The sequence below is a fragment of the Acomys russatus genome, chromosome 19, assembly GCF_903995435.1.
Source record: "Acomys russatus chromosome 19, mAcoRus1.1, whole genome shotgun sequence".
NCBI lineage: Eukaryota > Metazoa > Chordata > Mammalia > Rodentia > Muridae > Acomys > Acomys russatus.
Window position 1 is genome coordinate 19,331,723 of NC_067155.1, and position 136,924 is coordinate 19,468,646.

General features: G+C 54.8%; 9 protein-coding genes across 9 annotated transcripts in view; 4 read left to right on the forward strand and 5 right to left on the reverse strand.

Annotated features, from left to right (window-relative positions):
* Positions 1 to 10,271: 10,271 nt before the first annotated feature.
* Positions 10,272 to 14,780, reverse strand: Tbcb (tubulin folding cofactor B). Its single transcript, XM_051162747.1, has 6 exons — positions 14,568 to 14,780; positions 13,768 to 13,911; positions 12,782 to 12,878; positions 11,418 to 11,609; positions 10,654 to 10,726; positions 10,272 to 10,417 (listed from the first exon to the last, which is right to left on the reverse strand). Exons 1-6 carry the CDS (start codon positions 14,682 to 14,684, stop codon positions 10,303 to 10,305), a joined length of 738 nt encoding a protein of 245 aa, XP_051018704.1. The 5' UTR covers positions 14,685 to 14,780; the 3' UTR covers positions 10,272 to 10,302.
* Positions 14,781 to 15,213: 433 nt separating this feature from the next.
* On the forward strand, positions 15,214 to 16,818 carry Polr2i (RNA polymerase II subunit I). The gene is made up of 6 exons (XM_051162760.1): positions 15,214 to 15,361; positions 15,448 to 15,502; positions 15,752 to 15,825; positions 15,924 to 15,998; positions 16,509 to 16,560; positions 16,716 to 16,818. Exons 1-6 carry the CDS (start codon positions 15,303 to 15,305, stop codon positions 16,776 to 16,778), a joined length of 378 nt encoding a protein of 125 aa, XP_051018717.1. The 5' UTR covers positions 15,214 to 15,302; the 3' UTR covers positions 16,779 to 16,818.
* A 244-nt stretch (positions 16,819 to 17,062) lies between these two features.
* Positions 17,063 to 19,097, reverse strand: Ovol3 (ovo like zinc finger 3). The gene is given in 4 exon segments (XM_051162813.1): positions 17,063 to 17,271; positions 17,969 to 18,170; positions 18,860 to 18,943; positions 18,945 to 19,097. Coding segments are annotated over 4 exon segments (648 nt in total).
* Positions 19,098 to 24,116: 5,019 nt separating this feature from the next.
* Wdr62 (WD repeat domain 62) lies at positions 24,117 to 65,077 on the reverse strand. The gene is made up of 32 exons (XM_051162779.1): positions 64,888 to 65,077; positions 61,014 to 61,105; positions 59,952 to 60,014; positions 58,265 to 58,322; positions 57,878 to 58,048; positions 56,449 to 56,586; positions 55,969 to 56,151; positions 53,790 to 53,950; positions 50,645 to 50,834; positions 48,707 to 48,844; positions 46,906 to 47,084; positions 44,004 to 44,095; positions 42,999 to 43,124; positions 41,067 to 41,134; positions 40,866 to 40,987; positions 38,883 to 38,958; positions 37,975 to 38,086; positions 37,819 to 37,882; positions 37,043 to 37,162; positions 36,208 to 36,341; positions 31,441 to 31,493; positions 28,970 to 29,185; positions 27,913 to 27,989; positions 27,568 to 27,671; positions 27,139 to 27,258; positions 26,738 to 26,869; positions 26,460 to 26,574; positions 25,983 to 26,112; positions 25,845 to 25,902; positions 25,060 to 25,743; positions 24,476 to 24,633; positions 24,117 to 24,384 (listed from the first exon to the last, which is right to left on the reverse strand). Exons 1-32 carry the CDS (start codon positions 65,059 to 65,061, stop codon positions 24,121 to 24,123), a joined length of 4,572 nt encoding a protein of 1,523 aa, XP_051018736.1. The 5' UTR covers positions 65,062 to 65,077; the 3' UTR covers positions 24,117 to 24,120.
* Positions 65,078 to 73,604: 8,527 nt separating this feature from the next.
* On the forward strand, positions 73,605 to 86,424 carry Clip3 (CAP-Gly domain containing linker protein 3). Its single transcript, XM_051162798.1, has 14 exons — positions 73,605 to 73,620; positions 73,968 to 74,157; positions 78,452 to 78,591; positions 78,682 to 78,775; positions 79,094 to 79,255; positions 79,769 to 79,887; positions 80,800 to 81,036; positions 81,199 to 81,334; positions 81,514 to 81,642; positions 82,759 to 82,902; positions 83,004 to 83,127; positions 83,314 to 83,378; positions 84,717 to 84,789; positions 86,170 to 86,424. Exons 2-14 carry the CDS (start codon positions 73,989 to 73,991, stop codon positions 86,222 to 86,224), a joined length of 1,647 nt encoding a protein of 548 aa, XP_051018755.1. The 5' UTR covers positions 73,605 to 73,620; positions 73,968 to 73,988; the 3' UTR covers positions 86,225 to 86,424.
* A 3,187-nt stretch (positions 86,425 to 89,611) lies between these two features.
* Positions 89,612 to 94,214, forward strand: Alkbh6 (alkB homolog 6). Its single transcript, XM_051162752.1, has 5 exons — positions 89,612 to 89,691; positions 91,919 to 91,979; positions 92,469 to 92,620; positions 92,835 to 92,954; positions 93,813 to 94,214. Exons 3-5 carry the CDS (start codon positions 92,492 to 92,494, stop codon positions 94,074 to 94,076), a joined length of 513 nt encoding a protein of 170 aa, XP_051018709.1. The 5' UTR covers positions 89,612 to 89,691; positions 91,919 to 91,979; positions 92,469 to 92,491; the 3' UTR covers positions 94,077 to 94,214.
* A 663-nt stretch (positions 94,215 to 94,877) lies between these two features.
* Syne4 (spectrin repeat containing nuclear envelope family member 4) lies at positions 94,878 to 99,475 on the forward strand. Its single transcript, XM_051162808.1, has 8 exons — positions 94,878 to 95,005; positions 95,173 to 95,308; positions 96,499 to 96,642; positions 96,829 to 97,023; positions 97,102 to 97,350; positions 98,324 to 98,398; positions 99,029 to 99,087; positions 99,228 to 99,475. Exons 1-8 carry the CDS (start codon positions 94,878 to 94,880, stop codon positions 99,397 to 99,399), a joined length of 1,158 nt encoding a protein of 385 aa, XP_051018765.1. The 3' UTR covers positions 99,400 to 99,475.
* Positions 99,476 to 103,543: 4,068 nt separating this feature from the next.
* Positions 103,544 to 103,879, reverse strand: Sdhaf1 (succinate dehydrogenase complex assembly factor 1). Its single transcript, XM_051162064.1, has one exon. The coding sequence runs from the start codon at positions 103,838 to 103,840 to the stop codon at positions 103,544 to 103,546; it is 297 nt and encodes a 98-aa protein (XP_051018021.1). The 5' UTR covers positions 103,841 to 103,879.
* A 25,224-nt stretch (positions 103,880 to 129,103) lies between these two features.
* Lrfn3 (leucine rich repeat and fibronectin type III domain containing 3) overlaps positions 129,104 to 136,924 on the reverse strand; it is an 8,025-nt gene continuing 204 nt past the window's right edge. Inside the window, exons 1-3 of the mRNA XM_051162696.1 lie at positions 136,636 to 136,924; positions 133,913 to 135,340; positions 129,104 to 129,722 (exon numbers count right to left, since the gene is read on the reverse strand). The exon at positions 136,636 to 136,924 is cut by the window's right edge and continues 204 nt beyond it. Of these exons, the coding sequence (XP_051018653.1) occupies positions 129,257 to 129,722; positions 133,913 to 135,324 (1,878 nt within the window). The 5' untranslated portion in view covers positions 135,325 to 135,340; positions 136,636 to 136,924 and the 3' untranslated portion in view covers positions 129,104 to 129,256. The remainder of the gene's footprint in view (positions 129,723 to 133,912; positions 135,341 to 136,635) is intronic.

Consider the following 136,924-nt stretch of genomic DNA (forward strand, 5'->3'; position numbering starts at 1 on the left):
ACTTCCCAGGCCTGACAGCAATCACATTTAATCACCTTTACCTGCCGAGCCACCTCACCCTTCTGATCCATCCTCCTGCCTCCACCCCTAGTTCGGGAATATAGGCCTGTGCTATTCCGCACAGTTTGTGTAGTTGGGAGATGCTAGGGTCGGGGTGCCAAAAGGGCCATTCCGGGCCCCAACCTCTGCTTCTTTGCTTCGCTTGTGACTTTTCCCTGGGGATTTTTTTTTTTTTTTTTTTTTTTTTTTTTTTTTTTTTTTTTGGTTTTCCGATTCAGGGTTTCTCTATGTAGCCTTGGCTGTCCTGGACTTGCTTTGTAGACCAGGCTGGCCTTGAACTCACAGTGATCCGCCTGCCTCTGTCTCCCGAGTGCTGGGATTAAAGGCGTGCGCCACCACGCCCCGCCCCTGGGGATATTTTTATATGCTTCCAACCACTTTGGATGTGCAAACTAAAACAGTACTTAGAGCCAGGAGTGGTGGCGCACACCTTTAATCGCGGGACTCGGGAGGCAGAGGCAGGCGGATCAATGAGAGAGTTCGAGGCCAGCCTGGTCTAGAAAGCGAGTCCAGGACAGCCAGGGCTACACAGAGAAACCCTGTGTCGAAAAAACAGCAACAACAACAAAACCAAAGCATTACTTGTGTGTGTGTGTGTGTATGTGTGTAGAGGTGTGCACACAACACGAAAATTCGTGAAGGATTCTGTTCCCTCCCACCTCCTTGTGAGGTCTGCGAGTGGAACTCTGCCTGGCAGCCTGGCACCACCGAGCCATCTGCCTGGTCTCTTCAATATGAAAATTTTTCATTCTGCCCCTCCCCACTTTTTTTGCATATCATTAACCTGGAAAGAACAGCTATATTCAGTGCTCACCTGCGGCTGGGCCCTGGTGTTTCTCACCGGCTTTCCTCCTGGGAGGTGCCCAATGACTCTCTCACAGTCATACACACAATAAACTAGCCGGCTGGCTGACGGCGTCTCCTCTTCCTCAGCTTACCAGTGTCTCTGCGCCCGCCCACCCTACCCCCCGCTGCCGGGGACATGCGTGCCACGGAGCCATCTTGGGTCGGCTGGCTGCTGGCTTAGGGCTTGCAGGGCCATAGGCAGAAGCTACGTGAGTGCTTGGTGCCTCGGCATCAGTCGCACAGTGCTTAGGCTTTGGTTGCTGTGGGAGAAATAGGTAGAAGTCTATTGTATGGGCTTAGCTCTCATTCTCAGTTCCGTTTTAGGGTTTGTTTTAATCTTATCTACCCCATAATGCTCATTATACGTGCCCTGAACAATTTCCCACAGTCCCAAAAACATCATTTTCCTGTGTCTGTAATAATCCATTGCTGCCGGGTGTGGAGGCGCACGCCTTTAATCCCAGCACTCGGGAGGCAGAGTCAGGCGGGTTGTTGTGAGTTCGAGGCCAGCCTAGTCTACAAAGTGAGTCCAGGACAGCCAGGGCTACACAGAAAGGTCTTGTCTCGAAAAACGAAAACAAAAACAAACAAACAAAACTGACAGCCAGAGCACAGGGTGAAGAGTCGGGTCTCCAAAAGCTGCTGTTCTGACTCCCTCAAAAGCCATGGCTCAGCCCCTAGACCAACCCTGCCAAGTCCACTCCTGGGACAAAGACACAGAACTAAAGCTGTCTTTGTCCTCACATCAAGACCTCGGAGAAATCCCTGGGTCTGTCTGGCGCCCCATGCTAATGAGTCAGGAAAACCCGGTTCCCTCGGGCTTCCAAAGCTGGACTACATTTCCCATGCTCCTCTGCAGCTACGTGTAGCCTCTGAGCAGGCCAGTGTCATAGGAGCAGACAGACACCTTGTGCTCAACCTCTCCCCACCCTGAGCTGCTGTTGCTGGCTGAGATTCTGAAATCAGCACGTGATGTGTGATTCTGGAATAAACCAAAGGAGAATAAACTCAACTAAAATGATGAAAAGAGCCATGTTTGTGTCGCAAGGACCAGAGGAGTGGCCCCGTTGTTAAGAGGATTTGTGGTGCTTCTGAGCTCTGAGCTCCACTCACAGCGACCTCACCAGGTGGCTCCAGCTCCTAGGGGGTCTGACCCTCTCTTCTGGCCTCCTTGGGCTCCTGCACTTACCTGGTGTATAAGTGAAAAACATAAAAGTCTTTTAGCTGGGCTTGGTGGCGCATGCTTTTAATCCCAGCACTCCGGAGGCATAGAAGACAGGCGGATCACTGTAAGTTCGAGGCCAGCCTGGTCTACTTAGAGTTTCAGGACAGTCAGGGCTATGCAGTGTGCCCATGTCCCCATAACAAACAAAACAACAACAACAAAACAAAAGAAAAAACCGATGGCTTAAATTTTTGTGATTTGCTCAGCAACATTGAATCAACCAAGTCAGCCAGCTTAACATGGCATAAAGGGTGAGCACAGAGTAACCCTGTCCTGAAAAGAAAAAAGAAAGAAAAGGTTACTTCTCTTAAAGTAAAAAAGCCGAGCGGTGGTGGCCCACGCCTTTGATCCCAGCACTCGGGAGGCAGAGGCAGGTGGATCGCTATGAGTTCAAGGCCAGCCTGGTCTCCAAAGCGAGTCCAAGACAATCAGGGCTACACAGGAAAAACCCTGTCTCAAAAAACCAAAAATTAAGTAAAATAAAAGAAAGAAAAGTGGGAGGGGGATTGCTACCTTTCATTGCTTTGTGTGCGGTTGTGCTGTGTCTGTTTGGTTTCCTGTGTGTGTGGTCTGAGGTGGGGTCTCACTGCAGAGCTGGCTTGTCTAAACCTTTCTCTGTGGTTCCGGGCTGGCTGTGATTGGGAACCACCCTCTTGCCTCTCCCCCCTGAGGGCCAGGTTTTATGATTAATAATTAAGGCAGTAAGGTATAAGGTATAATATGGTAATAAAGGTGCCAGATGCCAGATATAATGGTGTAGGGGAGTTGATTAAGTGAGCAAGTGGGGGAGAAAGAAAGGGCGGAGGGGGACCCCAGAGAGAGACAGAGACAGAGGGAGAGAAAGAGACAGAGACAGGAAGAGTAAGAAAAAGAGAGAGAGTAGGGAGAGAGAGGAGGGGGAGAGGGAGATGGAATGGAGAGGGGGAGAGGGGGAAGAGGAGGGGGAGAGCAGGAGAGGAAGAAGGGGAGGAGGAGAGGGGGAGAGGGAGAAGAAGGGGAGGGAGAGGGGGAGGGAGAGAGATAGGGCCACATGGACTGGTTTGTCCTTTTCTATGGCCCTAGGCAGGGCCAGGCCCCCATGGCAGGTAAGCAATGACATCACAGGTAGGCCCACTGAAGCAGAATCCTAACAAGAGGGACAGAAAGAATTGTTCTCTGTGGCAAGGAGGGGCTGGCGCGGCGACGCAGGCCAATGCCAGCACTCGGGAAGGAGGCAGGAAGATCACTGATTCCAGGTCGGAGGGGTTTAAAGAAATAAGGAAGAGCCGGCACTCAGAGGTTACAAGTACTGGCTGCTCTTCCGAAGGTCCCAAGTTCAATTCCCAGCACCTACGTGGTGGCTTACAAACACCTGTCATGAGATCTGGTGCCTTCTTTTGGTGGGCAGGCACATGTGTGGGCAGAATACCGTATAAATAATGAATACATCTTTAAAAAAAGAAAGAGCAGGGCATCATGGCTCACACATCTTAAATCCCAGCACTCAGGAGGCAGAGGGATGGACCTGTGTGAGTTCAAGGCCAGCCAGAGCTACATAGTAAGACACTGGCTTGAAAAAACAAAAAGGGATAAGAAAGACTAAAGTTGGGGTCGGGGGATGCTCTCTGTGGCTTCCTCTTAAATCTGAGTATTCCTGTGAGCCCTTTGACCAAAGGACAGGACCGAGGTGACAGCGTGTGGCTTCTGAAGCTGGGTCAGAAAAAAGCCTCGCCTCTGCCCGCCCCAGGGTGCTGTTTCAAATAAAAGGCCCATCTGCACAGAGGCTGCCTCCTTGCAAAGGCCGTGTGAGGTCTCCTCGTCACGGGTCCCCAGGCCTGGGCCAACAGCTGGCGTTACTACAGCCAAGTTGGTGAGTCACTTGGACATCCAGCCTTGTCACGCTGACACAGAGAGAGACAGAGAGAGAGAGACAGAAACACAGAGAGAGAGAGAGAGAGAGAGAGAGAGAGAGGGAGACAGAAACACAGAGAGAGAGAGAGAGAGAGAGAGAGAGAGAGAGACAGAGACAGAGACAGAGACAGAGAGAGAGAGAGGGAGACAGAGAGAGAGAGACAGAGAGACAGAGAGAGGGAGACAGAGAGAGAGACAGAGAGAGGGAGACAGAGAGAGGGAGACAGAGAGAGAGACAGAGAGAGGGAGACAGAGAGAGAGAGACAGAGAGACAGAGAGAGAGGAGACAGAGAGAGAGAGAGAGAGAGAGAGAGAGACAGAGAGAGGGAGACAGAGAGAGAGGGCTCCTAAAGAAGAAAGTACCAAAGGATTGGAGGATAACTTATTTTCATTTTTGCTATGATGGGGTTGGGGCCAGGGCCTTGGGCCCAAGTGAGCACTTTGTACTGCTCCGGCCCTTGGACATTTCCTGTGCGTGCGTGCGTGTGTGTGTGTGTGTATGTGTGTGTGTTGTGGGGCCTGTGTGGAAGTCATAGGACACAGGACAGCTTACAAGTGTCATGGCTCTCTTTCTAAGATGTTGGTGCTTAGAACTGAACTGAGATCGTCAATCTTGGCAAAAATAAAAAAATAAAAAAATAAAAGCACCTTTTCCCAAAGACCCATCTCACCTCCCTTTTGTTTATCTGGACCCAGGATCTCCTGTATCCCAAATTGGCCCTGCGCTCTCTCTGCAGCTGAGGGTGGCCTCGAACTCCTGATACTCTGGTCACCACTCCCAATGCCTTTTGCTGGGTACCAGGAATGGAACCCAAGCCTTCTGCACGCTAGCCGCGCATTCTGCCTCTGAGCTACATTCCAGCCCTCCTTGAGTATGATTTAAAAACCACCCAAACAGGCCGTATAAACAGGTCTTAGTTCTAACTCCAAAACAGTCGGATATGGAACAAGTCGCAGTACAGAAAGCTGAGGCAGGAGGATTGCCATGAGTTCGAGCCCAGCCTAGGGGGCACAGCTAAACCTGGTCTCAAACAAAACAAAAGAGCCGGCCGGTGGCGCGCGCCTTTAAAGTTCGAGGCCAGCCTGGTCTACAAAGCGAGTCCAGGACAGCCAAGGCTACACAGAGAAACCCTCTCTCGAAAAACCAAAAAGAAAAAAAAATTTTTTTTCCACTGCACAATTCCCTGTATGGAAGGGACTGGGTAGGAGTCGGGTGGGAAGGACAAGGGATGACACCTGCCTGCCCTTAGGAACGTGTAGGAAAAAGCTGAGGTGTCGCGATGCTTTCTGGGAGATGAAGTCTTTTTAATTCGCGAGCAGCTCCACCCTGCAGGACCGTGGGCCCCACGATGGCTCAGCGGTGCGCTGCTGCCCCCTGGTGGACGCTGTCAGACACGGTCCAGGCGAGGGCCACCGAGGGCAGTGGGAGACCTGGAAATCCGCCTTAGGGACCAAAGTGGACACAAGGAAGCCACCAGGGTTGAATGAACGAGTGAGGTCCATTCTGCCTGCGTATAATGTCTTAGTGCACTTCTAGCTAATGAACAAGCATTTTTTCTTTTTTCTTTTTGGTTTTTCGAGACAGGGTCTCTCTGTGTAGCCTTGGCTGACCTTCGTAGACCAGGCTGGCCTCGAACTCATATCAATTCGTCTGCCTTTGCCTCCCGAGTGATGGAGCATGAGTCTTTTTTTTTTTTTTTTTTAAAGATTTATTTATTATATACACCGGAAGAAGGCACCAGATCTCACTATAGGTGGTTGTGAGCTACCATGTGGTTGCTGGGAATTGAACTCAGGACCTTTGGAAGGCCATCTCTCCAGCCCTGCATGCGAGTTCTTTTTATTTATTTTATTTTATTTTATTTTATTTTTGCATGTGAGTTCTTAAGTCAGAACTTTAGCTCAGCTCTGGACTGCAGGCTGCGTCCAGTGTGTTTGCAGACACCAGGCAGGTTTCTTATCAACAGGAATCACCAGAGGGTTTGCTTAAGGCTCAGAAAAATCCAGCTCCTTTGCATAGGCCACTCCTGTTCACACGTGACCCCGTCCCCCCATAGGCCACTCCTGTTCACACGTGACCCCGTCCCCCCCATAGGCCACTCCTGTTCACAGGTGACCCCGTCCCCCCCATAGGCCACTCCTGTTCACACGTGACCCCATCCCCCCCCATAGACCACTCCTGTTCACACATGACCCCGTCCCCCTTATAGGCCACTCCTGTTCACACGTGACCGCGTTTCTCCCCCCCCCCCCCCATGTCATCCCTGGCAGAGTTAACTATTTAGTTTCATCCTCACCCGTTGCCAGCTCGGCTTACCTGGAGAACTTCAGACCTGGCTGTGTTGTTAGCAGTGGAATATTCCAGGAGGGGCGTCTGGGGGGTGGGGGTGGGGGTTAGGAGCTGTTCTGTGACAGACTTCTCCTGAGGAGACGTGAACAAACATCTACTCATCCCAGATAGGGGGACATGAGAGAGCAATGTACAAATACCACCAGAATCCAACATGATGGGGCGATGAGTTGTACTGGGTAACTTACGGGAATACGGGAGAGGTATAATCTACAGGAGCAGACACAGCTGCGTCACCAGAGCCCACTGCGGCACAGGTGACAGCGCACAGAAGCTGGGCACCTGGAGCTCATGCCCAGCTTTCGGTGGCTCCAGAGGTCCCGTTCCAGGTGGCTCAGTTTGGTCTGAGTCTCCTCAAGGCAGCTCAGCTGGCTTCTGCCTCTTGCAGGAGGATGTACCTAAGTGATAGCAGCGGGCCCTGCTGTTTGTAGGCTCTTGGGAGCAGCCTAGTAACTCCGGTCTGTTTCAGGGTCTTCCTAAAGCTGTTTTGAGTTGTTTGCCTTTTTGTGTCAGTGAGCTTCCCCCTGAGCGTACAGCGTTCAGTCTCAGAGGAGCCGATACACACCAGCACTTGCTGTTCTTGCAGAGAACCAGGTGTCTGACACTAACAAGATGGGTCACAGCGACCTGCGACTCAGATCTAAGGGGATGCAGTGTCTTCGTACGACCTCTGTGGGTACCAGGCACACACACAGTGCTCATTCACACATGCAGGTAAAACATCCATACATGTAAAATAAGATTTTTTTTTTCGAGACAGGGTCTCTCTGTGTAGCCTTGGCTGTCCTGGACTCGCTTTGTAGACCAGGCTGGCCTCGAACTCACAGCGATCCGCCTGCCTCTGCCTCCCGAGTGCTGGGATTAAAGGCGTGACCACCACGACCGGCTCAAGATATTTTTTTAAATAAACAGAATATTACATTTAAGAACCAGGCCCAGAAAAAAAAAAAAAAAAAAAAAAAAGAACCAGGCCCAGGTCGGGCGTGGTGGCGCACACCTTTAATCCCAGCACTCGGGAGGCAGAGGCAGGCGGATCGCTGTGAGTTCGAGGCCAGCCTGGTCTGCAAAGAGAGTCTAGGACAGCCAAGGCTATACAGAGAAACTTTGCCTTAAAAAAGGGGGGGGGGGGGCTGGAGAGACGGCTCAGTGGTTAAGAGCGCAGCCTGCTCTTCCGAAAGTCCTGAGTTCAATTCCCAGCAACCACATGGTGGCTCACAACCATCTATAGTGAGATCTGGCGCCCTCTTCTGACGAGTAGGTGTGCATGCAGGCAGAGCACTGTACATAATAAATAAATAAATCTTAAAAAAAAAAAAAAAAAAAAAAAGATGAAAGAACCAGGCTCAGGGCTGGAGAGACGGCTCAGAGGTTAAGGGCACTGGCTGCTCTTCCAGAGGTCCTGAGTTCAATTCCCAGCAACCACATGGTGGCTCACAGCCATCTATAGTGAGATCTGGCGCCCTCTTGTGGCCTGCAGGTGTACATGCAGGCAGAGCTCTGTGTACATAATAATAAATAATCTTAAAAAAGAAAGAAAAAGGTTCCTTACAAATACCAATAATTCAGCACCCCCGTGTGTCCACACACGCAAACATGCGTACATCCACGAACACCACACAGATGCAAACAAAGCTATCTCAGGCATCTGTGACAACGGAAAGCCGACCAACAAGGCGGTTGGAAAGCTGGGGCAACCCTGAGTGGAGGGTGGTGGGGCTGAGGGGTGGGAGAGTCGGGGCGGGGCGGAGTGAGCCAGCACCTGCTGCACGCAGCGTCCGGCCATGTGCTCGGGCTTGGCCCCGGCTTCCGCGTGCTGAGTGGGTAGCGCGCGCGCGTCCGAGGATCCCACAGCTCGCGGGCCGTCCGCTTCCTTCGTGCTGTGGCAGCTGTTCCCGCTTCCTCCTCCCCTCCACGAGTTATAACTAAGCAATTACGACGATTACGCCAGCTCCCTACAAGGAGCTAACGAGGGTTGTAATCACACGCAGGTCCGCGCCTAGTGACCGCGCTCCAGCACACGCCGTCCGCGCAGTGCTCTCTGCCGGCTCCACGGTGTGAAGGACGGCTTCCTGCTATTCACCTACGCCCAGTGATTGATTGATTACTTACTTTCTATTTGGGATAGAACTCTTTGTTAGGCAAATACTCTACCACTGAGCAATATTCCAAGCCCTCATTTTAGTTTTTTTTTTTTTTTTTTTTTAAGTGTGTGGGATGGGTGGGTGTGCACCACTGCATGCAGTGCCCTCAGGCGGGGAGAGGCTGTCAGAGCCCCAGAACTGGAGTTACACATGGTTGTGAGCCCCAGGTGGGTGCTGGGATTGAAGCTGAGTCATCTGATTCTCTAATCTGCATACATTGGTGTTTTGCCTGCATGCACGTCTGTGTGAGCGTGTCGGATCCCCTGGAACAGCAGTTACAGATGGTTGTGAGCCACCATGTGGTTGCTGGGAATTGAACTCAGGACCTGTGGAAGAGCAGACAGTGCTCTTAACCTCTGAGCCATCTCTCCAGCTCATGATCTCTTTTTATTTTATTTATCTTTTTTTTTTTTTTTTTTTTTTCGAGATAGGGTTTCTCTGTGTAGCCTTGGCTGTCCTGGACTCACTTTGTAGACCAAGCTGACCTTGAACTCACTCATTAGTGGAGATCTCAGTCTCTGACTAGGAAGCATGGCAGGCCTGTGCACCGAGACCCGGCTTGGTTTACTTCTTTAAAACACTAAATGGGGGCTGAAGAGATGGTTCAGAGATTAAGAGCACTGGCTGTTCTTCTAGAGGCCTGGGGTTCAGTTCCTGGCGGGCGCACACATGGGGGCTGGCAACAGTGTTCTAGGGGACCTGACGCCCTCTTCTGGCCTCTGTGTGCACTGCACACAGACAAAACGGAACCAGGTACCTCGGGTCAGGGAGTGCAGCACGTGTCGCCAGCTCCTGTGACAGCTGAGTAGAGTTAAGGACCAAACCCTCCCTTAGCCTTACCATGTGGCCATGTGACAGCATTCTGGCTAATGAGTTGGGGGTGAGTTGTTTGAAATCACCAAGGCTAACCTCCTGCCTCTACCTCCTAAATGCTAGGACTTCAGAGAAGCCCCATGCCTGGCTCTGTCACTCTTCCTTAAAGACAAAGGCTGTCCCTTCCTTTCTCTCCTTCCTAGAAGCTGGAGTGTGTGAGGGTCAGGAGGAGACGTGTGAGCGCACCAACATTTACACATGGAGACCGGCTGCTGACACACGGAGATCATTGTACCGGTTTGGGTGTGTGTGTGTGTGTGTGTGTGTATTTGTTAGCCTCTAAAAGGAAAAGAACCAAGCTGCAGGGTATGGCTGTGCATGTCTTTAGTCCTAGCATGTAAGTGACAGAGGCAGGAGGATCTCTGAGTCTGAGGCTAGCCTGGTCTACACAGTGAGGATATTCCAGGCCAAGGGAAAAATGAAAAGAAAAGAGAAATTGAGCTTTCATCTTACTTATGCCCTATTATTTTTGGGCTGTTACAGCAACAGAACATTTAATTAATTAAAGAATTATTGCCTGGTCTACACGGGGAGCCCAGGACAGCCAAGGTTACACAGAGAAACCCTATCTTGAAAAACAAACAAACAAGCCGGGCGTGGTGGCACACGCCTTTAATCCCAGCACTCGGGAGGCAGAGGCAGGAGGATCTCTGTGAGTTTGAGGCCAGCATGGTCTACAAAGTGAGTCCAGGACAGCCAGGGCTACACAGAGAGACCCTGTCTCAGAAAAAAACAAAACAAAACAAAACACGATGTAAGCAAAGAGTAACAAAGCCAAGGTCCGTCCTCACCCAGCTGACACAGAAAACAGCGCTGAGACCACAAGGACCACAGTCTTTACCAGGGCACAGAAACGCCACGCCAACAGTTTAATGCACGCATCTCAGGCACACAGCGGAGCTCGGTCACGGGTGGGGTCACATCTCGTCCAGCCCGTAGTCTTCCTCTGGGAAGTCTCCCACGGTGACAGCTGACGGCTTGACAAAGGCGCCGTACTTGGCCTGACATTCAAAGTAGCGTTTCCCGTTCACACTGCGGGCAAGAGGGGGGCCATGGTGAGGGGGGCCCAGCCCACAGCACGAGCGGGCTGCACACACGCACACGCCCGCCCGCCTGCGCAGGCACGCACACACACAGGCACGGGCACACGCGCATGCACGCACACACACAGACACACGCACACGCCGGCATGGACACAAGCACGCACACACATGCATGCACGCACACACACGTACGCACAAGCATCCACCTCAGCGCCAACACCTTACCTGCCATCATTTTTCCCCAACGGCTCATCATATTGCACACCGACCCAATAGCCTGGCTTGAAATCCGTGGTCCCTGTGCAGGAGAAATCTCAGTGAACCTCTGCAGCCAGCTCGCTTCCTGCTCGTGGAGACAGACGAGCCCTTCTAGCTCCATTGCACATGCTCCACCTCCTCACAGGATTTCCTTCCTGCTTCTGCTCCATTCAGGCAGGGCAGCGCGGCTAGACTGCAGCGTGGCCACAGATAAACCCGGACCATATACACTGGAGGCTAAATTAGGCAGGGCCCCCGCGCCCCCCAAAGACTTGGGTATAGTCTATGAGAGTCTTGTCCCCGCCCCCTCCATCCCTCGCCCCGCCCATGCTCTTGTCTCCGCCCCTCCATCTCTTGCCCCGCCCACACTCTTGCCCCACCCCTCCATCCCTCGCCCCGCCCATGCTCTTGCCCTGCCCCATCTCTTGCCCCGCCCATGCTCTTGTCTCCGCCCCTCCATCTCTTGCCCCGCCCACACTCTTGCCCCACCCCTCCATCCCTCGCCCCGCCCATGCTCTTGTCCCCGCCCCTCCACCCCTCGCCCCGCCCACACTCTTGCCCCGCCCACACTCTTGTTTCTACCCTCCATCCCTTGCCCCGCCCACACTCTTGTCCCCGCCCCCTCCTCCATGATGCGCCCCTCAAATGGCTATGGGCTGAACACCGCGAGCCGAAAGTCGTCTTTCTTTGAGTGCTGCCAAGGTTCTAGTCCCGGTGACACAGACACGTACCCACATACATGACGGTGCCCCGGCGCAGGGACTGTCCAGGTGCCCGCACCTCACAGCGGCTGCCCACAGGGATGGCACTGGCCTGGGCCTGCTCCTCGCTGAGGCGCTGGGCGGCCTTGGCCTCTTGCTGGGCCTGGAGTTCTTCATTGTAAGGGCCTAGCTTGCTGCGCTTCATGAAGGACCGAACTGTGTCTGCGGGCAGGGTGGGGATGGGTCAAAGCGACCTTCAGAGCACCGGGAAGCCCCCCCACCAGGCGCCCCCCCCGTCCTCCTCCCCACGCGCCCTCCGTCCTCTCCCCCCCACGCGCCCTCCGTCCTCCCCCCCCCACGCGCCCTCCGTCCTCTCCCCCCCACAGGCACCCCCATCCCCCCACGCGCCCTCCGTCCTCTCCCCCCCACGCGCCCTCCGTCCTCCTCCCCCCCACGCGCCCTCCGTCCTCCCCCCCCACGCGCCCTCCGTCCTCTCCCCCCCACGCGCCCTCCGTCCTCCCCCCCCACGCGCCCTCCGTCCTCTCCCCCACACGCGCCCTCCGTCCTCTCCCCCCCCACAGGCACCCCCATCCCCCCACGCGCCCTCCGTCCTCCTCCCCCCCACGCGCCCTCCGTCCTCCTCCCCCCCACGCGCCCTCCGTCCTCCCCCCCACGCGCCCTCCGTCCTCTCCCCCCCACAGGCACCCCCATCCCCCACGCGCCCTCCGTCCTCCTCCCCCCCACGCGCCCTCCGTCCTCCTCCCCCCCCACGCGCCCTCCGTCCTCCCCCCCCACGCGCCCTCCGTCCTCTCCCCCCCCACGCGCCCTCCGTCCTCCCCCCCACGCGCCCTCCGTCCTCTCCCCCACGCGCCCTCCGTCCTCCCCCCACGCGCCCTCCGTCCTCTCCCCCCACGCGCCCTCCGTCCTCCCCCCCCACGCACCCTCCGTCCTCTCCCCCCCACGCGCCCTCCCCCCCCACGCGCCCTCCGTCCTCCTCCCCCCCACCGCGCCCTCCGTCCTCTCCCCCCCACGCGCCCTCCGTCCTCCTCCCCCCCCACGCGCCCTCCGTCCTCCCCCCCCACGCGCCCTCCGTCCTCCTCCCCCCCACGCGCCCTCCGTCCTCCCCCCCACGCGCCCTCCGTCCTCCTCCCCCCCACGCGCCCTCCGTCCTCCTCCCCCCCACGCGCCCTCCGTCCTCCCCCCCCCACGCGCCCTCCGTCCTCCTCCCCCCCACGCGCCCTCCGCCTACCCTGACCCTTCTCTCAATGTCTGTGGGCACCATCGAGCCCACCTCGCCCTCTACCACTCTCCATCCCCTTCCCCTCAGCCTAGCCTGTGAGGGCCCCAGCTGTCTGGACCCCACGTCCCCACCAACCCATCCACGCATTGTGTACTTTGCCTCCGTTCATAAGCTTCTGGTGAGAGCTCGTATTTCTCCACCCTGGACACGTCCTCGTATTCCCCAAGCCGGACACCGCTGTGGTCAATGACCTGCGGAAAGAGGAGGAGGGTCAGACGGGGAGGCGGGGGAGGCCGGCAGGACCGCACACACTGGCACAGGCTGGAGACTTTAGCAGAAGCCCGTTCTCCTATCCTGAGCTCAGATTTCAGGAGTCAACAGATCCAGGCCAACATTCTAGCAAGAGCTCCCCCTTAAGAGAGTAAATTCCAGGGGCTGGAGAGATGGCTCAGAGGTTAAGAGCACTGACTGCTCTTCCAGAGGTCCTGAGTTCAATTCCAAGCAACCACATTGTGGCTCACAGCCATCTATAGTGAGATCTGGCGCCCTCTTCTGGCTGGTAGATGCACATGCAGGCAGAGCACTGTATACATAATAATAATAAATAAACCTAAACAAAAAATAAATAAATAAAAAAGAGAGAAAGTACTAGAGCCAGAGCTCAGCCTGGCTGCCTAAGCAACAGCGGGATGGAAACTGGGGAGGGATGGAGGGCAGAAAGGCGCCTTCCGTGTTCTCGCTGCTCCCAGTTTGGCCAGCCTTATTGCTCCTCAACTCTTTTATTCTGTACCCTTTTCCCCTCTGCGTAACGTCCACTAGATTATGAGTTCAAACGTCCATTCCCCAGGACGCCTTTCAGAGACTCCTCCCCAGGTGTACAGCCAGGTGCCTCGTCTGTTTCACCTCCAACCCCTGGGTTGCCCTTAACACGGTCCAGACAACTCGGGTCCATCCATCACTGTCTACTGAACGTCTGCTTCTCACGAGGCTGAAGGTGTGTGTGTGTGTGTGTGGGGTTCCACGTTTCTATGCGGATAGGGCCTACACTGGCTATCACACCAGGCTAAGCAGTTATTTGTGGAGTTAAGTAAAATAAGCGAATGAAATGTGGAGCGCGGCGCCAGGGTACCGTGTCCTCACATGGATGCGGCAGCCGTCGTCCACAGGGTAGGAGCCCAGCAGCGCGTCCTCCTGATCCAGCTTGCCGTAGAACTTGTCGTCAGAGCCATACAGTTCCAGTTCCATGCACGACGCGGGGCTGCCCACCACCAGTTCCAGCTTGCACTGCGGCAAAGAGGGAGCAGGGTGAGGGGAAAGGCTGTCGGAGGCGTCATCTTCTGGCTTGCGTCAACAGGTAGGATGATGTCCCCCCGCTGTTCCAAAAGACCCTGGGCCCACCTCGCCCATTTAAAATTTTTTTTTTTTTTTTTTTTTTTTTTTTTTTTTTTTTGGTTTTTCGAGACAGGGTTTCTCTGTGTAGCCTTGGCCATCCTGGACTCACTTTGTAGACCAGGCTGGCCTCGAACTCACAGCGATCCGCCTGCCTCTGCCTCCCGAGTGCTGGGATTAAAGGCGTGCGCCACCACGCCCAGCTCTTAAAATTTTTTTTAAAAGATTTATTTATTATGTGTACCAATCTCACTATAGATGGTTGTGAGCCGACATGTGGTTGCTGGGATTTGAACTCATGACCTTTGGAAGAGCAGTCAGGGCTTCTAACCTCTGAGCCATCTCTCCAGCCCCCTCGCCCACTTTCTTCTGGACCCGCCACCTCGGCTGTCTGGAGCATCTCATTTTCCCAGGTCCCTTCTATGTGACTCTGTTCTCTGGGGACCTGTCTCTGCAAAATCCCCTCAGGCCCCGCCCACCGCCACCAGGCCCCGCCTCCCCGCGCCTCTGCCCCGCCCCCTCCGGGGCCCCGCCCCCTCCCGCGGCCACACCTTGAACTCCGCGATGGTGAGGCCGCGACTGTACCGCTTCTCCGAGCGGAAGCTGTTGAGGGAGCTGCTGATGAAAACCGTCACGGTGGGCGCCGAGACCCCCGTCACCACCTCCATCTCGCCGCGCCCTGCAGTTGGCCCCCCGCGGGTCCCGCTCAGCCGTCACAGCACACCGGGCTCCGCAGTGGCCGCCGCTCCTTCTGGGAGATCAGTCCCGCCCCCGGTCCTGGAACTGACCAATGAGGGCTCGGCACCCGACACGGACGGCCAATCGCTGACGTCTTTTCTCCCCGCACGGCTGGGCGGATCCTCGCTAATTCCAGCCAATCCCGAGAGGCCTTCCGTGCCTCTTCGTCCAATAGCCGCACGGAAAACAGGCGGGGCGGGGCCGGGGCCGCGAAGAATGGCTGGACTCATCCCGGTCCGTCCAGTGGAAGCCCGACGCATGTGCAGTGGCCGCGGGCCGGGAAGAGAGCAACGCTCCTCCGTTCGCGCGCAGCGGATGACGTTGCGCACCCGGGTCCCAGCCCTCGTCCCAGCGCCGCGAACTGGGAAGCGACGTCCCTAAAATCGGAAGTGGCTGCGGGTGGCATCCAAGGCTCCCGAGGCAAAAGGGAAGGGACTCGCGCGTGCGCGCTGGCACCGCCCCGTTTTGGCGCAGCCGCCCGGCAGGGCCCTTGCCGCGGTCCGTAGCGCGGCCGCGCAGGCGCAGTAGGCTCGGCGAGCCCGGTCGCCATGGAACCGGACGGGACCTACGAGCCAGGCTTCGTGGGTATTCGGTTCTGCCAGGAATGGTGAGGCCCCGGTGTAGACGGTGTGGGAAGGCGGTGAGGCTTGGCTCCGGGGCCGGCCTCTGACCCCACCCCCCCCCCCTCCGCAGTAATAACATGCTGTACCCCAAGGAGGACAAGGAGAACCGCATCCTGCTCTACGCGGTGAGTGCTGGGCCGCGGGTTCGCGCCTTCCCTCCGCGTCCCCAGCCGGCCGGCCCCCCGCGCCTTCGCCTCTTGGCGACCCCCCGCACACCCTGTGGTCCCATCTTGTCGATCCCCTCCGGGGATCCCCGTCCAGTCCTGTTGTTGACTTCTCCCTCCCCCTCCTCCCTCCTCCCTCCCTCCCCCTCCTCCCTCCCTCCCCCTCCTCCCTCCCTCCCCTCCTCTCCCGCCGCGCTTCCCGGTCCGCAGTGCCGGAATTGCGATTACCAGCAGGAAGCCGACAACAGCTGCATCTACGTCAATAAAATCACGCACGAAGTGGAGTGAGTGGCGGGACCCCGGCTCCGGGGCGCGGGGTATTACCGCCTTGGGACGCCCGGTCCTGGCCGCACTCGCTCACTCACGTCCCCCACCCCTTCAGCGAGCTGACTCAGATCATCGCCGACGTGTCCCAGGACCCTACGTTGCCGCGGACCGAGGACCACCCGTGTCAGAAGTGAGTGCGCGGGCGCTGTCCTGGGGTGGGGGTCGGGGGCGCTGACCTGGGGTTGGGGTCGGGGGCGCTGTCCTGGGTTGGGGGTCGGGGGCGCTGTCCTGGGGTGGGGGTCGCGGGGGGCGCTGTCCTGGGGTGGGGGTCGCGGGGGGCGCTGTCCTGGGGTTGGGGTCGGGGGCGCTGTCCTGGGGTCGGGGTGGGGGTCGCGGGGGCGCTGTCCTGGGGTGGGGGTGGGGGTCGGGGGCGCTGTCCTGGGGTCGGGGTGGGGGTCGGGGGCGCTGTCCTGGGGTCGGGGTGGGGGTCGGGGGCGCTGACCTGGGGTCGGGGTGGGGGTCGGGGGCGCTGTCCTGGGATGGGGGTCGGGGGCGCTGTCCTGGGGTGGGGGTCGGGGGCGCTGTCCTGGGGTGGGGGTCGGGGGCGCTGTCCTGGGGTGGGGGTCGGGGGCGCTGACCTGGGGTCGGGGTGGGGGCCGGGGTGTCCTCCACATGCTCACTAACTGAACCGTCGCCCCAGGTGTGGCCACAAGGAGGCAGTTTTCTTCCAGTCACACAGTGCCCGCGCTGAGGTGAGCGGCCACCTCTTCCTGGGTGGCTGGGTGCTTCCCCAGGGGGTGGGGACGCCAGTTTTAGGTTGAAGGTTGACATGGCCCTTGGGTTGTTTGTTTGGCATGGGAGGGGGGGGTGTCTAGACCCGTCCTGACTGAACGTTATTAATTGCCAGGACGCCATGCGCCTGTACTATGTATGCACTGCCCCCCACTGCGGCCACCGCTGGACTGAGTGACCTCTCCTTCCCCCACCTGTAATAAATGCCAGTTTCTATACTAGTGTTTCCTTTGTTTATTTGTCTCACGGATAAGAGGCATGCAGTAGCCGGGCGGTGGCGCACGCCTTTAATCCCAGCACTCGGGAGGCAGAGGCAGGAGGATGGGTGTGAGTTCAAGGCCAGCCTGGTCTACAGAGCGAGTCCAGGACAGTCAAGGCTGCACGGAGAAACCCTGTCTCGAAAAACCAAAAAAGAAAAAAAAGAAAAGAAAAACCCAAAAAACCAAAGAGGCGTGCAGTGCGTCAGGCTGCGCGGTGTAGTGTGCGGTGCTGCGCGTAGGCGTCAGGCCGGGAGCTGGTGAAGCCACAGTCCTCACACACGTGCAGCTTCTCCCTGCGCTCCCGGTAAGCGTAGCTGGCCGGCTGCCCGTGCACCTTGGCAAGATGAGCTTCAAGGGAGCAGCGCTGTGTGAAAGCTTTCCCACAGGCTCCACAGCGGAATGGCCGGATCCCTGTAAAGATGAGTGGAGAAGGCAGTGGCCTCGCGTGTCCTGTTCCTGTTCCAGGCTGGGCACATGCTTTGCTCATGGCCCACCAGCCGCCTGCTAGGCAACCTGAGCCAGACCAGAGTCTCCTCCATCCCTCACCTGGGAAGCGCCTCCCAAGGGAGGAGGAGGAAGCCTTAGCAACATGGAGCCTGAGATCTTAATTGATGTATTTTCGAGACAAGGCCTCACTGTGTAGCCTTAGCTGGCCTGGAACGCAGAGATCTACTTGCCTCTGCCGGGGTTAAAGGTGATTACCACCAAGCCTGGCCTAATTTTTAAATTATGTTTTGGGGCGTGTGTGTTTGTATGCACAGATGCCGTGGTACAAGTGTGGAGGTCAGAGGACAATTTGCAGGAGACCGTTCTTTCCTTACATGACCTGGGTCCTGGGGACTGCACTTAGGTTGCCAGCAGTTGCCTCCTTTACCCACTGAGAAATCTTGCTGGCCCCTGAATTCTGTAGCCAGCACCCACCTCTACCCTCTACCAGGCCCCTTCCCTGGTGCCGTCTTAGACCCTCCTCCTGTGAGGTACACCGAGTCTCGGGTCACCCCTTACCCGTGTCCCATCCCCTGGGAGCCCCACACCCCAGGCATCTCCCTCTGTTTCACTCCATCATCGTCATCATCTCTGTCTGGTGTCCCTGCTGTCGCTCGCTCACCAGTGTGAGTCCTCATGTGGCGCTTGAGATCGAAGGCATCATGGAAGCCCTTACCACAGCAGTGGCACACGTGGCGCCGTGCTGGGCTGTGGCATTTGAGGTGCCGGGTCAGCATGCGCTGCAGTGGGAAGGCCTTGGGGCAGAGTGGGCAGCCAAGTGTCCCTGGGCCCTTGGGGGCAGAGGTCAGTGTTTGCTGTGAAGACTGCCAAAAGGGTGCAGGAGTTAACGTGGCCATCTGGATGCCGCCCAGTCTTTGTTTATTCTGCAAGCAATTTGTGGTGTGCCGAGAGCTAAGGACGACTAGAAGAGGGTCCCTGAGTAGTGGGGACAGGTGCTGCCCTCTCTCCAAGACCTTCCCTAACCTTCACACTACTCTGACCTCCGTATCCCTCCATAGTGAGGAACACACTTTGCTAATCTGAGCTTTCCCAGTTTCCCTGTCTGTGCCTCTGCTCTCACCAGGAAGAAATTCCCCACAGCAGTGGACTTCTCTTCCTCCTGCTGAACACTCAGCACCTTGGTCAGTGCCTGCCACACACTAAATGGCCTCACATGCACTCTATCTGACTAGTACTGTCCTGCCTCCAAAGCCAGTGCAGGTCACCTGCTCCTGGGAGCCCCACCCGCATCTGTTACCTTATTCAGTGTTCCGCCATAAATCACCTTCTAGGTTTTGGAATCTTGTTTGTAGCCGCTGGGCACCAGGTCCCTGGAGCGGGGCCCTTACAACTGCCCACCTACCCTAGGAATATGGGTCTTAACTGAGACTGGACTGAGTGGGGTGCTGGGAAGAGAGTGGCATGCTGAGCGAAGAGCTGGAAAGCGCACACAGAGGACCCTAAGTAAGGAGCAGCCAGCTTCTTGGTCTCGGCTGCCTTGCTGCAGACTCACCCCTGCCCAAGTGTCTCTCAGACCAGATGGTGTGTGCGCCGGTGGCTCTGCCAGGCTGCTGCAGTCTGGGAAGAGAAGCCAGAAGTCTGGGTGATGCGTTGTGTCTCCCTGGCCCTTTGCCTCCAGGCCCAGTGAGGTGCCTACCTGGGACATAGGCATCTCCCCGGAGCTGGTCTGGCAGATGGCTCCAGTCCGGTGGCTGTGGACGCCGACTCCTCACAAGGAAGACCCGGGGCATTTCTTTTGAGGGTAGTGAGATGGCTCCTCACAGGGCCGCCTGTCAGACTTCAGCCCCAGAACTAGGTGAGGTTAAGAGAGCCTTGGAAGCCTTATTCACTTCATGCAAATTTTGGGACAAGCCTGGAGAGCGAACAGCCTTAGCTGGTTCTAGTTACTTCTGCCATGGTGGCTTCTTCCCTACGGCGGATCCCAAGGAACTCTGTGGTCTCCAGGGCAGGGGACATTAGAGGACCCCCTGGGGACCCCTGAGTGAGAGACAAGCCTCGGCTGCTCTGGGGATGGGGAGAAGACAGGCGTATGGCTCTAGTCCTGGTGGGTCCAAGGACTCCAGGGACTGTTTACCAGGCAAATCAGTGCCCCCAGACATCCATCAGCCTGCCTGGTTATTCAAATCACAGCAGCTGTCTGAGGATGCGGGTGGGGACAGGCACTGGTGTAGGGTGACAGGGGAAAGGTAAAAGTGAAGATCTGAGCTGTGCTCCCTCAGGCAGGAGGCTCCATTGCTCTGGTCATTGGATTTCCAAAGATGCCATGGCTTAGGGCATTACAACGATGGCTTGTCAGCTGTCCAGTTCCTAGGGAGTGCTCGGGACTCCTCCCATCTCTAGTGTTGCCAGGATCTTAGGAGCTGCATTCTGTAGGCTGTTCTAGATCAGTCCTTTTCTGATGTCTGAGCTAGGAGCTCTGAATTGTGAACACTATCCCTAGCTCCCTTCTCTGGTTTATCTAAGAATCTACAAACTTAGTTCCATATTTTTTTAATCGGGGGGGGGGGGTCTGGTTTGAGACAGGGTCTCTCTGTGTAGCCTTGGCTGTCCTGGCCTTGCTTTGTAGACCAGGCTGGCCTCGAACTCAGTGACCTGCCTGCCTCTGCCTCCCGAGTGCTGGGATTAAAGGTGTGCACCACCACCGACAATCTTAGTTCCATACTTCTAGGCAGAGTTTACTTAGTTCAGCACTGAAAATGAGCACACAGGGCCAAGAGGGAGACAGCAGGGACACCCAGAGTGGTCAGCCATGAAGAATGGAGTGACCCAAGCTGGAAACAGAGAGAGGGGAACTCTTGGAACCAAAAGAAGGTTCTAATCCGGTATAGAGGCTGGAGTGGGCAGGGTTTGTCATCGGGCTTGCACACCTAGTGCCTTTACCGCTGGAGCCATCTCCCGCACTCCCTGGCTTTCACTAGAGCACCTCACGTAGCCCAAGCTGACCTTCAGTAGCCGGGATGAAAGGAAATCCCTGATCCCAGGCAAAGGTTATAGCCATTACGGGGGTCTCCTGGCAAGAAAAGGGACATTTCCTTTTTTTTTTTTTTAATTATGAGGTGGGGCCATAGGTAATGGCACATGAGGACAGATTGGTGTGCTGGCTGGTTTTATATATCAAGTTGGTGCAAGCCAGAGTCGTTGGGAAGAGGGAACTCACCGGATCGGTCAGTGGGCAAGCCTCTGGTGAAATCTCTTGGTTAATGTGGAAGGGCCCAGACCCCTGGGTGGTGCTACCCCTGGGTTGGTGTCCCTGGGTTCTATAACAAAGCAGGCCAAAGCCAGGCTAACCCCACCCCTCACCCCCGATTCTTAGATAAACCAGAGAACGCCTTTAACCTCAGCAGTCGGGAGGCAGAGGCCGGCGGATTGCTGTGAGTTCGAGACCAGCCTGGTCTACAAAGTGAGTCTAGGACAGCCAGGGCTACACAGAGAGACCCTGTCTCAAAACAGAAAAGCAGACAAAAGCCAGCCGGTGAGCAGCACTCTCTGTGGCCTCTGCATCAGCCCCAGTCTCCTCCTTCCTGCCCTGATTCTGTTGGCCGGCGGACTGTGATGGGGAAGTAAAGGAACCCAAGTGGTCATGGTAGTTGTTTGGTTAGATGTTTGTTTGGTTTTTCGGGACAGGGTCTCTCTGTGTAGCCCTGGCTGTCCTGGACTTGCTTTGTAGACCAGGCTGGCCTGGAACTCACAGAGATCCGCCTGCCTCTGCTTCCCGAGTGCTGGGATTAAAGGCGTGCACCACCATGCCCAGTTTAGGTTTTGTTTTTTAAAAATCACATCAATAGAAACCCTAAGATGTGAGGGTTCAAGGGGCTGAACTCAGGTTACCAGGTTTGTGTGGCTAATGCCTCTACCCTCTGAGCTATCTCACCCCCCCCCCCCCCAACTCCTTTTAAAATGGAAGAGGGCCTTATGTATCTCAAGCTGGCTTCTACTTGCTATGTAGCCAAAGATGGTCTTGAACTTGTGATCCTCCTGCCTCTACCTCTCAAGTGCTGGGGTTGCAAGCATGCACTAGCAAAGCCATCCTACGTGGTGCTAGGGCTGGTGTGCGCTAGGCCAGCACCCTGTTTACACCCTCATCCTGGGAAGGATTTCTTTGCATTTCCTGTGTTATGGTTTGAGTGTGAAGTGTCTCTTCGCAAGGCGTATGTGCTAAGGAGTTGGTCTCACTGGCTGGCGAATCCAGTTGAGAGCTGATTAGCTCATGAGAGTTCCAGGCTCACCAATGGGTTGATCCATTGATGGATTCATAATCTGATGGCGTCCCTGAGACAGTACACACTGCAAGGTGAGGCCCAGCCGGTGGAAATGGGGTGCTGAATGTACCTAAGGGGAGGTGGGTCCTAGAGAGATGGCTCAGTTGTTGGGAGCACTAACTACTCTTCCAAAGGACTCAGGTTCAATTCCAGTATCCACATGGCAGCTCACAACTGTCTTGTAACTCCATCCCAAGGGATCTGATACTCTCATACCAATGTGCATTTAAAAAAGCATTCCTTGTACCTAGACTTCATTACCAGGTGAGCCACCATCCCTACCACTGCGTCTGGCACCACGAAGCCCTGCTCTGCCTGAGGCCCAGGGCAGCGCGGCTGGAAGCCACAAGCCTAAACAAACCTGTTCTCTCAATGCTTTCTTGCTGTGACTAACGAGGTGGGGGACAAGGGAAAAAGCTTGCTCCTCATGCGTGCTGGACTCTGACACCTTATCTAAGTAGGACCTGAGTCAAAGTCACCCCTCAAGGAGCCTTTGAAGATGAATTCTGTGCATGCATGTGTTCATGGTGCAGGTGCCTGCGGAGGCCAGAGGCATGGGAGGCCAGGGAGCTGGAGTTACGGGTGGTTCTGCACTGCACAATGTGGGCGTTGAGAACAAAACTTGGGTCTTTTGGAAGAGTAGTTTGTGCTCTTAACTGTGAAGGCAACTCTTCAGCTTTTTTTGTTTTGTTTTTAAAGATGTATTATTATGAGCCGGGCGGTGGTGGCGCACACCTTTAATCCCAGCACTCGGGAGGCAGAGGCAGGTGGATCGCTGTGAGTTCGAGGCCAGCCTGGTCTACAAAGTGAGTCCAGGACAGCCAGGGCTACACAGAGAAACCTTGTCTCGAAAAACAAAAACAAAAACAAACAAACAAACAAAAACCAAAAAAATTATGTACTCAATGCTCTGCCTGCATGTGCACCTGCAGGCCAGAAGAGGGCGCCAGATCTCACTATAGATGGCTGTGAGCCACCATGTGGTTGCTGGGAATTGAACTCAGGACCTCTGGAAGAGCAGCCGGTGCTCTTAACCTCTGAGCTGTCTCTCCAGCCCGGCTTTCTTTTTTTTTCTTTCTTCTTTCTCTTTTTCTCTAGACAAGGTTTCTCTGTGTAGCCTTGACTCTCCTGTAGATGAGGTTGGCCTTGAACTCAAAAGAGCTCCGCCTGCCTCTGCCTCCCGAGTGCTCAGAAGCAGAACACAGGTGTCCCACCCACACCCAGCTTCCCTGTTTGGCAAATGTGAGATGTCACCCTGTTATGATGTGTTGAGCTGCACAGAGCACACGCTCAGGGTGAGGGCAGCCAAGCTTAACCAGTCAGGGCCGGGCAGGCTCTGCGCTGCAGCTGATCGCTGAGCAACGGGCTGAAGTGGCTCTCACTGACTGGACTTTATACCAGCCTGACGGTGGCCTGGCTGCAGGTTGGCGTCTCAGTACAACAAAGTCTGCCATCGGGGGAGCCAAGCGTGGCGACGAGGCACAGAAAGGCATGGTGGCAAAGGACGGGCTGACACAGGATGGGGGAGAGCTATTTTCGTCTCAGGTACCCCACGTCCTCTCCATGCTAAGAGAGTCAAGCTGTTGTGCAGGAAGATCTTCAGGTCTCATAAGGGAGGATTTGGCTTTGTTTTGGGAGACAGGCTTCTTTTTTGTAGCCCTGGCTATTCTGTAGACCAGGCTGGCCTCCAACCCACAGTGATCCTCCTGCCTCTGCCTCCGGAGCACTGGGATTTAAGGCGTGCGCCACCACTGGCAGCTGTTACCATCTGAACCTGAGCTTCTGTGACTGCCCACACGGGTACCTTCTTTCCTAAGAGTGGATGGGGTGAGGCTGGGCATGCCGGCCTGTGCTTTAGGAGACACAACTTGGGACAGTGTGTGTGTGTGGTCATGAGACTGACTGGCCGCCATAGGAACACACTGTGTCTGCATGCCTACTCCTGAGGGAGCTGGTGGCTCATGGAATGAGCTGACGTAAGTCCTCCTCCTGGCGAAGGCATCCCAGGCCCAGCTATTGGGTGGCTTGGGTCGTTGCCAGTTCTTCGGTGATGTCTGTCTCCCAAGTCCTGTTCCACCAGTGACAACAACCTGGACCCTGCAGGATCTGCTGCCAGCCAATAGTGTATGTACTGGGGACAGTCAGCCCGGTGAGCACAGGCACTCGTGGGTTTGTAAGCACTCACAGGGTCAAGGCTAGCTCCCTCTGGAGTCCAGCTGCGCTCCAACAAGCACAGAGCACACAGGACCCTGCACAGCTCAGTCGGCTAGCGACGGGCCACACGGGCAGCCAGGCTATGCTTGTTCCCTGTCAGGAGGCCACAGAGCAGGACCTGGAGCTAAGCCGAGTCTCCAGACTGGTCCATCCCCGCAGGGGCCGCCATCCTCTGTGCAGCCAGGTGCCTTGCAGACAGGACAAGTGGTAAACAACTGTCAGTTTATTTGTTTACAAATCTGTCTCCAGAGCAGCAGGGCTTTGGGAGAGGGGCTGTGCTCTAGTCCCCTCTCGCCTTCCTCCTCACAGCCTGCACCAGCAGTTCTGAGTAGTGTTCCAGCAGGGCCTGCAGGTTTGGGCTGGCCAGGGGACAAAGTGTAGGTGGGGACCGAGGATCCGGGCTAGGCAGTGTCTGGGGTGGGGCCGAGTTAGCCGCAGCCATGCAGTTGCTGGCTTCCAGCTGGCTGCGGATCCAGTGGAAGGTGGAGGCCAGCTCAGCCTGTGCCTGCTGTGGCTCGCCACCTGGCTGGCTGCTGGAGGCTAGCTGTAAGGGATGGCGAGCTTGTCAGGGGACACCCCGGTAGTGGCAGGGAGCCCTGGCCTCCTCCCGCCCTGCCCCAGACTCCTTAGCTTACCATGCGGTAAAGGTCAAGGGCTTCTTGGAAGGCAGTCCGCAGCCTGTGCACCACTGATCCCACACTGCCCAGCTCAGGGAGCGCTGGGGGCAGGGCCTCTGCTGGTCGCCCGGGCTCCCCAGCGTGTACCGGGCTGCCCAGGAGCACACGTGCCACATCTGAAGGGAGAGAGGAGCCTTTGACTTTCTGGACGGCCTGAGAGAGGCCAGTATGTGTCGGCCTGGACCATTCACTCCAGTCCTCGAGGCTCCCCCCACCCCCCACAGGGCTCTGGGGGCCACAGCCTTCTCCTTCTAGCCTTTGGTTACGTCTTAACCCTGAAGCTGCACTGCTGACCCTTCCCTTATTGTAACTTGTGTCATCCTGTGAGACACTGGACAGGTGGCTTTGTGTCTGGCCATCTCCCTCGTGAGGAGTCAACTCCCTGGCGTCTTGTTTGCCACTGCGGCGTCTCATGTGCCCAGGGCCTAGCACTAAGCCCAACAACTATGTGACTGGGTGAGCAGCTCAGTCCTTGTGACCAGGCTGAGTGTCCCTCTTGGCGGCTGGGCTAGGGCTCCCGCCACACCCGAGCGTACACTCACCAGGGGTGGGTTCCCGCGGGGCAGCGTTGCTCCCAGGCATCCTCCTAGACCTGCTCTCTACAAGCTGGAGGTCGCTGGGGTGGGCAGGAGGGGTCAGGGGCCCAGAGGCCGAGGCCTTTGGGAGAAACACAGAGCGGTGGAGTCTCAGGGTGCTCACATCTACAGGGCTTGGTGCTGGGCAGCTGGCTGCCGTGACCGACACACCAGGCTGCACATCCACAGGCTCCTGGGACCACACTCGTGCCATGGGTGGCTCCAGTGGGGGTGGAGTGAGGAGCTGGTCACAGACACTTGATAAGGTCAGTCTCAGGTTGGCCCGGGCCTCGTGGTTGCCCCAGGAAGGCAGGGCAGGCTCTTGTCCTTCGATACTGGAAGGGTGTGTCCCTGTGGTGGGGAAGGCCTGGAGTTGCTGGCCTGGGGAAGCCAGCTCTCCCAAGGACAAGGGCTTATGAAGTGCCCTGGAGAGCTCATCTGTCACAGGATCCTCACTGTCCCCAAGGAAGATGCTGCGTGGTATCCTGGCATGTGAGCTGGTCGTGGTTTCCATGTAAGAACACGTAGTCGGGGTGCAGACGCTCTGGTCCAGGCCTGCAGTGGCTACACATGTGGATGCTGGAGACTTCCGGTCTGTGGGTGGCACGGAGGAAGAGACACGGGCCGCCAGGCCTGTGAGGGAAGGGTTCACTTGCACACCGCAGAGCCCCACCCTAGAAGGGCTTCCAGGTCTCAAGGGAACCTCCCTGGCTCAGCTGGACACCTAGGGCTGTTCCTCTGGGGTTGAGGACACTTACTTGGTAGACCCAAGGCCTCTGGAACATCCTCAGCCTTCTGCCCAGAGAGGACCTGCAAGCACCGATCTGTGGTAAGGACAAGGCCTCCAGGCTGGCTGCCCTGTGTCCTCAGAGCGACCCCACAATACTCACTTTGGTCCCATCTGAGGACATGTAGCCAGTACCTGCTCTCCGGGGCCCTGCCCTGGGCCGGCTGCCCCCTTGGCCTGTAGGCTTGACCTCTGGAGACTTCATAAGGTGCAGGGGCAGCCGGGGAGGGACCCTGGGGAGGAAGCCAGGTGAGACAGACATGCTCACGCAGCCTCGCCCTGGGGTAGCCAAGGGGATGGGGCAAGAGGGAGGGGAGTGCGGGACCTGGCTTCTACCTGGAGGGGGGTGAGGGCCTGGCTTCTACCTGGAGGGGGTGAGCGCCTGGCTTCTACCTGGGGGGAGGGGGTGAGGGCCTGGCTTCTACCTGGGGGGAGGGGGGTGAGGGCCTGGCTTCTACCTGGGGGGGGGGGGGGGGGCCTGGCTTCTACCTATAGGGGGGTGAGGGCCTGGCTTCTACCTGGAGGGGGGGTGAGGGGCCTGGCTTCTACCTGGAGGGGGGGTGAGGGGCCTGGCTTCTACCTGGAGGGCTTCTGGAGGCGGGAGAGGAACTGCGTGGAGATGCTTAGCCGGGGACTGAAGAAATAGTCATCAGCTTCTGAGATCTTTATGTCTCCCAGGGATCCGTCAAAGACCTCTGGAAAGACACCCAAGGGCCGTCAGGCCTGCCAAGATCCCAGATGCCCCAGGTGTGAAGCGAGAGACGGGGCATCTGGCTGCCCATCCACACTGTGCCTGGCACTGGACACACACACACGCACACACACACACACACAATCTAGGTGAAGGTCAGGTCCTACCTTCAGTAGGGGCATCTGTGAGGGTCTCAAAATGGTGGCGGAGGAACTTCTCCTGCTCAGGGGTCTGGGGTAGGGAGCCACTGGCCAGCCCTGCCACTTCAGGCTGGGACAGCTCTTCTGTGCTCGGGAGCTCTGCATGGGAGGCGGGCAGAGAGTGGAGTTGTCAGCACTGTGAGTCATGGCAGACACCACCTGACAGTGGAAAAATCTCCTGCCACACACCTGGCTACCCCCAGCCTAAGGAGGACATGCAGGGCTCCCCCTGAGGACGCCGAGGCCGGGGGCTCACGGCAGCCCACCTATCCGGGCTTCCCCCGAGGATGCCGAGGCCAGGGCTCACGGCAGCCCACCTATCCGGGCTTCCCCCGAGGATGCCGAGGCCAGGGCTCACGGCAGCCCACCTGGCTCACCTGGCTCACAGGGCACCGTCACGGGGAGGCGAGGACTGGCGTCAGTCAGTGGAGAGGAGAACCCGGCACCGGCAAAGCTGCACTCCAATTCAGCCTCTGACTCCCCAGAGTCTGAAGGAGTAGAGTAGGGGTCAGGAGCCTGTCCTAGGGGAGACAGGGTGCACCGCTCAGCTGCTGTGGTCTTTGTTCCCCCACCTGGAGGATGGGGGTGATACACACTGCCCCACACTTTTATGGACCAGCAAAGGTCCACACCGAGCAGCGGCAGAGCTGGGTGCTCAGTTAGTGGCTCAGCGCCCTTAAGCAATGGCAGAAAACATGTCTTCAGTGGCATTGTTGGAGGACTGGGTCAAGGCCACTAAACCAGCGCCCAGAAGGGGCCATCACGGACCACAGGGTGCCTGCTTGGCCCACACTCACCCTCAGGTGGGCTCTGCTCCTTTGAACTGGCGGAGGACACCCTGAGATACGAGTCGCCTTGCTGGTCTTCGGGTCCCGCCTCTGCCTCTTCCTCGTAGTGCTTGCTGCTGCACCGTCAGGGGGTTAACACCTGCCCTCGCCCAGAACCTGCCGCCCACACCTGCTGCTGGAGCACACCTCAGCCTCTGCTGCCGCCGCCAACCCGGGACCAAGGCAACGGAGGCTGCAGTGCAGTCGGCCTGGCCTCCACTCACCCATGCCCACTCCCACAGGCCACTGGGAGAAGAGCGATTTTTGCAGGTTGTGCCTATCACAATGGCTCCCCTCGGGGGATAGGACATTCACCTGTGCCTCCCTGCGACGGGCACTTCTGCCTCCGGGGAGCGTCCTCTGCTCCCTTCTCTTGTTTCAGTGGATTCCCTCTCTAGAGGCAGGAAGGAGGGATGCCCTCGGCTGTTCTCCTGGGGACTCTCTGGCTGAAGTGAGAAGCAGCCATTCTGAGGGGCCAGGCTCACCAGGCCCTTGAATGCTAACAGCAACGACAGCATGATCCGCAGCCCCTGGCAGCCAGGGCAGTGGGACGCGCACCACCCCACCAGACTTCGCAGTCTGCTTACAGGACAGTCAGGAATACGCAAAGCCCTGGCTGGGCAGGCATGGCGGGCGGGCAGGGTGGCGCACACATTGCACCCAGCTCTCTGGAGGCAGAGGTGGATGGTCTGCGTTCCAGCCCAGCCTGGCTTAAAATGCCACCACCAACAAAAACAGGCGAACCAGTTCACGGAGAGGTGAGAGCACAGGCTCCCTCAGGTCGGGTGGGTGGGGGTCACCTGAGACGTTCCAGGAGGTACAAAACGCTGTGTGTGAGGAAGGTGGCAAGTACCTCTGAGTCGCGCAGGTAGCTCCCCAAGCCGCCTCCCTGAGCCGCGTGTCCTTTAGCGTGTGAACACTGTAACACAGTAAGTAGGAAAAGCGCATGTTACAGCAGGACACTGGCTGCCAGAAAACAGGAGCGAGAGCTGAGCCCTCTGGGGCAGGGAGCACAATATGACCATTTTTGGTCGTAAAAAGCTAAGACAGAGGGCTAGAGAGATGGCTCAGAGGTTAAGAGCACTGTCTGCTCTCCCAGAGGTCCTGAGTTCAATTCCCGGCAACCACATGGTGGTTCACAACCATCTATAGTGAGATCTGGCGCCCTCTTCTGGTGTGCAAGCACACATGCAGGCAAAACACTGTATATATAGCAAATAAATCAATCCTAAAGACAAAGAAGCAACCAAGACAGAGGCAAGCCTCTTAACCCAGGTCGCAGAGGCAGGGAGGGGCTCAACCAGGCTCTACCCACTAGAGACCTCACTCCCCACTGAGAAGAAAAGCCGGTTGGTTCTGGGCCAGGCTGTACCTCACTCAGCAGGCCCGCCAGGCTCTGCGGCTCCTCTGCGTCCAGGGCAGAGTCATCTGGAGTCTCTGGCTTCCTGGGTGTGAAGGAGGAGTCCAGCGCTCGGGCATCCAGGATGGTCTTGAGGGGCTCCTGCTCAGCCCGCTCTGCCCAGCGGCCGTGCGGCCGGTAGCTGCGCGTGGCATGGAAAGCGGGGCTGTCGGCCACGTCGTCCCCTAGCTTGAGAAGGGGAGACAGTCAGGCAGCAGCCATGCCTTCACTGCGTCCAACAAGACCAACAGCTTCTGCCCTCTTCTGGCTTTATGCCCCTGTGAGAAACGGGGCACACCCACCCTGAACCAGTCTGTCTTCCTCCCTCACTCTTCTCTTTCTCTCCCCCTCCTTTCTCTCAGATGAGGCCTTACCTGCCAGTCTCTCTGACCCAGCTCTCAAGAGCTGCCATGGCAGGTGTAGGCCACCAGGAAGCTCAGAACCTCTTACACACTTTGGTGTCTCAGAGTGACTATGTCAGGGACTCTTTCCCTGCTCCCTGAAGCCGCAATAACTCTTTGCAGTTCCTTAGCCCCCGACAGCAGCAGCGGCATTCCCCTCCCGCCCCGTCCACTTCACTTGTATTCCACTAACAAATCGTTAGCTCTGCCACTCAAAACACGCCGAACACTGCGCCATTCCTACCCCACAACTGGGCCTCCTACCAGAGCTATTGCTGGAGAGGGGTGCCGTGTGGCTGCTGTTAAGTGCAGTTTCTAACGTCCAGCTGTGAGACAGCTGGCTGGGCACTTCACTTCTCTGGGCCCCAAATTTCTTGCCTATGAAATAGGGATAGGAAAAGCCCCTACTTCAGTGAAGTGGGCTTTTTTGTTTGTTTGTTTGCCATCTCTTCCCCCACCAACCCCCAAGACAGGTCTCTCTGTGTAGCCCTGGCTGTCCCGGAACTCCTTTTGAACATCAGGCTGATCCTGAACTCAGAGATCCACCTGCTTCTGCCTCCTAAGTGCTAGGATTAAAGGTGAGCACCACCATTGCCTGGCTGATTTTATTTTTTAATACTCAATAATTTTATTATGTTTTACAATGTAAAATATAACTTTTCCAGGAAATTTAAATATGAAACAACCCAACAATAGAATATAGTAGCTAATTATTTCCATATGAGAGACGAGTCAGTGAGCGACCACAGAGGGCTTAGAATGGAGTTAGCATGTGGGAAGTCTGCTGCTTATCACTGTAACCGTAACGTGACAAGAAGCTGGGGCCTGGGCGAGCAGGGCCGTGGCTGCCCCTCGGGCCTGGACCTTAGCTACGGCTTTGGCGCTGAAGTAAACTCATGAGCCTTCTGTTTTGCTTTCTGTAGTACTGAGGATTACATCTAAGGCCCACTGAGTTCTAACGCCAACCTTACGGCTTTCTTGGTGCTTGTCACTTACTATTTTGTTTTTGAGACAGGGCCTCATGCTCTCACGTATCCCTGGCTGGCCTGGAACTTGCTATGTAGCAGAGGATGGCCGAATCCTGTCTTTACCTCAGGCGCTGGCACTACAGATGTGCATCACCACACCTGGCTTCTGTGCTGAGGAGCAAGCCTAGTGCTCCCTGCGTGCTAACCAGCACCAACAGGAGTCTCACACAGCCCGTCCCCCTGCCACCTCCCGAGTGCTGGCTGTGCTCACCCGACCTGTCGTACTTTGGGTCTAGGTTTTACTAAGTTGCCCCAGATGGTCTTTTCCTCACTCGCTCCGCCGCGCACTCAGGCCTTGACCCTGTGCTCTTCCGGCCTCAGCCTCCTGGGCAGCTGGGACTGTGAGCCTGGACGAGCAGCTCCAGCCAGAGGTCAGCGTCTGCTCCCAGCTCCTAGTGCCCCCTCAGCCACGTCACAACCATTCCTTCTGCTTCTGCTTCAACACTACCACGGCATCTTTTCTTCCCTCGCATCCAACTGCATGGCCCCACCTTTGAAATCCCTCGAGTCCACCTACTTCCTTCTCCCGCCGGGTGCAGCCCTCAGCGTCAGCCTCGCTTCTGGACCTCCTAGCTGCCTGTCCCTTGGCCTATTTCCTGTCACTACATTCTCAGGCTCCAAGAGACTAACCCAGATGCTACCTGGCACTGAACTGATATCCGGGGTAGTCTTCATGTCCCTTCCCGGTGGCCCTGGCTCCCGAGCACACGTCAGCTCCTGTGTGACACGGGTTACTGCTCACTGCCGCTCCTCTCCCCTGCCCGTCACAGGTGAGCAGGCCTGGAAGGAGGCCATCTTGGCCCTGACCCACCTCCAACAGCCAGAACGGCGGCAGGCATGGGGCAGATGGTTGTGTGAACCAAGAGCTGCCTCAGCTCAGACTGAAAGGACGATGGGGTTTGCCAAGGAGAGGAGACATGGAAAGAAGACGGACTTCCTGAAGGGAGAGAGCACAGGGAGGGGAGGGCTCCTCCTGTGCTGCCCGCTAAGGCTCCCGTTCTCCCAGTAGACTCACCAGCCGTTTAGCCCAGAGTGGCAGCTTGCCGTTGGTCAGCAGGCACTGAGGACCTGCAGACATAAACACACAGGAGGCAAGGTCAAGCAACCCCAGAGGTGGACGGATCGCGCAGCTGGGTGTTCCCCAAAGAGCGGCACAGGAACCCACAGGGCCAAGAAGCTCACCCCACTAGCTGTAAACTTCATAACTGAGTTAGGCAATGAGGCACACTGTTTAACTCATCAGACTGACCAAGTCTAGCTGTTGGGGTGCAGGGGTGCTGAGTGTAGTCTCAGCATTCAGGAAGCTGCGGCAGAAGCAAGAGCTCCAGGCTAATCCAGGCTACAAAGTGACAGCCTGTTTCAAAAGACCAAAACCCAGGCCACGGGGCAGGGCTCCTGCTGAGGCTCGGCTGTAGAGTGTTGGTGCGGCCTGTGCCCAGAGCTCCATCCCCAGCTTGGCTGGGGTGGGACAAGCACCCCATTTTGGTTACAACATCCAACTGAATTTGGAGCACTCTAGGGGGTTCCCCTTTAAAACCACAAATGTGCTAATGTCAGGACCCAGTGTGTCGGTTCAGGAAAAATACTCTTAATTATGACGATAATTAAAAAAAAAAAAAAAAAAAGTCAGGCCGGGCATGGTGGCGCACATCTTTACTCTCAGCACTCGGGAGGCAGAGGCAGGCGGATCTCTGTGAGCTCGAGGCCGGCCTGGTCTACAGAACAAACACACACACACACACACACACACACACACACACCTTGAAAAACAGAACAAAATGACTAGAAAAAACCTAAGTGCCTGCTTGCACGGGGAACAGCTATACTGGGACGGTGTTTAAATAGGGGCGTTACCATTTGTAGGAGTCAGATCTGAGCACAGACAGGGCGGGCTATTCCAGCTGAGAATGCATGTAAATCCAGATGTGGGTCCTGCTTAGTGCCATAGGTAGACTGGGTCTTCTGTAGGTCATCGTTACGTAGTAATTTTGGTTCTGAATCTTACATTAAATTATTTGAGTATATACAGACCTGAATTTTAAAATCTGTACATACATTATTTTGATGTATTAAGATTGATAATATTGCTGATTTAAATTTTATTTATGCACATACTTAAAAGGACAGAAATGTCCGGGAAAGTAATTGTTAAATAATGATATGTAACTTTTTAACTTTTTAAATAAATAACAAGATTTAAAAAAAAAAAAAAAAAAAAAAAAGAAATAGGGGCTTTACACCACTCCTCCCACACAGTCAGGTAAGTCATCTGTGAGAGGAGAAGACAGGCTACAGTACGCCGAGACTTACAGACAGCACAGGACGCAGTGCGCTGCGATGCACCCTGAACATTAGTGTTCAGGGACAGGGCTGTGCAGTGGTCGGCACACAGCAGCAGGCTGGGCGAGGGAGAGAACAGGACAAGTTGCACCTGCTTTTCCCAGCTGCATGCTGCTCCCTCACTGTTTCCAGCCTCTCACAGCAGGCACAGCGCCAGTGAGAGCCACGGGAAGCCTGCAGTGACTTCTGAGGAAAACCTTCCTCTTTATGCATCTGTGTGGGGGCCGAGACTGAACCCAGGATCTCACACAGCTCAGGCAAAGGCTCGCCCAGGGACCACTCCTGTGGAGGAACGTCTTGACTGGATGTAACAGCTGTCAATAAAGCGCTGTTTAGCTAATCAGCTGCACCAATGTAAAACCCAGGCACAGGATGCCCAGGCATGCATGAACTCTAAAATGGGAGTTTATATAAAGTTTAAAAGGAGGAAGCGTCCACCCCAATGGAGAGAAGGGTGAGACAAAAACACCTTCAATAAATGTAAAAACCCAGGTACAAGATGCCTAGGCGATGCATAAGTTTATCTAAGGCTGAATGCCTCTTCTTTTGCTCAGGGCACCCGGCTTGTCTCTAAAACAAGCTACATTTTCTCAGGAGACAGGTAGCGGCCTAGCCTACCCATCAGGCGCCACGGAGCCTAGGGAAGGAGGTTTAGAGCTATACAGTCTTGTTTTGATTTCAACTAAATAATGATTGCATGTTCTTTGGTAATGGTAATACGATACTTCCTCTGTGAAAGAGGCCAAAATAAAACAGCCTGGATGAGAGGGAAACTGCTGACTTAAGTCAGTCTATACATGAATTCAAACCACAGAACCAGCCTCGGTTGTTCTGTGCGTCCTGCACGCATCATGCATTTAATGTTTTAGAACTGTATAGTGCTTGTGAGAAAGTATATAATTTCAGAACAAAAGCACGAGACACTGATGCTGGGTCAGGCCCGACAGGATGCATCGTCCCGCACGCTGAGACGCTGACGCCCTGCCTTCCTCATGTTCCAGCTACAAGTGCTTCCGTTGCTGTTGTCACCAGGACACAAAACTCCCAGGACAGCTTGGCAGAAAGCTCCTAATCCCAACTGGTCCAGCATTTCAGACCGCCCCACACAGCACTGTTATTAAGCCTGAATTTCTCAACATTTACAGACTGGACCACAAGCTATCTCTAGCTTATTTAATGATTTTCCCAGTTTTATTTGGGCCCCTACATAGGTATTATTCACCCCAAATCAGCCTGAAGAAGCCTTAAAAAGAACGCTGCCCCATTCCCTTAAAGGGGGTTGGATAAGGTTTTGGGCCGTGGATGTTTATTTTCATTGGGAATCGACTGTGTTATTATTGGCCTTATTCAGAGAGAGAACAAGGTTGGACTCAGGAATTTTTCTCTGAGAATATAGAAATATAAAGGAATGATGGGACAAAAGGTAGATTGAATTTACTCTTCAATTTAAGACCTTAATTGTTACTCACAAAGCTATTTTTAATTCATTGGTATAGAATATTAGATACTGATGTAAAGTAAGTTTATTTTTAATTCACTGTACTATATTGTCACGAGAATATACATCCTAGGCTCAACACATAGATAAGGTAAAATATTTAGATAAGGTCTTTAAAAAACCTCAGAGACCTACAGAATACAGCATTTAAAGAATTTTTTATTGTTTTGAGGATTCTTTGAAAACGAGACAGGTTGACTCCTGGCAACCCCTAGCCTGCCTCAGAGAAGGTCATGAGCATTGAGGAACCTCCTTATGGAGATGGCCTCAGGTGTGGCAAGCCAGCCACTGGGCTGTCCTTGTTTTCTGCCACAGACAGAATTCTGCCCGAAATGGGCAAGCTTCGATGCAGGTGGAGTTGACGGCCAAACCCTGCCAAGACAGGGTAGGCAAGTCCTCAGTAGTCCCTGCCTCACTAATATGTCTGTCAGATAAATTGGGCCAGAAGGTTGAAGACCATGCTCTAACATGCTGGAAAGTTTTGAGTGACTGTTCAGGCTGTTTAGCCAATCAGCTGGGCAGAAGGACAGGAAGTGGAAGGCGGAACTTCCTGGAGAGGGGGCGGAGGGAAGAACTGGCAGTTGAGAGGGAGAGAGGAGGGTTAACAGTAGACAGGAGGAGGAGGAAGAAGCGTCCGGTCAGACTGGCAAGTGCTTGAGATATCTGTATGTGACGAGGCTTACAGTAGCTTTAGTTTAAGAGTAGATTCGCATCAGTTTAGATCCTGCCTGCATTCCCGACTCAGCCAGTTACTGGCTTCCTAGGCCAAACCGATACAATTTATTGTAACAACTTCCTCAGCCCTTTTCTGTGCCACAGGGAGGCCCTCACCAAGCCCAAGACGCCTTGAGCTCACTCTGTAAAGCAGGCTGGGCTGCAGCATAGGCAGGCTAGGAGCGTCCTTGGAGGACTTTCTAGAACTATCTTTCAGGCTAATCCTGATGCCTGGAACTGGAGCAGCCACCTTGCAACCACGAGGGCAGCTGCAGGGGTGCAGGCACACCCTGGGAAACCCTCTGGGGAAACTCCCTGAGTCCCCGACTACTTTCCACCTTGGCCAGGCACTTAAGCGGAGCTGGACCGACTCTGCTATGGGCCAGCTTGCGGCAGAGTATTAGGATGGAGCGCTCTTTTCTCTGTAGAGTTTGTAAGATGACAGCTGAGAGGCGTCTTCTCCCCTCCAAAAGGGACGGCCTGCCTGTGCACAAGTGCAATGCAAAGAAAAGCAGAGCCAGAGGGCAGAGGAAAAGATCTTCCTTTTCTTTTTGGTTTTGAGATATGGTCTTACTATGTAGCTCAGCTGGCCTGGAACTTGCAATCTGTCTCCTTCATCCCGCTAAGTGGGTTATAGGTGCGAGCACCATGTGGAACTCAGGACAGCTTCTCCCTCCCTCCCTTCCTTCCTTTTGGAGACAAAGATTCTATGTAGTGCAGGCTGTCCTAGAACTTGCTATATAAAGCATGCTGGCCTTCAACTCACAGACATCTTTCTGCTTTTGGGATTAAAGGCACACACCCTCACCGACCCACCTAATATCCTTTTTTTCTTTTTAAGTCTCATGCCAACCAGGCTAACTCAGCTCACTACTCACTACGTAGCTAAATGCTGGGGTGACAGGCATGTGCACACTCAGTGGGAATTATCTTTCTTTCTTTTTCTTTTCTTTTTTTCAGACAGAGTTTCTCTTGCAGTCCTGGCCTTTGTAGACCAGGCTGGCCTCGAACTCAGAGATCCACCAGCCTCTGCCTCCCAAGTGCTGGGATTAAAGGCATGCGCCACCACACCCAGCAAAAGTATCTTTCATCTGACTACCTGGACCTAGCAGAGCTTGAAACTAGTATTCTTGATTTTTCAATTACATCAACCAAAACATTTTCTGGTTAGCTCAACTATTACACTAATAGTTTTGACCCAAGGCCATGGGCCCCCGCCCCCCAACTCACCTGGGTCCAGGTTCCCTTTGGGTGGTGTCTTCAGCAGCTCCTCTGGGTCACATTCCTCTTCCATCTCATCTTCCGTCTGCTCTCCGGGGCTCAGGGAGCGAACCTCGCTGGGCGTGGATGCATATTTCTCTTGGCTTCGGGAAGGAAACAGGAGACAAACATAGGTGAATGGGGTGAGACGGAGACTTGTCTAGAGCTGGGTCTACCCAAAGCTTCAGCCATGGATCTCTGTAGCCTCAAAACCATGCACCGGGGGAGCCCGTTCCCTTGGTCCTCAGCCTGCCACATCTCCAACGCCACCTCAGGCCCCGTCAGTCCTCACAGGCACTGGGAGCCACATGGAGGCCACAGCAAAGCCTCTACGGCAAGAGGTAGACAGGGACAGACCCAGAGCAGAGCAGAGCAGAAAGCGCTGGACGTCCCTGCTAACCCTGAGTATTCCCCAACATCTGCACTCTCAAGTCAGAACTTGAGCAGGCATTGTGGCTCACACCTAAAATCTCAGCCCCTGGGCGCTGAGGCAGGAGGACCACCTTGAGTCCAAGGCCAGCCCGGGCTAGATGGCAGGACTGTATCAACAATCACTATAGTTCACTCCAAAATAATTTGAGAGGCCTAACGACTAAGGAAACGTGCTCTGGGGGCTCAGGTAAGTGAGGCAGCAGCTGTGTGCGGAAGGGTAAATGATGCTCGGTGTCACCCCAGCCCCTGCCGGTCCCCTCCGAGCACCCTCTCCACTGCTCACTATAAGCATGAGGCCTCTGCACTTTAATGTTCCACCAGGCTAAGACTACAGGGAGGCTCCCGCCCCGCCCCGCCCCGCGGCTGGCAGCACCTGGGCGAGCTGCTCCACTTCGGGCCCCGGGGTGGCAGTGGCTCGTGGTGCTTCATCTCCAGCAAGTGCTGCTTCATGCTGCTGGTGATCTCGGGGCCCAGGTGCCAGATGAACACACAGCTGTCAGGACCAGGCACAAAGTGGAGGGAAGTGTGGGTGGCCGCCGCTGCCGTGTCTAAGTATGAGGTCCCCTACATCACATGGCCAAGACCCCACCCCCTCCCCAGATGCCCTGTCAGCTTAGCTCCAGGGCTTAGGACCCTGGCTCAAGGTCCAGGCATCCCAGCAAACTAGGGCTGTTTTGGGGCCCCAAGACTAAAGAAAAAAGCCGGGCGTGGTGGCACACGCCTGTAATCCCAGCACTCGGGAGGCAGAGGCAGGTGGATCGCTGTGAGTTCGAGGCCAGACTGGTCTACAAAGTGAATCCAGGACAGCCAGGGCTACACAGAGAAACCCTGTCTCAAAAAACCAAAAAAAAAAAAAAAAAAAGGAGAAAAAGACTAAAGAAAAATGGCTTTGGGCAGAACTGTAGGAAATCAAAGGGAGAAACAAGAGACCTCCCCAGGGCCAATCAACCCCAGAGGGCAGGGTACTATGTCTCCTTTACAGAGCAAACCGAGGCTGGGAGACGGGGAAGGACCTGCTCAACGCCACGAACAACAGATCTGGGGTGGAACTCAGGGCTGGATGTTACAGGCTGAAAGCATGGCATGCTGGGGCCCTCGGGTGCACGCCCCCCACCTGTCTCCAGGGCAGCCCCCCCACACCTGTCTCACCTGTCTCCCGACACTGTGATCAAGTGGCGGCAGTCATAGGTGAACTTCATGCCAGTGACGATTTCTGCAAGCAGAGGAGGCAGCCATCCTTACTCTGGGTCAGGCTGTGGAAGGTGGCGCGGGCAGGCACCTTCCTGCATGGTAGGAAACACCTACCTGAGTGGCCAAACATCTTGGCAACACACTCGCCCGAGTAAAAGTCAATTACCGAGATGCTTTTGTCGGAGCAGCTTGTGGCCAGGAAGGTGCCTGAGGGGTCCACGTGGACCTGAGGGAGAGTCACATGGCACCTCAGGCTGCCTGCTTTACCCCGTCAGGAGGCAGGTGCCCCACAGCTCAGCCCGGCTGGCCACCCGTCTTATGCTGGGCACTTGGCGCGGGACCAGCTGGGGCACCCTGGGGATACGCCCTGGCAGGGCAGGAATTCCTGCGACTCCTTTGCAGGCAAGGGGCAGAAATGACGGTGGCCAGGCCCTGGGCTAAGTGCGGACTCAGCTCTTTGCACAACCCTAGGACGGAAGCTGCTCTCACCAGCTTTTGACTGATGATGAAACAGGCTCAGAGAGCGGCCCAGGGCTGGTCAGGCAGCCTGAGGCACAGCTGGGATCCCTTCTGGGAGCCTGCACTCAGAGCAACTGCCCTGGGCCAGAGTACCTGAGAAGTGTCCCTGTCCTGTATCTCTCTGCTCCTTTCAGCCATGCCCTGCTGGCACCAAGCTAGAGCCCACGAGGCAGACAGAGGACCCTCCGTCCACTCAAGCACCCTCGACTAGTCAGCCTGAGAGGGTGCTATTCAGTATGACCATTTTACTAAGAACATGGCTCTGGTGCTGGAGAGGTGGCTCAGAGGTTAAGAGCACTGGCTGCTCTCCCAGAGGTCCTGAGTTCAATTCCCAGCAACCACATGGTGGCTCACAGCCATCTATAGTGAGATCTGGCGCCCTCTTCTGGCCTGCAGGTGTGCATGCAGGCAGAACATTGTACATATAATAAATAAATCTTAAAAAGAACACATCAGGGCTCTGAGGAGGGGGGGCTCTGTGGGGTGTGCACGAGGTCTCTCACCTTCAGCAGGAAGCCTTCGTCGCCCTGGGAACCCTTGTAGCACTTCTTCTGCTTCCCACTCACTGTGTTGTAGACCCTGGGGAATCAGGGATGGCGTGTGGGTGTGTGGGAGCAAAAGACCCTGCCTTGTCCTCCTGGCCATGCCTGGCTGTGAGCCCCACCTCAGCTGAGGCTCGGAGGCACGGAGGGCTGAGCCCCAGGTAGATCCCAGGCCAATGCTGACAGCCCCGACTCTCCTCCAGGCCTCCCTTCATCTCGGCCCTGACCGCCACGCTGCTGGCTGCTCCCTCTGTGCACCGTGAGCTTCATGGAGGCGGCCGGGCTACCCTGGCCACTGCTGTGCCAGCAGCATTCTCCAGCCCAGAAAGGAGCTCACGTAAGTCAGGTAAATGAGCCTGTGACTTCTCGGTCCCCAAAGGCCCATGCACTGCCTATGATGGGAGCACCCACAGCCCATGCACTGCCTATGATGGGAGCACCCACAGCCCATGTACTGCCTATGATGGGAGCACCCACAGCCCATGTACTGCCTATGATGGGAGCACCCACAGCCCATGCACTGCCTATGATGGGAGCACCCACAGCCCATGCACTGCCTATGATGGGAGCACCCACAGCCCATGTACTGCCTATGATGGGAGCACCCACAGCCCATGTACTGCCTATGATGGGAGCACCCACAGCCCATGTACTGCCTATGATGGGAGCACCCACAGCCCATGTACTGCCTATGATGGGAGCACCCACAGCCCATGTACTGCCTATGATGGGAGCACCCACAGCCCATGTACTGCCTATGATGGGAGCACCCACAGCCCATGCACTGCCTATGATGGGAGCACCCACAGCCCATGTACTGCCTATGATGGGAGCACCCACAGCCATGTACTGCCTATGATGGGAGCACCCACAGCCCATGTACTGCCTATGATGGGAGCACCCACAGCCCATGCACTGCCTATGATGGGAGCACCCACAGCCCATGTACTGCCTATGATGGGAGCACCCACAGCCCATGCACTGCCTATGATGGGAGCACCCACAGCCCACGTACTGCCTATGATGGGAGCACCCACAGCCCACGTACTGCCTATGATGGGAGCACCCACAGCCCACGTACTGCCTATGATGGGAGCACCCACAGCCCACGTACTGCCTATGATGGGAGCACCCACAGCCCATGTACTGCCTATGATGGGAGCACCCACAGCCCATGTACTGCCTATGATGGGAGCACCCACAGCCCATGTACTGCCTATGATGGGAGCACCCACAGCCCATGTACTGCCTATGATGGGAGCACCCATAGCCCATGTACTGCCTATGATGGGAGCACCCAGTCTCCAGCTGACACTCTGTTGCCCTTGAGGTCAGGTCAGGTCCTCTTGCAGCCTCTCCTCGGCCACAGAGAGCGGCTGTGACCTTGCAGCGCTTCCCCCGCAGCTGGAAGACAACTTTGCATTATAGCTACTTTTACCAGAGCCTCACCTGCGACGCTGAGCCCCTCTGGAAACCTACTTTGTCTCACGGACCTGAAGGGCCTCCTGCTCGCTCCGTTCGGACTCCATTGTGCTGCCCATAGACCACTGCCCTGACTCTCCGAATATCCCAGCTCTGGCCCTTTAAGAGTCCCGTCGTGCTGAGTGTAGGGCTGTTCCCTAATATTTTGGCAAATGAAGGTCGACTCCCCCCCCCGGGACCCCTGCCATATCACACCCTTGGCGGCTCTAATGCCCCCCCCACGGCTGCTGTGGCTCTCCTAATGCAGCTCTTGTGCAGGTGCCTCGGCTCAGCTTCCTTCCTGAGACCCTGCTGCTACAGCCGTCACGAGGCCGCTCCACCAGCTCCACCAGCCTCACCAGCCTCACCAGCTTTTCAGGGACCAGATGAACGGAGAGAAAAAGCAGGCAGCCAGGGAGAAGACAGTGAGCAGGCCAGACAGACCTGACTGGCCCAGGAAACACACAGGAACGCCTCCCTCACCTTACGTTGCGGTCCTGGCAGGCCACTGCCACATACTTCTGTGTGAGGTCAATGTCCATGTCATACAGGGTGGTCTTCTCTGCCACGTGGTGGGTGCGGACAAAGTGCAGCCCGTCCGACGCCTGGCAGGGCAGGCAAGACCGTCAGAGGGCACTCTGCCAGGCCTCGGACCTTAGGCCCCCAGGAGGCCGCCCCACTCACCTGCTGGGCACTGCGGAAGTAGATGCTCTTGTCAGCTCCGCAGCTGATCATCTGCACATCCCTGGTGCCTGGAGGAGGAAGTGGCAGGGGCTGCATGGGGCTGCCCGACGCCACTCAGGAGGGAAATGTGAGCTGGAGAGTCCCACTTTAGGGCAAGCACCCACCCGACTCTGCTAGGGCCGGAAAAGCTCCTCACAGAGGGAGGCAGGTCTGGGCAGAGCACGGGATGCGGGACAGCACTCTGTAATCTGCCACTTTGGAGGCTGAGGCAAGCTTGGCTCTAGGAGAGCCTGTCACAGAGACCAAACACAACTCAGGGCAGGGCTGAAGCTCAGTGGTACAGCCCTGGCTTAGTGCGCTCAAGGTCCCAGCACCGCAGGACGACACAGAACAGCAACAGCCAAGAGCCACGTGTGTGACGTGAGCCTGTGAGGCCATGTGTCTGAGGTGGCTCGAGCGGGCGGGCTCAAGAGCCTTGCTACGTACACAGCTGAGGATGGGCTTAACTGCTCCCCCGTGTGCACGGACTGGGATCACTGGTCCATGCTACCACTGGGATACACTCCACAGAAGGTTAAAGGCTGCACCAATCTCCTCCCTCGGTCACTTCCCACCTTCTTTCAACACATATTAGCTCACTGTACACAGGGCATGTACATGTGCATGAGGAGGTCAGAGGACAACTCACAGGCGTCAGGTCTCCTCCCACCATGTGGGCTCCCGGGATTGAACTCAGGCTTGGTGGCAAGCACCTCTCCCCAGCTGAGCCTCTTCTCTGCCCCTTCCACCTGACTTTTTGAGACAGGCCTTTCATTCATTAAGGTGGAGCTCACCAATGGGCTAGAGACCCCCTAGAATCCCCACGGCTCTACCTCTCCACGCTGGGACTACAGTGGCTCTCTCTGTGGGGCTCGGGATCAGAGCTCAGGTCGCCGTGCTTACAGGACAGCGTTTGCTTCTGAGGCTTCTGGGACATTATATCTGCACAGGTGTGGCTGAGGAGGGCTGGCCCACCCTGAAGGTGGACAAGTCCCAGCATGCACCTCTCTGTGTTCCTGACGGTGGCCACTGCCTCCTAGTCCTGCAGTCATGCCTTCCTGCCAAGAACTGGATCGTCTCCTACACTCTGAGCCAAAATCAACCCTCCTCAAGCTGCTTTAGCCAGGCATCTTTTCAAGGCGAGGAGAGCAGGCTGCCAGGCTGGTCCTGAGCACCTGAGTCAAGCGATCCTCTCGCCCCGGTCTCAGGCGCAGCTGCAGCTACAGGCATGTGCCACTGCACTGGCCCTTCACCTATTTATGTGGCTGTGTGTTTGCCTGCATGGCTGTGTATCCATGCGTGCTTGGTGCTTGCAGAGGTCAGGTCACAGGGGGTGCTGGATGCCCTGGGCCATGTGTGTGATGCGTGCCTGTGAGGTGGGAAGCCGAGGATGGTAAGCCACCATGCAGATGCCGAGAGCCAAACCTCAGTCATTGGCGAATCAGCCAGGGCTACACAGTGAGCCCATCTCAAAAAAACAAAAAAACAAAAAAACCAAACTCCCAACTTCTGAGCCACTCTCCTGCCACGCCTCCTATCCACTTTTAGTTTGGTTTTTGAGACAGTTTCTCTCTATGTAGCCTTGGATGTCCTGGAACTCCCTTTACAGACTTTGAACTCAGAGATCCACCTGCCTCTGCCTCCCAAGTACTGGGATTAAAGGCGTGCGCCACCCCCCCCACCCCCAGCTGCCACCATTAGCTTAAAAAATAACTATTGACATTACTTTTCATAAATCAATGAACCCCAAAGCCCAGTCTTTAGATCCACTTCTTTCTCTGCAGCCTGTGGTTATTTGCAAAGAGGACACCTGCTCAGGTCCAGCAGGGGGGGGGCAAGGGGGGAGGAGGAGCTTACCACTTGCTGAAGTCAGCAGGTGGGGGAGGAGCTTACCAGCAAACTTGATGGCTGTGATGGAGGAGGAGTGGTCATCCAAGGTCTGTTCCAGGTTGTAGTTCTTTTCCACATTTAACACGTGGATGAGCCGGTCCCGACTGGCTGAAGCCAGCAAAGACACTCCTGCAAGTGGAGAGCACAAACCTGGGTTGCTAAAGGGTTCCTGGGCACTTATGCCTCCCAGAGAAGCAGGTAGAGCGAGATGGCCAGTCCTTGGGGGAGGCCTGTGGTGCCAGAGCTGTACCTAAACCAAGAATGGGCCGTGTCCTAGGCTCTGGGTGATCTGCAGATTGTGGCGAGTGTGCACCACACTTCTCTGTAGCAGACACGTCAGCCCACCACAGCACTCCTGCTGAGCCCTCCTCTGCGGGGTGCCACGGAAGCTCAGGCACTCTTAGCCTCCCGTAAAGCCATGCCCCAGCTGAGGCTAGCAGGCCTTGCCGCCCACCCTCAGCCAGTCCTGTCACTGGGCACTCCCCCTCAGAGGCCTGGGGACAGACCACACTTGCTCTGGGCACCTAGAACTGAGCTCTGACAACACAGCTCAGGGAAGAAATGAGAGCCTGCTGGGCAGAAGATGCGGAGGATGGTACAGACAACCATCACTTGCCACATCGGCCTACTGGCTAGTGCAGTGGTATATGAATCACGGACTGGACACGTGGTCACCAGCTCGCAGTCCTGCACGGGGAGGCAGTGGAACCTCTAAGAGGTAGGGCCTTGCTGGAGGAAGTTTATCAGTCACTGCAGACCAGTTTTGAGGGTTTGTAGCCTCATCTCACTTCCTGCTCTCTCTGCTTCCTGCATGTATGGCCGCACGAGACCCAGGCCGTCTTCAATGATACGCTTGTCCTTCTCACTCACACACCTTCAGCTTGGGCCTGAGGCTCAGGGAGCAGCAGGAACCTTTAGCTGCCTTGCTTTGTGGGGTCTCAGCCAGCACGGCCCAGAGCCTCACAACTCCGCCTCACGCTGAAGACCCACGCCGCGCTGTGCGCTCACCTGTCTCAGGCTTGGAGTACTCCAGGCACAGCACCTCAGCATCGTGGGCCTCCACCTTCATCAGCTCATCCAGGAAGTGCAGCTCGTGGATCCTAGGAGACACACACCGCCCACTGGACCCTGCCCACGCCCACAGCCCATGGCCACGGCCCGGCTCTAGGCCAGCACTGCAATCTCATCGTGCCATAGTCTGAGGCGCCCAACCACACCTGCCCATCCAGAACACGCTGATAAAGGGGACAGTGTAGAGCCAAGGAGACCACGGGTATGAACCTCCTGTAGCTCAGAAGCCAAAACACAAGCCCAGGGACCCAGGACAGTCCCTGTCGCAAGGGCACTTCTGCAGAGCTAACATGCTGGTGTCTGATGGGGAGGACAAAGGGCCATAGACTATGGATTTACCTTTCCCTTTTTGGTTTTTCAAGAAAGGTTTTTTCTGCATAGCCCTGGCTGGCCTGGAACTCACCATGTAGACCAGGCTGGCCTTGAACTCAGTGATCTGCCTGCCTCTGCCTTCGAAATGTTGGGATTAAAGGCATGAGCCACTAAGCCTATCTCACCCTTTTGTTTGTTTTTTTTTTATAACCCCCGAGAAAGGGTCTCTGTGTAGCCTTGGCTGTCCTGGACTTGCAGACCAGGCTGCCCTCAAACTCACTGATAGCCACCTGACTTTGCCCGAGTGCTGGGAGTAGAGCTGGGCACCACCGCGCCTGGCTTCCTCCCTCATTCTTTTTTTGTTGTTTTTTGTTACGCCTCAATTAAAAAAAAATTTATTATGTATACAGCGCTCTGCCTGCATGTACACCTGCAGGCCAGAAGAGGGCGCCAGGTCACATTATATAGATGGTTGTGAGCCACCATGTGGTTGCTGGGAATTGAACTCAGGACCTCTGGGAGAGCAGCCAGCGCTCTTAACCTCTGAGCCGTCTCTCCAGCCCCATCATCCCTCATTCTTATACAGTTCCCTAGATAGTACTTACACTTGCCACTACAGCTCATGTCTGATGTGAGAGCTGTAGTTCCGCCTTTTCTGATCTCTCTGGTCTTAACTAACCCATGTATAAAAGAGAGCTAGCCCAGGCACAGTGGCGCATGCCTTTAGTCCCAGCACGCAGCAAACCAGAGGCAGGTGAGTATCTTGAGCTCAAGGTCAGCCTAGTCTACACAGAAAGTTCCAGAACATCCAGGGCTAGACAGAGAAACTGTCTTGAAAAACCAGAAATATTAAAAAAGTAAAAAGGTTTTATTTTTTGAAGAGGAAGCTATGTACACCTAAGTGACTACTGTTAGCAGAAATTGAGGTTCAGTGCCCAGACCCATTTCTCAGTTGAGGGGTCACTGTAGGACACGCTCATGCGGTCAGTCCTTTGCTGTCCCACTCACACGCGTGAGCCCTTCTCTGTGTCATTTGGTCACTTGGTGACACTGGATGCAGCGATGGCAGATGCTGCTGCGTCCTTGCCCGTCTCCGATACAAGCAGCGACTCTGCTGAATCACCTGCTTGTTCAGCCCGCAGCAGCGTGTACACGTGGGTGTTCCAGCCTATGGAGAAGCTTCCGCCTGCACCACTGACACTGCTGCAGCGTAGTGTCCACTCCCGGCCAGCGGGAGCCTCTCTGCACTGGCCTCTGCGCTTGGAAGCAACTCTAGCAGTCGTGGTAGCACCTTGCTGGTGGGCGCCAAGATGCTCTAGCCTCGACTTGTACATTCCTTGGCCCGGGCCTGCACAGGCCCCTTTTGGGAAAACCTTGTTTATTTTCTCAGTGGGAATTGCCACGGATATTTTGTTGTTTACTTTTCGCTTTCACTTTTCACTGCTGAGGTGGACCCAGAGCTTTATTCATACGGTGAAGTTCCCTACCGCTGCGCCATGTGCCCAGCCTAACACTAAATCATTGAGGGCGTGAGGTGACTTCTCGTTGTCCAAGGCACAGGACACTAAAGAGCGAGAATGTCCTGTTACTCCTGTGGTTTCCCCACATCACGCACACCAGAGCTGAGGAGTGGCAATTGCTCAATTCTGAAAATGGTCACGCTCCTCTGTTTTCTTTCTAGTCTTTTTTTTCTATTGGGAAACACATGCACACATGCATTTTTAGACAGTGTCTCACTGTAGCCCTCCCTGGCTGGCCTCGAACCCAGAGACGCACCTGTCCCCCCCCCCCCCCCTCACGTGCTGGGATTACAGGCAGCACCACTGCTCCTGGCTGGCTTTTTCAGACAGCATCTTGTTACACAGCACTCAAAAACGTTTTGTCTTTCTTCTGTCTGAGACGAGGTCTCATGTAGTCCAGGCTGGTTTTGAACTCAGCGTGTAGCTGAAGTCTGAACTGAACTTCTGATCCCCCTGCCTGGGTGCAGGGCACCAGCATTTCAAGCTTTAGCTCAGTGTGTTTTGTTCCCCCAAATGCAACGGTGCATTGTCACCGCCATCGGTGCTGCCTTGTTCTCTGCGGCTGCAGGTGTACCCTGAATTTGAAGATGAGCGAGCTTGTCTGCCGTCCGGGTCTTTCCTGACTTGTTCCTCAGACAACACCATCCGCTTCTGGAATATGGACAGGAGCTCTGACCCTCAGTGGCAGAGAAACATCTTCAGCGATGTGAGCATCTGACTACACTCTGCTTTCTAAGAGTGTGCCGCCTGACTTCCCTGTGGAAAGCGGACGTAGGCCTCCAGGGGGGCAGGACCCGGGACGGGGCGCCTTCCCTTCCCATCTTGTGAGGAAGCAGCTGCCATGGCCTCACACCTTCAGGAAGGCCCTCCCAGCTGCTGTCCTGGGCGCTGCTGCTGACTGTGTCACCACCCACGGCCCCTGCTTCCCAACCAGCAGCAGACGTGCCGGTGTCCGCCGACCCCCGTGGGGGCAGGAGGTGACCATCAGCCACCACAGGGCCACTTGCCTCAGATTTCCACTGCGGTCGCCTGAAGCCAAGTGCTGGCCATCAGGACTGACCTGCAGCACTCGAACCCCAGCCTTCACGTCCACAGGCGTCCCGCTGTCGCTGGCGCGGTCCGGGAAGCGCGATGTGTCCTGCAGATGCTGGGCGTCGCCCTCCACGTACAGGACCTTCAGCAGCGTCTGCGGGGACAGAGGCCACGGTCAGCAGCGCAAGCCGCTGCAGCAGCTCCGTCAGGCGGCTCTCGAGCGCGGGCCTTCCCTGTCGTCCCTGCAGCTAGCTGAGATGGCAGGCACTGAGACAAGTGAGAATGCCTCCCTGGCTCCTCCACCTGGCTCCGTGGAACGCTGGCACAGTGGCTCTCAAGGATGCTGGCCATCTCCTCATAGGAAGACCTCACGCCTCTAAAAGCTCCCTGGAGCTCCATAAGCCACCTCCAGACTTTTCTTGTTGTTTTAAAGATTTATTTCTTGTATAGGAGAGCTTTAGCTGCATGTGCACCTGCAGGCCAGAAGAGAGCGCCAGAGCTCACTATAGATGGCTGTGAGCCACCATGTGGTTGCTGGGAATTGAACTCAGGACCTCTGGGAGAGCAGCCAGCGCTCCTAACAGCTGAGCCATCTATCTGGCCCCAGACTTGTTTCTAAGGCTATGAGTGCGCTGCCTGCATATAGGTGTGCTGTGCTTGGAGGCTGGCGAGTTACTATATTCTCTGCAGCTGGAGTTAGCTGAGCTGCCACAGGCTGCTGGGAACTGAACCCAGGGTGTCTGCAGGAGCAGGGGTTCTTAACTGCTGAGCCATCTCCCACTAGCCCTCAAACCGCTTTTATGCACGAGGAAACCACACTTTCTTAGGAGTTTTAGCATCTTAAGATCTTTTTCTGTTGTTATTTTAACAGGGTCTCATATGGCCGAGGGAGGCCTCCCACTCCTGACCCTCCTGCCTCCAGCTGTCAGTCACTGGGCTGGACACTAGGCCCGGCAAGCGTCCCCTGTCCTGTCATGCAGAGGACAGTGCTGTTGGCTGGGGAGGGCAGAGGCCGAAGAGCAGCTGCCACGCGTGCCTGCACTCCAGCCTGGGCATTGCTGCCACACTCACCTTCCAAGGGCCTCACGTTCACTGTTTTGTGTGACCCTGGGGCCAGTGCACAGGTGACTCCCTCCACACTATGGCTGAAGTGCTTCTCGCACAGGCAGCCACTTCTGGTGGCCAGGCTCCTGACTAGCTTAGTGCCGTGCACAATACAGTTCATGCCCAGTCGCTGCCTCCCTTGGTGCCCCCTGCTCTTGCGATTGCGCATGACTTCAAGTCACTGGCTGCCTCTCCCTAGCCTTGGAGGCGCCGCAACGGCAGAGCGCTTTTGTAGCGATGGCACAATAAACACACGATTCTGTTCCCAGCTCCCCAGAGAAGCTGCCTTGCTCATCTAGCAGTACCGACCAAAGCCTTCAGCGACCCGCTTCTCCCGCCTCTCCCTGGGACCGCTGAGCACTGCAGCCGTGGAGATGAGGGAGGCCTGCCTGGTCCTGCACACTGTACTCTCCCTGAGTTGCTGCGCGAGACTTGGAAGCAAGACCATCCCCAGTGGGTGTGCTGGGCTGCGTCCAGAGGCCAAGCACAGCTGAACAGCAAAAGCCAAGAGGGAAACAGGGAAGACAGGCCTCGCCACCCACCACAGAGAGGGACAAACGGGAAGGGAAGGCGCCCCGTCCCGGGTCCTGCCCCCCTGGAGGCCTACGTCCGCTTTCCACAGGGAAGTCAGGCGGCACACTCTTAGAAAGCAGAGTGTAGTCAGATGCTCACATCGCTGAAGATGTTTCTCTGCCACTGAGGGTCAGAGCTCCTGTCCATATTCCAGAAGCGGATGGTGTTGTCTGAGGAACAAGTCAGGAAAGACCCGGACGGCAGACAAGCTCGCTCATCTTCAAATTCAGGGTACACCTGCAGCCGCAGAGAACAAGGCAGCACCGATGGCGGTGACAATGCACCGTTGCATTTGGGGGAACAAAACACACTGAGCTAAAGCTTGAAATGCTGGTGCCCTGCACCCAGGCAGGGGGATCAGAAGTTCAGTTCAGACTTCAGCTACACGCTGAGTTCAAAACCAGCCTGGACTACATGAGACCTCGTCTCAGACAGAAGAAAGACAAAACGTTTTTGAGTGCTGTGTAACAAGATGCTGTCTGAAAAAGCCAGCCAGGAGCAGTGGTGCTGCCTGTAATCCCAGCACGTGAGGGGGGGGGGGGGGGACAGGTGCGTCTCTGGGTTCGAGGCCAGCCAGGGAGGGCTACAGTGAGACACTGTCTAAAAATGCATGTGTGCATGTGTTTCCCAAATAGAAAAAAAGACTAGAAAGAAAACAGAGGAGCGTGACCATTTTCAGAATTGAGCAATTGCCACTCCTCAGCTCTGGTGTGCGTGATGTGGGGAAACCACAGGAGTAACAGGACATTCTCGCTCTTTAGTGTCCTGTGCCTTGGACAACGAGAAGTCACCTCACGCCCTCAATGATTTAGTGTTAGGCTGGGCACATGGCGCAGCGGTAGGGAACTTCACCGTATGAATAAAGCTCTGGGTCCACCTCAGCAGTGAAAAGTGAAAGCGAAAAGTAAACAACAAAATATCCGTGGCAATTCCCACTGAGAAAATAAACAAGGTTTTCCCAAAAGGGGCCTGTGCAGGCCCGGGCCAAGGAATGTACAAGTCGAGGCTAGAGCATCTTGGCGCCCACCAGCAAGGTGCTACCACGACTGCTAGAGTTGCTTCCAAGCGCAGAGGCCAGTGCAGAGAGGCTCCCGCTGGCCGGGAGTGGACACTACGCTGCAGCAGTGTCAGTGGTGCAGGCGGAAGCTTCTCCATAGGCTGGAACACCCACGTGTACACGCTGCTGCGGGCTGAACAAGCAGGTGATTCAGCAGAGTCGCTGCTTGTATCGGAGACGGGCAAGGACGCAGCAGCATCTGCCATCGCTGCATCCAGTGTCACCAAGTGACCAAATGACACAGAGAAGGGCTCACGCGTGTGAGTGGGACAGCAAAGGACTGACCGCATGAGCGTGTCCTACAGTGACCCCTCAACTGAGAAATGGGTCTGGGCACTGAACCTCAATTTCTGCTAACAGTAGTCACTTAGGTGTACATAGCTTCCTCTTCAAAAAATAAAACCTTTTTACTTTTTTAATATTTCTGGTTTTTCAAGACAGTTTCTCTGTCTAGCCCCGGATGTTCTGGAACAGCCTGTAGACCAGGCTGGCCTAGAACTCACAACGATCCGCCTGCTTCTGCCTCCTGGGTGCTGGGATTAAAGGCATGCGCCACCACCGCCCAGCAAAAGCTGTGTTTTTATTTTATGAGTGTTTCTCCTGCATGTATGTATACAGTGTGCGTGCAATGACCACGGCGGCCAGGAGAGGGCGATGCTCTCCGCACAGCAAGCACTCTAAGCGCTCAGCGGGGTCGTTCTGTCTTTCCTCCTTCTGTTCTCTTCACTACAGTGTCTCACTTCCTGTCCTGGAATCTGATGTGTACCCCATGTTGGCCATAAATATTCTGGACAGCCGAGGCTGCCCTTGACTCCTAATCCCCTTGCCTCTACATCTCAAGTCAGGGGATTACAGGTGTGTGCCACCCAACCCAGCTCAAGTTGTGCCTTTTAACACGATGGTTCTCTAAGCTCTACGTGGAACAGACCAGCTGAGCCCCACTGGGCAGAGCTGGACAGGGCAGGGAAAGAGGGTCTCACCTCCACATCCCAGACGAAGGAGCTGTGAAAGAGCTCTGACCATATCTTGCAGACTTCATTGATGTCCCTGACATCCCAGACGTAGATGCTGTGGTCCTTGTAAACACAGGTCAGCCACTGGTGGATGGGGTCAAAGGTCAGTGCCACTGTATCCGGGTAGACTGCTTCTGCTTTTCTGTGGAAGAGGAAGCTACCAAAGCCACACCGGTCAGTCTCCATCAATGATAGTGAGCCACGCCCGCATCCCCGTGGCTGGCCTGAGCCACGCCCGCATTCCCGTGGCTGGCCTGAGCCTCGCCCGCATCCCCGTGGCTGGCCATCTTTCTACTCTCCTCCCACTTGTTTGTTCTTTTGATTTACCTCTACATAGGCTGCACGCTGGAAGAGCCTGTCTGGCTCTGGGAGCACATGCTTTTTCATGAAAATGAATGTATTTATTATTTATTGCTACATTAGAAATAAAAACTCAGACTGAGAAGTTACAAAAGCATGCAGCTTCATGAAAATCAGAAAACAATGGCAGCACCCACTGCAGCTAACAGTGACTTGCCCTGTAGGTAGTCCAAGGACCATACACTTGAAGCTCAGTCACCAATGATGTGATAACCAACAGCATCTGCCATCTGAAAGTTACACACCAATGTAAATTCAAAGCTGGGTGGTGGCGGCACACACCTTTAATCCCAGCACTTAGGAGACAGAGGCAGGAGGATCTCTGTGAGTTCCAGGCCAGCCTGGTGTACAAAGCGAGTCCAGGACAGCCAGGGCTACAGAGAAACCCTGTCTCAAAAAACAAAACAAAAACCACACATACACAAACCAAACCCTGCCCTCCAAAAAAAAAGAAAAGAAAAAAGAAAGCAAGGAATGGTGCTGGAGAGATGGCTCAGAGGTTAAGAGCACTGTCTCCTCTTCCAAAGGTCATGAGTTCAAATCCCAACAACCACATGATGGCTCACAACCATCTAGAATGAGATCGGGGGCCCTCTTCTGGACTGCAGGCAGAATACTGTGTACGTAATAAATAAACCTTACAAAAATTTTTTAAAAAGAAAGCAGCACAGAAATACTGTAAAATGTGCTTTCGTTTTAGTCCCAGGGGTAAGGACGTGGGCTGCTCCAGACTGTCCGCAGCAGCTGACATCATCTGCCTTGGACTCCAGCAGAAGCTGCAGACGGTTTCTGCGAGTTTTCAAAGGGCACATAAATGTGCAGGCCCACGCAGCACGTGGGGTGGTGCTGACCACTGCAGCACCTGTGCTCCAGGAGACAGACAGGGACAGGAAGCAGACTCGGGGATTTTCCCTAGTTCCTCTCTGCTCCATCCTTGTTTCTGTTTACTGTTGGGGGGTGAAACAGGGATGGGGAGGGTGGGGGGAAAACACAGCAACACCCCACAAAGTGGTAGAGACCAGCTGCACAAGTGTGAGAGAGCCTGTTTGAGAACACAGCTGCTCCGTTTTAAGCTCTGGGGTTCGCTGTGGATGCTGGTTACAGGTGAGGTGCTTTGCCTCTATGCGGCTGCACCATGTGTGGGCTTGGTGCACACAGCGGCCAGCAGAGGGCTCCAGATGCGGCAGGAGTCGGCCTAAGGCGACCCTCCACATGGATGCTGAAAACACAACTCAGTCCCTGGAAGAGCAGCCAGTGCTCTTAATCACCAGCCCCTTATGAGATAGGCTCTTACTACTCTGGCTGTGGAGACCAAAGTCCTGGAATGCACAAAGACCCGCTGCGGGTGTGCGCCACCATGCCTGGCTGCGGGTGTGCGCCACCATGCCTGGCTGGGGTCCTATTATTTCTATCCTGGTCCATTTAACCCAAGGTCCTGTCCACGTCTGCCCAGCGGGAAATGAGCGCGCACCTCAGGCCTCCTCTCTGTCTGGCTTCATTATTAATCCTCATTGGCCCTTGAATTTATTTTCTTTATTCGTTTTTTCTTTTTCTTCAAGACAGGTGGCTTTGTGTGACCCTGGTTTCCCTTGACCTCACTCTGTAGACCAGGCTGGCCTTCCCTGATGCGGAGCTGCAGGCAGGGGCTGAGGTGCAGTCTCCACACCCCGGGTCTCCTACACGTACTGTAGCTCCTCCCACTCGCTGTGCGCCATTCTGTCCTCACTACTCCCAAGCTCAGAGGGCACACTGTGGAAGGGGAGGACCTGGGCCGGCTGCCTACTGCAGTATGCCATCACTATGCCTCCCTTCGCTTTCCTTTACACTGCCAGGCGCGTCCCCCACCCCTGAGCTTTTTCTTAGAGAAGTTGCTGGCCTCGGAGCTAACAATCTACAAAGAGGATGACCACCATGGCTAGCTACCCACACCACTTCCCACAAGTAACAAAGGGTGCCCGCTGCACCCCGCACTTCCCTCCATTCTGGACAAGGCATTCAAACGATTCTGCGTCCAGGGGCCTACCATGCCACCCCGGTGGCCACCCATGAGTCCCAGGGGCACCCAGCTGGTCTCCACCAGCACTCCAGCCATCCAGGCCTGAGACTTTGCTAGCTCTGCAACACGCCACAACCAGTGTGCTGTCCTGTTATGGTGTCTATACTCGCCGTCACAGCAGATACGCAAGGCCGCAGCCCCGCCCCGCTCTCTTCTAAGTCACTCTTCCCTTCCGCATCATCTCATCTGCGCACTTTTCACGGAGCTCCCTCCCTGGACTGAGGCTTCCTGGACAGAGGTTTTGCGGACAGAAAATTTTCTCTTCTTGGCTTTTCTTTTCTTGTTTGAGCTACGGTTTGTTTCTCTGTGTAGCCCTGGATGTCCTGGAACTCACTGTGTAGACCACACTGGCCTTACACTCGGCGACCCGCCCGCCTCTGCCTCCTAAGTGCTGGGGCTGAAGCGTGCGCCACGCAGGATGCCTGGATGCTAGCATTCATCTTCCTGGCTCAGATCCTGCTTTCAGCCCTGGGCTGTCACTGAGCGGCTGCTTAGTAAATGTCACAACCCAGGGGAGCGCATTCGTTTGTCCTCCCTCCCGCCCTGACGCTGGTCTCTGAAGCAGGACTGTTATGCTTTGTTGCCTGCCACCAATGTTCAGAGCCACTATTAGTATTTACAGTGTGGACACTCAGGCGGATGGCTGCAGTGAACTGGCTCTGGGCACTCCCTTCCTCCCCCAGAGCAGGACAGTACCTGGAATCCAGACCTTGCGCCACGTCTACTCCCAGGTGGTGCGGCTTAGGCAGGTTGGTGAGGTAGTGCAGGCTGTGGGCCTGGAAGATTCGCACTATCCCGTCTGTGCATCCACAGAAGATCAGCTCCTCACTGACACACAGGCAGGAAGACAAGGCGACCTGAGGGGACATGCTTAGGTGGACTTGGTGTTTTATATGAATGTGGAACACAGCTAGAGGCGCCTGCCACTGAGGACGTGCCAGCATGCAGAGGGCAGAGCAGTCACAGCTACTCAGAGGGATTAACTGTGTGTAAAAACGTGTTGGGGACGGAGGTGGCTCAGCAGTTAAGAGCACTTGAGGTTCTCTCACACCCACCTGGTGGCTCACATCATCTATGACCCCAGTTCTAGGGGTCCACTGCCCTCATCTGACCTCCACAGGCACCAGGCACACAAGTGGTGCACACGCATACGTGGAGGCAGAACACGCCTACACACAAAAGTAACACATCTGAAAAGTATGTCTTCAGCAGACAGTGACTTTGGCAGGTCACTTGCCATAATAGGGTAGAAGTTTGGACCTGGACACACAGACAAAAGGAGGTGTAAACGCTAGACTCTACACACAGATTTCCAGTTTTCTACAGGGACTTAATTTATTGTCATCTGGTACTCTGTCAAACTCTGTGTGTGTGTGTGTGTGTGTGTGTGTGTGTGTGTGTGTGTGTGTGTGTGCGTGTGCATGTTGCTCTTGCTTGTTTTTTGAGCCAGCGTATCACTATGTGGCCTGAGGCAGACTGGAATTTTTGGCAATCCTCTGGCCTCAGCACGTCTTACCAGGAGAGGCGGGCCCCACTGAAACCCAGCACCAGAAAACTGAAGTCAGAGGATTACAAGTTTGAGGCAGCCTGGGCCATGTGAGGCCTTGTCTAAATAAAAGCAGACAAAATAGCTTTTAACTTGCTTTCAAGCTGCTTAAGTTCTAGAAAAAAAGATTAAAAGAAAAATCTAAAAAGAATGCTTATGGCTGAAGAGCTGGCTCATCAGGTACAAATGCTTACTGCACTTGGTCCGCAGTGCCCACGACTGGCAGCTCAGCCACCTGCAACGCTAGAGCCGATCCCACACCACTGTCTGGCCTCCACGGGCTCCTGCACTTATGTGGTGTCAGAGGACCAGAGTTTGGTTCCCAGCACCCACAGGGCTCAGTTCACAACTGTCTGTAACTTCAGCTCTAGAGAATTTGACACCTTCTTCTGGCTTCTGTGGGCACCTGCACTCATTTGCATTAACACACACAAGTAAAAATTAAAAATAAAAATAAAAAAAAGGCCGCCAGGCAGTGGTGGCGCACGCCTTTAATCCCAGCACTCGGGAGGCAGAGGCAGGCGGATCTCTCTGAGTTCAAGGCCAGCCTGGTCTAGAAAGTGAGTCGAGGACAGCTAAGGATACACAGAGAGACCCTGTCTCCAAAAACCAGAAAAAGAAAAAAAGAACAAAAACCCAAAAAACCAAACCAAACCAAACCAAACAAAACTGCTTCCTGCTTATTATTTCATGTGACGTTTCCACTTAAAATTCACTCATTTATGTCCCTGTAGAGGTGGATGGGTGCTGTGGGGCCACAGTGCACATGTGGCAGCAAGTGGACACTCTGTGGGAGTCGCTTCTCTCCTTCCACTGAGGATCTCGGCAGCCAGGCTTGCCGGCAGGCGCAGTGAGTGACTTGCTCCGCCATCTTACTGGCCCAGCCTTTGCTTTTACACACGAGATGAGGAAACTGAGGCTCAGGAAGGAAGTCACCAGCCCTGCAACCCCAGCGCTCGGGAGGCTGAGGGGAGAGGACCGCAAGGGGAGGACACAGCCTGAGCTTCCCGTGGAAGGGGACACCCCACCTTGGAGCAAACAGGAGACACCCCAGCGCCCCACCCCCGATCAGCAGTGGATACAGGAGGGGAGGGGACAGCGAGGCGGGCACCTGGACACAGAAGGGGAGGGGACAGCGAGGCGGGCACTGGACACAGAAGGGGAGGGGACAGCGAGGCGGGCACTGGACACAGAAGGGGAGGGGACAGCGAGGCGGGCACCTGGACACAGAAGGGGAGGGGACAGCGAGGCGGGCACTGGACACAGAAGGGGAGGGGACAGCGAGGCGGGCACTGGACACAGAAGGGGAGGGGACAGCGAGGCTGGCACCTTCAGGTTGATCCACTTTTCCAGCACCCTCTTCTCGCTGAACTGGCAGAGGAGGCCGGAGTAGGACACGCAGAAGGTGCTGCCTGCCATCGGGCCCCGGCCGCAGGCCACACCACAGAAGATGTTATTGTGCAGCTCACCCAGGATGCCCGAGCGCCCAATCAGGGGCACCGTGCCGGTCACCTGCAGGGACAATAGGCCCTCCTGACACAGCTAAATGAAGGACAAGAGGCAGAACCCACACTCTGGGCAGAGGGACCAGGAGACAGTGGTCCAGGAGTGAGCCCTGGCCTGAGGGCAGAGGCCAGCAGGGCTTGCTAGTCAGCACCTGGATGCCTGAGAGGCCAGCTGCCCTGGGACCCCAGTGCCTCCAATCCCCATGTAGACAAAGGAGAGCATGCTGCACGGCCTCCAGGCCCCAGGTAGACACAGGAGAGCACGCTGCTGGTGCTGCTGGCTGAAATGTGGGCAAAAACTCACCTTTGCCTCAGTGGAGACTTCCAAGAACCAAAACCTCACATGCCGATTCCCAACGGTGACGAAATAGCTGCTGTCCTCAGAGAAGGAGAGGGCCATGACCCTACAGGACACTTTGTTGGAAGCCACCACAATGTCCTTCTGGAAGAGCCGGCACAGAGGGGCTCACAGCACCGCCCGCCCACCTCACACCGTGGTCCCCCTGCTCTCCCATTTTCCTTGGACCTGGCAGTACTCTGACCCCTGGTCATTCCCAGTCCCCAGGAAAGACCAAGTTCCAGAACTCTCACCCAAGGCCGAGCAGCCAAATGTTGGGGAAGGCGACTGCTGGAGCTGAGGACTCTCTACGGCTACCACACATCGGCCTGCTGCTCTGGGCCCTGCCCTGCCCCCTCACAGGAGGGAGGTGCTCCCCACCCTGCCAGGCTGTGCTCAGGTCACATGCTGGCTTATAAGCAGAATCAGGCCCTCACGGCCTCCTACAACTCTGCCGAAGCCCAGCGTTTCGGTGCATGTCCCAGCAGCTTTGCAGTCCACACCTCAAAGACATGGACACTATTAAAACCATTTATAGAGGCTGGAGAGATGGCTCAGAGGTTAAGAGCACTGGCTGCTCTTCCAGAGGACCTGAGTTCAATTCCCAGCAACCACATGGTGGCTCACAACCATTTATCATGTGATCTAATGCAGACAGAACACTGCATACATAATAAATAAATCTTTTAAAAGAAAAAAACATTTACAGGTGAAGAAAGAGTCAAGGTACTTGTCATAGCTAGTCAACATAAAAATATTTCTGTAGGCCGGGCGGTGGTGGCGCACACCTTTGATCCCAGCACTCAGGAGGCAGACGCAGGCAGATCGCTGTGAGTTCAAGGCCAGCCTGGTCTATAAAGTGAGTCCAGGACAGCCAGGGCTACACAGAGAAACCCTGTCTCAAAAAACAAAAACAATAAAAATTCTGTCATGCACCTGGCAGTGCGAGTGCCTTGCTCCCCATCTGCCCCTACTTCAGCAAGGACGTGATGATACGAACTCTACCTGGCCATGAAGGTGACCTCAGGGCAGAAGCCTCACTGTTAGATGGAGCAACAGGAGGCAGCAGGCTGGTGACACTGAAAGGGCACTTCACCTGGCTGCTCTGTGTAGACCCCCAGTGTCCAAACCTAAGGACGCTGTGACTCCCTGCCCGCCCACACGCCCACTGCCCGCCCACACGCCCACTGCCCGCCCACACGCCCGCTGCCCGCCCACACCCCACACGCCCACTGCCCGCCCACACGCCCACTGCCCACCCACACGCCCACTGCCCGCCCACAAGCCCACTGCCCGCCCACACCCCACACGCCCACTGCCCGCCCACACGCCCACTGCCCGCCCACACGCCCACACGCCCGCCCACTGCCCGCCCACACGCCCACTGGGCCCTCACCTTCCAGTCCCACACATTGAGGACCATGTCATGCTGGTAGCCCATGGACACGATGTGCTTCATGTTGGGAGAGAAGGCCACACAGGCCACACCATACTTGTGGCCCAGCATCTCTGCCACCTGCGTTTTCTCCTCCACATCCCAGACCCGCACGGCTGGCCTGTGCCCGTTCTGGTGGGGTGGGGGTGAGGTCATTACATTGCTGAGCCATGTGCCTAGAGGGCTGCTGAAGCTGGAGTGGACACTGCTACAACTTGTCCCCAAAGCCCCCGCCCCCACTTGCCATGGGCTTCCTGAAACCAGAAGGAGCCAATTCAGGGGTGCCCAGGCCTGTGGACGCAGAAGGATGGCTCCGAGACCCTGCCCACCCGCTCGGCCGACACTCACCTCTCCTGTCACGATGTACCTCCCATCTGGGGAGAAGGCCAGAGCACTCAGGGACTTCCTGGAGACAAGGAAAGGCGTCCTCACAGTTCCACCAAGGGCGACTGTGCTCTCAGCAGTGTGCGCACCACTCCTGGTCCCCACAGCTGGGCAAAGGCTTGGAAGCCAGCACTGCCCATGTGCCCAGCATGGCGCTCAGGGGCAAACTCAAACACTGCAGACCCAGGATGGAGCCTGCTTCCTTCTCCCAGTGTGGAGTGAGCGCCCCAAGAACCTACCCACCTGGGACAGAATCCTGAAACCCAGGTCAAGGAAACAGTACAGACTGGGCCTAACTCAAGCAAGACCTAACTAGTGGTGCCCATGGGTGGACGCCGGTAGGCACGGCACAGACACAGCTTACTTGGTGTTCTAGAAACACCAGCATGCGAAATGTTTCTAACACTGCGCGCACGGGGGGCTAGAGTGATAGCTCAGCGGTTAAGAGCACTGTCTGCTCTTTCAGAGGTCAAGAGTTCAATTCCCAGCAACCACAGGGTGGCTCACAACCATCTGTAATGTGATCTGATGCCCTCTTCTGGCCTGCAGGTGTACATGCAGGCAGAGCGCTGTATACATAATAATAAATTTAAAAACAAAAACAAAAAAAACACTGCACACACAAATGCATGCGGAGGCCAGGGGCCAGCCTTCACGGTGGCTCCTCACGGGCTATCTGCCTACTCTCTTGAGACAAGGTCCCTCCCTGTGACCCAGGCTAGGCTGGCCGGCCAGGGAGTCCCCAGGGATCCCTCTGTCTCTTACCTTCCAAACACTGGGACTATAAGCACGCGCCACCATAGCTAATTTTGTGTGAGGGTCCTGGGGACAGGACAGACTGAGCTGTCTCTCCAGCCAGTCCCTGACACTCTTAACTAGCCTGAACACGGGCTGATAGTTGGCATGCCTTTTGGAAGTAGACCCACAGCTGGACTGTACCGCTCCTGCTTAGTATCAATCCTGTTTTTATTTACTTTGTTTTCTTAGACAGGATCTCATTACATAGCCCAGGTCTTATTTCACAGTCCTCCAGCCTCAGCACCCCAATGCGGGGATTACAGGCTCATGTGCCACCCAGCTGGCTTCCATGTGACTCTGACCAGCTCAGACAGTTTGCCACCCTCCCTGGACTGTTGCACTCGGCATGCCACCCAGGTCCCTCCTTAAGATGCTCCCTGCACCCAGCACTTGGGCCATGGCTCTCCTGCTGGTTACCTGGCTCGTGACCTCTGTTGTGCCTCTGCCCTTTCTAGTTTTCCTTTACATGGGTGTCTTCCATTCCTGTAGTTCTCACACTCGGGGAGGCCTTCCCATACAGTTTACCCCTGTTCTCTTCCCTAACACCCCAGCAAGCACTTTCCTCTCATCATCAGCCAGTGATGTGCTGGTGGGTTATAGTCTGTCTCCCACCCCGTCAGCTCTAGAGGGCAGATTCTTGTCTTGGCTCACTGCTAGGTTTGGTTGCCACTGCCTGGAATTTGTACCTAGCACACAGCAGGTCCTGTGAACATGGCTGAGTTAAGGAGTCATCACCCATGCACACCCACAGGCTGTTGGGGACCAGATCTGGGCCAGCACCCTGCCCTGCCCACCCAGGCCCCGCCCAGCACCCTGGCCTCAGCCCCGCCCACCAGGCCCCAGCCCCGCCCACCTGGATGTGTTAAAGATGTGCTGCTGCTTGTTCTCCTTGGGGTTCAAGGTCACCACCACACAACTGGGGAGAAGAAGAAAGAGGTGAACTGGAGCTGGAGAAGCACTGGGCCCACGGGATGCTCTCCCCCAAGGAGAACCCACATGTCAGCAAGGCCCCCTCTGCTGTGTTTCTGCTCTGGGCTCCTGTGCCAGGATGCTGTTGGTGCTGGGGGTACTGAGGGTGGAGCCCAGGGTCTGAAACACACTAGGCGACCCCTGGGCCGCGCTCTGGCTTCCACAGTGCTGCCTCTGGTCTCTCCTTTCTCCAGATCCTGGGCACTTGTCTTTATGACCAGCACTTCCTGTGTGGGCCTCATCTGGCAGGCCCTAGGCCACACAGAGGCCATGGCTCTAAGACCTTGAATCCTCACAGCCGCAGGTGAGGCCAGGGCACTTCAATCTGATGTAGATGACGGAATGCCAGAGATGGGAAGTTCCTGGCACAGGCCACCCAGCGGGTCGGGAGGGAAGAGAGGATGGGAGCGTATCCCAGCTGGCTTTAAGAGCGCAGCCTGTCCTCCATCCTAGACTGTTTCCCAAGGACTCATTAATAGATATGGTTTATCATTAGGAGTCTGCTCGGCCCTATCTTGCTGGGGGAGGGAGGAAGGGGGGGAGGGAGGGAGGCAGGGAGGGAGAGAGGGAGGGAGAGAGCAGGTTCCTCCGTGGCCTAAGCAGTGCTGGGCTAGACCGCTATCTCTGCATAGACCAGGTCTCCCTCGGCTGCCCAAGTGGAGCGCGCTGCTAGGAAGAGGCAAGACTCTAGGAAGCGCCCACGCAGAAAGCTGGACTTGAGCTCGCGTCCACGGCTGCTACCGTCTCACATCTGCAGTCCTGAATAAATGCCTTTCCCAGCTCCGACTTGCCCCTGTACCATTCCACACACAGACGGGCCCGGGGAGTCCCCTCAGAGGAGCAGCATTGACAGAAGAGGAAGCCAAGGCCCAGAGAGATGCACCGGTGCCTTCAACTCCACATCCCTAAGCGGTGACCAGCTGCTCCAGCCCCCCCATGTGCTTACCCTGCCAGGTAGGCCACATGGCCTGTTCCAGGGTCACAGGTTAGCCCACTGCTGTTCTGGGCTGTGATGCCAAGCACCTTCTCAAGTGTCACCTGCAAAGAAAGGGGCTGTCAGAATTCCAGCTCCAGCTGGCCCCACATGGCGCAGCTGCCTCAGCCCTGAGTCTAATTCCTGCTGCTTTCCACACACACTCCGCACTTTAGAGCCGGCTGGTGACCAGCACCTCCAGTTGGCCTTCCACAGCACTGCCTTGTCTGCTGCAAGAGGACCAAGTGTGAGCAGGGAAGAACTGGGCCTGCAGGGGAGGCAGAGTGCCCAGTCGCTTGTGACAAGTGTCAAAGGACGCCCGTGGATCAAAGACTTAAGTCCTGACAATCTGTGGGCAAGAAGGCATCACAGCCACCCTTATTTACAGCTGAGCCACAGAGCGTGTGGCTGGAGGGCGACACGGCTGGAGGGCGACAGGGCTGGAGGGCGACAGGGCTGGCACTACAGTTCCAGTGGCAGCACCTCAGGTCACACAGGGCAGACACGGCACTGAGCAAAAGCAGACAGTGTTCCCTAATCAATTCAGCCTAGAGTTCAACAAGCAGAAAAACAAGTCACTGAAAACAACAGGCGGACACAGCCAGGGACAGAGTGCTCGCCCAGCACGCGGTAAACGGCTTTGGGTTTGAGCCCCGGCACTGGAAAAAGAAAACAAAATTTTTGAGACAGGGTCTATTTGTGTAGCCCTGGCTGTCCTGGCTGTAGACCAGGCTGGCCTCCAACTCACAGGGATCCATCTGCCTGCCTCTGCCTCTGCCTCCTGAGTGTTCGGATTAAAGGCGTGCGCGCTACCATGCCCCGCTAAAAGATCCCTTTTAGTCTCAAAGTAAAATTCTGTGTGCCAGAACTCCACTATGGTTGCTCGGACAATAAAGAAGGAATATGGACGGCCCTAGTTCAAACACACTGGTCTATAAGGACAGCACAGTCAGCCTTTCCGAAGACTCAGAGCTGAGAAGCAAACACAGGAAGGGAAGGTTGATGTGACTGAGTTCTTGCCGTAGTCAGGTACTATTCTCACACCTCTGAGTAGGGCTCCTCAGCACTCATGACAACCCTGAGATACATCCCCGACCGTCACCCTCCAGACGAGCAAACAGCCCCACAGCAGCGACCACCAGGCAGCAGCCCTCACAGTGATGCGTGTGCCAGCACTTTTCCTGGGCTCTAGTGTAATGGAGCACTTGCAGAGGATAGCTTGCACAAGCCAGATGCCATCAAATGAGAAACACAGATGACATAACCCACAACACAGTAACAACAGTATTGGCTAACACTGATAGAGCATCTGCAATGTGCCTGCCAGGAATTCTTCTGAGGCTTAGGATATGTGAATCCGGGCTGGAGAGATGGCTCAGCGGTTAAGAGCACTGCTTGTTCTTCCAGAGGTCCTGAGTTCAATTCCCAGCAACCACATGGTGGCTCACAACCATCTACAGTGTGATCTGATGCCCTCTTCTGCAGATAAAGCACACATGCATGGGACTGGGGGCAGGGTAGAAGGTAGTTTAGGGGATTAATATCTGCCCTGCCCCGGCTGAACGAAGGCTATTTTAGAATATAACAGGTGTCTGTGTCTCATTGCCAGTGGGTTACAAAATATTGCCGTAATAGTTATCGGTCTAATAATAAACATTTATTCGGCCTAGGGCTCTGGGAGAGAGTGAAAGTGGGTGTCTCCACACTGGGATCCAAGAACAGCTCTCTGGACAGGACTACTCAGGCTGAGACTTGAATGAGAAGGAGCCAGAGGGACTGACTACAGCAAAACACCCAGGCAAAGGTCCAGGAGGCAGAGAAGAATTCGCAGCTTCAGGAAAACAGAAAGCAGGCCAGCATGGCCACATCGGAGGGGTGGGCAAGGGCCGGGCGTGGTAGCCTTTAATCCCAACAGAGGCAAGTGGATCTCTCTGAGTTTGGGGCTAGCCTGGTCTATGTAGTGAGTTCCAGAATAGCCAGAGCTACGTAATAGAGACCTGGTGGGCAAGGACCACTTGTCTAGCACCCGGCGGGGAGGAGCCATCAGCTGCCAAGTATCCATCCTTCATCTGGACACTGTGTGTGCCAAGAAGGGCACAGTCACAATGTCACCTCCTTCCAATCCCACGGTGTGGCTTGTCATCTCCATCTTATGCGCTCAGGCAATGACTGGAGAATCTCTCTTAAAGTGTTGCTGGGGGTAGGGGTTGGAAAGATGGCTCAGCAGTTACGAGTGTGCATGTTGCTCTTCCAAAGCCTTAACAACCAGCTGGCACGCTGGTTCCAGAGGATCCAACACCCATTCTGGCCTCCTGAGGCGCCAGGCACCCTCGTGGCACACAGACATACAGGTAGGCAAAACACCCCCCCACACACAGAAAACAGAAAAAACAAAAAAACAAAAACTGTTGCTTTGGGGCCAGAGAGGTGGCTCAGTGTCAGAACACAGCCCAGGAATGGAATCGTGTGAGGAGCTCTCTTGTGAGAGAGCTCCAAGAAACTGACTTGTCCTTGGATTATGCTCCCATGCCCCTCCCACGTGTGGCAGACAGGAGTGAGATTACTCCAGATCATGTGCTGCAACTGGGTGCTGTTATCTGTTTCTATGCCTCTCTGAAAACACATGTTTTCTTGCCCTTGTAATTGTGCAACTTACCCAAGTGACCCCTCTTAGCTCTGACAGGGGCTGGCGCTATGAATACTGCCTGAGTCTTTAGTTCATCTTATTTATGGGCTCCATTCTCCCAGGCCCAGCCGCTCTAGAGCAGTAAACAGACTAGCAGGTAAAAACCCTTGGGGTCAAGACTGGAAACTTGAATTTAAACCCCCAAAACCCACACTGGAGGAGTTGACTCTCAAAACTGACCTCAGGCCAACCTGGTCTGGAGTTCCAGGACAGCCAGAGACACACATAGAAACCCTGACTCAAAAGACAAAAAAAAAAAAAAAAAAAAGTTTTGCTAGCCTGGCATGGTGCTGCACGCCTCTAATCTCAGCACTTGGGAGGCGGAGCTAGATCTCTGTCTCAAAAACCAAAACAAAACAAAATAACAAAAAAAAAATTTTTTTTTTACTAATAGCATTCCTTCTAACTAAAGTCATTTCTTTCTGTGTCTCAAAACTCTGCGGAACTGTTCTCTACACCCGGGCGGGGCGCTGCCAAGGCTTAACAAATAACTACTCCCGTTCTCCACAATTTTGAGCCTGAGTAAGAATCCGTTCAAATGAAAGGAAAAGGAAACAAATCAGGAGCAAGGAAAACCAGAAACGTTGACCAAATAAGGGAAGCAGGTAGAGCGGCCTTAAAGACCGGAGGGGAACTCGGGAGGCAGAGGCAGGCGGATCGCTGTGAGTTCGAGGCCAGCCTGGTCTACAGAGCGAGTCCAGGACAAGGCTACACAGAGAGACCCTGTGGGGGTGAAGGACCCTAGGGGAATGAAGTCAACAAAATAAGAGCCTGGCCCCGCCTTACCCCGGGGCGCCACAGAGAGGCCGACGGGAGCCCACAGCCAGCCCTTTCCCCTCACACCAGGGTGCCGCACTCTCTTACTGCTGTGATCCCCCGGCCCTACTCCTTTTATTTTATTTTATTTTAAAAACTGGACTAGGGAGCCGGGCGGCGGCGGCGCACAAGCCTTTTTAATCCCAGCACTCGGGAGGCAGAGGCATCGCTGTGAGTTCGAGGCCAGCCTGGTCTACAGAGCGAGTCCAGGACAAGGCTACACAGGGAGACCCTGTCTCGAAACAAACAAACAAACAAACAAAGGCTGGGGTAGGAATAACTAGGAAACGCAAAGCACTTCCCCCTCCACGGGCTGACGCCGGGGCGCCCGGCCTCCTCCCTCACCCGGGTCTGCACCGTGTCCTCGGGAGCCGCCGCGAGTCGCGTCCGCCGCCGGAGGCAGAGCGGCGGGGCCGGAGGCGGCGACGACTGGTTTCTCCGCGCCGGGAACCCCGCCATGACGGAGGGCAGCTTCTCCAGCGGGTCGCCGCGCGCGTAGCCGCCCAAGGCCGCCATCATCCGGCCGCCGTCCGTCCGTTACGCCTTCCTAACAGCCGCCCTGCAGCCAGCCGGCATCCCCCACACTCGAATAGCAAATGGCCGCGGGAAAAGCCGGCGCCGCCGCCCATTGGACGCGGCCCGCAGCCCGTCTGGCCAATCGCGGGGCGGCCCGGAGGGCTCATTGACCAATGGGGGATAAGAGGCGGGTTTGAGGGAGGGCTCATTGACCAATGGGCTCTAAGAGGCGGAGCTGAGGGTGGAGGCGGGACCACGGCCAGTAGCGGACCTGCCCGGAGGGCTCATGGACCAATAGGAGCTAAGAGGCGGGGCTAAGTGGGAGGCGGGGCCGCGGCCAGTCCCAATGACTGAGCTACCCTGCGCATCTCCTGCGTCCTGAGCCCTTCTTAGACGAGCAACTTTTAATTTTGTGTGTGTGTGTGTGTGTGTGTGTGTGTGTGTGTGTGTGTGTGTGTGTGTGTGTGTGTGTGTGTGTGTGTAAGTGTATTTTGTTTTTGTGGTTTTTGGTTTTTCGAGACAGGGTTTCTCTGTGTTAGCTTTGACCATCCTGGACTCGCTTTGTAGACCAGGCTGGCCTCGAACTCACAGCGATCCTCCTGCCTCTGCCTCCCGAATTCCCCTAGGGTTTTTAAGGCTGGGATTAAAGGCGTGTGCCACCATGCCTGGCCAACTTTGAGTCTTGGGGCTTAAACTTGCTAGAAGGTGCGCGTGTAGACAGTTCGCAGCTAAGGTGCGGGCGGGAAGGGTGAGAGGGTTGTGTGGACACATAATTCTCCCTATCCGTCCCTTGTTTCATTTTTCCCACTTGTAGAGGGTTTTCTGGGGCATCACGAGCTTTAATATTCGCAACATTGTCTCCACCACTAAAATGTCAGTCGGCTCTTCTGAAGCCAAGAATTTTATCTCGTTTCTTGTTAGTCCTAGGTCTCTATAGGCACACGCTATTGTCTGTTGTTGTTAATTTAAAGGTGGGGGTCTAATAAATGTTTATTGCCAGCCCTGTAATTATTATGGTGCTAATTTCTAACCTGCTAGCAATCAATGAAAACAGAGCACCTGTTATAATTTAAAATAGCCTTGGTTCACCTGAGGCAGGGCAGATATTAATCCCCTAAAGTTTCTCCCATATCTCCCTGCCAAAATCCCATGCAACCTGCTTCTAATATTTTCTATCAAGCTCCCTCCCATCCATAATCCCAAATACTTGCTAATGTTCTTCATCTGGGCCAAATTCTCCACCCACGCCGGCCATGTGCTTCTCCTCCACCTAACCTATGGCGGCCTTCTTCCTCCTCTTGCCTCTGGTCTTCACCCCAAGATCCTCATCCGGTGACTGCCCAAGAACCTCTTAGTCCCAAAGGCTTGGCCGCGCCTATCCCAGTTGCCCTGGGTGTGTTGGCTTTTTAGTGGTCAAACAGGATAGAGTTATTAGGCAAGGTTACTCAGCAATATTTGGAGCCACATTAAAAGACAGAAAGCATCAAAATATGTCACACCAACCTCCAACAGTTGTCCATCAAATGTTCATTGGAAAGGTTTGGTTTTAGCAATCCACGTCATGCACACCGTCCATGCAGCCCACGCCGTCCAAGCTGCTGTCCTTTGAAGGACCCTTGTGCAGGGTAGAGAGGATCATGGGAATTTTTACACCTAAATCAGTGAACGTGTTTGGTATGTTTTTTGGCACGTGGTGTCGTGTGGGCATGGGATGTCACTATGGGCACGTTGGCACACACATGTAATCCCAGCACTTAGAGGCGGGGGGATTGGGAGCTCAAGGTCATCCTTGGTGACATAGTCCATTAGAAACTAGTTTGGGCTCCGAGACTCCCTACCTCAAAAATGCCAAAATGAAAGCTACACGGGCTTTAGTTCACGCCTATAATCCCAGAGCTTGGGAAGTGGAGGCAGGAGGATCAGTAGTTGAAGGTTAGATTAAAAAACTAAAAATAAAAATTTAGTCCAGACTGGGTTATGTTAACAGCCTGTCTCAAAAACCAAAAACTTAAAATAAATAAATACACCATGGCACACAAAGGTCCTGTCAGATCTCAGTCCCGCTATGGAGTGTTTGTTACCCCCTTTCTTTATTGAGACATGGCATCTCTATATAGACCTGGCCATCCTGGGACTCAGAGAGGTCCTTTTGTCTCGGCCTCACCTGTGCTGGGATTAAAGGTGTGTGCCACCATGCCTGGCATATGGCAGAGCTTATAGACCTGTTGCTGGGCGTGGCGGTTGCCTTAGTTAAGGTTTTATTGTGTTCTGGGGTCGGCATAAAGCCAACATAACTTGGGGCTGGAGAGATGGCTCAGAGGTTAAGAGCACGGGCTGCTCTCCCAGAGGACCTGAGTTCAGGTCCCAGCAACCACATGGTGGCTCACAGCCATCTACAGTGAGATCTGGCGCCCTCTTCTGGCCTGCAGGTGCACACGCAGACAGAGCGCATGTATACATAATAAATAAAATCTTAAATAAAAAAAAAAAAGCCAACACAACTCAAACACCAGGTCAATGCAGATAACAAAAAATTATCAAAGTCAAGCCGTTACTGATGGATCGGGGCCGCAGAACGGACTTTGGAGCTGAACTACGATCCTGAAGGGTTGTTGTACAGTATGTTTAAAGGACGAGACTATAGAGCAAGGCGGGGGGGGGGGGGGGGGGGGCGGGGGGGGAAGGGCTGGGGGAGGGGGGCGTGAACCGCTGTCACCTTATCCAATCATATTCTGATTACATGACGGATTGAGCAAGGGAACTTTCCATCACTCAGGATAGGAGGAGGGCCCTGGGCCTGGGAACACGAACTTGTTTGACCCTGTCAGAAAGACGGAGAAGTTGTCCTTGAGATACCTGGACTCGGGCGGTGGCGGCGCACACCTTTAATCCGAGCACTCGGGAGGCAGAGGTAGGCGGATCGCTGTGAGTTCGAGACCAGCCTGGTCTACAGAGTGAGTCCAGGACAGCCAGGGCTACACAGAGAGACCCTGTCTCAATAAAACAAAACAAAACAAAACAAAAAAAAACAAAAAAACAACAAAAAAACAAAAACAAAAACAAAAAAAAGAGTCACAGGTGAAAGGGTCAAACATTGAAAAAAACTGAATACACAAAAAACATGAATAACCTTTTCTTTCTGTCGGTATCACTACCCCAAATTTAAGTCATTAACTCATTCTTGTTTGTTTTTTGTTTCTGTTTTTTGAGACAGGATCTCTCTGTGTAGCCCTGGCTGTCCTGGACTCGCTTTGTAGACCAGGCTGGCCTCGAACTCACAGCGATCCCCCTGCCTCTGCCTCCCGAGTGCTGGGATTGAAGGCGTGCGCCACCACCGCCCGGCTCTTGGAGAGCTTTCCTTATGCTCCTCATTGTTGTTTTATTCTCTGAGCTACTCTGATCCTGCTGGAGAGTCCTTTCTCATGTCCACATCCCACACTACAGGAAAGCATGGATGGGCTTGAACACAGCTCCGTGACGCCCCTGAGATCGTCTTTCCCCAGGCAACGCTCGTGAGTTCACCATTGGACTTTTGTTAGGAAGGAAAAAGCTGAGGGTGGGTGTTGGAGCAGCCGGCTGGCAGGCTCTGTGTGCCGGGAGCACAGGGCTAGCGGGGACATTCAGCTCCCAGGTGGAGGCTGAAGGGACTGCGGCATTCCGACACCTTGGCTGTGTGCCCTGGACGTCCGTTCTGTGGGCCACATCTCTGAGTCAGCCTTCTGTGCTCGCTCGCCTCCGGCCCCTGCTCTATCCGGCTTTTGTCAGAGAAGTCTTGCCCTGTCGTCTCTCCACCCTACCTACTTCCTCATTAGTCCTCTCTTTCTTTTCTTTTTTTTTTTTTGGTTTTTCGAGACAGGGTCTCTCTGTGTAGCCTTGGCTGTCCTGGACTCACTTTGTAGACCAGGCTGGCCTCGAACTCACAGCGATCTGCCTGCCTCTGCCTCCCGAGTGCTGGGATTAAAGGCGTGCGCCACCACCGCCCAGCGTTACAGTATTACTTTTTTTAAAAAAAGATTTATTTATTATTTATTATGTGTACAGTGCACATTAGATCACATTATAGATGGCTGTGAGCCACCATGTGGTTGCTGGGAATTGAACTCAGGACCTCTGGAAGAGCAGCCAGTGCTCTTAACCGCTGAGCCATCTCTCCAGCCCCAGTATTGCTTTTTAAAATGTTATGTATGTGTGTCTATGCGCTGGTGTGTGTATATGCCACATGTGTGCACGTGCCCACAGCAGGCAAAAGATGGCACAGAGACGCCTGGAACTGGAGTTACGGGCAGATGTGAGCCGCCTGATGTGCCTGCTGGGAACTGAACTCCAGCCCTCTGCAGAGCTGCCTGTGCTCCTAACCGCTGAGGTGTCTCTCCATAGGCACCCCGCCCCCACTCCAGTCAGTTGTGTTTGTTGTTTGTTTGTTTGTTTGTTTGTTTTTAGACAGGCTCTCACCACATAGTCCTGTCTGGCCTGGAACTTGTGTAAAACAAGCTGACCTCAGACTCACAGAAATTTCCTGCCTCTGCTTCCTGCCTCCTGAGATTAAGGGCCCACACGACCACACCTGGCACTAGTTTTTCTATTTATGGTGTCATTTCTCTTTTATGTGCCCCCACTTTTTTTGCACTGTTTTTTCCTCTCAACTCACAGTTCCAAGCTCCCAGAATAACAACTCATGAGACTCAAAAAAATATATATATATTTTTTTTTCTAAGACAGAGTTTCTCTATTACACAGAGCCCTGGCTGTCCTGGACTCGCTTTGTAGACCAGGCTGGCCTCAAACTCACAGCAATCCGCCAGCCTCTGCCTCCCCAGTTTTGGGGTTAAAGGTGTGTGCTCAAAATATTTTCTTTCTTTTGGGTGTTTTATTTTATTTACAAATACCTCATACCTCAGCCAGATAGCTAGGCTTTTCTTTTTTTTTTTTTTTTTTTTTTCTTTTTTTTTTTTGTTTTTCGAGACAGGATTTCTCTGTGTAGCCTTGGCTGTCCTGGACTCACTTTGTAGACCAGGCTGGCCTTGAACTCACAGCGATCCGCCTGCCTCTGCCTCCCCAGTGCTGGGATTAAAGGTGTGCGCCACCACGCCCGGCTAGCATCACCCATTTTACTAATCGGCATTTTGTCACATGACTTGCTACCTCTGCTCAGGAACCATGTGTCTGTCCTTCCTCTTTATTTATTTATTTTTTTTTTTGTTTTGTTTTGTTTGGTTTGGTTTGGTTTTTTGAGACAAGGTTTCTCTGTGTAGCCTTGGCCATCCTGGACTCACTTTGTAGACCAGGCTGGCCTCGAATTCACAGCGATCCGCCTGCCTCTGCCTCCCGAGTGCTGGGACTAAAGGCGTGCGCCACCACGCCCGGCTTTGTCCTTCCTCTTTAATCACTTTTTTTTTTTTTTTAAACTGGTTAAAACTGATCCATTTGAAGAAAAAAATTAAAGAAATTATTGTGGAAAACCCTGTTTGAGTGACTTAGTGCTGTGGAGCAAACTAGCTCCATTTTTACTGACTTAGGATAAATATTTAATGCCTCATAGTTTCTGGCAGCTTCCAAAGGATGAACAAGCCAGAACTCAAGTCATGTGGAAAGCAGGAGATTGGACTCTCAGTCCTGTCCCTCAGCCTCCTGAGCACTAGGATCACAGCTCCCCTCCCCCACTGTCCCCACTCTAACGATTTTAGAAACAGAAACCAATACAGTAACCATGCCTAGCAACGTCAACCTCTCTCTCTGTTTCTCTCTCTGTCTCTCTGTCTGTCTCTGTCTCTGTCTATCTGTCTCTGTCTCTGTCTCTGTCTCTCTCTCTCTCTGTCTCTCTCTCTCTCTGTGTATGCATGTGCACACACGTGTGCAGGTGCAGTTGCCAGAGGTCGACCTCAGGAGTCCTCTCCTGTTACTCCCCACCTAATCTGTTTTGCAGACGGGCCCCTCACTGAACCTAGAGATCTTCATTTCTGCTCCCTGGCTCCCAGCACTGGGGCCCCAGCTGTGCTCAGCCATCCTCTGCTGTCATGTAGGTGCTGGGGACCAAGACTCGGACCTTCAGGCTCACACAGGAAGCGGGTCACCCACCGAGCTGCCTCTCTAGCCCCTGCAGAATTAAATTCTTATAGCTGCCCAATATACTTTACCACTTCTCTCTCCGGTTTGTCCTTACACTGGGTTTTTTTGCTAGATGGTTTACTGCACACAGTAATTTCTTATTTACGTTTATTTGTCCATTTTCGTGTGTGTGGTTTGTATGGAGAGATCAGAAGGCAGCTTGCAAGACTGAGTTCTCCCTACCCGCTGTGTGGGTCCTGAGGACTGAAATCAGGTCATCAGGTTTCATGGGGAGCCCTTCGGCCCACTGAGCTATCTCCATGGCTCTTATGTATGTGTGTATGTATGTATGCATGCATGTGTGTGTATGCATGTGTGTGTTCATGCATGCATGCATGTATGCATGCATGTGTGTATGTATGTATGCTGCGTGTGTGTATGCATGCATGTGTGTATTCATGCATGCGTGTGTGTATGTGTGTGTGCATGTGTGTGTTCATGCGTGTATGTATGTATGCATTCATGTGTGTGTGTGTGTCTGTATGTATAGACAAGAGACTCAAGCTTGTTGCGTATCCAAAGATGACCTCCAAATTGGAATTCAGATCCTCCTGCCTCCACCTCCTGAGTGCTGGGATTACAAGGACGCACCCCCCACACCTCCCCTCGACTCCCCCCCCCCCTGCTCCTCCACCTCCCCACCCCCACACCCTACCCTCCCACCACCCCCTACATCCCTCCCACCCCCCCACCCACACCCACCTCCGGTTACATGGCGCTAGAGATGACTCCAGAGATTTTTCCAGATTGGTGAGTCCTCTACCAAATAAGCCACATCCTAGGCTGGGACTGGTACCAAGGGTGCTTGCTCCACCCACAGGGTCGCTGGCTTATACCAGAGTCCAGTGTCTCAAGAGCCTTCCGTGCCTTTGGGGGATGTGGGAGTGCTTGCCTGTAAAGACCCGGCTTCCACCCAGCAACAGCTGAAAGAATCAGGCCTGGCCGGGGGGTGGTGGTGGTGGTGCCCGCCTTCAATCCCAGCACTTGGAGGCAGAGGCAGGTGGATCATTGTGAGTTCGAGGCCAGCCTGGTCTATAGAGGAGTCCAGGACAGCCAGGGCTACACAGAGAAACCTCGTCTCAAAAAACAAAAAACAAACAAAACAAAAAACGAACAAAAAAAAACCCAAAAACAAAAGAAGGAAGGGAGGGAACCGAACCGCAGAGACCCAGGCAGAAGGAAGAGCAGCAGGGATGCAATAGTTGCAGTGAAGTGAGCTAAGGAGGCTACCAGGAGGTAGAGTCCGAGAGTGCCGGGCATGTTCATCTACAGCCATGATGGTCCTATGGTGGACCACACTGGCGAGTGAGTGTGTGCATGTGTGCGCGTGCAGGTGCGTGTGTGCGTGCATGTGTGTGTACCCGTGTGTGTGTGTGTGTGTGTGTGGTCTGCAGGTGAAGGTGGGGGGGGCAGCCCAGGTTGGCTCTGAACCGCAGGCCTTTTCCTTCTTCCTCCCAAGTGTCAGGCAAAGGAATGTGGCTGAGCCAGGGAGTGTCCCCTCACCCCCCACCCCCACCTCCGTCTGTGGGACATGGGATCAGGCAGCCAGGTCAGCCAGGCTGGGGACAGAGAGAACAGAGGGAGCCTCCTGCTCCGGTCTAGGCGGCCGCCGAGGAACAAGTATGGACCACCTGGGCGAAGGCTGGGAGAGGCAGAAGAGGGATGAAAAATAAACAAACAACAACAACAAACAAACAAACCAAAAAACTCTGCAACTATCCCATCGACAGAGTTCCCAGTCTGCCCATCAGAAGGAAGAGGTGGAAGGCCGGGGGGCCAGGGGTGGGGGGTGATTTGGGGTGCGGCAGTCAAGGCCAGCCTAGTGAGGAAGGAGTGATGCACATCTTCAGAGACGCCGCCCAGACGATGCTGGCTTGGTTCTAGCTGCAGCGCTACCACCCTTGAATAGGCGGCTTCACTAACCTTTCTGTCCTGGGTGATGAGGATCAGCGTGAAGAAGAAGGTTAATTTAAAAAGAAAATACCCCTTATGTCGGGCAAGCATAGGGGTTAGGACTGGTGTGCTGAGTGGAGGAAAACACTCGCGCGTACCTTCCCACCTACTTTTTTTTTTTTTTTTTTTTTTTTTAAGCCCTCCTCTCTACCTCACCCCTCTCCAATCTCTATGCTTGTCACATCCTTCCAGGGGGCCCGTGTCCCCTGGCTCTGTTGATCCCAAACCCTGAGTGTCAAACCCCTTCCCGCTCCCTCCCGGGCTCCCAGCGTCTCCTCCCCCGCGTCTTGCCACTGCGCATGCTCCGGCAGCGCCCCTCCTTCTCCATCACCCCCCCATCCCCCGCCAGCGTCTGGGCCTGGTCCCCATCTCTCTGTCTCCCTCTCTTTCCCCATCTCGTCCACCGCCCGCCCCCCATCCCAGGGACACTGACACCCCGTTACTCCTGCAGTCTCTTCAGTCCCAGCCTTGCTCTCCAACCTCCCCACCACCACGCCATCCAAGGTAAGATGGGAGGCTGAGGAGAAGGGGAGGGGCGAAGCATCCTGCATCCCTAGATAAACAAACCCCGGGAGGGGGCGGCCGAGACCCAGGAGCCTGGCACCCGAGGAGAAGAATAGGAGGCTGGGCCTTGAGGGAGGTGCAGGCGTTGGGGACGCAGATCCCTGGGCCTTCTGATGAGTAACGGGGATCCCTTGTGGTTGCCCAAATCCAGAGCCGGGGACTAGGGTACCAGACGACCCCCACCCACCCGACCCTGCGCGCGCAGAGGGGCGCCCTCTCTAGCTGACCTCTATCTCCAGGCCATCACCCGCCCCCCTCAACTTTGCACCGGCCTCTCTCCCCCACAGCCCCCAGGGCTACCGAGGACCATGACTAAGACAGATCCTGCCCCAATGGCCCCTCCGCCCCGAGGGGAGGAGGAAGAGGAGGAGGAGGAAGAGGAGGAACGGGTCCCAGAAGCCCCCAGCCCCACCCAGGAGCGCCGGCAGAAGCCCGTTGTGCACCCCTCAGCACCTGCTCCGCTCCCCAAGGACTACGGTAACCGCCGCCGTCCCCACCCTGGAATCTGGTCCGAGGAGCTTTATTTAGGTGGTGGTGGCTTGGCTGAGCTGTGTTGGTTGGTGGTGATGGTGGGGGCATGCTGAAGGCGATCCTCAGGGAGGTCTATGAGAGAGTGGGGCTGAGGAAAAAAAATGCTAGTTTTCCATTCATGACGTACCAATTCAGCAGTTCAGTCGCTCAGCAAACACTGTACGGCAAGCTACTGCGAGCCTAACTTTATGCTAGGAACTGGGGCGACGGCCCAGAGCGAGCCTCTCCTACGGCTTTCCCGATAGCACCCCCGCCCCCCCTTCCCAGGCCCCAGTCACAGGCACACCAATGAGGCTAAACACGGAATTACAGGAGACCCCCGAGGTTGCGTTTTGTCAAGAACAGAGTTCTGCAAGAGCTTTTAAAGACAGGGAAGCCAGGGTTCCCCTGGGGAGGTAGCGTGTTGGGAAGACCCAGGGTGGAGTGGTGGTGGGGAGGCCGCAGGAGAATTAACACACAGGACTAAAGGATCCGAGGTGGGGTGGTTGCGAGGAGGGAGCTATTCATTCAGGGAGGGCTGAGGGTGCAGGCACAAGCATCGTCGCCCTCAGAGAGACCCAACTAAAGTCTCTACCTTGGTGCTGCCAAAGCATCAAAGGGTAGAGACTGGGGCCCCGGGTGGTTGGGTTGGGCCTTTCTGACTAGGTGAGGTGCGCTGCAGCCTGAGGCCCAAAGCTTGAGGAGGAACCAGCATGCAGGCAACATGAAGAGAGAGCTGGTGTTCAGGAAGAGTGAGTGCAAAGGCCAGAGGCAGAGTTTAGAATGGGAAGACCACAAAACTGCATTTAGGGGGTGATCAGAGAGCTGAAATGCTCACAGGGGACAGATCTAGAAGGGACTTGCAGGCCATACCCATGACTTCTATATTCTGAGTGTGAAAAGGAGAGAACAGTGTGTGTGTGTGTGTGTGTGTGTGTGTGTGTGTGTGTGTGTATTCTTTTATTTATTTATTTGTTTATTTGTTTATTTATTTTTGAGACAGGGTTTCTCTGTGTAGCCCAGGCTTGTCCTGGACTCACTTTGTAGACCAGGCAGGCCTTGAACTCACAGCGATCCACCTGCCTCTGCCTCCCAAGTGCTGGGATTAAAGGCGTGCGCCACCACCACCCAGCTATATAATCTAAAAATAGAGGTGACAGGTTTGACAGACAGCCTTGCTATTATGTTTTAATTGATTGTGTGTGTGAGTGTGTGTTTGCATGTGTGTGCCACAGCATGTGTGCGTTGGTCAGAGGATATTTTGGGAGTTGGTTCTCTCCTTCCACCGTGTGGGTCCCAGGAATCGAACTCGGGTCCTCAGACTTGGTGACAAGCTAGTGCCTTTATGGGCAGAGCCAGCCCACTGGCTCTTGATCGACAGTTGTAAAAGCTTCTTCTGGCTTCCGATTAGAGATAGATGGAGCTGGGGCTGGGGCTGGACGTGGGAGAAGGGTTTGAGGACCTATCCAGAAGGGGGTTGGCTAGGAATTCCCAGAGGCTGGTGGGAGGTGCAGAAACTAGGGCTGGGCTGGGGGGGTTGGGGCGAGGGGACACAACTGCCTGTGGACATGGTACCTATCAGAGAGATCAGAGGGACAGATTTCAGTCTGAGTAGAAAAAAATAAAAAGGAATATTAGCTGGAGAGATGGCTTGGTTGATAAAGCCCTTGCTGTGCGGCCATAGGAGGTGAGTTTGGCTGCCCCAATACACATGTGCAAAGCTGGGCATGGTTGCTGGCATCTAAGCCCAATGCAGAGGAGTCGGACACAGGAGGACGCCTGGGGCTGGCCCTGTCTCAAAACTAAGGTGACCAGCAGAGAAAGACACCCAGCGTCAACCGCTGTTTCCACAGCACACTCTCTCCGTATCTCACACACACACACACACACACACACACACACACACACACACACACACACACACACACAGAGTATCATCTTGGAGTTTGGGGTGCAGTAGGAGGGCCCACCCCAGGAACTTGGAAAATGGTTAGAAATCGAACTGGATCAGGCTGGAAGTCACAGAGCCCAGGCTGGGCCCTCGGAGTAATCCCGCTTGTAGAACAATCTGGAAATGGCGGCATATCCCAGAGAGGAAGCTAAAGGTGCTATTTGTTCGGTGTAATGTATTGCTTCTGAGGAGACCCGTTGGGCCTTCCCTGCATGCTAGGTGCTGCGAGGAGAAAGGCAGCACAGAAACACCGTGTTTTACCTGGACCGTGTTTTACCGTGTACAGTGGATGGGGAGAGAAAGAGGCAGGAGAAGGGCTTGGGGCGTGTGGCTAAGCAGCAGAGCGCAGTGCTTAGCGCAAGACCTTGGATTTCTGGCCCCATCAGAGAGAGGAAGAGAAGGAGAGAGGGAGGAGAGAAAGAAAGCCTGAGGAAGGAGCATACGTAGTGCTTTTGGCGTTGCCGTTCGCCAAGACACCAGAGGCAGCATACAGGAGGGTAGGGCTAGAGGTTCAGACCAGGCAAGTGTGGAGGAGACTTCTGCGAAGATTTGCAAAGCTTCGTGTAGGCCCGAGAGCAGCGCAGAGAGGCCAGGGTTTTTGCTCGGCACACTGGAGGGACAGGAGGTCAGTTGGCTGATGGGGACTAAGGCAGAGGGGAAGTGTGGAAAACAGGGAGCCTTGTGCGCTGACCGCGGGGGAGGACTTTGGACTGTACTGTGGAAAGGCTGGGAGTCGTGCTGAGCCAAGAATGGATGTGACGTTAGTGACGGGGAGAGATTCCTGACTCACTGTCCGTGGGTCACTTCTCTGGGCTGAGTGGGATCCAATCTTCATCTATTCGGCACACGTTGCGGCCCCTGCTGAGAGCAACACTTAGCCAGTGTCTCACGTGAGAAACGTTAGTGCCCTTGGGCACCACCCTGGCTGGCCTCAGATCAGAGATTGTCCATTGATGGGTCCGTTTCATGTATGTTAACACAGAGGCTACATTTGTAAACATTTATTATTATTGTTTTTTAAGTAGGTGTCTGCTTGTGGGCTACACACCAGGTGTCTGAAAAGCCCAGTGGTGTCAGTAGTGTGTGTGTGTGTGTGTGTGTGGCCCATGCATGCCTTTAATCCCAGCACTCGGGAAGCAGAGGCAGGTGGATGGCTGTGAGTTTGAGGCCGGCCTGGTCTGCAAAGCAAGTCCAGGACCGCCAAGGATACATGGAGAAACAGATCTGCCTGCCTCTGCCTCCCGAGTGCTAAGATTAAAGGTGTGCGCCACCACCGCCCAGCCTTTGGCCTGGCATTTGAAATAAAAATTAAAAAGAAAAAACTTACCTCTTCTGGTAATTTGACTATGCTGTGTCCATTCTATTTGTGTGTGTGTGTGTGTGTGTGTGTGTGTGTGTGTGTGTGAACTGTGCATTCAAAGCAAACAGTCTAGCTATGTGTTCTGTTCCCAGCAGCTAAATTTCGGAGAAGGGTATTGCTGTGACTTCTCCATGTAACCAGTCAGTCCATGTTGGTCTGGAACTCCTAGCCTCCCCGACTCTACCTCCCAAGTGGTGAGGAGCCTGGCACGTGCTACCACACCCAGCTCTCTGTGCCCATAGTTTGACAGGACCCTTGAGCATACCGATACAAAGATGCTGAGCCTGCAGCCACTCTGTTGTTTCCAAGGGTGGAATTACCTGGTTGTCCACTCTTTTTTATTTTTATTTTTTTATTATTATTATTTTGTTTTGTTTTGTTTCAAGACAGGGTTTCTCTATGTTATCTTGGCCATCCTGGACTCACTTTATAGACCAGGCTGGACTTGAATTTACAGCGTATCCGCCTGCCTCTGCCTCCCAGGTGCTGGGATTAAAGGCGTGCGCCACCACCGCCCGGCTCCAATTTCTTAAGACATTGGGGTAGCTTTATGTTATCCATTCAGTGCCCTCTTTAGTATTGAAACCCGCTGGTTGTCCGGAAAACACCTGTGAGTCGACAGTGGCCCGTGTGCCATCTCTTTGAAACCAAATACTCCAGACCCGTTAGGCAATGACCTAAACCAGGTGGTGGTGCACACCTTTAATCTCAGCACTCGGGAGGCAGAGGCAGGTGGATCGCTGTGAGTTCGAGGCCAGCCTGGTCTACAAAGCAAGTCCAGGACAGCCAAGGCTACACAGGGAAACCCTGTCTCGAAAAACCAAAAACTAATTAATAATAATAATAATAATATAATAATAAATAAAAGGCAAGGACCTAGAGTCTCCTTCCCTCAGAACGCAAAGAGGGGGCCGCTTGCCTAAGGTGACTCTCTCGACCTCTTTCTCCAGCTTTCACCTTCTTCGACCCCAACGACCCCGCGTGCCAGGAGATTCTGTTCGACCCGAATACCACCGTCCCGGAGCTGTTTGCCATCGTGCGCCAGTGGGTGCCCCAAGTCCAGCACAAGATAGACGTCATCGGCAATGAGGTAGGAGGAGCACTTCGGGAGGCCGGAGAAGGAGGAGCCCCGGGTTCCTCCGTGGTTGGGTGATTCTACGCTCTCGTCCGGTGCTCACAGATTCTGCGCCGTGGCTGCCACGTCAACGACCGTGACGGGCTCACAGACATGACGCTGCTCCACTACGCGTGCAAGGCTGGGGCGCATGGAGTCGGTGAGACCCCCAAAACCTAGGCTCCCAGTCCTGGATCCCCTCAAAACCACCAAGGACGACTCAGGCCCTAAGGAGCCTGCCCACACCCCAAAGTGCCCCAGGGTGCCCCTCGCCTGACTCGTTGGGCGCTTGTGTTGGGAAAATGGCTTCCAAGCTGCCCCTGGCTCTTTTTTTTTTTTTTTTTTAAGACAGGGTTTCTCTGTGTAGCCCTGGCCTGCCCTGGACTTGATTTGTAGACCAGGCTGGCCTCGAACTCACAGCGATCTTCCTGCCTCTGCCTCCCGAGTGCTGGGATTGAAGGCGTGCGCTCTTTTGCAGGAGACCCTGCGGCCGCGGTGCGCCTCTCACAGCAGCTGTTAGCGTTGGGTGCCGATGTGACCCTACGCAGCCGCTGGACCAACATGAACGCACTTCACTATGCCGCCTATTTCGATGTCCCAGACCTTGTACGAGTGCTGCTGAAGGGGGCGAGGCCCAGGGGTGAGGATGCAGAGCTGGGATGAGGAGTCGGGGCCTGGATCGGGGGTGGTGCTGTAGCTTGTAGGAGGGAGGCGGATGCTCAGGGTAGTAGTGTGAGAGGCCACGATACGGTTAGGGGAAAAGACCAGGATGAAAGAATACGCCTTTAATCCCAGCACTCGGGAGGCAGAGGCAGGCGGATCTCTGTGAGTTCGAGGCCAGCCTGGCCTACAGAGTGAGTCCAGGACAGCCAAGGCTACACAAAGAGACCCTGTCTCAACAAACAAACAAAAAAAAAAAAAAAAAAGAAAGAAAGAAAAAGAAAAGCAATGAAAGGATGTGGGGAGGTGGGGAAAGGGGCGCGGTTCGGTGTTGGGTGGTGACCTACGGGATGGACAGCAGTGGGATGGAAGGGACAGTTGGGGCATGATGTGTGGAGATAGGGGAGCCCTGAGCAGGGGTTTGGGGGCTCCGTGCAGATGCTGCTGGGAGGCCGCTCACTCTTTTCCTTTCTCTCACCTGCCGGCTTCCCAGTGGTAAACTCCACGTGCAGTGACTTCAACCATGGCTCGGCTCTGCACATCGCTGCCTCGAATCTGTGCCTGGGTGCCGCCAAATGTTTACTGGAGCACGGTGCCAACCCAGCGATGAGGGTACCGCGGCCACCCCTCACTCCTCCCTCTCCCTACCTGCCGTCCTGTGATGCCCCACCCCCCCTCGGGCAGGTCTCCGCAGAGGGATCGAGACCACCACCCAAAGCATTAGGAAAACCTCTGCGCTTTTTGTTTGTTTGTTTGTTTTGTTTTGTTTTGTTTTTTTCGAGATGGGGTCTCTCTGTGTAGCCTTGGCTGTCCTGGACTCTCCCTGTAGACCAGGCTGGCCTCGAACTCACAGCGATCCCCCTGCCTCTGCCTCCCGAGTGCTGGGATGAAAGGCGTGCGCCACCACCGCCCGGCTCCTCTGTGCATTTTTTTAAACACATGGAACCGCAGCTGGTGTATATACATAAGCGTTCGTCACACAACAGGTTCACGTCTGCTCATTCCGAGAGCCCCGTGTTTTTACAATGGGAGCCCTGAGGCGGAGAGAGGAGGGCCGCCCAGGGTGTGCTATGAACGGCGCGCTCCCTTCCTTCAGTCCTGCTTGACCAAGATCAACGGTGTAGCCGGTCCCAGTCTAGAGTCGCCCTGGCTAACCTGAAACCCTCTGTTGTAGACCAGGCTGGCCTCAAAGCCTCGGAGATCTGCCTTTCTCCGCCTCCTTAGTGCAGGCACTAAAGATGTCCCGCCACCACTGTCTGGCTTCGTTTTTTGAGTCAAGGTTCCACCCTGGATAGCCTGTTCCTCCCTCTGTGTGCTTGGCGGGCGGGCGCCACTACACCTAGGCCACACCTGTATGTTTACACTCCATTCCTTTTTGGCCTAGAGTGTTACCTAGCATAGCTCCTGCATTACCCAACTTGGGGCGTGGCCTCCGGGGCGTGGCTTCTTAGAGGGGCGTGGCTCACAGAGGGGCGTGGCCTGGCCCACTCAGTCCCTATTCCTTCTGTTCTCTTTGACCCACAGAATCGAAAGGGACAGGTGCCAGCGGAAGTGGTCCCGGACCCTATGGACATGTCCCTTGACAAGGCAGAGGCGGCACTGGTGGCCAAGGAACTGCGGACGCTGCTGGAAGAGGCTGTGCCTCTGTCTTGTACCCTTCCCAAAGTCACGCTACCCAACTATGACAACGTCCCGGGCAACCTCATGCTTAGTGCGCTGGGCCTCCGCCTGGGGGACCGAGTGCTGCTGGACGGCCAGAAGGTCAGGCTTGGGGGGTCGGGTGGGGGGGGGAGGAGGGCGTGGGGAGGATTCAGCTCTCTCAGCCTCCCCCTCCCCACACCCCACCCTGCCACGCCCCTGTCTCATCGGGAGTCCAGCATCTCCAAGGCCCCTGTCCTAGCCATGTCCTCCCTGTCTCCGCAGACCGGCACACTGAGGTTCTGTGGGACCACGGAGTTCGCCAGCGGCCAGTGGGTCGGGGTGGAGCTAGATGAACCGGAAGGCAAGAACGATGGCAGCGTTGGGGGTGTCCGCTATTTCATCTGCCCTCCAAAGCAGGGTCAGTGTCTAACTCGGGTCCAGGACGGTGGGATGGGAGGTATAGTCAATTCTTACGATGCTGCTTTCAGGGGTAAGGTGGGGGTGGGGGCGGTAGAGGGGGGAGGGACGGAGACACAGCAAAGCGCAAGGGTCTCTTTGGCTCCCACAGTGCCAAACCCAGCCTCGCCTCCTCCCCAGGTCTCTTTGCTTCCGTGTCCAAGGTCTCCAAGGCGGTGGACGCGCCCCCCTCGTCTGTTACCTCCACACCCCGCACTCCCCGCATGGACTTCTCCCGTGTAACTGGCAAAGGCCGAAGGGAACACAAAGGTCAGAAGAACATCACCAAACTGCTGGGCAGCTCAGCTGCTTCTTCTTCTTCTTCTTCTTCTTCTTCTTCTTCTTCTTCTTCTTCTTCTTCTTCTTCTTCTTTTATTTATTTATTTTTGGTTTTTTAAGACAATGTTTCTCTGTGTAGCCCTGGCTGTCCTGGACTGGCTTTGTAGACCAGGCTGGCCTCAGACTCACAGCGATCCTCCTGCCTCTGCCTCCCGAGTGCTGGGATTAAAGACGTGCGCCACCACGCCCGGTGGCAGCTCAGCTTCTATGATTCTGTTTGGTCCTCAACTCCGGCCATAGAGAGAATAAGCTGTCTTCCCACTTCAGTGACTTGGTTTCCTCCTTTGACCCACCGCTGGCCCAACACAGCTTCTGGAAGGACCTCTGGGGTTCCCAGCCTCCTGAGGCTCAGTTTCCTCTCAGGCCCAAAGACATCTCCCAACTTTAGGGTTACTCTTCCTGAAGTTTCTGGCTTTTACGAATGGAGGTGCTTTCAGACTACAATTAAACCGGGTGGTGGTGGCGCACGCCTTTAATCCGAGCACTCGGGAGGCAGAGGCAGGAGGATCGCTATGAGTTTGAGGCCAGCCTGGTCTACAAAGTGAGTCCAGGACAGCCAGGGCTACACAGAGAAACCCTGTCTCAAAAAACAAAACAACAAAAGGAAAAAAACCCACCATGGCTCAAGTGATCTTGCCTCAGTCACCTGAGTCCTGGGGCTCTAGTCCCACACTGCTACCTGCAGCCCCTTTCAATTTTTCACCACGCTGGGAATTACATTCAGGACTTGAATATACACTAAGCAAATGCTGTACTCCTCCTGAGCCACAGCTCCAACTTTGTCTCCGCATTTCCTTTTTTTTTTTTTTTTTTTTTTTTTTTTTTTCTTTCCGAGACAGGGTTTCTCTGTGTAGCCTTGGCTGTCCTGCACTCACTTTGTAGACCGGGCTGGCCTCGAACTCACAGCAATCCACCTGCCTCTGCCTCCCGGGTGCTGCGATGAAAGGTGCCCGGCTGCTCCCTCATTTTCAAAGGAAAAAATTTGGGGCTCCTGCCTTCTGCCTCAGTTTCTCCTTTGGGCCACGTCTCTTTACCTTGCATTCCCAGGAAAGAAGAAGTCCCCGTCTTCCCCGTCACTGGGCAGCCTGCAGCAGCGCGACGGGGCTAAAGCGGAAGTTGGAGATCAAGTCCTTGTGGCAGGCCAGAAGCAGGGCACCGTGCGCTTCTATGGGAAGACTGACTTCGCTCCCGGTGAGGGCGGGCTCCCGGCTGGGGTGAGCCCCAGGTGTATAAAACCCTGGGCTCTGTCCTCAGCACTGAGGCTGAGGCGTCCTGACATCACCCCGCTGCAGGTTACTGGTATGGCATCGAGCTGGACCAGCCCACAGGCAAACATGACGGCTCCGTGTTCGGCGTCCGGTACTTTACCTGCGCCCCGAGACACGGGGTCTTCGCACCGGCATCCCGCATCCAGAGGTGAGCCTCGCTCCGCCCCCTTCCACTCGGGAAGCCACCTAGAGCCCGTGTCTCCCCTCGGACGGTCCTCTTGCATTGGCAGGACAACGTGGATGGCTGTCACGCCATAGCTCTTTCCCTTTGGGCTCCCTGGGGGCTCGGCTCGTAGCCTTTCGTGATTTTGAGTTTTTCTGTGTGTCTCTCCAGGATTGGTGGATCCGCCGAGCCACCTGGAGACAGTGTTGGGGCCAAAAAAGTGCATCAAGTGACAAGTGAGTCGGGTGGAGGGGAGAGGGGAGGCCCTGGGATGCGGAGAGGAATGTGGGGCTTAGGATGGGAAGAGGGTCCTCAGCTGTGTTGGTGACAATCTCTCCAATTTCATTTGATACACGTGGCTCAGAAAAATATAGGACAGGATTCCTCGTCCACCCAAAAAATAGGTTCTGTAGGTATGAGTAAAGTTAACAAGGCTATGAGGGTTTGGAATGCAGTCCAGTGTAGAGCCCCTGCCTAGAATCCCTCAGTGAGAGGCTGGGGTGTGGCTCAGTGGTAGAGCCCCTGCCTAGAATCCCCCAGTGAGGGGCTGGGGCGTGGCTCAGTGGTAGAGCCCCTGCCTAGAATCCCCCAGTGAGGGGCTGGGGTGTGGCTCAGTGGTAGAGCCCTTGCCTAGAATCCCCCAGTGAGGTGCTGGGGCGTGGCTCAGTGGTAGAGCCCCTGCCTAGAGTCCCTCAGTGAGGGGCTGGGGTGTGGCTCAGTGGTAGAACCTCCGCCTAGAATCCCCCAGTGAGGGGCTGGGGTGTGGCTCAGTGGTAGAGCCCCTGCCTAGAATCTTCCAGTGAGGGACTAGGTGTGGATTATGGCTCAGCATGCTTAAGGCCCTGGGTTCCATTCACAGCACTGTGGGGAAAAAAGCCATCTGTGGGACTGGAGAGATGGCTTAGTGCTTAAGGGCACTGGCTGTTCTTCCAGAGGACCCAGATTAATTCCCAGCATCCAAATGGCTGCTCACAGTTGTCTGTAACTCCAATTTTAGAGGATCTGACACCCTCATGCACACATACATAAAGGCAAAACACCAATGCACATAAAAGATTTTTTAAAAATCTGTAACACCAACAGTCAGGCCAGGGGTAGTGGCGCACGCCTTTAATCCCAGCACTCGGGAGGCAGAGGCAGGTGGATCGCTGTGAGTTCGAGGCCAGCCTGGTCTACAAAGTGAGCCCAGGACAGCCAGGGCTACACAGAGAGACCCTGTCTCGGAAAACAAAACAACAAAACAAAAACAACAAACAAACAAATACCAACATTCATGGAGTTGAGATGAAACGGTTGCAAATTTAAGACCAGCCTCAACTAAATAGTGAGACTAAACAAACAGACAACAAAAAGAACCCTCGTCTAACTAAGAAAAACAAGGATCTAAACGGGCACTGGAGCTGTGGGGTCCCATGGGAGTATTGGGAGCCTGGGTGACTGATGGGGAAGGGGCAGGTGCATATTGAAAATGAAGCCGGGAGACAGGATAGATATCATGACAGTCGGGGGAGGGGAGGTGCTGGTAACCCAGGCGAGCCTGCTGTCACCTCACTAGTCCTCCCCTTCCTCTCTAGTGACACAGCCCAAACGCAGCTTCACAACCGTCCGGACCCCAAAGGACATCGCATCAGAGAACTCTATCTCCAGGTGGGTGGGTATCCTTCTGGCAGAAAGGCCACTGGCTGTGGGTGTCCCAAGGCCCTGACTTGGGTGGGAAATGGAAGTTAACCTGTAAGCAAACCAGATGTGGTGCATGCCTGTAATCCCAGCATGCAGCGGGTAGGAGGGCCAAGAACTCCATGCCTTCCTGGGCTACAGGGTGAGACACTGTCTCGTTTTTAAAAAGAGGGGGCTGTAGGGATGGCTCGGCAGTTTAAGAGCGCTGGCTGATCTTCCAGAGGACTTGGATTCAATTCCCAGCAACCACCCGGCAGCTCACAACTGTCTGTAATTCCTGTCCCAGGGGATCGGACTCCCTCACACACGCGGGCAAAACACAAGTGTACAGACAATAAAAATAAACAAATTTAAATAAGTAAGAAAAAGAAGGATGAAAGGAAAGAGGCAGGTGGATCTCTGTGACTTCAAGGCCATCCTGCAACTTGGTGAGTTCCAGGACTGCCAGGGAAACACAGAGAGAAGCCTGTTTCAAACAAACGAACAAACAGCCAAGTGGTGGCGCACACCTTTAGTCTCTGTGAATTTGAGGCCAGCCTGGTCTACAGATCAAGTTCCAAGACAGCCAAGGCTAACACAGGAAACCCTGTCTCCAAAACTAAAACCAACAGACCAACCAACCAAACAAACAACCAAACAAACAAAAACACAGAGACAGAGCACACCAGCCTTGTGCAGTGGCTCAGGCAGCAATGGAGAGGCTGTGGCAGCAAGATTGCCCTCAGTCTGAGAACAGCTTAGGGTATGCAGTGAGACCCTGTCCCACAAAAGCAACGAAGGGGGAGGAATGGAGGGAGGGGGAGAGGGAGCCCATCTTTAGAGCTTCATGAATTCTGGAGATTTCACTGAAGGAGACAGACAGACAGACAGACAGACAGACAGACAGACACACACACACACACACACACTGCAAGAGTCTAAAAGCCACTCCGAGAGGCAGAATGTGAAACACGAGAGTGGAGTGAAGGAGGTAGATGTCCCCCACACCCGTGTCCCTCACCTGTGCCCCACACCCGTGTCCCTCACCTGTGCCCCGCACCCGTGTCCCTCACCTGTGCCCTGCACCTGTCTCCCATACCTGTGCCCCACACTTGTGCCCCGTACCCGTGTCCCTCACCTGTGCCCCGCACCTGTGTCCCACACCTGTGCCCCTCACCTGTGCCCCACACTTGTGCCCCGCACCTGTGTCCCTCACCTGTGCCCCACACCCGTGTCCCTCACCTGTGCCCCGCACCTGTCTCCCACACCTGTGCCCCTCACCTGTGCCCCTCACCTGTGCCCCACACCTGTGCCCCGCACCTGTGTCCCACACCTGTGTCCCGCACTTGTGACCTGGTTCTTCTCTTCCAGGTTACTCTTCTGCTGCTGGTTTCCCTGGATGCTGAGGGCAGAGATGCAGTCTTAGAGGCCCTGGATCTCCCAACCAAGAGTCAGAGTCCCCCTCTAGCATTCTCCTGACACCAGGAGCCCCCCAGTCAGTCACCCCAAGATAGAAATTCCCAGTGACACGTCCAGAATAGAAAACCCCGTTAGCCAGCCCTCGACTACTGAGGTCCCATTATTAACAGATCTCCCATGACAGATCCCCAAACACAGACCTCATGATAACCCCAAAAGAGATTCCCCAGCCCCCACCGAGTAGCACCTTCAGGCTAGTCCCTGTCCCTTGTACCCCCCTCAGAGCAGATCTTCTCCCCCCCCCCAATAAACATTTCCACATCACCCAAGTGATGCTGACCGGCTCCACAACAAGTCATTCTTGAGTTTCCCACCTTTGGATCAGAGTCCCATGAGTGAAGGTTTACCCGCCCCGCCCCTCACCCCACCCCCACCCCCGACCCCCGGTTCTCCTTAAGCATTAGGTCATACCTCCAGAATGGCCGGCCACATCACTGCCTCCCCTCTTAACATCAGCCTCCTTGAGATGTTGTGACCCCAAGGTCACCTGAAAACCCTTATATTCTATCCCCTTACCAGAGATACCCTCCATTCACTAAGTCCCCCGTTCTCACCCCCAAAGAAGACACCCCGATTTACAGACACCAAAACAGTCCTGGAAGCATGGATTACAGGACACCAAGTCTTCCTGCCCCCCCTTGAGAAGCCCCCAGTGCCTTCTACGAAGCCCACTCATATGGCCCACAGTCCCTGTGCTGGGCCAAGCCTCCCAGAAAAATTCCTCTATTTTTTAAAATAATAGCTTCCCCCTTTGGGGGGTTGGGGAATAGACCCCCAAATTTGGAGACCCCGTTCTAGAACATTGGGGAGTTTCAAATTCCAGAGAGAATATATATTATATATATCCCCGATTCTCCCACGCCTCCAAGTCCCACAATCCCTAGAAGACCTGCAATTTCTCACTCCCAGGACTCTCCCGCTACCAGAGTCAAGGAATCTTCAAATCCCCAGGGAATCCCTAACTTAAGACCCCAATCCCAGCCCCTCAGGAAACCCACCTGCCCCCACCCGCCCAACCACAAGGTCCTTAGGTCTGGGAGGAAGGAACCTGTTGTGAGAACACCCCAAGCTCTCAGGGCATCTCAAACCTGACTCCCAGGCAGCAGGAACACCGCCCCCCCCCCAAACAAGAAGTCCCATCTTTGGAACAAGAATACAGGACTCCGGTGCCCTTAGTCCACGGATCTTCAGATCTCACAAACTCCAAAATTCCCCGGGACCCAGCTTCAAGGAAACCAAACGCCCCCCTCCTCCCAAGCCCCACATCTCTGATTTCTAATATGTGCAGGGCCCCCAGGGCTCTTAACAGGACCCCCCCCCAAAGTCTTGGGAGTCCCTGTTTCAATCTACGTTCCGGTCACAGGTCCAAGACACTAAATCTGAGTCCTTGGCCACAAAGGGCCTCAGCTCCTGGGCCAGACCAACAGCCTGAGGGAGAACCTGACGGCCCCACGGGTCCAGAGCAGACCAGGGGGCCCCGACCGACCACCAAGGACAGCTCACTACTGCCCCTCCACTGCATGTCCCTAAACTCAGCATGACTCCTGTCCTCTTCAATAAAGACGTTTCTATGGCCATCGTGTTGTCAGGTCACTGGGGGCTTAATTGCACTGACCTCGTGGTTTTGCTGGGGAAAGGTGGCAGAAGGTTTTGGTTTTTGTTGTTGTTTGTTTGGTTGGTTGGTTGGTTTTGGTTTTTCGAGTCAGGGTCTCGCTGTGTAGCCCTGACTGTCCTGGACTCACTTTGTAGACCAGGCTGGCCTCGAACTCACAGCGATCCGCCTGCCTCTGCCTCCCGAGTGCTGGGGTTAAAGGCGTGCGTGCCACCACCACCGCCCCGGGTTTGTTTTGTTTTGTTTTTTAAATGTCTTCCGTACCCCCTCGTGTCAATGGCATGAGGCCGACAGCTTGGCCTGCAGATGACCAAGTCCTGTGGTTCCAACAGAGCAAGCCTTCCCCCGGCCCCCATCGCTGTGGTTGTCATCGGGGCGCCCACAGCGCAGCGCGCGCGGCTGTTCGCTTCTGGAGCCCCGATTGGTGGGAGTGAGAAGGCGGGCACCGAGGGAGAGCGCTGATTGGCTGGGGGGCGGGGCCGCCGGCTCTCCGAGGACGCCCAGTGGTCTACAACTTCCTGCGTCAGTAACTAGGGGCGGAAGTGGCTGGGGTTGCGGCGTTGGGGGCGGGGCGAGAGGATGAGCGTGTTGAATCTGGAAATTGGAGGAGACACTGTGGACGGTCAGATTTTTTTTTTTTTTTAATTTTTTTCGGGGGCGGGGGTGCGGGGTGCGGGCGAGCATTAGAGATGAATGGCCAAAAAAAGGGATGAGAGCGGGGGATCTCAGGGAGGTTCGGCATGGCGGGGACGGGGGGGAGGAAGACGCTTTGGGCTGCCTGGCTCAGGCCGGAGGGTGCTGAAGTGAAGGAAGGTGTTTATCAAAATAGAGTTCTGGGCCCTGTGTGGCTCGTTCGAGGAAGGGCTTGCTGTGAGGGCTCAGAGGAATGTCCTTTTTGAGGCTTTGGGACGTACGGATCTGGGGGTTCGGGGTGGGGAGTGAGTGATCACCGGGTGCATTTGAGAAACTGAGGACTCCGGCTTGGAAGACTGGAGTTTTTTTGTTTGTTTGTTGTTGTTTTTCGAGACAGGGTCTCTCTGTGTAGCCCTGGCTGTCCTGGTCTCGCTCTGTAGACCAGGCTGGCCTCGAACTCACAGCGATCAGCCTGCCTCTGCCTCTGCGAGTGCTGGGATTAAAGGCGACTGGGGTTTATAGCAAGGCTGAGGGGTAGCGTCTGGCTCAGGTGGAAGGAAGGGTGGGTGGGCGGCCACAACTTGAAGATTGGAGGATTCGTCACTAAGTCGCTTCCCACAGGACGGCACACGAGAAGGAGGAACTGGTACCCATGGAGGAGGAGGACGCCAGGGTCCCAGCATTGGAACCATTCAGGGTGGAACAGGTTGACCGGCCTGAGGTGTAGGGGAGGAATGTGGGGACGGAAGGGTGTGAGAGGTGGGGTGGGGTGACACCCCATTTCGCCTCGGAGTCCAGCCCTGCGCCTACTCCAGCCCCCATGGTCATAGGCTGCCTAGACGGAGGTCCCAGCCTCTCTGAGGCCACCCCAAGTTCCTCTCCAAAGGGAAAGGTCCCTGTGTCGGGCAAAGCGCCTCAGCGCTGCGACCCTTTAGTACAGCCCCTCATGTCGTGGTGACGCCCCCACACCATAAAATCATTTCCGTCGCTGCTGCGGGGGGGGGGGGTTGCCATTGTTATGAACCTCTGTTTTCTGGTGACCCGGTCGTTGGTCCCGGAAGTTGAGAACCGTCGTCCTAAGAGCCGTCTTTCCGTTGTAGGCGCCACCTCTAATCTACTACGTGCCTGACTTCATCTCCGAGGAGGAGGAGGAGTATTTGCTTCGACAGGTGGTGGCCCCAGTACCCTGCTAGTCCGTCCTTACCACCTTCCCAGAATCCTCTCCAACACTCAGCCCCCAGCTGAGAGCCCTGAAAACCCCGGCAAAGAAAATGCCTTAGCACCCCTCATACCCCGGTTCCTCCTTCAGCCACTGCTAGGTCTGTCTGAAAGAGCTTTCTCAGTGGTTGTGGTGGCGGAGGCAGGAGGACCACGAGTTTGAGGCCAGCCTGGGCTACACATTTTAGCCGCGCGGTGGTGGCGCACGCCTGTAATCCCAGCACTCGGGAGGCAGAGGCAGGCGGGTCGCTGTGAGTTCGAGGCCAGCCTGGTCTACAGAGTGAGTCCAGGACAGCCAGGGCTACACAGAGAGACCCTGTCTTGGAAAACAAAAACAAAAACAAACAAACAAACAAAAAAAAGAGCGTTCTCAGCCAGGTGTGATGGCACAGACTTACAGTCCCAGCTAAGGAGGCCGAGGCAGGAGGACCCCAGATTTCAGGCACTCTGTTTTTTGTTGTTTTTTTTTTTTCCCCCTTTAAATCATGTGTATGAATGTTTTGTCTGCATGTGTGTACTGAACTACCCCTGTTCAGTGCCCCAGGAGGCTAAAAGACGGGGTAGGGTCCCCTGGAACTGGAGTTACAGATGGTTGTGAGCAGCCATGTGGGTGCTAGGACGTGAACCTGGGTCCTATGCAAGAGCAGCAAGTGCTTTCAACCACTGAGCCGCCTCTCCTGCCCTGTATTGTGAGCTCTTGTACGAAACAGAACAAAACAAAGCCGGGCCGGGCGTGGTGGCGCACGCCTTTAATCCCAGCACTCGGGAGGCAGAGGCAGGCGGATCGCTGTGAGTTCGAGGCCTGCCTGGTCTACAAAGTGAGTCCAGGATGGCCAAGGCTACACAGAGAAACCCTGTCTCGAAAAAAAAACAAAAAAAAAAAAAAAAAAACAAAGCCAATGAAATAAACAAGAAAGAGCTTCCCTTAGAGGCTTATGAAAAACCGAATGTGTGTGTGTGTGTCTGTGAGAGAGAGAGAGGGGGGGGGGGTGGGAACTGGGCCTTCGCATGCTAGGCACACACTCTACCATTGAGACACCCCTCTGCCCGCCCAAGGACACAGTTATGAAGCTCACATACACGACACTGAGATAGCCCAGTCTAACCTCTAAAACAAAGGTGTTGTTGAGAACACATCCCTGACAGGTATAGCCCAGTGCAACCCCACAGCCTTGGGACTAAAGAAGTATAAGAGGGGCTGGAGAGACGGCTCAGAGGTTAAGAGCACTGCTCTCCCAGAGGTCCTGAGTTCAATTCCCAGCAACCACATGGTGGCTCACAGCCATCTATAGTGAGATCTGGCGCCCTCTTCTGGCCTGCAGGTGCACATGCAGGCAGAGCACTGTGTACATAATAATAAATAACCCCTTTAATAAACCTTTTTTTTTTTTTTGGTTTTTCGAGACAGGGTCTCTCTGTGTACCCTTGGCTGTCCTGGACTCACTTTGTAGACCAGGCTGGCCTCGAACTCACAACAATCCACCTGCCTCTGCCTCCCGAGTGCTGGGATTAAAGGCGTACGCCACCACGCCCGGCCTAAATCTTTTTTTTTTTTTTAATTAAAAAGAAAGAAAGGAAAGAAGTATCAGAGCTCATTCTCCATGTTGAGATCTCCCAGTGTGTGTGTGGTGGCACATCCCAGCACTGGGAGGATCAGGAATTCAAGCCCTGCGCCCACTTGCAGCCCAATACAGGGCTGGAGAAATGGATGGCTCACGGTGTGCTCAGTTATGTAGGGGGTTTTGGGGTCAGTCTGGGATACATGAGACCCTATCCAATAAATAAATACATAAATAATAAAATAAATTCTGGGAACACACCACACCAGGAGAAGAATTCAATTTCCAGCTGTGGGTGCAGTTGTGTAGAGCAACTGTTAACCCATTGATTGCCAGAGTTGATATAGCTGACTTGACTGGCTAGGCAAGTGTCCCCCCACCCCGGGCTTCCCCCACATCTCTGTGAGCTTCCTTCTTGAGGCTAAACCTCTCGGTAGAGCAACCTTCTTGGATAGAGGAGAATCGTTTTGGTCAAGGTTATATCAATAAACTGTTCCCCCCAATTAGAACCCCCAAACACACTCTTGACAGGTTGTTTCACACCCCCACACCCCCACATGAAGGCTCTTGTGTTGGCATGGGTAGGGAAGTCCTGAAAACCCTATCTCCCACGTCCTAGGTTTTCAATGCCCCAAAGCCAAAGTGGACGCAGCTGTCTGGGAGGAAGCTACAGAACTGGGGTAAGTGCCCTGCTAGGGAAAGGCTCAAGTCCCGTCGTTTCAAAATATTGGGGGGCTATCTCCAAGGGCTGCAGGGATCCCAGAGCCAGGAGACTTCAGGGGTTGGTGGTGGTCTTTTTTGTTTTTTGTTTTTCGAGACAGGGTTTCTCTGTGTAGCCTCGGCTGTCCTGGACTGGCTTTGTAGACCAGCCTGGCCTGGAACTCACAGCGATCCTCCTGACTCTGCCTCCCGAGTGCTGGGATTAAAGGCGTTTCACCCCAACGCCCAGTTGGCGGTGGCCTTGAGGGGTTAGGGGTTTATTAGTGGTTGGGGGTGTCTCTAAGGGCCGAGGGCTTTGAGGAAACTACAGAAAGATCCAGTGGCAGTTTCCAAAGCTCAGTAGGGGGCGAAGGATGCTTCCAACCACGGGACTACCCGTAGGTGGGGATGCCAGGTGCCATGGCTGGCTCCTTGATTGGGTACTTTCAAGCCTCCATTGCACTCTGCAGGTGGGCTCCCCCACCCCCGGGGGATGGTCCCTGAGCGCCTGCCTCCGTGGCTTCAACGCTACGTGGACAAAGTGTCTGACCTCAGCCTTTTTGGGGGTCTCCCAGCCAACCATGTCCTTGTGAACCAGTATCTGCCTGGGGAAGGCATCATGGTAAATCATCCTCGTCCCAATTCCCTCAGTAACGCCCCCCCCCCCCCGAATCCCCAATTCCAAGTCTGTAATAGGAGGGCAGCCATTGTGTTGGCCCACCCCCACCGAGCATCCACCCGCCCCCCACCTAGGCACTCACCTCCCTACCCACCCCAGCTTGTGAACCCCACTTTGGCTCCTGCCCTGGCGTCCCTGGCACCCCATTTCTCCACAGCCTCATGAAGACGGGCCACTGTACTACCCCACCGTCAGCACCATCAGCCTGGGCTCCCACACTGTGCTTGATTTCTATGAACCTCGGCAGCCGGAGGATGACGACGTCCCGACAGAACAGGTGGGTCCCACATGCTCCAGGACAGTCTGACCCTACTTGTCTCCAGGATATTCCTGACACCCCGCCATGCTCCCCAGTCCCCGGGTGGGTGTCCCGACTTTCTCCCAGATAAACAGCCCACACCCAACCAGTCTGTCGCTGCGGTGCTCTGGCTGCCCAGGATATCCACAGACACGCAATGTTTCTCTGAGGTAATGGGTGACCCTGACACTCCCACAGACCATTTCAGCTCAACACAGTATTCTCGCAAGCCTTTTCTTTTTATTTTTTTCCTTTTAATTACTCTTTGCTTTTTTATTTTATTTTTTTATTTTAAAAAAATTTTTTAAATTATGTATACAGCGCTCTGCCTGCATGTATAGAAGAGGGCATCAGGAGCCTCCATGTGGTTGCTGGGGATTGAACTCATGACCTCTGGGAGAGCAGTCAGTGCTCTTAACCTCTGAGCCATCTCTCCAGCCCCTATTTTATTTTATTTTATTTTTTTCTTTTTGGGTTTTTGAAACAGGGTCTCTCTGTGTAGCCTTGGCTGTCTTAGACTTGCTTTGTAGACCAGGCTGGCCTCCAACTCACAGCGATCCGCCTGCCTCTGCCTCCCGAGTGCTAACCCTGCGCCACCACCTTAATCTGAAGCCTAGGCCGGGCCTCCTCCCAAAGGACTGGCCACACACACAGGACTTCCCTATACTTGTCCCCAGAGCCTATAGACTGTCGCGTCTCAGCCACCAAAGCTTCCATCCCCCAAAGCAAAACCCTTCTCCTGGGGACTCTCTGACCCTTGTCCCCCTGACCACCTGCTGCCTTTTCACCCGCCCCCAAACCCGCGGGTAGCCACTGACCGCCAACTGGTTCCCCCAGCCCCGGCCGCCTCCACGGCCCGTCACCTCGCTGCTGGTGGAACCGCGCAGCCTGCTGGTGCTCCGGGACACGGCTTACACGCGCCTGCTCCACGGCATCGCCCCCACCCGCGTGGACGAGCTGGGTGCCACCTCGCTGCCCCCCAACGCAGCCGCCTGCCGCTCGGCGCAGCCCGGAGCCCGCCTGGTGCGCGGCACGCGCGTCTCCCTGACCATACGCCGCGTGCCCCGCGTGCTGCGCGCCAGCCTCCTGCTGAGCAAGTGACCCCTACGGGGCTCCAAACCTGTGGCCTTAGAACCCTAGGGCAGAGGTAGCTGTCTGGGCTTTATTTATTTTCCTAGTAACTGTGGAAACCGTAGAGAAGACGCCATTCCAAATAAACTGAAAATATTTTTCCTTGTTTGGGATTTTTTTTTTTTTTTAAACTAGGTGGGACAGATGCTTACGTTTTCTTCTTCCTCTCTGCTCTCCTCTTCAGTACTGGGGGTGGAACCCAGGGCTTCTTGGAGGCTGGGCAAATGCTGTACCACTAAACTATAACCCCAGCAACAATTTATTATTATTTTCAGTTTTGAGGCAGGGTCTCCATAAGTTTGCCCAGGCTAACCATCAACTCGAGAGTGTCCTTCCTGACCTGACAGGCTATGTAGCTACAAGGTGGTTGGCTTTTTCAGGGTCGTTATAACTGGGACATTTAAATGAATGGGGTTAGGCCCTGGTGCTCAGACACACGGGTCCTCAGAGGTGACCTATGGCCTTAAGGTGGATCTATGGCCTTAAGGGGATGGGTGGAGTTTTCTGTCTCAAAGCCTCTTGGGGCAGTAAGGGGCGATGGTTGTGGGAGGTTTAGGTTCTACCGCTGGGGAGGAAGGGGTTAAGTACCTCCACACCTCATCAGGGCATCAGGTTTCTTGGTCCAGGTTCCTCCGGGAAGGGGGAGGAGCCAGGCTGGCCCCTGGGCCTCTCCTTAGCCTCAGGCTTGGGTAAGTCCTGCCGAGGAGGGACCAGCTAAGAAAGAGACTGTTACCAGGTGCTCTCACCTGACTATCCCCCAAGCCCACAGCCATGGCCCTGTCCCCACCTCTTGGTCCTGGATTGCCCTCAGAGCCCGTCATCAATCCCCCGGGATCTCCCAGCGAGCTGGACGTTGCTGGATGTACCATCCGCCCTGTGCCTGGAGAGGAGACGGACAGGTGGGAAACGGGGCTTGATCCGTAGTTCCAAAGGAGGGAAGGGCCAAGCGTGACTGTGATTGAATAAGGCCATGCAGAAAACTGGGGATGGGGCCTGAGGGGAAAAGGAGGCCCAATCGTCTACACAGTGGTGTCTGTGGGGCTACACCAACATTCCTCATGTCTAGGCCGGAGCAGGGGTCCTTGCGTCCTCCTGAGCATGTCATGGGTGAGCTGGAGAGCACCGAGCCTGCTGCCACCACCGCCCCGAGACTACCACTGGCCTCTCCCTGTGAGCATCAAGATGGGAGCGAGGTCTGTGAGGTGAGCTGACCACTCTCTGTGCCAGCCCCACTTCCTCTCTGTCCCCCTGAGTCTGTCTGTCTCTTGCTCTGTCTGGGATCGATAGGATTCCGAGAAGGTATTGGTTTACCAAGCTTGTGTTTGTTTGTTTGTTGTTGTTTTCCCAGACAGGGTCTCTCTGTGTAGCCATGGCTGTCCTGGACTTGCTTTGTAGACCAGGCTGGCCTCGAACTCACAGAGATCCGCCTGCCTCTGCCTCCCGGAGTGCTGGGGAGTGCCCGGCTCAGTATAGAAGTTATTTCAATTCTTTTTAAGCTTTTGTGTATTTCTTGTGTGTGCGTCTAAGTGTGGGCAGGTGCACGAGCGTGTCATGCACCTGGAGGCCAGAGGTCAATGTCACTCAGCCACTCTCCGCCATATCCTTTGGGACAGGGTCTCTCAGTGGACCTGACGCTCGCTGCTTTGGTTAGGCTGCCTACCTTCACCCCTCCAGCCCTGGTGTCACACACTCAGTTCTTTGTGCACCGAGAATCCAAACCCAGGGTCATCCTTACTCACACAGCAAACACTTTACCAATGGAGCCATCTCCCTAGCTTTGCCCCACTTCCGTATTTGAGACAGGCTTTCACTATGTAGCGCAGGCTGGCCTGGAACCTTAAGTCCTCAGGCCGGGCAGTGGTGGCCCACGCCTTTAATCCCAGCACTCGGGAGGCTGAGCGGCAGGCGGATCGCTGTGAGTTCGAGGCCAGCCTGGTCTACAAAGCGAGTCCGGGACAGCCAGGGCTACACAGAGAGACCTTGTCTCGAAAAACAAAAACAAAAACAAACAAAAACTTCAAGTCTCTTGCTGCAGAGAGCTGGGGTTACATGTGTGTTCCGCCATCTCCGAGCTGGGCCTGCTTCAGTCAGACTTTCAATAACGGCCTTAGTGCAACCCCATTCTTCCTGGGAGGAGGGGGCACCCTGCTCCATTACCCTTCCAGTGTAGACACATATAAAGAAGTTTCTGGAAGGCTCGAGAATCTGAGGCACTTGAACTAGACATCTCCAGCCTTGGGGTACAAGCCTGCCAAGTCAGAGTCGCCCCAGTGTTGTTCTGGGGGGTGGGCATTGCCTCAGAGATGGCCTAGAAAGGCAGCAGCCTGCGTGCGAGCATGGGGTAGTGGTGCGCTGGCCTGAGGGCCCTGATTTGGCCCCCTGCCATCTCCAGCACTCCTTCTTTGGCCTGGAAGTACTAGAAGCCGAGCAGGACAGCCTCCATCTTTGTCTGTTGAGGCTGAACTTGCGGCTACAGGACCTGGAACAAAGTCTCAGATCCTGGACACGGGCCCACAGCAGGACTGTCCAGCTGCAGGTAGGTACCGGGAGGCCAGGATGTGGCAGAACGAGTGGGCAGAGTCCTGGGCGCGGGCACAAGCTTGCTGGGGGCGGAAAGCGGTTTATTGCATGTTCTGACTTATGTATCTGTGTGGGATGAGGAGGAGCAAATAACTACAGGTTCGGGGGGGCGCGGGGGTTGGGGTCTAACCATGAGTCCCAGGCCCTACAGGCAGAGCTACGAGCGGCAGCCGAGCGTGTGGATGCATTGCTTGCATTTGGTGAGGGGCTGGCACAGAGGAGTGAACCCAGGGCCTGGGCATCTCTGGAACGGGTCCTGAGGGCCCTTGGCACCCACCGAGACACCATCTTCCAACGGCTCTGGCAGCTGCAGGCCCAGTTGATCAGCTGTAGCCTGGTACGACCTGCCCTTGTAGTCCCCCAGCCCAGACCCAAACCCCTCAACTCCCATGACATCTACCCTCCTCCGCTCCAGGTGCTTGAAAGGGCCAACCTCCTGGACCAGGACTTAGAAGTTGAGGGGGACTCGAATGGACCAGCACCTGGTGGAATCTGGGGGCCCTGGGCACCTAATCCCTTCCCCACTCCTGCGGAGTTGGAGTGGGACCCTGCGGGGGATGTTGGGGGTCTTGGGCCCTCAGGGCAAAAGATATCTCGGATACCAGGAGCTCCCTGTGAGCTGTGTGGCTACAGGGGACCCCAAAGCGGTGGACAGGGCCTTAAGGTAAGATCAGCCCTGCTCAAGGACCCTCTACTTGGCTGGGCACTACAGGATGCCTTTCTGCATCTTCTAGCACCATCTTTCCCTTGCGGGGTACTTGGCTGTCTCTCCTTCTAAGCCTTTCTCTTTTGTGGCTGTTCTGGATTTGCTTTGTAGACCAGGCTGGCCTCGAACTCACAGAGCTCCTCCTGCCTCTGCCTCCTGAGCGCTGAGATTAAAGGCGTGCGTCACCACCACCTGGCTTTGTTTGATTTTGGGGGAAAAAAAAAAAAAAAAAGACATTTGTAACTATGCAGCACAGGCTGGTCTTGAACTCAAAATCCCCCTGCCTTAGTCTCTTTTAAGTGCTGGGATTATGGGTGTGCACCGGCATGCCAGCCTGTCTGTGTCCACCATAGCTGTCACCAAGATTCTCCTGTGCGTGCCTCTGTCTCTCCTTGTCTGTCTTTGTCCCCTCGTTCTGTGCAGACACAGCCCTGACTCCTCTCTGAGCACACCATTCCTAGATGCAAGCCTACTTCGCCTCTCCCCTTAGTCCAGCCTCCTTCCCTGTCACCTTCAGGGAGCGGCTGTGACCCAACTTAGCCTTTTCTACCATTACTTCCTGACGCTCCTTACCCCGTGGCTCTGATATGATCTGTTTATTTGTTACCTTCTTACCGCTCTGGGTAGAATGCTGAGCTCCACAGAGGCCACAATTTCACCTGGTTCCGTCCTCCCCCTGCCTCCTGGACTTGCGCCTGCGGTGTAATGGACACCCATTAAATATTTGTTGGCTGGATGGATGTTAAGTTTCTCTCAGTTGCTTTGGCTCTGCCCTCTGTCTCCCCCGCCCTCCCCCCAGCGTGAGATTCGTGTGTGTGTGTGTGTGTGTGTGTGTGTGTGTGTGTGTGTATGTGTGAGACACCCCCTTCCAGACCCTTCTATAACCATGCTACCAGTCTTCCAAGAAACACGACCCTTTCTCTTCCCACAGGACCTGCTCTCAATGGGGCTCAGCCCCCGGAAGCACTTAGCAGCTCCCCACCGAAGGCGGCTCCGGAAGCCTCAGGTGAGCGAGGCACACGAGGGGATTGTTGATGGCAAGTGAAAGAAATCCAGCCCATACTGCCTGCCATACACACAGACGCAGACACACAGATACACAGACGCACGGACACAGACACAGGCAGACACACAGACACAGACCTCCAGGCCCAGTGCTGCAGTCCTTTCCCTGGGTTACTGCCCTAGCCCTACCCCTATGGCCCCTGACCCACTACTAGCAAAGTCCTAGGCCTGACTTCAGCCGCCCAGTTTGGGTCATAGGTTAACACCGAGTGCTCTGATTGGCCAGCTCTGAGTCACATGCCCTATCATGGAAGAGATTAACAGGGAAGTCAGCTTAAAGTGACCCTGAAGGTCTGAGTGTAGAGGCACCCACACTCCTATAAACTCCCACTCCCACACACACTTCTACACACCCACACTCCCACACACCCACACTCCCACACTCCCAGAAGGCAATGGGTGCTTGAAGGACAGGTACAGGCACCCACCACACCCTAAGTTCCTGTGGGGTTCAGGGGTGCCAGGAAGGAGGAGAAATAAAGCTAGCCCCGTGGGTCTACAGTAGCGAGAGGATGTCCCCACTGAAGTGTCACTGCTGTTCACTCCGCTGCTGCCTGCTGTCTTCCCTCAGGACAGGAGGAGGCACGCGTCTCCCAGCCTGCCAGACGTCATGCTGGAGATGGGGCGAGGGTAAGAGGCTGGCAAGACGGGTGTGAGTGTGTGTGTGAGAGAGAGAGAGAGAGCGAGAGAGAGAGAGAGACAGAGACAGAGAGCGAGAGAGACCGTCATGGTGGCAGCCCACCCTTCTAACACTTCCTGTTTCTCCTCAGAACGCCTGCATCCAGGTGGCCGCTGAGCCTCCTCTTTCTCCTTCTCGTCTTCCTCCTGGTGGGTGCCACGGTGTTGCTGCCCTTGTCGGGGGTCCCCTGCCGCTCTCATGCCCGGCTGGCCAGGGCGCCCTACCTGATGCTCAGCTACGTCAACGGTCTCCCTCCGGTCTGAGCCCACAGCCCAGAGACGTGGATTAAATGGTTGCTTTGGAAAGATGCCTGAGAATGTTGAGTGCTTGGGAACTCGAGACAGACACAGCTCTGATGTGTCTCCACAGCCCTTGTCTTAAGGGCAGCCCACGGAACTCAATGAGCCTAGCTTAGGTGGGGTTCCCCAAATGGTAACACAAAGATTAAATTTAGCCCAGGTTGTTAGCTGGGCGGTGGTGGTGCACAAGCCTTCAATCCCAGCACTCGGGAGGCAGAGGCAGGAGGATCGCTGTGAGTTTGAGGCCAGCCTGGTCTACAAAGCGAGTCCAGGACAGCCAAGGCTACACAGAGAGACCCTGTCTCGAAAAAACAAAACAAAAAATTAGCTCAGGTTGTTGGTTTGAGAAGTGATGCTGGAAAGAGTGGTAGGAGGGTGAGGACCCAGGAGAGGGAGGAAGCCGACATTGGCTGCCTCCGAGAGCTGGCGGCTGCTATAGGTACCCAACGTGCCAGATGACTGCCTGGGAGACCGTGTGGGGTACACTCCATCTACCCTTCTGCACCTCACTAATGAGGTCTCTTTCTGGGGAGGTGGACCCCCTGACACTTCTGTCTATCTGGACATTCTTTCCGTGAACACAGGTGTCTGGGGGCCGGGGGAGAGAGGAAGAAGAGCTCAGCTGGCACGTGCCCCAGGAAGCTAGCGGCAGGTGCGAGGCTGGGGCGGGCGCTGTTGCTGCACTGCCAACAGCTGTCTCTCCCATCCGTTTCAGAGACGTTCCCACGTTCTACACGGATGAGTGCAGGCTGGGTGATCACTAACTCAGGACTGTGGGACACTTTCCTGGGATGTGCTCCCTCTTGGTAGGGTCTTACTGCAGAGTCCAGGCTGATTTTGAACCCCTAAGTCATCCTTGGCTCAACTTCCAGAGGGCTGGGATTACAGGTGTGTGCCCTCAGGCCCAGCTAATACCCAGGGCCCGGAGCGTGCCAGGCGAGTGCCCCGCCATTGGGCCACACCTCTAGTCCCAAATTCCTGAGGTCTCATCTCCTCAAATCAAAGGGGCGAGGGGCGAGGTGGGAGCAAACACAAGAACCAGACAGAGTCCTGTGCTGGCCCCAGCTGTACCCCAAGCTCCCCCTCCTGTGCCAGTCTCTGGTCTCCGAGCTGCACACAGAACACACACCTCCTTGAGTTCTCCCACCAATTTAGCAGCCAACACGATCATCCTTCTTTAAACTTCCACACTGAAGTCAAGGAGGGATCCTGTAGAGGAATGTTAATTCAGAACGTGGCTGTCCTGGCAAGCGATCACATCCAAAGGCCTGTGTGATCCGGCTGGAATACAATCACACCTTTAATCCAGGAGACAGAGGCAAACAAATCTGAGTTCAAGGCCAGCCTGGTACAGAGCAAATATCAGGTAAAGAAAGCTGATACTGCCAGGTGGTGGCGCACGCCTTTAATCCCAGCACTTGGGAGGCAGAGGCAGGTGGATCACTTTGAGTTCCAGGCCAGCCTGGTCTACAAAGTAAGTCCAGGACAGCCAAGGCTGTGTAGAGAGACCCCGTCTTGGAAAACAAAACAAAACAAAACAAAAAGAAAGCTTGTATCTAGGCATGGTGGTACATGCCTTGAATCCCAAGTAAAGGTAAAGTTCTTTTGTAGAAGGAAGCACCCATGTTTGAAAGTGATGTCTAATCGAGTGGCAGAGAAGATGACGAATCATATAAGAGTTGACAGAATAGGATACGCCCACTCTCGTGAGAAGAGAGAGGAAAGGGAAGCTACTTAAGAGGCAGTTTTACAGAGAGAGGAGGGAGTTTTACCAGGACAGTAACAGAGAGACGGGTTGCAGAGAGAGAACTCAGGTGAAGACTGAAGGAACCAGAGAATGAGAAGGAGCCAGGAGATTAGAGCAGATCGCTGCGTTAGTCTGAGGCCAAGCAGAGCAATTCCAGGTGGAGAGAAGCCAGAGTGAATAAGGCAGCTGGGATGAGAGTTGGAGCCAGAAAAGCTGAGCTGAAGCAGCCAGCCCAGGGCTCAGAAAGAACAAATAAGAGTGAGCTAATTAAGCAGTAAGTCTCAGAGGCTGAAAACATCCTAGGCCTAGGTGAGCAGACGGAGGCTAGAAGCTTCCGGGACTAGGCCTAGGTTAGCAGGAGGCAGTGAGCCTCCCAGACAGCACTGAGCCAGGAGAACAAAAGTCCCTTTCACAGCTCCTCTGGCTTAGACTGCACGTTCCACCTTCGCCAGGGGCCAGTCAGGCCTGCTGTAATCATGGAGGGTAAACATGGGAAGGAAACAAATAGTTGCTGGAAACGCAAAAACCGGCGCCAAGGAGGTCTGGGAAGCAGTAGCTTCCAGGGGTGCAAACTTGGAGCAGGAGAGGTGGCTCAGCAGTTCAGAGCACTGGCTGTTTGAGTTCAAGTCCCAGCAACCACACGATTCATCTATGACATCTGCTGCCCTCTTCTGGCACTCACGTATGTGCAGGCAGAACATTAAAATAACATAAAATAAAATAAAGGACCGAGGCTCCACTCCCAGCACCCACACGGCAGCTCACAACTGTCCATAACTCCAGTTCCAGAAGATCTGGCACCCTCACACAGACACACATGGAGGCAGAACACCAATGTACATGAAATATAAATTTAAAAGACTGCAGACCAGTAGCTAAGCAACGTATCAGAACATCTGTGTTTCCAGTTACATTTATGTGTGCGCACACGCACATGGGTGTCAAAGGACAAGCTGCCACAGTCCTCATCTTCTCCTGCATGGCCCTAGGGTTTGAACTCAGCTCCTCAGGCTTGTCAGCAAGCTCCTTTATCCGCTGAACTCTCTGTCTCACACAAGGTCGGTCTACGTAGCTCAGGCCAGGGAGTCAGGCAGAGCTGAGACATGAGGCAGGTGTACGTAAAGGGCGCAGGCTGGGTAGAACTTCAGTCGTCACTTCCAGAACTCTGGCTTTTGAGATGGCACCAAGGGGGCGATTAACAGGGTCACCTCGCGGCTGAAGGTGAAGCCCAGCGGTTAGAGCAACTGCTTAGCAAGTACTAGCACCGCCCCCCCCCCCCCCCCCCCCGCTTTGTCCTAGAGGCACAAACAGCAACCGACGAGCCAGCGTGTGCTGGGGTACAACATGGCTGGGATCCAGGGGTGGCGGTGGAGGCAGGGGGAGCTGCGGGCCATTCTCCCTGACATGACCCAGACCGAGGTCTACGTCTTAAAAACAGCAAACACTAAACCAACCAGGTTCGCCCTGATGAACAAAACCGGGGCTGAGAGAGGAGCGGGTAGCTAACGATCCCATGGTGACGGGTAACGAGATTGGGGTAAAAGTCATATACAAATAGTGTCACGGCCTCCTTTTCTGTCACACGCCGAGCCTCAGCGTTCCCGCCTGCCTCGCAATGCTTGGCTCAGTAGCACAAGCCTGTAATCCCCGAGCTGGGTCAGCCGGAGCTCCACGCTGAGACCACCCTGGGCTACACCACAGCCAGGCCCTGCCTCAAAAGAAACGAAAAGCAAAAACCCCAAACAACAAAACCCCCAGGACAGAAAGCCTTAGCAAGGAGGTGAGTGCGCTTCACATTTATTCCCTCATGAGCTGTAACCTCTCTTACAATCCTGCTTTGTCACCACGAGTGGGACAACGGTTTTCCAACTGGGCTTCGAAGTTTCTCGCGGTCCATCAGGGTTAAACTTGCTCAGCAGGGCGCACGCCTTCGATCCCAGCACTCGGGAGGCAGAGGCAGGCGGATCGCTGTGAGTTCAAGGCCAGCCTGGTCTACAAAGAGAGTCCAGGACGGCCAAGGCTACACAGAGAGACCCTGTCTCGAAAAACCAACAAAACAAACAACAACAGAAACAGCAGAGGGCGAAGGGTGAACGGGTGAGTCCGCTCTCAGAAGTCAAGTGAGGTATCTTGGGGTGCTCGGGGGGGCCCCACTCGTCCGAGGGCAGGAGGAAGTGGGTTGGTGCACGACAGCTTCCTCGTGCGCCCTGCCGGTGCCCCAGGGCGGCCTGCAACCTTCCTGGCGAGGGAGCGTCCGATCTCTCCCCGTGCTGCCTCCATATCCCTTAGATGACTTCCCCCAAACTGTCCGGAGGGGCCCTGCTCTGGGGCCTGTGCGTCTCCCGTGCTCCTGCGCCTTCTTCACAAGGGACCCTTGCAGCCATCCCTGCCGTCCAGCACGGTTCCCGGGGCGGTGGCGCCCCGCGGGCTCACGAAGGTTCCCATGGCCGTGGCGTGGCCGGAACGCAGCAGCTGGAGCTGACGCCGTCCCCGGCGGTACAGATACTCGATGCGCAGCACGTCGGAGCGCGGCAGGCTGGCGTGCTGCCGGAACTCGGCCCGCACCCGCGCCTCGGCGCCAGGCTTCCCGCGCCCCGCGCGCAGCAGCTCGCGGTACAGGCTCAGAACTTGCCTCTGCAGCCGGCTGGGCCGGCTCATGGCCGCCACGTCGCGGCCGCCCGCCCCGAACGCGCCGGAAGGACGGCCCGGCCAGCCGGTGCGGTGAAGCTGGAACGGGAAAGGGCAACGGCTGCCCACGCCGGAAGCCCCGCCCTCCGGATGGCCGGTGCTGCCGCTTCTGATTGGCTGCTGCTGCGGTGCGTCATGGCGCGGGGGCGGAGTCTCTGGGGCTCCGGTCCACCGTGAACCACGGGCATGTCCTTTAGGGGACTACGGTTCGGGAAGTTTGTCTACGAGAATTCAAGGAACGGGAAGGGCCTAGGGCGGGTGGACTCTGGCTGGGAGTTGGAGGACACAGTCCTGAGTCCTGGGAGGACGGAGAGTGAGGGTTCGAATCCGTGGGGTCCACCAAAGGGCATAGGGGACATTGGGAAGGGACAAGCAGTTATTAAAAGATTTATTATTTTAGGGGCTGGAAACAATGGCCGCTTCATGGTATGGTTAGGGGGAAGTTTTGTTTGTTTGTTTTTTATTTTTTATTTATTTTTACTTTTTTTTCTGGTTTTTCGAGACAGGGTCTCTCTGTGTAGCCCTGGCTGTCCTGGACTCACTTTGTAGACCAGGCTGGCCTCGAACTCACAGCGCTCCACCTGCCTCTGCCTCCCGAGCGCTGGGATTAAAGGCGTGCACTGCCACCGCCCGGCTTGTTTGTTTTTTAAAGGTATACAAGAGGGGACAGCCAGAGGCATCTAAGAGAGTCCAGAGCAGAGAGACAAAGTCCAGAAAGACAGGTCATAGCCAGGGCCGCCTGCAAGAGAGGGGAGAGTAGGGCATAGTGGGTAGAGAAGGGAGGTGGTGGGGGCAAGGAAGGCCTGTGTGAGCAGGAGGGCGTGAGAGGGGCCAGGGTGCTAGCGAGGACTTCGACTTGTGATACCGAGGGAGCCTGGAGGCCAGCGCCGCCTTTGGTTTGCAAATGAGTCCTTTTGGCCCGCGGGAACCAGTTTCCCAAGTTCCTGAGGAATGCTAGCTTTTTTTCTTTTTTTTCCCCCCCACCAGAAAGCCGCCGGTAGTCCAGGTAGAGCCCGTTTCTGGATATGTGGGCTACCTTTTGGAGTTTTGAGAATTGAAGTTTCCATCGGAGCTGACAGAAAGATAGCTCAGCTGCTGACTGTGCACGCTGCTCTGGTGTTACCGGAGTTAGGTTCCCAGTGGCTCACAGACACCGGAACTCCAGTGTCATCCTGGAGGACTCTGCTGGCCCCTGCAAAGACACATAAATAAAATAAGTAATAAAAACGTTTCTTACCTTACTATTTTGTTTAAACAGGGGATTCACAGAGCGAAACATTTATTTCAAACTGCCAAAGTCATCTCTTGGGAAAGCAGAGAAGAAGGGTGGTGTGTGTGGGGTGGTGTGGGTGTGGTGTGGGGGTGTGGGGTGGGGGGTGGGGGGGTGGTGTGTGTAGGGAGGTAGTGGGGGGGTGGTGAGTGGGGGGCGGTGTGTGTGTGGGGGGTGGTAGTGGGGGGGTGGGGGGATGTGGGGCGTGGTGTGGGGGGGATGTGAGGTGGTAGTGGGGGTGTGGGTGGGGGGTGGGGTGTGGGGGTGGGGGTGGGGGGCGGGGGTGTGTGTGGGGTGATGTGTGAGGTGGTGTGGGGGTGTGGTGTGGGGGGTGGTGTGTGTAGGGAGGTAGTGGGGGGGTGGTGAGTGGGGGGCGGGGTGTGTGGGTGGGGGGCGGGGTGTGTGGGTGGGGTGGTGTGTGGGTGGGGGAGTGTCGGGGATGGTGTGTGGGGTCTCCAGAGCTGTGAGGGGATGGGTACCTGGGAGAAAGGGAGGCTGCGAGCTGGTGTGGGAGGTTTGAACTGCACAGCGAGTACTTGTGAGTAGGGGCTGAGGGAGCCTGGAGCACCTTGACATGCTGGTAACAGAGGAGCCATGTGCACTCTTACTACAGATAGGGAGGACGGCTCCTTTCGGCAAGTGCGACCCAGAGTTACAAGTTCCCGAGGGGTGTGCTGGCTTGTGTTTTACCGCCAGAATTTGGGAAAAGGAGTTTATTCAGACCTAATAGACTGGAACATACAAAAACCTACGTGCCTCTTCCTCTGGCGTTAAAGGTGTGCACAATCACCAGAGCCTGCTCCACCCCCACCCCCACCCCACCCCCACCCTGTCTCTGTGTGTGTGTGTGTGTGTGTGTGTGTGCAGTGATCTGTCTTACCTGTCTTTTCTATGTTTTTATAACCTGTTTTGACGGGCAGCAGTGGCACACGCCTTTAATCCCAGCACATGAGAGAGGCAGAGGCAGGCGGATCTCTGTTGAGTTGGAGACCAGCCTGGTCTACAAAGTGGGTTCCAGTGCCCCAACCAGCGGGGGTTCGACTAAAGCTCCAGAGGACAATCACCTGTATGAGGAACAAAACAGGAGACACAAAGAAGACGAGCAAGTCTGAATGTTGATCAAGCTCTCAAACTTTTATTTTTCATGCAGCAGTTTTTATAAGGCAGGAGACAGGGAAGCATATTGCTATGGCAACCCAGCTGCAGGCTATCTCAAAACACAGGGAATTCTAGGCAGCGTCATAACATTCTGCCACACAGAATATCTTGCTCTAACTGTCTAGTCTAACTGCTAAACCATAGCAGGGTCAGCTAGTTTCTGGTAAAAGACAAGCTCTGGGAGAAACAGAAACTTAAAGGTGCAGACTTGGACAAGATGGCTGAACATTGGCCATATGGCCTACTGTCCCCAACGTTCCAAGATAGTCAGGGCAACACAGAGAAACCCTCTCGAAAAACTGAGAGGGAGGAAACCCCAAAACTTGTTTTATTTAGAGAGAGAGAGAGAGAAACCCAAAACTTGTTTTATTTTTTCCACCAAAATTGGTTACTGAACACTTTGTGTCAGGCACAACTTCCTTCCTTCCTTCCTTCCTTCCTTCCTTCCTCCCTTCCTCTTCTCCTCCTCCTCCGTCTTCCTCTTCCTCTTCTTCCTTTTGTTAGTTTTTCAAGACAAGAGTTGTCTATGTCCCCCTCGCTGTCCTGAAACTCACTCTGTAGACCAGGATGGCTTTGAACTCAGAGATCCACCTGTCTCTCCTTCAGACGTGCTGGCTTGCAGGCTGAGCCTGCCTTCTTGTAGCATGTGGGACCTCCACCCAGGGATGACCCCACCCACAGGACCCTGGGCCCTCTCCCCACCAACCACTCATTAAGAAAATTCCCTCCAAGGGGGCTGGAGAGATGGCTCAGAGTTTAAGAGCACCGTCTGCTCTTCCAGAGGTCCTGAGTTCAATTCCGAGCAAACCACATGGTGGCTCATAACCATCTGTAATGTGATCTAGTGCCTTCTTGTGGCGGGAAGGTGCACATGCAGACAGAATATGGTATAAATAATAAATAAATCTTTTTAAAAAAAAAGAAAGAAAAGAAAATTCCCTCCAAAGCTGGAGGTAGTGACTCGTGCCTTTAATCCCAACAAAAGCATGGGGGTCCCACTGAGTTCGAGGCCAGCCTGGTCTACATAGTGAGTTCCAGGACAGCCAGGGCTACACAGTGGGATCCTGTCTTGAAAAGCAGAAAGAAAGAAAGAAAGAAAGAAAGAAAGAAAGAAAGAAAGAAAAAGAAAATGCCCTATAGGTTTGCCTACAGTCCAATTTTATGGAGACAGTTTCCCAATCCAACTTTTCTCCTGTGGATTGACTCTAACTTGGGCCAAGTTAACACAAAACAAAACAGAAAGAAAGAATGAATGAAAGGAAAAGAAAAAAAAGAGTGAAGCCGGGTGGCAGTGGTCCACACCTTTAATCCCAGCACTCTGGGTGCCTGGGTAGGCCGATTTCTCCTGGCCTAACAGAGCAGTGAGGGCTACACAGAGAAACACTGTCTCAAACAAACAAACAAACACAAAACACAAAACTTGACATAAAACTAGCTGGGCATAGTGGTACGTGCCTTTAATCCCAGCACTGGGGAGGCAGAGGCAGGCGGATCGCTGTGAGTTCGAGGCCAGTCTGGTCTACAAAGCGAGTCCAGGACAGCCAAGGCTACACAGAGAAACCCTGTCTCAAAAAACCAAACCAAACAAACAAAAAACCTAGCAAGAACAGGTAGCTGCACTGGCACCTTTGTTCACTTCTCCCTCCAATCCCGGCAGATGGAGTTCTGGGTACCAGACGGCGCTCAGCAGGGAGTCATCAGCCCACACAACAGTAGCTGCATTTAGCCACAGCCCCGGACACAAGTGGCGCCGCTCAGCACCAAGCCCTTGTCACACACACATTTGTCACTCTCACAACAGTAGCCGCCACTTGGCGCTGTGCCCAGCATGGCTCTTGCTGTGTGTTTGGGCGCAAAGGCTGCGTGAGCCGTCTCAAGGCTGGGATGGGCTACGGAGGCAGCAGTGTAACAGACCAGGGACACTGAGATGGAGAAAAGCGGGAGATACAGAGGACAGGGGTTCGAGTCCCCTGGCAGGATACTTTTTTTTTTTTTGTTTTGTTTTGTTTTGTTTTGTTTTTGTTTTTGTTTTTCCGAGACAGGGTCTCTCTGTGTGGCCTTGGCTGTCCTAGACTCACTTTGTAGACCAGGCTGGCCTCGAACTCACAGCTATCCGCCTGCCTCTGCCTCCCGAGTGCTGGGATTAAAGGCGTGAGCCACCATGCCCGGCAGGATACTTGTAAGGAAGAGAGACAGAGGTTGTAGGAGAGAGCAACCTGGGGTAACAGTGAAACAACTAGAATGCAAGAAACGGGGTCCCCCCAAAAAAGAAAAAAAAAAGCCTAAAAGCCTAAGTAATGTCACATCTAACAGGCTGTCCTTTAGGTCAACAAGAAGTTGAAGTCTGGCTGGGCGTGGTGGCGCATGCCTTTAATCCCAGCACTCGAGAGGCAGAGGCAGGTGGATCGCTGTGAGTTCAAGGCCAGCCTGGTCTATAAAGTGAGTCCAGGACAGCCAGGGCTACACAGAGAAACCCTGTCTCAAAACAAACAAACAAACAAAAACAAAAACAAAAATTCAGGGGTTCTGGAATCCATCAGAGTCTCTGCTACTTGTCATTTCTCTGGTAAAGAAGAAATTCGCCACCAATCTGTGTCAGCCTGGTTGGCAAGCTAGGTGGAAAGCTGAGGTGGCAGGATCAAAAATCCTCTGCTGTCCTGGCTTACACAGCTAGTTAAGCTGGTCTACAGAAGGGATTCTGGGCCACTGAATCCCTGTCTCGAACCAACAACAAGAAAATGGATGGTAGAACACTTAGATAGCATGTGCCAGGTCCTAGGTTCAATCCCCAGAGAGAGAGAGAGAGAGAGTAAATCTGGGTGCAGTGAGTCGTGCGTTAATTACTCCTGAGCCCGAGGCAGGAGATTGGAGTTTGAGGACGGTCTGGGCAATGCTGTGAGACCCAGTCTTAATTGGAAAAAGAAAAACAAAACAAACACTCGGAAACTTCAGGATTCCTAAGGTGTGGCAAAAGCTTGCTTCCACCACCCTCTGTCACAGGTCTGTGGTCTCACGCTCTACCGCTGAGCTACAGACTCCGCCCAAAGACGCTGATGTTTGTGGTTTGGTTTGGTTTTGAGACAAGCCTTGGATTTACTATGTGGCCTAGATCGGCTTCAAACCCACAATCCCACAATCCTCCTGCCTGAGATAACAGGTGCTCATAACCGTGTCCTGCAAAGGGTGTGTGTGTGTGTGTGTACGCTCGCACTTGTGTGCTTGCACAAATGCATTTGTGTGCTTGCTGGGGAAAGATCAGGCAACACTCTGCCACTGATCTGTAATCTCACGCTTTGAACAAATCCCAGGTGTCACTGATGCTCCTGGGGCATTTTGCAAACTGCCGTCTTAAAATAGCATCTCAGAGGCGGAGTGAGTGCTCTGTAAGCCTTCACTAGGAAACGGAATCCAGTCTCCTCTCTAGGAGGCTGCGTCCGGGGACTCCATCTTGCCTTACCCTGTCTGCTTAGGAGGTTCTCGCCCAGGATCTGGGGTAGCTAAGCACAGAGCCGCGTCTCCTCCTGCCCCAGGCCTCCCCCTGACTCTGCACACTTTTGAGGGGCGAGGGAGGCCTTACAGCAGAGCTGGACGCCTGCCAAGGAGCTAACCCTGGCACCGACTGCTTGGCTGGCGGCCGCGAGGCTTACCGGCAGATGCAGAGCACTCTGCAGTCTAGAACAGGAGACCTGCTTTGGCCACGCAGTTCCGGTAGCAGGTTCAGCAGTGAGCGTTATCTGGAGGGGTGCCAGCGCTCCCCTCGGCTCTCTCAAGCTTCTGAGCTATGCTGCGTCTGCACATGTGCTCTGGTGGCCACTGGGTGGTCTAACCTTGGGGCAGGGGGATACCAGATAGTGCAGGACTTTGGCCTCAGCCGTTTGCCAGTCATTGGCTGCTGGATGGCAACTGACGTCCCTGCAGAGGGGCAGGGTCCCTGCAGACATCCCTGGCCTCTTTCCAGTCAGCTGGAAGAGCAGGCGATATTGTGTGCATTCTGCCTGCGTTGGGGGGGAGGGGCATCTAGGAATAAGGGAGGATGTACAGGTCTGGGCGAGAAAGAGGGTGTCCTGGCTGCTTTTATGTCAGCTTGACGCCAGGTAGAGTCATCAGAAAGAACTGAACCTCAGTTAAGAAAATGCCATGGCTAGCTGGGCGGTGGTGGCGCACGCCTTTAATCCCAGCACTTGGGGAGGCAGAGGCAGGTGGATCGCTGTGAGTTCGAGGCCAGCCTGGTCTACAAAGTGAGTCCAGGACAGCCAGGGCTATGCAGAGAAAACCCTGTCTCAAAAACCAATACATAAACAAAGAAATGAATATAAAAATAAATAAAGGCCTCAATTAAGCCTGTGGGGTGTTTTTAAAATTAGCAACTGACGTAGGTGAGCTCAGCCCATTGTGTTTGTGGGGTCATCCTTTGGGCAGGTGGTCCTGGGTTCTCTAAGAAAGCAGGCTGAGCAAGCCACGAGGAGCAAGCCAGCACGCAGCACCCCTCCACGGCCTCTGCATCAGCTCCTGCCTCCGGGTTCCTGTCCTGGCTTCCTTCACTGATGGACCTCAATGTGGAAGTGTGAGCCGATAAATCCTCCCCTCCGCACCTTGCTTTTCGGTCGTGGTAATTTCATCACAGCAATAGACACCCTGACTAGGACAGGGCATGAGCACCTGCTGCAGGTGCAAACTGAAAACCCACGGCAAGGAGCTGCAGCGCCAGGCATGGAGAACTCGGCTTGGCCAGAACCAAAGCCAGAACCCTCAGACGGGCAAAGAGCAGGGGACTGGCAGTTGCCCTTTGGCCTCCGTACTCCTGTCTTGGTGCCATTGTCATCCAGATGGCCACCGTTGCAAAGGGGGGGGGTGTGTGTGGAGCCCAGCGGGGGGGGTGGGAGGGCGTCATCGCTTTGGGGGCCCTTTGGGCAAGGGCTACAGCAGGAGCTGACGACCTTCATGATGTCTTCCCCTGAATGAGACGATTTGTTCAGATGGGTGGACCATTCACGGAGCAGCCGGCACAGTGTATGAAGACCACAGGTGTGCGCTCTCCTTAAAGTTCCGCACAATCGGGCTGGAGAGATGGCTCAGAGGTTAAGAGTACCATCGGCTCTTCCAGAGGTCCTGAGTTCAATTCCCAGCAACCACACGGTGGCTCACAACCATCTATAGTGAGATCTGGCGCCCTCTTCTGGCCTGCAGGTGTACATGCAGGCAGAGCACTGCATACATAATAGTAAGTAAATAAATCTTTAAAAAAAAAAAATTCCTCACAATGAAGTTCCCCAAGGCCTGCTAACCACCCCAAGGTGGACACTCAGGCCATCACCTGCTTGGACATCCTCAAGGCTAAGTGACGTCACGACCATCTTGCTGTCTGTCCAGAGCCTGCTAGGGGGACCAGCATCGTTTGCCCTTTGAACACATATGGCTCCGAGCCCCGTGCCATGCCACATTTAAGAAGTACTGGTAAGAAACCTATTCGAAGCAGGTCTCAGTCAAGAGCCCTGACACAAGCCGGCCAGACCCTTTTTTCTTTTCTTTTTTCTTTTTTTTAAAGATTTATTTATTAGCAGCCGGGCATGGTGGCGCACGCCTTTAATCCCAGCACTCGGGAGGCAGAGGCAGGCGGATCGCTGTGAGTTCGAGGCCAGCCTGGTCTACAAAGTGAGTCCAGGACAGCCAAGGCTACACAGAGAGACCCTGTCTCGAAAAACAAAAAAAAAAAAAAAAAAGATTTATTTATTATGTACACAGTATGATACAGATGGTTGTGAGCCACCATGTGGTTTCTGGGAATTGAACTCAGGACTTTTGGAAGAGCAGGCAGTGCTCTTAACCTCTGAGCCGTTTCTCCAGCCAGTGTTATCTTTTTTCTTAATTGGTCTGTGTTTTCCTTGACTTCTAAGCTGTGCTGTTATTTTTGTTTTATTTATTTATGTTTTTCCTTTTTGGTCTTTCTTTTTTTTTTTTTTTTTTGTCTCTCTGTGTAGCCTTGACTATCCTGGACTCACTTTGTAGACCAGGCTGGCCTCGAACTCACAGCGATCCGCCTGCCTCTGCCTCCCGAGTGCTGGGATTAGAGGTGTGTGCCACCACGCCTAACCCTTGTTTTATTTTTTAATTAAGTCTACTTGAGCCCTTACAATGTATATTAAATAAATACATGTTGAATATATGTGTGCGTGTGCGTGTGTGTGTGTGTGTGTGTGTGTTTGTATGCAGGTGTCTAACCACACAGCAGTGCATGGACAGGTCTCTGGGTTGAGTGAGGGCTTGAGGCTGGAGCAGGAATAGGCTCTGAGCCCCTAAAGTGCCGTGAACTAGGGGAGCAAGAGCTGGAAGATGCTTTTTTTTTTTTTTTTTTTGCATTTATTAATTTTTTGTTTTGTTTTGAAACAGCGTCCTGCTGTGCAGCCCAGGCTGGGCTCGAACTCAGAGGCCAGGGTAGCTCTTCTGCCCTCGCTCCATAAATGCCGCCAATGACAGGTACGAGCTGTGGGCCGGATTTCAGACCTAGAGCTAACGCTTCAGGCTGGGCAAATGTTGAGGGTTGAATGTTGAGTGAAGGGCGGGGGGCGGAGTTGGCGGTCAAGTGAGTGGGTTTGAGGCTGGCACCGGGAGAAGCATAAAGGCTCAAGACTAATCCGCCCATGGCACAGGCACACTAAGATGGGCCGTGAGCTGAGCCCAGGCAGGCATGGAGCCAGCTTTTCCAGATGAGCAACCAAGTGGTTGGACGGCGGCCCCAGGCACTTACGCCACAGGCTTAGCTCTCTCCAAGGAAAGCCCAGCAGCTGACAGGGTTCGCAGTAGACACTGAGCGTGGAGTGGAGGGCCCAGGGAGGGTACACGTCAGTCATGAGATCTTGGGAATAGGGGCTCAGTGACAGCTCATGGGTTAGAGGCAAAGACCTCAGGAGGATCAAAGGCTGTCATAGATGCAGCAAAGCAGGCTGGGAAGCTGGTGGTTGGTGGGGTGAAGGCATAGGGAGGATAAGGGGGGGGGGATGTAGGTGGGGGAGGGGCAGGTACAGGATTGTGGCAGTAACGGAATTTTTCTTTTTCTTTTCTTTTTTTTAAGTTTTTTTCGAGACAGGGTCTCTCTGTGTAGCCCTGGGTGTCCTGGACTCGCTTTGTAGACCAGGCTGGCCTCGAACTCACAGGTATGTGTAATACCTGTGTTCACATGCCTTGGGGACCCTGAGCTCACTGATGGCACGGATGTCCTTGAGCACTCTCCACCTTATTCACTGAAGCAGGATCTCTCAGCCAGACCCAGCTTGTCTAGCTTTTTTCCCCCCCTTTCTAGAGAGCCCCCATCTTCCTTTTTTCTGGGACTGGAACTACAGGGTGTGTTTTTTCAGGTCCTCTGGTCCTCACACTGTGAGGTCATCGTTTTAACCGCTGAACCATCTCCCATCCCCAGTGGCAGCATCTTAGCAGCAGTACCTGGGTACCCGGATGGAGAACCGACCCAGCGGCTACAGTCCACACCAGCACCGTGTCTGTGTGTGGCTAAGCGTTGGTCTCCCGTGGGCAGCTGGAGGGCGCGGCTGTGGGATCCCTCACTGCAGTTACCACAGCGCCCCACCAGGTGGCATCGGTAGGCTGCTGCAAAAGTCAGCTCTCTGTGGACCCCAGGGTGTATGGGGAGGTGGGGGCTCGGTTAGGTCTCTCCACAGCATCCACGCTTTACGTTTTTTATTTTTATTTATTTATTTTTAATTTTTTGATTTTTCGAGACAGGGTTTCTCTGTGTAGCCTTGGCTGTCCTGGACTCGCTTTGTAGACCAGGCTGGCCTCGAACTCACAGCGATCCCCCTGCCTCTGTCTCCCGAGTGCTGGGATTAAAGGCGTGCGCCATTACACCTGGCTGCTTCACTGAGTTCTTTGGCTGGAATTTGTCAAGTAGTCCCAATTTCCACTGACAGCTGGCCGCTCATTTTTCCTCCCTTCAACTTCCTATATAGCCATGAATGACCTGGAACTTCTAATCTGCCGGCCTCCATTTCCTAGTGCTGGGGCTACAGGTGCAAACCACCACAACCAATTTTCACAGCCGGGGGGCTGGACCCCAGCCAGGGCCCTGTGCATGCTATGCAAGCACTGTACTAGCTCAGCTGTACCCCACCGCCCTCAATGCACGGCTTTTGTTTTTGTTTGTTTTTTCGAGACAGGGTTTCTCTGTGTAGCCCTGGCTGTCCTGGACTCACTTTGTAGACCAGGCTGGCCTCGAACTCACAGTGATCTGCCTGCCTCTGCCTCCTGAGTGCTGGGATTAAAGACGTGCGCCACCGTGCCCAGCTTCAGATCTGTTTTTACGTTTGAGAATTGTAGACAAGAGATTGTGGGATTTTTGAAGGGATTTGGACTTTGTTCGTCATTTGTTGTTGTTGTTTTGTTTGCTTGTCCTTGGATAATCTAGCCCAGGCTAGCCCGGAACTTTGTAACTCACTATGGAGCCCAGACTGGAACCCAGGCCTGGGAATACAGTGCTTGACCCACTGGGATGGAAGGTCTTAACGCTGCTGTCTCATCAAGTTCCTCTGAGGCAGGAATGAGTTCCACACCTGAAAAGCGCTTGGAAACATCTCATGTTTAGTTCCCCAAGGAGGGGCGGCTGTGCTGACCGCCCCTAGCTCCCAATGGCCACCCCTGGCTCCCGCTGACCTGCCCTAGCACTGGCCTCCAAGTCCTCTGAGCTTCGAATGTTTTCTACAACCACATAAAGCCACCGAAATGCCTCAAATCTCTCCTCAGGGAGGATTTAGGGGTGTTGTTTGGGTTGCAAGACTTTTTTTTTTTTTTAAGATTTATGTATCCCAGCACTGGAGAGGCAGAGGCAGGCAGGTCTCTGAGTTCGAGGCCAGCCTGGTCTATGGAGTGATTTCAGGATAGTTGGGGCTACACAAAGAAGCCTTGTCTTGGAAAAACAATGTACTATCTGTACAATACTCTCTCCGCTCGTATGTGTGCCTGCATGCACCCCTGCAGGCCAGAAGAGGGCGCCAGATCTCACTATAGATGGTTGTGAGCCACCATGTGGTTGCTGGGAATCGACTCAGGACCTTTGGAAGAGCAGCCAGTGCTCTTAACCTCTGAGCCCATCTCTCCAGCCCCACATTGTAAGATTCTTGATACTAGATTGCATCTCTCTCTCTCTCCTCTCTCTAGTACCTACATCTCTTTATATATAAGATCATTTAAAGCACTTATTAATTGTACAAAGTAACAAGTGTTATTATGACATTTCATGCATGTATACATTTGATCATGTTTGTTTGTTTGTTGTTTGTTTTCTGAGACAGGGTCTCTCTGTGTAGCCTTGGCTGTCCTAGACTCACTTTGTAGACCAGGCTGGCCTCGAACTCACAATGATCCTCCTGCCTCTGCCTCCCGAGTGCTGGGATTAAAGGCGTGTGCCACCATGCCCGGCTCTATTTTGGTCATCTTTAATCCCCTATTACCACACCGTGCTCTCCTCTCCCACTGTTCTCCTTCCTCTCTCTCTCTCAAAGCCCACCTTCTACTTTACCTTATCTCTATTGTTTTTATTTTAAAATTATTATCATTACACGCACACACACATAAAAACACATGAATGCAGCCTGCTGGGCCCACCGAGTGCCACTCGAGTGTGTATGCCTTTAAGGGCTGACCGCTTGGTACTTAGTGACCACGTAGGCTTGAGCGTGTTGGGTCAGGTTGTTCTAAATGGAGAGGACCGGTGGGGGAGATAAGCCAGGCATGATGTACACTCGTGTAACCCCAGCACTTGGGAGGCAGAGACAAGATGATCACAAGTTCAAGGTCAACCTTCATGGCATAGTGAGTTCCAGGCCAGCATGAGACCCTAGCTCAAGAGAAGAAAAGTAAAGATGAATAAATGAGAGAAAAGAAGAGAGGAAAACAAAGACCCTGGAGCAGGTTACGTGGGTTCAAGCCCCTGTGTGGTCACTCATTACTGTGAGACCTTGGGTAACCTCTCTGGACCACAGCTTGCTCCTTCCTTCCTTCCTTCCTTCCTTCCTTCCTTCATCTATGTGTCTATCAATGTGTCGATGTATGCATGTATCCACTCACCCACTCATGTATCTCTCTCCATCCATCCATCTATCCATCCATCATCCATCCATCCATCCATCCATCCATCTATCCATCCATCCATCTATCTATCCATCTATCTATCCATCTATCTATCCATCCATCCATCCATCCATCTATCCATCCATCTATCTATTATCTATCCATCCATCCATCCATCATCCATCCGTCTATCCATCTATCTATCCATCTATCCACTCATCCATCCATCCATCCATCCATCTTGTGGTACTAACGATGGAAACAAAGGGCCTTGTGCATGCTGGATGCACACGGGGCTAGTCCTGATCTGGACTCTACGTTCAGCCAAATATCACCAAGAATGACTCCATTTTCTAAATCAATAGCCTTGACGTGAGTTACTCCATTTTGAGTGTAAGTGCCAAGAAAGAAATACTCTGAGCTGGGCAGTTGTGACGCACGCCTTTAGACCCAGCACTTGGGAGGCAGAGGCAGGCGGATTTCTATGAGTTTGATGCCAGCCTGGTCTATGAAGTGAGTTCCAGGACAGCCAGGGCTACACCGAAAAACCCTGTTTCAAAAATACATGTACACACACACACACACACACACACACACACACACACACGACAAAAGCTCTGCATGTTGTTTGCACAAGTAGACATCACCTGCCCACACAGTAGGAGGCACACACTGATAAATAATTTACTTACCCCGATAAAGGACAACACCTGAAGATACACCAAATTAACTCAAAAACAGCAGGCACGTGAGTATATCAATCAGCCCAGCCCAGCTCAGACCAGATGGAACTCCCGTACCTGGGACTAGAAGAGGGGCCTCCCGAGACCCACACCTGACACTGATCCCGAAAGGGCCTGCACATGGGTGTCCCCTTCAGAATCTTCCTCGGCATCTGTGTCACCCTCCTTGCCTCTCACTTCCGGGCAGCCTCTCTGAACGCTACAGTCTCTTGAACTCTCCCTTAACCACTCTGTAACCTGCATATTTGTGTATTATTAGATGAAATGTTGATGTGTGGTCTCACAGTTACTATTCGTCACTAAGGTTAAGACAGGCAGGGCTACACAGAAAAACCCTGTCTTGAAAAGCCAAAGAACAGGGGTGCTGGAGAGATGATTCAGAGGTTAAAAGCGCTGGCTGTTCTTCCAGAGGTCCTGAGTTCAGTTCCCAGCAACCACATGGTGGTTTATAACCATGTCTAAAGAGATCTGGTGCCCTCTTCTGGCGGTCAGGCAGAACACTGTATACTAATAAACAAACAAATAAAAAAGAAAAAGAAAAACCGAAGAACAAACAACCAAAAGAAAAACAAACACAGGGCTGGAAAGATGGCTCAGAGGTTAAGAGCACTGTCTGATCCCCGAGTTCAATTCCCAGCAACCACATGGTGGCTTATGACCATCTGTAATGAGATCTGGTGCCCTTTTGTGGAAGGTAGGCACACTTCTAGGCAGAATACAATATAAATAATAGGGGGCTGGAGAGACGGCTCAGTGGTTAAGAGCACCACCTGCTCTTCCAGAGGTCCTGAGTTCAATTCCCAGCAACCACATGGTGGCTCACAGCCATCTATAATGAGATTTGGTGCCCTCTTCTGGCCTGCAGGTGTACATGCAGGCAGAATACAGTATAAATAATAAATAAACGAATCTTTAAAAAAAATAATAACCATAACAACAACAATAATAATGAAAGTAATTGGAGAAAGACACCTGTGTTAGTCTGTGACCTACACACACATGTGCATGAATATTTGCACACACATATACAAACAGACCCTTCAATTGGTGGCACTAGCTGATCAGAACTCTTACATGTGGTCTCCTCCTCCTCTTGTTTTTTGAGTCAAGGTTTTTCTGTGTAGCTCTGGCTGTCCTGGAACTCACTCAATAGACCAGGCTGGGCTCAAACTCACAGCGATCCTCCTGCCTCTGCCTCCCGAGTGCTGGGATTAAAGGCGTGCGCCACCATTGCCTGGCTCACATATGGCTTCTTATGGGCTTAGTTTATACCTCATAGTCATGTGACCATTCAGACAGTTTGGCTTGGGCTTGCCAGAGCTTCTGCATAGTCATTTGTTCAAACTATGAAAAAGTCATGGCCGTGGTGTCAGGTGAGGATCCAGCTGTGGCCTTTCAGAAACATTATCTTGAGAGCTGGGTGAAAGGTGCAGGCCTGTAATCCCAGTGTTTGGGAGGACGAGGCAAGAGGATTTCAAGTTCAAGACCAGCCTGAGCTACACTGTGAGACTCTGTCTCAAAGAACCAACATACACGGACACACACACACACACACACACACACACACACACACACACACCCCATCTTAAAACTGGCCAGGTGCCCAGATGGCCTGGATGACGGGCACATATTTAGTCTTGTGTCTTCCAAGGTGATAGGTGGTCCCGTTACCAGGAGAGGATGAGACTCCAAGGAAGGGCTCAGTTCTCCCTCAGCCAGAAGCCACGGAGCTCGGATGAAGAGAGCACAGCTGAGCTGGGTGGTGGTGGTGGCGCACGCCTTTAATCCCAGCACTTGGGAGGCAGAGGCAGGAGGATCGCTGTGAGTTCGAGGTCAGTGTGGTCTACATAGCAAATTCTAGGGCTACATAGTGAGACCCTATTTAAAAAAAAAAAACTCCTAATAAGAGCAAATATTTACTGCACCCTAGGCAGTGTTGTTGTGGCCCAGAACTCAGTATGTAGACCAGGCTGGCTTAAATTCACAACAACCTTCTTGCCTCAGCCTCCCAAGTACTAGAATTACAATCATGAGCTGCCACACTGAATTCTCACCACAAATTCGTGCTGTGTTGGCGGTGTCCTCCACTTTTACAGAGGAGGAAGCGAAAGGCCAGAGAGGTGAAGTGACTCATGGGAGATCATTTAGTTTGGGTCCAGGGTGCCAAGCCTCCCAGCTCGAGTGCTGCTTGAAGAAGATGATGATGACGGCAGTGGCAGCGGTGGCATGCGCGCCTTTAATCCCAGAACTCAAGAGGCGGAGGCAGGCAGATCTCTGTGAGTTCAAGACCAGTTTGGTCTATGTAGTGAGATCCAGGCCAGCTAGGGCTACACAGAGAAGCCCTCCTTAGAAAAAATTAAATAAATAAATAAATTTTATTTATTTATTTATTTATTTATTTTTGGTGTTTTGAGACAGGGTTTCTCTGTGTAGCCTTGGCTGTCTTGGAAGTCACTCCATAGACCAGGCTGGCCTCAAACTCATAGAAATCCACCTGCCTCTGCCACCCGAGAAATAAATATTAAAATAATAATAATAATAAAAAGAAACACTTTAATCCCAGAATTTGGGATACAGAGACAGGAAGGTCTCTATGAATTCAAGGCCAGCTCGATCCCACACACACCAAGTTCCATGCCAGACCGTGTTACATAGGGAAATCATGTCTCAAAAACAGAACAAAACAGTAAAATTAAAGAAAAAAAAAAAAAAAAAAAGAGAGAGAGAGAGAGAGAGAATGCCTTCGTTGCTGAGAAACACCAGAGTCTCTCCGGAAACGCTTTCACTTTTCTTTTATCCTCCCCGTGGTTGAGATGGAGCCCCTTAATTCCAAGGTTACCTGAAGAAAAAAGAAAATCTCAAGTGCGGAAGTCGAGGCTGTTCTGTTCAGCACCACGGCCAGCGCCCGCCAGCGCTTAGGCAGAAGGGGTTCTTTCCTCCCCCCCACGAAGACCCCCCACGAAGAGCCCCGGTGAATTTTGGGTACGAAATGCAGCCACCTGCTCTGAGTGTGGCCCTGGGCAAATGATTTAGCGCCTTCGACCTTCAGTTGGCTTCTCTATAAAAATCGGGATAATAAAAAGACCTGCCTCCAGGGCGACTGTGAGGAATATATTACATAAATGTGCATACATTATATATAAAAGCATTTACCACTTAGCCCAGAAAGCCTGGCCTATTTATAAGTCTGAGAGGCAGGCGGGCCCAAGGTGTGCTCACACCACCAACAACGCACGCCGCCGCCGCGAGAGAGGTGGCCCAGAGCTTGTCGGCTTCTCTGCGGGTCTGGGGAATCGAACACAAGCTGTCAGTGACATGAAGAGGCAGCTCATCGGCCCCTATTTTATTTTATTTTATCTTATTTATTATTTTTTTATTTTTTTTCTCTTAATTTTTCTTTTTCTTTTTTCTTTTTTTGGCCCCAATTTTAAATTTAACTTAGTTATTTAATTTTGAGACATAGTTTTTTCTTTGTTTTTGTTTTGTTTTTGGTTTTTCGAGACAGGGTTTCTCTGTGTAGCCTTGGCCATCCTGGGCTCACTTTGTAGACCAGGCTGTTGTTTTGTTTTTTTTAATGCACTCCTCAAATACCACTTAGCTTCCCGATGCTCCTGCGGCCACATCCAGAGGCCTGAGATCAATGGGCAAACAGTGGGAATCAAACCCAGGTGCCTTCGTAGGTCCCAGGCAAGCGCTGCACCTCCGGCCTCTCTCGTGCACGGCTGCAGGGCCTATAAATTACTGTCAGGACTCTGCTGTTGCGGGCGGGTGGGGAGGGGATCGTACCGGAGGATTTTGAGTGGAGAAAGGGGACGTGATTTTTTTTCCCCCTTTGGTTTTTCTAGACAAAGTTTCTCTGTGTAGCCCTGGCTGTCCTGGACTCACTTTGTAGACCAGGCTGGCCTCGAACTCACAGCGATCCACCTGCCTCTGCCTCCTGAGTGCTGGGATTACAGGTGTCCGCCACCACCACGCCCGGCCTAGGGGATGTGATTTTAATTTTAAAACGTCTAGGGGCGGGGCGTCGGCTTCGTGAGACATAGAATGTAGCCCTGTAATATTTTACACACACACACACACACACGCACACACGCACACACGCACACAGGCACACACTCACACACACACGCACACACACGCACATTCACACACGCACACAGGCACACACGCACACGCACACGCACACGCACACACACACGCACACACCCTCCCTGACCCTGGTGTCCCCTGCGCGCCTCGAGCAGCAGCCAACAGTGACAGCGCATGGGTGGCGTGGAGAGCCGTGGGAACTCGGCGGGTCGCCTGTGTTCTGTTCTGCGCCTGCCCTTCCTGGAGGGAAGAGCTCAAGATACGAGAATACTGACCGGACGGGCGGAGAGACGGCTCGGAGGTTAAGAGCACTGACTGCTCTTCCAGAGGTCCTGAGTTCAATTCCCAGCAACCACATGGTGCCTCACAGCCATCTACAGTGAGATCTGGCGCCCTCTTCTGACCCTCAGGTGTACCTAAAGGCAGAGCAGTGTATACATAACAATAAAAAAAATCTTAAAAAAAAATATAAATATGTGTGTGTGTGTGTGTGTGTGTGTGTGTGTGTGTACTGACCTGCCCAGGCACCCCGAAGCTCTGAGCGCGGGCCACCCGGCGTCCCCGCGAGCGCCCAGCAGACGGGGCGGCGGCGGCACCGGGTCCAGCAGGCTCGCCCACGTGGATTCCTCTCACCAGCCCTCGGGTGGGCGCCGGCTCAGCGGTGCTGTCACTTAGCACCACCACCGGGGCGGTGGCGACGCGCACACAGCCGGAAGTCGGGGTTCTCGGCGCCCCCGTTTTCCAAGAAAGCTGTGACTAAGCGGCGGCGGCCCTAGAATCCCACAAACCGCAGCTGCCGAGTCTGAGTGACCCGGGAGCGCAGGGGAGGGAACCGGGGACGCTGGGGTGGGTCGGGCAGGGCCACCTCGGCCAGCTTTGGCCCCTCACGGTCTCCTTCCAGCCGCGTGGACCTGGACACCTAACTTCTGTGCGCTCCGGGCACACACAGCTCACGGAGCTGGGGTGGGAGATGGTCGCCTGCCCTGTTGGGTTTCCAGAACCAGTTTGCCTTATCCACCGGCACAGCCCGATCAACCAGACCTTGTCCTAACCAGCCGGGGTCCTGTGGGGAGCCATGCCAGGGAGCCACCTGCTGTCTACACCCGCAAAGGGTCGCTCCGCCTGCGGCAAGTCCAGGGCACTAAGGGGCGAGGGCGCCACGGCTGGGCCTCGGGCGTCTTCCCAGGCGGCGACGGAGGACCCGTGAGCTCCTGGGAGCCGCAGACGGCAGGAGGCTGTGCGAACCGTCCTGGCGCTCAGCGGCCCTCCCTGAGCCCGCGAGGACTGCGTGGCCCCAGCCCGAGCCTGTGGGGGGAGGGATTAGAGGACCCGGGCAGTAAACGGGGAGGACGGTGTGAGGAGGTGAGAAAAGCTCAGAGATGAGCACGGATGCTCCAGGAGGAGATGACAAGACAGGAGGAGGAGGAGGGGAGGGAGGAGGAGGAGGAAGGCGTGGGGAAAGGAGAGGGGGGAGCAGAGTGGAGAGAGTGAGAAAAGGAAGAGGAGGAGGTGGGGGAGGAGGGGGAAGGAGGAGGGAGGAGGGGGAGGAGGCAGAGGGGGAGGGGGAGGGGGAGAATGGGGGGGGAGGACAGAGAGAAGGAGAGAGCATATTTGAGAGACATTAGGACCAGAAAAGGGCCTTTTGAGTATGGAAAAGTAGTTTGACTGTGTTTGGAGGGAGTGGAGGCTCCATGTTCCTGTACACAGCAGGGGCAAAGCGGAGGGGTGGGGGGTATGGGGGGTATGTGGAGGGGGTGGGGGGATGGGGGGTGGGGGGCTACGGGGGAAGCTGACACAGGAAAGACATTCTGGAAAAGAGGAGTGGAGACTGCTGGTTTGGCTTAAGGAGGGGACGGGGTGGAGGGCCGGGAGTGGGGGGGGGGGTGAGATCTGGAGGCCTGAAGGCCTGGCCTACAGGAGCGACTGGAGACAGAAGCAAGAGGGAACACAGTGATGGCTGGAGGGTCTCCAAGAGGTGACCTCCACCGCCCTCTCACCCACCCCTCAGGCCCTCTTACAGTGGAGCTGCTGGGAGAGCCAGGGGGTGAGGGGAGAGGGTGGGGGAGGGGGAGGGGAAGGGAGAGGGAGGGGAAGGGAGGAGGCTGCGGGGTGGGGGTATAGGGAGTGGGGGTGCAGGGGGCGGGGCTGGGTTTTCCAGAAAGGGAAAGGGAAGGATAAGGAAGAATTCTCGACGCCTTTCCCCCACATCCTGACCCTCGGCAGCCATGGCCTCTCCTCCTTTAGAACCACTGGTGATGGGGAGAGGGAACCAGCTCTGCTTTCTTAGCCTTTTCTCTCCTTTCACAGGATAAACGAGGGTGTCTGAGAAGAGAGGCATGATGGGCCTTCACTTCCTGGTTAACCTGGAGAAGTTAGCATCCTTTCCCAGCTGAGGGGGATGTTACCGTTTGCAGATGGCGCTTGAGGAAGGGTGGGTGTGGTACTCACGACCCAAAGTGAAGGGATTTCATTTGCTTTTCTGACACAGGGTCTTGCTATGTAACCCCGGGGGCTGACGTCAGACTCACCAGAGGTCGTGTAACCTTCCTGGCTCAGCCTCCCGCATGGCCCTGATGGCACCGCCAAGCCAGGAACCTGGGGATCCACGGAGGCTTTTATGCAGCTGGCAGATTTGGCTTTATGTAGAGTTTGGCCCTCAGCTGTGGTGGCGCAGGCCTTTAATCCCAGCACTCGGGAGGCAGAGGCAAGTGGATCTCTGTGAGTTCGAGGCCAGCCTGGTCTACAAAGCGAGTCCAGGTCAGCCAAGGCTACAGAGAGAGACCCTGTCTCGAAAAACCAAAAAAGAAAAAAAAAAATTAATTAAAAAAGTTTGGAAGCCGGGCGTGGTGGCACGCACGCCTTTAATCCTAGCATTTGGGAGGCAGAGGCAGGAGGATCACTGTGAATTCGAGGCCAGCCTGGTCTACAAAGTGAGTCCAGGATGGCCAAGGCTACACAGAGAAACCCTGTCTCGAAAAACCAAGGGGAAAAAAAAAAAAAAAAAAAAAGAGTTTGGATAGAGATGGATGCTCAGGTCAGGATCCCTGTGGAGGGATCCCAGTAGGCTAAGGCCAGCATCAGACCAGAGCTGAACTGGGAAGAAGAGGACAGGGAGGTGGGGAGACACTCGGGAGTTGCCCAGACTGGGAAGAGGGGTTAGCCAGCGGGGGGGGGGGGGGGGGGGGGAGGGGCCTCAGGAAACCATGGAAAGCCAGGGTCTGAAATGAGGGTGCCAGACGCGAGCTCAGAGGTTGGTAGCTGGGAGGAACGATAATGATGGGTTGGCTGGGTTCAGCCCCCAGGGCGGGAACAGCGTTTAGAGTCGTCGCTGCTGTACTCTGGAGGCTGAGGAGAGTGCACTGTGCCCCGGGGGTTCCCGGGAGGGGAGAGGAGAAAGCGCTAGAATAAAATCCTTTGAACTCTCCCGTTCCTGCTTTGCATTCTCCTCAGTAAGGCGCCCGTGTGCATCCTTACACGCTAAGGTTTCCCAGTGCTCAGCGCGGACGTTGTGTAAGTGGCTGCTCGGCTCGCCTTGCCCACACCCATGGGTGCAGAAAACTTACAATTGAACATGAAGTTCTGGGTTGTTCCTGGTTCTACTTGTCACAGGAAGCAGAGCCCCTCCTCCCCCCACATACATGGTTCTTAGCTAGGAGCCTCAGTTTCCCCTTCCCACTGTGGCCAGGTGGCTCTCCCAAGCATACACTGGCTGCCCTCCCTCCTTTGCACAATGACCCGGGGGCAGCATCAGGCAGCCATGCAGCTGACAAGGACCCCCCAGTTACCTTGCCTGGGTCTCCCACTTGATGACGCTCCAGCCACACCCACCTCCTGCTTGTCTCCCCCCCCCCCCCCACACACACACTGTTTCTCTGTGTAACAAGCCCTGCTGTCCTGGAACTTTTTAGACCAGGCTGGCCTCGAACTTGGAGATTCACCTGCCTCTGCCTCCCGAGTGCTAGGATTAGAGGCGTGTGCCTTTGCCATCACCGCCCGGGCCCTCTTCCTTTCTTTTTTCTTTGTTTTTTGTTTTTTGTTTTTTGTTTTTTTGAGACAGGGTTTCTCTGTGTAGCCTTGGCTGTCCTGAACTCACTTTGTAGACCAGGCTGGCCTTGAACTCACAGCGATCCGCCTGCCTCTGCTTCCCGAGTGCTGGGATTAAAGGCGTGCGCCACCGCGCCGAGACAGGGTTTCTCTGTGTGTAGCCCTGATTGTCCTAGAGTCACTCTGTAGACCAGGTGTGGCCTGGAACTCACAGACATGCTCCTGCCTCTGCCTCCTGGGTGCTGGGCATGCTCTTCCTTTGTGGTGGGTCTTGTTGGGAGGGTCTCTTTGGCCCTGGCTCGCCTCCATCCTTCAGTATCTTCTTCAGGCAGGGTTGGCTACATAATTTGAAGGGCTGGGTGAAGAAGAGGAAAACGGTGACGAGCTTGTTCAAAATGTGCCAAGACTTTGCAGATGAGAGCTGGGTGTGGCTACATGTGCCTATAAACCCCAGCCCTTGAGGCAGCGGGTGTAGGAAGGCTGAGTTCAAGGTCATCCTGGGCTATGCAGGCAAGACTTGGTCCTTTTTTTTTTTTTTTTTTTTTTTTTTTTTTTTTTTTTGTGGCTTTTTGAGACAGGGTTTCTCTGTGTAGCCTGGCTATCCTAGACTTGCTTTGTAAACCAGGCTGGCCTCGAACTCACAGTAATCTGCCTTCCTCTGCCTCTGGAGTGCTGGGATTAAAGGTGTGCACCACCACAGCCTGGCAAGACACAGTCTTTAAAAACAAACAAGGCTGGAGATAGTGCAGAGGTTAAGAGCACTGTCTGGAGTAGCCGGGTGTGGTGGCGCATGCCTTTAATCCCAGCACTCGGGAGGCAGAGGCAGGCGGATCGCTGTGAGTTCGAGGCCAGCCTGGTCTACAAAGTGAGTCCAGGATGGCCAAGGCTACACGGAGAGACCCTGTCTCGAAAAACCAAAACCAAAACCAAAACAAAACAAAAAGAGCACTGTCTGCTCTTCCAGAGGTCCTGAGTTCAATCCCCAGCAACCACACAGTGGCTCCCAACCATCTATAATGAGATCTGGTGCCCTCTTCTGGCCTGCGGGTGTACATGCAGGCAGGCTGCTGTATACATAATAATAAATAAATCTTTTTTTTTTTTTTTTTTTTTTTAAGAAAGAAAAAGAACCAAGGCCCTATAGTCACCACATGTTTCCAACATTCTAATCTCACTAAGGCCTACACAACGCCAAGCGCAGACACCCCTCCAGGCGCGTGAGCACCCAGACTTTGCCGAGGAACCTCAGGATGGACCATCGGGTCTAACTACCCAGAGGAGACCTGTTCTCTTTAGGGGGGCTCCCTCACCCTGTCAGGTTCTCCCATCTAGGCGCACCCACAGAGAGGGCTGTAGAAGCGAGGCCTTGCTGGAGGATCATGGGTATCTCCTGACGTCATGGATTCACACCAACCCCGATCACCCCAAGTTCTGTGTCTAGGCATGCTAACATGCTGCTAAGGAGAGAGTGTGAGATCAGGACAGCAACCACCAGGCGACAGCGCCTCAGCGGCCTAGGTTCGGTGCCAGATTGTACGGGGCACCTGCTTTGACCAGAGGGGCGCAGGAGGCTGGCAGCTTTAGCTGGGCAAAATCCCAGATGATGGTGTCCTTTGCCTTTGCACGGGCGTGAGGGGTGGTCTGAGTGTCCTGTGACGTCCAGGGAGACCTGCTAGGGAGACCTACCTGCCCCTCACCCCGCGCCCCCGCCCGGTTAGCTCCTCCCACCTGGCCCCTGGCTCCTCCCACTTCTGCTGCATCCACACTTGGGTCTCCATCCCAGCCTTATTCACTGGGCCTGACTCCACCTCATCACCCTCAGCTTTCTCTTTTCCTTTTTCTTCCAAGACAGGGTTTCTCTGTGTAGCCCTGACTGTCCTGGACTCGCTTTACTCACCCCTACTTAAATAGTGCCTGAATCCACCCCGCTACCCAGCACACGGTAAACTCCTGGCAGGCTTAGGAACACTGCGCTCTGGCTCCCCTCAGGGTGGGAACCCGTGTATCCCAGCTGGCGCTGAGCCAGCCGTCCCCTTCGCTCTGGCTCCCACTGCCCAAGCCCTGCACCCTCACATGATCTTAGCCACTCAAGAGTGAACGAACGAGATGACAAAGGGCCTCAGGGTGCCCCAGACTGGGTGCCGCCGTGTTTCCATGGTTAATGATGGACATTTTTCCAGGTCTCAAGACCCACCCACCGTGAGACTAGGTCCCAGGTCACCAGAACATTCTTTGCACCGAACCCTGAGAGTTCCAGTTCGGTCTTGGGCTGACTTCACCCCGATCCTCACATCATCTTACGGCAGGCGACGGACAGCGTTAGGGTTCCCTCCGTGTTCCCACCCGGGAACTCGCCCGGGGGTGTTGGGGGGTGCGGGGGTGGCAGAGCGCGGATGCTACTCTTATTATGGACCCCATTCCTGGACCTCTAATGAGGCCGGGCCTTTTCCATGCCCAGTGTCTGATCCTATAAACTTCCAGGGCCGCTGTGTGTGTGACAGGGCCCCGGGGGCAATGGCACAGTGGAGACCAGCTCAGGAGAGCCATGAGGCCAAGTGCTATGACTCACTCCGAGCCGGGGCTCGCTCCCTGTCCGCACTCATACCTGCTACATCAGGTCAGCGTGGCCCTTGTCCTCCCCCCTCTCCCCTTCCCTCCCCCCTTCCATCCTCCCCCCAGCCCTGCTCTTTATCCTCACTGCAACCTTTATATTCAGTGGCAGCTTGGGACGCTCTTCACCTGCCCATCCTCCTGCAGCTGTCAGAAGGTTTCCGTCTCTTCTTTAACTACGGAAGCCCCAATGGTTCAATCTTGGGACCCCCCCTCCCAGAGTCTTTTTTTTGGGGGGGGGCAGGGTCTCATGCTGTAGCTTCAGTCTGTCTTTGAACTTGTAGTTGAAATCCCTTTGCCTCCGTTTCCTGAGGTGCAAGTATTATAGGTGTGGGCCACTATGTCTGCTAAGCCCTGGTTTCAATCCCTGGCCCCAACATTTAGCTATATCTGTTCTCCACTAGTCTTCCCTGGTTCCCACGTCTACAGAGTCCCACACTGACCTTGGAGCATCCTCAGCTGGGCCCCGCCCCCTGGTCCTGAACCCGGCCTGCATGCAGGACTTTCCCCCTGGCTAGAGCCCAGAGCCTCACTCTGGGTTACCCCCCCCCCATGGCCTCTGAGCTCTGTAATCCATCCACCCACTTTCTCAGATGGCTCTGCCATGCATGTCTTCTCTTTTCTCCCAACCCTTCCCTGGTCCAAGTTGGCCCTGACCTGCCCAGACCCTTACAAGAGCTTTTCCCACCGAGTCCCGGCCGCTTCTGCCCCTCTTTCCTCAAGCAACACTAGAAAGATCTTCCTAAAGTTCAAACCTGGCCCGTCTCCCTGCCCCCACCCCCAGCATCCTCCATCAGGCCCAGAGACTCACTCACTGTGAAGGTCCTGACTCCTCCCACCTCACCCTTACCACAGCGACCCGACCCCGGTGCCATGGTCATCATTACTTAAGCTGAGCCCTGCTGAGCCCTCCGCCTGGAACGCCCTGCTGATCTCTGCCCAGTGATTCCCTCTTCAGATATGCCACTTAGATTATATCCCTCCTCTTCCAACGAGCCCGGTGCCTCTTCCAGGGTATGCAATCCCCCAGGCTCCTCTCAACCCTGCCTTGTGGAGAACAGGTGTCTAAACATGCTTCCCATTAGACTGAAGGCAGGTCACCTCGAGACACTGACGCGCAGTCCCTGCAACGCCTGTTGCCCGAATGGATGACTACCCTCAGCGCCCCAGCAGTCCCCCTCAGTCCCCCCCCCCCACACACAGACAAGGGCAAAGGCACAGCCCAAGCTTAGAAAAATAGGACTTTCTTGTAGTGCCCCAGTGCCCCGACGCCCTCCCCATCAGAGTTTTAAAAATCGTGAGCAATTTGGTGAGTCTCCGAGGCCAGGTCCCGAGGGGTGTGTGTCTGGATCCTGTTGTCCCAGGGGCCAGAGGAATCATAGAAGTGGGGTCCCCCAGCTAGGGTCCTGCAGGTTCGTGGCTGGGCCCCCAGGGTTCACAGTCCAATTGGACCACAGTATGGGCCCTGGGTGCAGCAGGCTCAGGGGCAGGTGCGCTGGGCGCTGGGCCCAAGGCTCCGTTGGTCTGGGAGCAAACACTGCTGACGGGTGCTGCGGCCTTGGCCTTGCCGGGTGGCTGGCCACCGTGCACCTTGTAGCGTACAAGCAACACGAAGATGAAGACCAGAACTGAAGCCACGATGACGCCCCCCAGCGCGATGATCATGGTGCCGCCCAGGAAGGGCGCGTGGGGAGCCGCGCAAGGCCGCAGCGCGGGCTCCGTGGAGAACCGAGCGCAGCCCACTGGCCGCGTGGCTGTCAGCCCCGTGGCGCTGTCCTCGTAGACCGCGAGCACGCATAGGTCATAGGTACGGCCTGACGCCAGGTCGGTCAACAGGAAGGAGCGACTGTCCGCCGGGATCATCCTGGGGGGGGGGGGGAGTGTTCGGAGGGCAGCAGGTGAGGACTGTGGTTACCCGGCATTCCTGCCCCCCACCCTGCCCTCACCCTGTGCCTCCCTCCAGCCATGTTCCCTGCACCCCTGACACCTCTACCCAGCACCCTGACTTATTTTGCTTAACAGCTACAGGCTCCTCGAGCTGGGCTAGCCAATTTCACTGTTACTCTCCCTCTGACCATGCAAATTTGCTGAAACTGTATGGATCTCCCACCCTAGTCCCCGGCAGCCTAAGACCTTCCAGTCACTGCTTTCTCAGATTTAGTCCACAGTCCTTTTATCAGGAAGCCCTAAAGCTGTCAGCCCTCTTGGCGCCTAACCTCCTGCCCTGTTCTACCAAGTCTTTTTGTTTGTTTGTTTGTTTGTAGTCTTGGCTGTCCTGGACTCGCTCTGTAGACCAGGCTGGCCTCGAACTCACAGCGATCCGCCTGCCTCTGCCTCCCGAGTGCTGGGATTAAAGGCGTGCGCTGCCACCGCCCGGCGCCTGCCCTGTTGCCTCTCGGGTTGGTTCACTGCCCCACTTTACTCTAACCCTGTCTCTGATTCCTGGCCCCGCCTCCCGGAGACCTGCTGTGTAGCCAAGGCTGGCTCATATCTTGTGAAGGTCCTGCCTCAGCCTGCAGAGTACTGCACCTGACCAATACCGGCCCCCCCTTTCTCTAGCGACCCAGCCATCCTTCCTCCAGACTTCTGTTTGCTTTATGCCCTTGAGGGAGGGGAGGGGTGCACCATTGCTGGGGTGCTGCTACGCCAGATGGATGTGTCGAGTGGGTACAGCTGCCATTCCACTTCCCAGCTCCAAAAACCCATTTTGCTATATTGTCCTCGGACGGAGGACACGCTGGACATTAACCTGACAAGGGCGGATGCTACAGTCCCCTCACAGGAGAAAGGCCGGGAAGTGATGGCGCCTTTTTTTCAAGATGGGAGTCTCACGGAGCTTAGCCAAGGCCGGCCTGTAGCCAAGGCTGGCCTTGGGCTCCTGACGACCCTCCTTCTGACTCCATAGGACTGATGGACAGGCATGCGCCCCATGCCTGACGGGCTGACTTCTTTAGCTGTTTTATGTCTCTCTAGTGTGCAGCAGCGGGACCCCTCTACCCTAACCACTGGACCCCTCTACCCTAACCACTGGACCCCTCTACCCTAGCCACTGGACCCATCTACCCTAGCCACTGGACCCCTCGACCCTAACCACTGGACCCCTCTATCCTAACCACTGGACCCCTCAACCCTAACCACTGGACCCCTCGACCCTAACCACTGGACCCCTCTACCCTAGCCACTGGACCCATCTACCCTAGCCACTGGACCCCTCGACCCTAACCACTGGACCCCTCTACCCTAACCACTGGACCCCTCGACCCTAACCACTGGACCCCTCGACCCTAACCACTCAACTCCCCTGCCCTCTGCTGCCTGATGTCCTTCTAGCTTGCCAATAAATTCCCCCCTAGCCTCATTGCCTTAAAAAAAAAAAAAAAAAAAAAAAAAAAAAAAAAATATATATATATATATATATATATATATATATATATATATATATATATATATATATAAAATGTTCTCCAGTGAGCCCTTGAGAGACTCACCAGCTCAGATTTCCTTTTCTCCCTGTTGCCTTATTTTTTTTCCGAGACAGGGTTTCTCTGTGTAGCCCTGGCTGTCCTGGACTCGCTTTGTAGACCAGGCTGGCCTCGAACTCACAGCGATCCTCCTGCCTCTGCCTCCTGAGTGCTAGGATGAAAGGCGTGCGCCACCACTGCCCGGCTTCAATTCTCTTTTCACCTCAGTTTCCAGGTTTCTGTTTAGCCCTACCTGTGTGGACATGTCCGTGTGCGCGCGCATGCGTGCATGTCCATGTGCACGTGTGTGCCCGTGTGTGGTGTGAGTCAGCCTTCAGCTACGTAGTTCCCAGGCTGCCCCAGAACTCTCACTCCCCTTGCCTCAGTTTCCCCAGAGCTGAGATTAAGGTACGCCCGCGCTGATCTTCCTCCCAATGTTCCCACCCAGTTCCTCTGCTTTCTCTCGTCTTCAGGACGCCCTGATGGAGACTGGGCTAGTTTGAAAATCTGTTTTACTACTCAACTGCTTTAAGGAGAGCAACACAAGGAACTCCATAAATGACCTGTGGCAGGGTGGCTGCCTCTAGATTGTCCTGCTCCCCGCCAGGCCAGATGGCCCACCCTCCATGCAATCTCCTGAGCAATGTCTCAAAAGAGGGGTGCAAAAGCTAGTGTCATCCTTGGCTTACATGGCCAGTTCCAGGCCAGCCAGATCTAGCCTGAAAAGAAAGAGGAGCGGGAGTGGAGGGAGAGAAGGAGGGAAGGGGGAAAGAGACAGGGATGGAGACAGAGAGACTGGGGGTTAGGACTGAGAAGGCGGGATCTTGAGGTATGGCCACGGTAGGGGAGGGATCCACTGGGTTTGCGAGGTGCTAACCTAGTCCTTGGACGGTTACGGTCATTTTGGGGCTGTGCCCTTGGCCCAGCCTGGTCACCGAGGACAGGGAGTCACCAACAGCTGCCCATACAAGGTGAGACTTTGGTGAGGAGTGTCAGCCACCACCGTTTCAAGCCACTTGTGGTCAGAGCAGATGGACCAAATGCTGTCTGGCTTGCAGACAGAAGCTATACCGACTGGCCTTTTGGAGTGTGTAAATTCCAGGCCATGTGCAAACTCTGGGCTGTGTTTGCAGCTATGGAAGAAACACAGAACCCCGCCCCCCGCCCCCAGACTGGTAACTTCTGCCCACACAGCAAGCAGACTAAGGTTTGGATGGTTTGGTTTTTGAGACAAGGTCTCACTGTTTAACCTAGGGTGCCCTTGAACTTGCTATCCTCTTGTCTCAACCTCTTTGGAGCTGGGGAAAAGAAAAGAAAACAAAAAACAAAAAACAAACAAACAAACAAACAAAAAAAAAAACCAGACTGTTACGCATTGACACACCTGACCTGGCTTAGATTTGATTTAGCAAACCAAAAATTAAGATGTTACTCTTTGCCAGAACTTTGACAGGTCGGGTTCACGTGGCACAAACCCAAGTCAACACTCTATTTAACCTTCTCCCAACATTTTGCCACTTAACCTCTGCTCTTATCTCCTCCCTTTCTGCCGTCTCTGCCCATCTCTGCCAGTTCTGCTTCTTCCCACTTCCTCTTTGGGGCAGTGTTCACTACCAACTCCCTGGCCACTTTCGAATTCCCCGTGTAGACCAGGCTGGCCTTGAATTTCTCACAATCCTGCGTCAACCTCAAGCAAACTTCAGCCGGGGCAGTGGTGGCGCACGCCTTTCATCCCAGCACTCGGGAGGCAGAGGCAGGAGGATCGCTGTGAGTTCGAGGCCAGCCTGGTCTACAAAGCGAGTCCAGGACATCCAGGGCTACACAGGGAGACCCTGTCTCGAAAAACAAAACAAAACAACAAAATAAAACAAAACATACAAACAAAAAGACCAAACTTCCTGATAAAATTTGTTTTTAGTCTCCCATTCCTCCCACAACCTCGTTGACTTTTTCTTTTTTCAGTGCAGGGCCTAGACCTCAGCGCCACACGCATGCTATCTGCAGCGCCCTCTCTGAGCTACACTAAACTGCTGTTAGCCATTAACTTCTTAGTCTTCTGGCCTGTTTTTTTGTTTTGTTTTGTCTTTAACGTTTGCTGCCTGATTTCTTTGTATGTTTGTTACCAGTTATTTTCACAGCTTTATTTCTTTCTGCTTCTGCAGCCTGATTTATTTATTTATTTTGGTTTTTCCAGACGGGGTCTCTCTGTGTAGCCCTGGCTGTCCTGGACTCACTTTGTAGACCAGGCTGGCCTCAAACTCACAGCGATCCGCCTGCCTCTGCCTCCCGAGTGCTGGGATTAAAGGCATGGGCCACCATGCCCGGCCTGATTTTTTTTTTTTTTTTTTAATTATTGCGATTGATTGAGAGTGCTACCTTGCCGTCTGGCCGACTTACCTTCCTTATCTTATTTCCCTTCATCGTATCTGTCCTATTCCTTTCACCCTTTTTCTGCCCGAAAACCCGGTTGTAGTCGCTGTCTGGTTTCGTGCAACCTACGGCATCGTTTGTCTGATGTGGTTCACTACGGGGTGTTCCTGGGTGGACCCACAACGCCCTGCCCCCCCCCCCCCCCACTGCCAGGCCCCTGTACCTGTAGACAAGGATGTCGTCCGCTGAGCTGTTGTATTGAATCTGGTACATGCGGATGCCTGGGACAGGCCTCTGATCCGGCCACTGGACAAGAGCTGCTGTGGCCCCATGCTCAGTCACTTGGACGCCACGGTCAGTAGGGGCCACGGTGTCCGCCACTTTGGCGGAGGCCGAAGCAGCAGAAGGCGGGGTGAGTGCATCAGGATCCCCGTCCCTAGGGGGATCACAGCTGGTGCTATTGGCTAGTTGGGGAGGTGGAGGGGGACCCACGGTCAGCTCAACGGCAGCAGTGGCCTCACCAGCGGCATTGGCGGCAATGCAAGTAAAGATGCCACCGTCCCCAGGCTCGGTGACCAGTAGCTCCAGCGTCCCGTTAGGGAAGGCACGGGCGCGGCTGGAGTTGCCCAGCAGCCGACCCTGGGGTGACACCCAACGTACCCGTGGCTCCGGGTCCCCTACCGCCCGGCATCGCAGGGCAGCTGGACGACCCGCCGGCACCGCCAGGGGAGGCGAGCGGTGGGTCACCACCGGTGGCTCACACACAAACTCCTCCTCACCCACGGCCCAGAAGTAGCGGCCCCCCAGAGCAGGTGGCGAGGCGCAGGCCTCGAGGTCATCCTCCCGAGCCAGGCGCCGCAGCCACACCAACTCACAGTTGCAGTGCAGCGGGTTCCCGCCAAAGGCCAGGACCAGAGCGGAGGCCGGTGAGCCTCGGGGCCGGGCAAGCAAGGGCAGGCGGGAGAAGAGTGGGTCGGGAGGGATAGTGGTCAGGCGGTTGGAGGTCATGTCCAGTCGTGCCAACTTGTGCAGGCGGGAAAAGGCTCCAGCAGGCACCGAAGCCAGCAAATTGTGGTCAAGGCCCAATGTATTGACGTTGCCCAGGCGACCCAGGGCTTCCCAGGGTAGTTGCTCAAGGTTATTGTAAGAGAGGTCGAGATCCTCCAAGGTCTCGGCACAGTCGTCCAGGGCACCAGCTGCCAGGGCGGCCAGCTGGTTGTTGCTCAGGATGAGGTGTCGCAAGTTGACTAGGCCACGCAGCTGACCCTCGCCCAGCGAAGTCAGTCTGTTGCCGTCTAGGTGCAGGGCCCGCAGGGCGCGCAGGTCGGCGAAGGCGCCGGCGGCCACGTGGCGGATGGTGTTTCTAGACAGGCTCAGATGCAGCAGGCCCGTCATATTGGCCAGGTCGCGGCGTCGCACTGCCGCGATGAAGTTGTCTGCCAGGCGCAGCTCTGCCGCACGGCGATCCAGCGAGGGCGGCACAAACAGGAGGCCCGCCCCTGGGCACAGCACACTTAGGGGCAGCGACTGGGTCTGGCAGCGGCAACGGCGGGGACAGGGGCTGGATGCCGGCTGGGGCGGAGAGGAGGCGGGGGCCAGCGGTAGGAGGCAGAGGAGCAGTGGGAGGACGGCCATCGCGGGCAGGGGTGGCCTGTGGAGAAGAAGAGAAGTGTCAGGGCTGGCTAGGGCCGGAAGAGGAGCCTTAGACGGGCCGGCGTGAGCTGGAAGTGGGAGAGATGCTTATACTGTGGTCAGAGACGCGTCGTGAAGGCACAGAGAGGGTCAGGCATGAACAGCGATGGTTAGAAAGCTCGCCTGTAATCCCAGCACTCGGGGAGGCAGAGGCAGGCGGGTCTCTGTGAGTTCGAGGCCAGCCTGGTCTACAAAGTGAGTGCAGGACAGCCAAGGCTACACAGAGAAACCCTGTTTCCAAAATGTAAAAAACCAAGAAGAAAGAAGGAAAGAAAGAAAGAAAAAGAAAGCTGGCTAGCGATGGGTACAGGTGGGCAGACTAAGACAGACGGTCAAGGGGGGCAGGTGGCAAGGTCAGGCATGGCCAAAGAGGACAGATGAGCCAAGAGAGGGGCAGGTCAGAGCTGGTCCTTCTAGGTCGGGACAAAGAAAGACTAAAGAGTTTTGACGCGGCCAAGAGCCAGTGAGATAACTGGAGGAAAGACAGACAGATGGACCAGAGGCAGCAGGGGACCAGGAGGGTGCAGAGAGCGGTGGTGAGACAAAGTGGAATGGTCAGAGATGGCCAGATGGGGGTGGAGGGCCGACGGGGAGTTAGAGCCAGGGTAGAGGGAAGAGAAGAAAGCCAGTGGAAGGAGGAGAGTGGCAGGAGAGACCAAAAGGGTGCCTAGGAGAAGAGTGGCGGAGACATGGCTAGCGATGGCCACGGACCCAGCCTAGGAGCCAGGGGGTGGGCAAAAGGCAAGAAAGCCAGTGGACCAGAGACAAACAGTGACAGAAGTGTGGAGAGAGAGAGAGACAGAGACAGAGACAGAGAGGCAGAGAGAAGCAGGGGACAGGTGTGAGTGAGACCAGAGATAAGACAAGTGGACAAGGGTGTCAGGGCTGGTCACATAGGAAGGGGATCAGGCATTGTCACTGAGAGGAGAGGCGGAGTGTGTGTGTGTGGGGGGGGGGGACAGAGCGCATACTGAGATGGTCAGCCGGTGAGACGCTAGAAGGTGGTGGGGGTGGTGGCAGTGTGGAGATCTGGGATGCCATCTGCTGGGCCAAGGAGGTCAGAGAGGGGCAGAGCCGGGGGCCACGTGTCCAGAGAGCGTCGGAAACACACTCATGGAACAAGCTTTCTCTCAAGGGAAAAACCCTTAAAAAAAAAAAAAAATGCCACAGGGCACCCGGGGCCCTCACCTGCTTCCACCTGTAGCCCAGGAAACCCCACCCCGCACCCCAAGTCATGTCCCTCAATGGCCTTACCTGAGCTGGAAGCCACCCCAGGGAGCAGAGTCCTCAGGCTCCAAGGGGGGGTGAGAGGTCAGAATGCTGGAGGCGGCATCTGGTCAAGCCTCCCCTGTCCCCAGGGCCTCTGTGGAGGAACTGTCGGGTCTCAGCTTCAATAGGTTGCGGAGTCTCCACACTTGATTCTTGGGGTCCAGGACCACTAAAATTGGGCCTCAAGAGTGCAGTATTAGAGACCAAGGCCCCAACGGTTGCTTAGGATCGGATCTCTCTCAGCACCAGGCTTGAGATACCACACAGCCAGATG

Coding starts and splice junctions, on each gene's coding strand:
- Tbcb (XM_051162747.1), bottom strand. CDS start 14,684: ATGGAGGTGGTGACGGGGGTCTCGGCGCCCACCGTGACGGTTTTCATC. Junction 13,912..14,567: donor TCACCATCGCGGAGTTCAAG/GTGTGGCCGCGG, acceptor TCTTTGCCGCAG/TGCAAGCTGGAACTGGTGGT. Junction 10,418..10,653: donor TTGGGGAAAAATGATGGCAG/GTAAGGTGTTGG, acceptor TCTTGCCCGCAG/TGTGAACGGGAAACGCTACT.
- Polr2i (XM_051162760.1), top strand. CDS start 15,303: ATGGAACCGGACGGGACCTACGAGCCAGGCTTCGTGGGTATTCGGTTC. Junction 15,999..16,508: donor GAGGACCACCCGTGTCAGAA/GTGAGTGCGCGG, acceptor CCGTCGCCCCAG/GTGTGGCCACAAGGAGGCAG. Junction 16,561..16,715: donor CACACAGTGCCCGCGCTGAG/GTGAGCGGCCAC, acceptor ATTAATTGCCAG/GACGCCATGCGCCTGTACTA.
- Sdhaf1 (XM_051162064.1), bottom strand. CDS start 103,840: ATGAGCCGGCCCAGCCGGCTGCAGAGGCAAGTTCTGAGCCTGTACCGC.
- Clip3 (XM_051162798.1), top strand. CDS start 73,989: ATGACTAAGACAGATCCTGCCCCAATGGCCCCTCCGCCCCGAGGGGAG. Junction 81,037..81,198: donor TGCTGCTGGACGGCCAGAAG/GTCAGGCTTGGG, acceptor CTGTCTCCGCAG/ACCGGCACACTGAGGTTCTG. Junction 83,379..84,716: donor AAAAGTGCATCAAGTGACAA/GTGAGTCGGGTG, acceptor CTTCCTCTCTAG/TGACACAGCCCAAACGCAGC.
- Wdr62 (XM_051162779.1), bottom strand. CDS start 65,061: ATGATGGCGGCCTTGGGCGGCTACGCGCGCGGCGACCCGCTGGAGAAG. Junction 29,186..31,440: donor CACTCTGGGCTAAACGGCTG/GTGAGTCTACTG, acceptor CCCCTTCTCAAG/CTAGGGGACGACGTGGCCGA. Junction 25,903..25,982: donor TGTCCTCAGATGGGACCAAA/GTGAGTATTGTG, acceptor CGGTGCTTGCAG/GTCCTCTCTGGGCAGAAGGC.
- Syne4 (XM_051162808.1), top strand. CDS start 94,878: ATGGCCCTGTCCCCACCTCTTGGTCCTGGATTGCCCTCAGAGCCCGTC. Junction 95,309..96,498: donor ATGGGAGCGAGGTCTGTGAG/GTGAGCTGACCA, acceptor TGCCATCTCCAG/CACTCCTTCTTTGGCCTGGA. Junction 97,351..98,323: donor GCGGTGGACAGGGCCTTAAG/GTAAGATCAGCC, acceptor CTCTTCCCACAG/GACCTGCTCTCAATGGGGCT.
- Alkbh6 (XM_051162752.1), top strand. CDS start 92,492: ATGGTCCCTGAGCGCCTGCCTCCGTGGCTTCAACGCTACGTGGACAAA. Junction 92,621..92,834: donor TGCCTGGGGAAGGCATCATG/GTAAATCATCCT, acceptor ATTTCTCCACAG/CCTCATGAAGACGGGCCACT. Junction 92,955..93,812: donor ACGACGTCCCGACAGAACAG/GTGGGTCCCACA, acceptor TGGTTCCCCCAG/CCCCGGCCGCCTCCACGGCC.